This window comes from Lepisosteus oculatus, chromosome 6 (genome assembly GCF_040954835.1).
Source record: "Lepisosteus oculatus isolate fLepOcu1 chromosome 6, fLepOcu1.hap2, whole genome shotgun sequence".
Lineage (NCBI taxonomy): Eukaryota > Metazoa > Chordata > Actinopteri > Semionotiformes > Lepisosteidae > Lepisosteus > Lepisosteus oculatus.
This window is the reverse complement of record NC_090701.1, coordinates 35646253-35790431: the sequence shown is the minus strand read 5'-3', so window position 1 is coordinate 35790431 and position 144179 is coordinate 35646253. Positions and strand designations below refer to the sequence as shown.

Sequence of the window (144179 nt, the reverse complement as noted above, 5' to 3'; positions counted from 1 at the left end):
AACTTAATAATTGAATCGGAGTAAGATCCATTATAGAACTTAAATTTCTAAGTGCTAAATTTTAAAATATGCCTAGTTGTCTCTTAACATCAAAATTCCCATTCTAAAATTAATTTTAATTTTGCATTCTAAATAATGCTTTGATCACCTATGAAAACAATGACTGAACTAAGTCAGGAATGCATTATTTTACTTTACAAATGGATTAAAAGATGTATTGAAACAGTAAGAATTATTCAAAATGTATGTGCTTAATAACCCCCCCAAAAAACAGATAAAGAGGGTTCAACAAAAAAAGTGTTTACAATGGTAAAAAAATATATATTTAAAAATATTTCACATAATGCAGTATTCACCTTATCTTCTTTTTTCATGTCACTCTTACTCACAGAGTCTCCAAATACTTATCAGTGTATCTCAGATTTCCCAATAACGGGTCAACTTTGAGGGCTTGAATGAAAAAACACACACACATACTGTACAGTATTCCTTTCCCTATCAAATCACCTCCCTATGAAATTGTCTCAGTCTTTGTCAACATTTAAATCAATATCTGTTTTTCTTCTGTTTGTTCTTTCAACAGTTTTGATTTAACAGATTTTATACCTTTGCTGAGTTATCAGTGCATGATGACAACTACACTCATAATACTGACTATTTCTGCCATTGATCATACTGAATGAAGAGCAGATCAATGTAATTAATTTGTTTGGGAGAGTCATTATGAATTAGTTTTCATATGTGATTTATTATCAGTAGATAAAAATATAACTGTGTTACTGCATATTAATTAATGCAAAAACAAACAACATCAAAACGAATGGAGTAGACCTGCATTTTATGTGGTAGTTAGGTTCCTGACATAGCACGTAGACCCAAAATCGTACATAATCAGAATCCCCCCCGCCCCCCAACCTTCAGACCCTCCTATTCCCATCCCTTTGATAAGTAAAATCAGTATATTGTAATAAGTATATTGGTATGTGTATATATGTAGCTTAAAGTTTTATGAAAACAGTAATACAACAAATACAGAACTGTACAGTGTACAAAATAGATCAAATAAAATGTAATAATAATAATAAAATGCAGGGATCATGAATAGTTTTCTCTCTGTCTCTGCACGAATTGAAGATTTATTCTTGGCATACATATGTGCCAAACTGGTCACTGTGATCCTACCCCTTAATTTGTACAAAATCTTGATTTTTTAACTCCCAATCAGGCACTCTTTACTTGCCTTGCCCCTTTGTACTTGTTTGTTCTCCTTCGTACCTGTTTTCATTTTACGAACCATATTGAGGGTGAGGCTGCACATTAAAGAAAACACCTGCATGCTACAGGCTCTGTAACTAGTTCACAAAGAGTAGCTTAGATGAGTGCCATGCCAGTTTTCAATTTGTGAAATTTCCTGCATTATTTGATTTTTCATTGACTTTTTCGGTGACCACACATACACAAATTCACTTAAAACTATTTTTACATGGGTCTACTGTAATTATGAACTTTACATACCTAATGATTTTTTTTTTTGTGGGGTATTGAAGTTGCATTGAAAGTCAATGCAATTCTGTTTGGGGATGATTGCACAGCTTCATCCTACTTCATATGTTATGTTTTGTTTCAGTATGTCTATACAATCTTTAGTGGTTAACAATGACACAGAGAAACTGTTCTCCACAAGGGTAATGGAAAATAGATAGAACTTTTTAATATATATAGTGAGTCAGGGGAGATGATGATCTGTATAGTGACGTCTATTATGACTTATCTAATTTATTGGCCAATTAAATTGTGGAATGCATCACCTTCTAATGTCTCTCAGTCAGTCAGTTAGACCAAAGGTTCCCCATCCTGGAGCTGGAAACCTACACACCTTCATTCAAGCTTAATATTACCTGTCTGGAGCCTTAGCTGAACTAACATGTAAGTATTATAATTTCTGTATGAAATGCAAGCTAAAAGGTATTCCCCAACATTTTGAAGAGCTGAAAATTAAATCTAATATTAAGTCAATTAAGGATTAAATTGTGCAAATAAGAACTTGGCTGGAAGAAAAACAGATGTCTGGTCCTCCAGGATCACGTTTGGGAACCTCTGAGCTAGCAAAACCTTGTGGTCAATGTACAGTACATTGACTATGAAAACAATATGTACAAAGAAACATTAAAATGTCAAAAAAGAGTATTAATATTAACATAATTTGGGTGGTCTTAATGTCTCTTAACATATCTAGAGCAAAAGTATTGTCAATGTGGAAAAACAACCCCTTTAAATTGGAGATATCAAAAACAGATAACAAGTTACAAAACTCAATAGGGGTCAAATTTGTTCACAAGGAACTAAGCACTTTTACAAGCAATTCAAAATCGTTTGGTTTCTCTTGACTTCATTCTCCATAGACTTCTGGAAGTATGGTTGATACATTTCCTCCTCTGTGTGTTTATTACTCTGATTTAATGATAAATGGCTCTATAAGAAAGCCACCATCTTGGCTCAAAAACCTGGCCCAGTGGTGTGGCCTTGAGCCAAGATTGCAGCCTATGAATTGAGAAAAGCTGCAGAATGAGGCACAGCTGGTCTGAGAGAGTTTTTAGCACTCAGAGGGAGTGGGATTCCAGGTGAGGGTATGAGCTGTCAGGATAGGCTCTGTGTGGAATTATCCATGCTAATTAAGAGGCTTATAAGACCAGTTGGGAAGAAAAGATTTCAGCCTGCATCTCTTCTCCAGCCTGGGGGGGATTTAGAGTGCCAGAAGAGAGGTCTTGCAAGAGATGGATTGGACTTGTTTTAAGGCTTGTGGGTCTCAGTGAGCTATAAGGTAGAGGAAGATATAGCTTAAGCTGTATTCAGGGGACATCACAGGTTGTAGACAGATGGGCTGTATGGTAGTTCATTGCCCAATGGGGACAAAAGTGTGCTGCCAAGGAACATGACTGGCTTGCTGAACTAGGACTTACTGGAGTCAATGCCACCTGGTATTATTTCTCCAACACTGAGAGAAAAGTGTAGATATCACAGGTTGAGTCTCAAGTACTCCTGTACCTACAGAGCAGCAGATGGCTGGTGTCTAAGAGTGTGAATTAAAGATAACAGCGAACCGGCCACTGCTGTGTTAGGGATGCAAGTGTTTGCGAGGTGTCCCTGTCTAAATAGGATCAAGTAGGAGAGTTACTGAGGAGTAAAAATGGGGAAGAGTATTTTTTAGACAGTGAAGGGCTAGAAGCCTTGACAACAGAATGTGAAGCTTTGAGACAAATGAAGGAAGAATAAGACAGTAATGTTAGACTTAGTGCCAAGATCTAGCGAGCGTGGAGTTTGGAGCAAGAGATCCATCTGTGATAATACCTGCAGACAGGAAGAGTCCGTTCAGTCTCGCCCAAGAGGAGACCAATGTGCAAAGCTCTGAATAGTGTTTGAAACAATATAATGTAACAGAAATATTTAAAATGTGAAATGGTTAGGTGGCTCTCTGGCAATGTCAGACTGGCTGAGGCACCTGGTACAGTAATATCCACTTTGTTACAGTTATATTTTACCTATCTAGCTCACGCTGGGTTTTTAGAAAATGTTTTAGTGGTCCTCAGCCTGCTTTTAAATGCTATCTTAACAATTTCCTGGTTTTGCATCTATTATCATTTATGTACTATAATTAGAGGTCTCTCTCTCCATCTCCTAAATTGTTGCCTAAATCTAAATACTCCACACCATATGTTCAGTTTATAGCTATTACTGATGTAGCCTGCTCATTCAAATAATTCCAACAAATTAGTTAAGACTTATCTTTTCTAAATCTATGGACTAGAATCTTTTTTCTAGACAATATAATCTTACATTCCATAATCTTACATGCTAAAGAAGTATGAAAAATTGGTCTATGCTCACTTGCTTCAGTTATAAAACCCTTTTTAATTTCACGGTAAAAACAATTTTCTGTTCAAAGCACATTACCCCTGCCCTGTGATATTTGATAGAGTTATTACCCCTGCCCTGAGTGATATTTGGTAGAGTTTTGTGAATAGCCTATTAATAACATTTTGTATTTTCTTCAAATAGAAGTAGTAGAAAGCAAACAAGCCCTGGGGACTGGCTTGTCTTACGTTTTTGTTGTACTTGTAACACACATGTCTATTCTGTGCTAATTGTGTTTACAATTTTGTCTTTTCAACCGATGTGATGTTTTTTCCTTGTTAAATAACTAAGTGATACTGTATATAATTTTAATGTACTGTAGTAACCATTTCCCTTTCGAAATCTATAGTTTCCCGTTATCATTTCTGAAACACAACAGTTAATCTTTTACTATTCTACTGCTGTTATAATAGAGACAAAATATTTATTTGTACCTTTGTGGTAATATTTCTGTTTATGACTCAGGAAAGAAATGACTTTCCATTTTCTCTTGTGCTTGCAATTTACTGTATTGGACCCCTTTCGTTTAACTGGGTTCTGTCCTTTTTTAATTGTTCTGTAAAGCACTTAATTTTATTGGTTGCATTTACAGATTAAAACAAGGAGGAATTATCAATGTTGACAGTTCAATGTCAATTCAATTTCCAAATTTGATGTGAAATATAACTTTAATGTTAGATGAACATTGAAAATGCAACATTGATTCTAAGTACAAATCCAATCAAAGTTCAATGCCAATACAATATATTGAATTAACTTTATTTCTTGTATGTTTTGCCTGCTGGAAACTATAATGCCAAAATAGCAAAATACTCCTGCATTCTAACTTAGCATTTATGGTTTTCACTTCGGAAACAACCCTTTCTTAGCCAGTGCTTAGCTCTCATGGATAATAAGTATTCGTTATACTGTATTTGCAAATAAAAACATGCTTAATGTCACAATGTTTAAAATCTCTTTGATTAAAATAATTAATGATCAAATATAGCATGCACTTGAAAATATACAGAAGATCAGAAAACATTGGAGAGAGAACTACCTTTTAATGAATTCATAAATACAATATGTTTAATGAATTAAAAGGCAAAATAAAAAATAACATGACTACTATATTCACAACTTTCAGTGAAAAAGCACCAGATGATAGAGAATACTGCCTGTGGAAAAGAACAAACCAAGAATGGGTATAAAATGGAGCCCTGGTGAATGCTGGTGATGACTGCATTAAAATCACTATGTGCTGTTTATCCGTGAAAGGAATTCACTGCACTACATCTTTCCATATCTAACATAAGCTTTCCATTATCTCTAAATTTTATTACGGGACATGCCTAGGGTTTTTGCTCAAAGTCAGATTTATGTATGTTGAGCCTGTAACCCTCTCTCTGTAACCCAGGGAGAGGGTGTATTGTAAGGTAACAAAAATAATGTGGATGAATTATCAGCAACCAATGCAGTTTTGTGAAATGTTCTTCACTCCAATGAAAGCAGCTTAAGTTTATTCAGGCATAGTTTCCCTGTGATCCTACTGTAACATCTCTTTGTTATTGCTCTCCCACCAAGTGGTTACTATCGTCTCTTTCTCTATTGTCCTTGGATTACCTGTGTGCTTTAGCTCACTGTAATTCTAAAGTTTCATCTCATAAATCCACAAGTCCTATGTATTATTTCACTCACTACTATCTCCTGCTGTTTCACTCCATTTATCCAGCCATCCATCCATCCATCCATTTTCTAACCGCTTCTTCCATTTTGGGTCCGAGGCGGGTGGGGTGGGGTGGTGGGGAGCCAGAGCATATCCCAGCAAGCAACGGGTGCAAGGCAGGATACATCCATGATGGGGTGTCAGTGCATGGCCAAACACACAGACACAAACACACACAAACACACTAAGGCCAGTTCCTCCAGAAGCCTATTAACCTACCAGAATGTATCTGTACTGTGGGAGGAAAGTAAAGCACCTGAGGAAACCCATGTGAACACAAGGAATGCATACAAACTCCACACAGATAGCACCCCAGGCTTGGAATTGAATACAGGCCCCAGTGTTGCCTGGAAACAATGCGAATCACTGTGCCAACTGTACCATCCATTTTAATCTTAAATAAGATTTCTTAATTTTAAAAAAACTTCCAGGCGGTGAAGAAGACGCACAACACCGATGCTGAACATCAGTGTCGTACCCAGTACACCTAGAGGGCACTCTACTTCTGTCCTGTTCCTAGTTCCCTGTGATTATTCATGTCTTTCTGGTGTGTCTTGTTGTGTAGCCTATTTATCTCCTGTTTCTGCTCTGCTCCTCGCTCAGTATTGACGTTAGGATGTCCTGAGACCCGCCTAGCACCTAGCACCTTTGCTCCTGTCCATGGCCTGAGGGCAAAGGTTCTATATGGCATTTCTTGATCGGCTCATCCCGGGCTAACCCCATCTCACCACTACGCATAGGGTCTTTATCGCTCTCCTGCCATTATTTACTTAAGAATTTTATTACAGGTTATTTACTTAAGGATATTATTACAAAATAGTATATCCTACAAAGAACAGTTTCTTTATATTCTACACAAACAATCTATGGACAAATCTCTTTACATCCACAGCCCTTTGTAGAGAAACTGCTGTATATATGTTTTCAATTTACCAAATATTCCTGCTTTCTTATCCATACTTGGCATTACTACGGGAAACAGAGAAATAACAGTTATTTGGTCAGCATCTAATTTTGCTCAATCGGTGAATTATCACTCTAGGACTAAAATCATCAACTCATGACACCTATTTTGACTGTAGTTTCTGAAGTGAGTCACTTTTACCATCAGTGTGATTTTGTGATGTCAGGTGTCTGTGACACGGCTCTAACCTTGGGTATGATGTTTATCCCAGTCACATATTTCAGGCCTTCATTCTTTTTACTTCTTTGATACCACTTTCCTCCTTTAAAACTACTATTAAATGTACTTAAAAGTAAAAGTACATTTGTTGATTTTTTTCTCTTGTTGATCAGTTGGGAAGATACAGTATATTTCAGTTTGGGCAAAATCAGAAAGGCACTCAAAGGAATGTGAAATAACATTAATGTCACTCATATCAGTAACTTTTTCTGGTTTTCGTCATGTAGCAACAATTGTTGATTGACTCTTCTTCACTTCTTTACTAATGATTCAAGTTACTCATTCTGTGTTTCCGTGTTTGTAATTCAATAATGTGTTATGTTATTTTTATATTATTATATGTAAACAGTATTTCATCTTGGTCATTTCTTCCTCTAATAGGAGGAAAGGTTCCAAGCCTTTCTGTTCTTAATAAGGACAGATTCTCAATAAAGAGTCTGTCTTTCTTTTAGTTACACAATTGTGCTCTTTGGAATACATGCAGGTAAGACTGACAATAAATGAACAATTACCTTTGAAATTCAGTTATTCTCAATATGCTTTTCACATGGTATTAATTATTCCTGTTATTCTGGCCTTGTTTTGGTTTACCTCTAACTTGAAGAATGCACAGCAGCCAGGTTTTTTTTTTTCTGATTTGCTTTGGTTTTACTGCACTGCTATTACAACTGATGAATAATTACCCCATCAACTTTTAAAACATTTGTTTGTTAGTTGCAATCTGTCCTACTATATTTTAGTTGGTTATAATAAAATACTATGCAGACACTATTGATTGAGATGACCGGGCAGATTCCTTCCCTCTGGCCTCACGGCTTCTGGACTTGGGTCCTGATTTATTATCTCTTCCCTCAGAAGGATATTATTTGTGACTATTCAAAATGCAAACCCCCTTCCCCCACGGGTCATCTTTGCTACATGGACTTTTGTGCTCTTTCAAATAAAACATTCACAAAAGAAAACGCAACTCTGTGCTGTTTCAAAGTAGGCAAGTTAATGTGTCGAGCTATTCAATGCCAACAAACTGGGAAAACATTAAAACTATTAATATAATATACTGTATTCTTTGTGTATTCACAGGCAACAAAAGGGTTTTGACATCAAGTAATCTATATAAAATAAAATCTGTCCTAGTCTTCTGCTGTGGAGAAATTAAGTAGGCACTTTAAGGGCTTTGTAATGATAATAAGGGAGTGCAGCAAAAAAATCACTGTGTAGACATGATGTGCAAATTGTGCCACATGGAGAGGAAAACAATTTTCAAGTTTCCGTAATTTATTTTTTAAAGTCAGCTTTTAAATATCCAACTTGAAATGTTCCATAGACTTCTTCATTTTAGATATTTTAGGGGATGCACAAGACATATTCAAAGCATTGTTTTTTTAAGATATTGTTCATGCTAGGTTATAGAAATATAAATCATATTTTGGTACTACAAGTAGCAGATAAAATAGTGGGATAATTTCATTTCAATCAATTAGCTACTGTACAGTATATATACAATATGTCCTTGAGCTTCTAAATTTACAGTGTTTTTAGTAGTCTGACAAGTTTCATGTATGTTTCAGAAAGAGTTTATATAAGAAATGACAAATCTATGTAAAATAGTTCTGCAAAATATATGATAAGTTATTAAAATATATATATATATAAAATAATAATTATTCACTTGTTTAGCTATCCATTATCAGCACAAAACTTAATACACCTAGTATTACTTATATAATATGATAAAGAATAAATAAAGCTTTCACAGACAGGTTGGAAATACTCTAGTGTTTTATTGTGACAATAGGAGAGAAATTACATTGGAATCTCTTTTAACAGTTGTCTACACACTGTTTCTAAACAGCACTGAAATGAACAAATACATAATCTAGCTTTAGATCAATCACAAAGGTTTCCACAAATTGTAATATAATTTATCCAATATTATTTTGTTTCTTATTTTTGCAATTAAGAGCATTTGAGTGCATTACTTCTTCTGAGGTTGCTATCTGCAACAGTATTGCTTAATTACGTTGAAACAATGAACACAAAAAGATAAATAACTTTAGCTCTTTTTTTTCCTAGACTTATAATATAAACAAAATAATGTTATCTGTTACACTGTTTAGAGTTAAACAGTATACTTATAATGTAATTATAATGTCAATTATTACAAATCATCAAAGACAATGACAAAATCAACTCAACTTCTTCAGGATTAAAATTAAAATGGGTGAGGGGGGCATTTGTCTGACAGTAGGAGCCCCTTGTTTGGACAATGCGTTGTGGGAGTTTGGAACAAGCTATTGCAAAGCTGATAAACATTAAAAAAATGTCTGGATTTGATCCTCAGATCAATTAGATGCCGGCAAATATATGCGCTCGCTGGGCTCTTGTCATCTTACTGTTTTTACCTCTTACTTCCCCAATCCTTGATAAGCAATTGCATCTTATTTAAAAGTTTTAACCCTTACACTGTACTGTGGTGTAACTGAAGATAGGATCCCAAGTGGCAGTGCAAGGTTAAACTCAAACCCAGTTCCTCATCTGATCCAGCAAATGCAATCACCTTCTTTGCCCAGGCACTATTATCAATCGTGCAACTTAGGGTTACAGTGTGCTCTAGTTAAATACCTCAAAGATTTTAAAGTTAAATTGCAGTATCTTTAAAACTATAATTTGAAGATATCTGGAAATCCACTGCTGTCAACATAGAATTTCATTGAAGATATTTTATTTCAAAAGCAAATTAAAACTTTGATGCAAATGAAGCACATTAAACTTTAATTAATGATGTCATACTGAGATTATCCACTTTAAAATGAAAAAGAAAATGATTTTTTTAATTTTAAGCTTTTTTTCCCAAAAGAGAAACTAGATCAGTAAATACAATAGCCTCTAAGTAGTACTGTAAGTAGATTACCTTTTAGCAAATCAAACCTTTTAAATTAACATCACATCACACATCACATCATTAGCCCTATACAATTTCTTGCTTTAGTAATTCATCTTTTCTCATACCCCAGCTTGCTCTCTATGAGACACACAGACACACAGATAGGGAGAGAGAAGTCTGGGGTCAGAGCGCAGGGTCAGCCATTGTACAGTGCCCCTGGAGCATTTGGGGTTAAGGGCCTTGCTCAGGGGCCCAACAGAGTAGGATTCCTCTGCCTGCAGCAGGAGTTGAACCAGCAACCTTCCAGCCACAGGCGCAGATCCTTACCCACATATGCACTTTTTTTAGCCTTAGGTGCAATTGTTTCTTACATTTTACAGACAAATGTAAGTACAATGGGCAGCACAGTGACACAGTAGTTAGTATTGCTGCTCCGTACCACTGGGGCCCTGGGTTCCATTCCTGGGGTTTTATCTGAGTTTGTATGTTCTCCCACTGTTAATGTGGGGTTTAGCTGGGTGCCCCAGTTTCCTCCAACAATCCAAAGACATACAAGTAGTTTAATTGGCTTCTGGGAAAACTAACCCTTCTATGGATTATTATTTGTAATAATCTTTTAAGATTACACTAGCTGAACATATTGCACTGAGATATTAAATCATAACTTTGGTAATGACATCGTTTTTTTCCAAATCTGGAAAAGAATTCTAATTATTTAATCTACCCATAACCATTATATATGCTCACTAAATATTTCAGGCAGCCAAGAATGATCAGCTTCCAGAAATTTATCTCTTGTTATGCAGGGTAAATTCCCTAAACAATATTCTCTTTGTTAATCTGGGTATTAATTTTCCCATTTACATAAATAGCAGAAGCAACTTTTCTACATTGCTTTATGTGGCCAGACAAACTCCAAAACACCAGATTTTACTTATGGTTTTTATCTTTTTCCTTCTTAATTTAATCAGATTTTTACGCTCCTAAATTAATGGCAATCTGTTTTAAACATGCGTTTTTCTTTTTTTCTTAAACTGAAAATCAGACATTGGCAGCCCAAATGAGTCTACTTACTATCGACCATTCTGCTTGGATTAAATTGCATCTTGAATGATAAGAGGAACAATCCTATAAGGAAGGAGTAACTTTAATTACCTTATCAATGCAAGAAACATGTTACATGGCAGGAGTTCTCCTCTTTATTCTTGCACTGTGTGATATTGCTTAAATTTACTTGCTGTACAGTGCCTTGCGAAAGTATTCGGCCCCCTTGAACTTTTCAACCTTTTGCCACATTTCAGGCTTCAAACATAAAGATATAATTTTTTTATTTTATGTGAAGAATCACCAACAAGTGGGACACAATTGTGAAGTGGAACGAAATCTATTGGATTTTTGAAACTTTTTTAACTAATAAAAAAATGAAAAGTGGGGCGTGCAAAATTATTCGGCCCCTTTACTTTCAGTGCAGCAAACTCACTCCAGAAGTTCAGCGAGGATCTCTGAATGATCCAATGTTGTCCTAAATGACTGATGGTGATAAATAGAATCCACCTGTGTGTAATCAAGTCTCTGTATAAATGCACCTGCTCTGTGATAGTCTCAAGGTTCTGTTGAAAGCGCAGAGAGCATCATGAAGACCAAGGAACACACCAGGCAGGTCCGTAATACTGTTGTGGAGAAGTTTAAAGCCGGATTTGGATACAAAAAGATTTCCCAAGCTTCAAACATCCCAAGGAGCACTGTGCAAGCAATCATCTTGAAATGGAAGGAGTATCAGACCACTGCAAATCTACCAAGACCTGGCCGTCCCTCTAAACTTTCAGCTCAGACAAGGAGAAGACTGATCAGAGATGCAGCCAAGAGGCCCATGATCACTCTGGATGAACTGCAGAGAACTACAGCTGAGGTGGGAGAGTCTGTCCATAGGACAACAATCAGTCTTACACTGCACAAATCTGGCCTTTATGGAAGAGTGGCAAGAAGAAAGCCATTTCTCAAAGATATCCATAAAAAGTCTCGTCTAAAGTTTGCCACAAGCCACCTGGGAGACACCCCAAACATGTGGAAGAAGGTGCTCTGGTCAGATGAAACCAAAATCGAACTTTTTGGCCACAATGCAAAACGATATGTTTGGCGTAAAAGCAACACAGCTCATCACCCTCAACACACCATCCCCACTGTCAAACATGGTGGTGGCAGCATCATGGTTTGGGCCTGCTTTTCTTCAGCAGGGACAGGGAAGATGGTTAAAATTGAGGGGAAGATGGATGCAGCCAAATACAGGACCATTCTGGATGAAAACCTGTTGGAGTCTGCAAAAGACCTGAAACTGGGATGGAGATTTATCTTCCAACAAGACAATGATCCCAAACATACAGCAAAATCTACAAAGGAATGGTTCACAAATAAACATATCCAGGTGTTTGAATGGCCAAGTCAAAGTCCAGACCTGAATCCAATCGAGAATCTGTGGAAAGAGCTGAAAACTGCTGTTCACAAACGCTCTCCATCCAACCTCACTGAGCTCGAGCTGTTTTGCAAGGAAGAATGGGCAAGAATTTCAGTCTCTCGATGTGCAAAACTGATAGAGACATACCCCAAGCAACTTGGAGCTGTAATCGCAGCAAAAGGTGGCTCTACAAAGTATTAACGCAAGGGGGCCGAATAATTTTGCACGCCCCACTTTTCATTTTTTTATTAGTTAAAAAAGTTTCAAAAATCCAATAGATTTCGTTCCACTTCACAATTGTGTCCCACTTGTTGGTGATTCTACACATAAAATAAAAAATTTATATCTTTATGTTTGAAGCCTGAAATGTGGCAAAAGGTTGAAAAGTTCAAGGGGGCCGAATACTTTCGCAAGGCACTGTAGATACCTAAACTGCAACTTCTATTAAAAAAACATACACAGTCAAAACAGTGTTCCAAAAAGATGTTACTTTTTTTCCCAAACCAAGCCAAAGGGACCGTATTGTCACAGGTGCCAGTCCAGGCTCCTGTGAAGTGTATAGTTTAGGACCCTATGCAGACGGTATAATCTGGAAGTAACCGGAAAAGGACAACAGGAAAAACACAATTAGGATCAGGACAGGATCACAGACAGGGGGGCATGGCGTGAGCAAACTAGTCCAAGCAGTCCAAAAAGAAAAACCAGGGTGTCGTCCAGGGTCCAGGTGCCAAGAAAACCATCCAAGACAGTCAAGGTTAAAATCTAGAACAGGATCCGGAACAGGAACAAGGAGTTAAAAACAGGATAACGAGGTCTGGTGCTCCGAGCCCCAAACTCAGATGGTTGGGACGCCGTGATGAAGCCTATGCCGTCGGGTCTCTCCTGGGCTTCCAGGAGTCCAACTCCCAATCCTGAGACAGGAATAGCGGGAACGCCAGGCTTAAATAATAACAGGCAAAACAGGGAGCAGATGCACGTAGTAAACTAAAATACGAAGTCAGAGAGCCCTTAAGAGGAGGCATGACAATTGTGACATATCCTGTCCACTGTCAATGAACCAAAAGTTGAGTTTTTACCCCTTGAGAGATGAAACTTCGAGAAATCACAAAGGTCAATAAAACTCACTGTTTCTAGGTTAAGCTCCTGGAGTATGATTTTTCACTGTTTCACTATTTCAGGTCTTTTGACAGCATGAGATGTGGTTATGGACTAATTTTAAACCACGCACATGGTGGTAATCCTGGAGCAATCTTTATATAATGTTAATGGATAATAGTTCAGTCTGTCAAGGAGTAATCTATCAAGTCTATACACGATTACAGTCTCCATAGTAAGATCATTAATCTGGTTCAATTTTAATAAGGTTAATCCTGGAATCACCTTAGTGCTTAACGATGAAATCTAAGAGGAACCAACAGTCACTTCATATTATGATTTGCCATCCCTAACTTGTGACAGTTTTCAGTTCAATACTGTTCTCCCATAACTCTAGCTATGACAGAACAATCCACTCTGATGATGATGATGATGATGACGATGATGATTGATGACTATTTTTATTATTACAAGCGTAATAGAACACTCATAAAACTAATAATCACTTCAAGTTAAATGAAGTAATTTAAATTTTGATTTTTTATTAATAATCTTATTAATTTTACTTATCTTAAATATGCCTACAGTATATACCTGGTGTAAGATACATAAAAGCTCACAATACATTCCTATATTAAAATGAGTGCAATGAATTTAAAAGTTATTTTTGTAAAACTAAGGCCTCATGTGATGGTGGTGAAACATAAGTTACAAACAATACCTTAAAGTAATAGAATGTTTTTGACACTGATGTCAAAATGATCACAGGTTTTTAAGTTCTTAAAATCTTGAATTTTTAAGTGACTGAAACACATTGTTTCCTTATCTCAAGGCTGCGGTGGTAGAAATTTTACCTGCATAGAATACAAAAATGTGTTGTTCCCAATGCTCATTAACAGTGAAAAAAAAAACATGTACATGATGAAGGAGACCATTTAGTCCATCACATTCATCTGACTTTCAGCATTTAATATTCACCAGTTTCATTAAACATTTTAAAAATAACAAATTATTATGAGTGCTAAACAGCATTTTTACATTTTATAGTTTTTTAACAAAATTTCCATCAAATGAAACAAATTAAAAATGTATATTTGGAAAACAAAAAAAAACACTTTGGCATGATATAAGTTGTTACAGATAGGCCTCACAATTTCTTTGTTCATTAGAACAGTCTTACAAAATAGAAACCCATAAAGGTTTCAGGATAAAAACTGTGAAAAAATATGTTTCGCACTTTAGCTGATTGCACTGTATTTATCACATTTTCTGTGACTTGCTCAACAGTAATAAGCTGTGGAGAGTGGTTTCATATGTATTGCAGTTGAACATTTTACAGGTACTTATCAGATCTACTCATGGGACTTCTTCATATCAGAAAAAGTACAAGGGCTTGGGACACAAGTAAAGATTTCAGTGAAATTAAGAAAAAAGGTGGCGTATCATTGCAGAGAATTGTAGCAGTCTGGAACCCATTCCATTGCTACAGTCCATTGTTAAAGCCGATTCAATGAGTGCCTTCAGGAAATGGTTTGATAAAATTATTGGATCATTAAGCAATTAGCAATCAAATGTGCAAGATGATCCAAACAATCTTTTCTTGTTTGTTAATCCTTTTAATGTTCATAAAAGTGATAGTAAGATATGTCACAGAACTTGATGCAGTTGGAAGGCCCGAGATCTAGTCATTCTTGTGCTAACAGGCATTGCAAATGTTGCAATTTGACATCTGAATGCTTGAAGCAAGCTGTTTGCATTCATTTTCTGATACATTTGGATAATTTCTCCCAAGCTGAGAAAGTAATTATGCTTTTCTTGAATGAACTACATTACTATAACATCCTTGTAATTTCAATTACTGTTTGTAATTGAAATGTATTTAATACCAAATTTAACTATTCATGCAAAGAAAGTTAGTAAAGTAGTTTCCAGATTATAGCAAAAACAACCCACTATGAATTCTATACCTCTAAATTGTCCAGAACTTGAAAACTGATGATAATAACATTATTTAGCACAAACCAGGAACAAGAGCTTTTTAAGCAGGTGAACACTGTACATTTTTGTACACATGCACATAATTTCTATCGTAATATATTTGATATTGTTGTATTTAATATTTTTATGTTGTACAAAAACATATATATTTACACCAGTTTGAAATTTCTTACTAATTAATGTTATTGTCAATAGTTTACTGCAGAACAACAAGTTGATAGGTTATTGCTTTTGATTTTAATATTTTTCATTTTAATTTTAGATCTTAATTATTTATTTCTGTGTGAATATATAGCTAATAGAAATGTAACTGTGTTTATTCATGAAGGGCAAGCTGGGGTATGCGAAAAGATAAATTACTAATGCAAGACATTGACTATGGCTAATAAAGTGATCTTATCTTATTATTTTTATAACTTGCAAGTTAATGCACTTTAAAATAGTAATATGTCTATAGTAAATAAGTGACTTATTTCCAAGTCAGTTAATCAGTTTTCATTCTCATTTAAACATATAACACTTTGCTTGTGTCTACTCCTGAAGCAGTACACTTTCCAGAGGCCTGCACTTTAAAATGGGGAGGTAATTGAAACACTACTTTACACTCTGCCAATTTGTTTTTGATTTCCAGACTCACCCAACTTTTTTATATAGAACATGCTAAAATAGCTGAGAAAGACATTTATAGAAGATTTACAATATTTTCTGTTGTACATCTTTACATTATCCAGATCAAAACTGAACATAATCTTCCAACCTAGCTGTTCCTAAGGCATTGTAAAGACTGAAGATGCTTTTTGTGTGTCGTTCCTAGGTGAGCAGGAGCCCAAAGACCTCCGTTTCTTCTGATACTGGTTGCATTTCCATAAGGGACCACATACTGTACCACTCAGAGCAATAGCAACTCGCTCAGGTATCTCAACCCCCTTCATCCCATTAACAGGAGCTCCACTGATTTTAGAAAATCATGTAAAGAAGGATATTACTAGATGGTCAAGAGTTGGAAAAGCAACATTGATGTTCTGGTGAACCCGTTAAAAAACTCTTCCAGGTGGACCAATATGAATGGTGAATGTGGGTGTGATGATCTCGATAACAATGTTCCAATGACCCTTCTAATAATGATTTAATTAATAGGAAGGAATTGGAAATGATGCTAGGTTTGCATCTGAGACTAAGGTCCTGAATTTATCATATTGAAAATGACTATCAGCAATCCGGTTTGAGTAACCAGGATATGAGTGTTTGCGATTAATGAAATATGGTTTTGAAAAGATATGCAGGTGAGGTGTCTTGATATGTATCATTTTGAGTACTCTTTGCTTATAATACTAACAGCATAGTGGCTAAAATGATGAGAAATAGTTCATAAAAGAATGAGTAGAAAGTTGGGAATTTCATTGCATTCAAGGGGCTGCAATCCATTTTTCACTTGTAATAAGCACCAAAGCCTGAAAATTGAATAGTGTCAGAAAAGCTGGAGATCTTTGAAGGACATTAGACAATTTTTCTGAAAGAAGGTGACACCAGTTCAGGTCCTTCAAGATCAGGAGCCGCAAACTAAGTTCTGGTGTGCCGTGAGAATCCAAAGAGATGGGGGATGCAGAAATGTGACAGGAGATGAGAGAAATAAGTGCCTCTAAGGAAAGAGGTGCATGGCAAGAATGACCGAAAAGAGAAAAGAGTGAGAGTGACAGAAGAAAAATCTAAGGAAACTTAATAATCCAATAAAGTTTAGCACGTGATAAAGAGCCAAGGAAGGAATCAGAGTCAAGAATGATCAACAGAAAAATGAAAAATAATGGATAAATAAGTTCTGGGATGGAATGGTACCTGAAAGTTAGAGATAGTGAAGTAATATTTATTGTTATGCAGCACCTCAAATAAGTGCCAGGAATTCAAGTTGACAATCAAGTCAGTCAAATCTCAGCTAATTTCTAATTCAGCAGGATAATTCTCTAAGGGATAAGGTGAAGGGATGTGGGTGATGGACAGAGAAGGATCTAACCAAGAAACCCTAATTGAGCTCTTTAGGTAAAAGTTTGACAAGAAGATGCTTTCTTGAAGTACTGTAAATGAACAGGGGAGGTGTTACAATGCAGAGGGTTAAAAAGACAGAGCAGATATACAGTATTTACACTTGTAGAGAAGTGTAATAGTCATTTTCTGGGGGGTCTGAACGAGTTGAAGCAGAGTGGTTGCAATAGGAGCACAGAATGAACATTCTACAATGTCTGCTGTTGCAATGTATACATTTTAATGTATTGAACAAGGACAAATGAAACATTTATATTTAAAAGCAGTAGTTAAAAGAGGCTAAAAAAGTCATGTTACAAGTCTGTGACAAAATTCTCTCCACTACAACGCAGATTGGCATTCTGGGCAGAAAAACAAAATAAAAATAATTTTCCAAATGCAATAGTCTAAGAAAATGTTTTTCTTCCTAACATTTCTTATAATAAAAATACATGTACTATTAACAAGTCAGTTTCACTGATGTATCCATACAGCTGTAACACCAAGCCTTACAAATACAATTATTTGGATTACGTGCTGAGAAAGATGTTTAGAAAGTATCTCGGTACCCTTGAATTGACATTAACCGTGGTACAGTTTAGCCTTGCTGATTCAAGTCTGAAGGAATGCATGGGATATGGGCCTCCTTCGTAAGCAAGCACATGCTGAGTTTGTGACGCAAACCAAGATGATATTCTTAATGATAGATGCCTAGTCCATGGCGTCTCTGTGTCTGTGGGTGCAGACATTTCCACATCTGGGCAATGATCCTAGCTGCAGGTCACAGTCAATCATCCAAAAGATGACCAGTGAGGACCCTGAAGGAATGGAAAAAGACACTATACCTGATGATCACCAACAGTGTTTTCCAGGTTTAAAAGGTATTGCACAACCCACTTTATCTGCTCCACTTTCTCAATCAATCCTGGGCAACCTGGCAATATCACCATCCACATGTCTGCAATCAATGCTAGCCAAGTAACTTTCCTCCAAGAAGCCAGGATGAGATTTAGCCTATATGAAAACAAAATTCTGCCCAGGGTATTTATCTATACACAAGAAATTGGGTTAGAAATATGGTTAGATGTTCATCAACATATGTCAATATCCACAAATTCTGATGCAGCAGCTACAGTTGGGAGCAAACCGAGTTTCTTCATATCCTTTTGACTCAATTGGACCCCAGTTAGACTTCAGACATGAGTTGTTGAAAACCATGTTCAGCACAATGGTAATGAGATGGTTCATCCTGGTTAATCATCTGTCAGTGTAAGGCTTAAGCCGCATTCTCACCGATATTCCTGATGCCAACATTACTGCTTGTAGGCAATGAGCCAGCAAAAAAGGAAAGTGTATCACTCTGGCAAATTGGGTGAGCTGTCTCATCACCCGTTCAGTGCAGGACTTTGATAACTTTTTTTGGTTTAATTTACACGCTTTGTAGTTTCTATCTTGTTCTTGTATTGATATTCATATCAATAAAAAACAAGCTTTCACAACTACCTTGAAAATGCATGGTATATGTAAAATATTATGTGAAATGGTTCTTAAAATCAAAATGCTTTTAAATTAATTGTTGCCTTGATCTTGAAAAGGAAAATGCAAGAAATTCCTCCATATTTGGGTTTAGAGTAAATTGTTTAAAGAAATCAAAAGATCATTTATCAAGTACAGTACAGATTGCTTACATTTTTGTTCCCTGAAAAATACATTTTGGAAAAAAAGTAACGTTTTGGACAGCTTTAAATATGAAGATATTATAATATTTACTGGATAAAAAAACAACCTTCATACAAGGACACCATCAAAAGGCTTTACTGTCCAGTTGAAAATGTGTTGGTAAGTCCATGACCTATGTTTTTTGAGACAAATTGTATTTATGCTTTTTTTTTCATGAAGCTACACTGCCACCTCCCACCCTCCAGATAAAATCAGTATATTTCAATAGCAATATCTACTGAATAGGGGTGTCACAGGGATATAACCCTGTCTGTTCTAAGGCATGACCAAAGATCAGGTCCATATTTAGAATTCTTGCTGACCCATTAGTGTTTCAAAAAAAGGAAATATTAAATTTAATTTTTGTAAAATTACATTATTGCAACAAGAGATGTCTTTTATTTGAAATTGAGCATGGCAGTGTGCAGCTATTTCCTTGCAACACACACAATATATTCTGTATAGTGCAAAAAAAAAAAACATCAGTGAGCTCATGACCTTCTGTATTATAGTGACTATAATAAGCCAAAAAAAATCAAAAGAATGTGACAGCATTTCAGAGTTTTAAGGGACAATATCTGAAGGGCAGACTGGACAAAGTTTTAAAATGTACACTGCTGAAAAACATCAATTCTATGTCAGTCTTTCCAAGTTCTAAATCTGTCAATGGGATAGCTAATAATACTCACCTTTATTCTACATAGCATTTTTCACGGTACAGTATATCATCTAAAGTAATTGAGAAGAGCTAATCTTTAAAAAACATTGAAATATTAATACCAGTTCTTGCTTATTTTCGGCTGTTTCTGAAAATATACTGTGTTATACTCCTGTCCTAATGGTTATGCATAGTTAAAAGTGCTTCATAAGTGAAATGTCCTGCATGGTATACAAGCCATATTGGGGGAAAAAAACATTATACAAACGTAAATAAAGGTCATAAAACATGTATGATTCTGACATCAATGAAGTCGTGTTGTGAAGCAGAAACACAAATTTGACTTGACTTATTGAAGTTATTAAGTTATGCAATTCACATGCTGAATTGCATGATAAAGCACAGAAGTAGTTGTCATGTCGATACAATTTGCCAAGTGAAAATACGATTTTTCTGTTTTATTTTTTTTAGGAAAATCATTTACAATTATTCATTTTTATATATTTTTACAAAACTAAGATCTACACTACAGAACTGTAATTTGCATCAAAATGAACACTTTTATTTTAAAAGGCAATGATTCTACTGGTTGAGCCAATCAAAAGTGAACTTATTTAGGGTGTATGAATTTAACTCAGCTCATTTCTGTGACACCATCTCAGGAAAACTCCATCTTACCAGGAAAATAAAGATTTTTTGTCAGGGTTATTTTTTGTGTGAAAAAACATATTTATTTACTGTATGTGTGACAGATATATGCAGGTTTCCAGAATAAGCATCTGTTTTTTAAATTAATATCTAGTTTTAAAAATGTTATAAATGAGAGGAGACTATTTGATCCATATTGGTTGTTAAATTGGTAATAGATTATTTGTAGTAGATTTCATCCAGTGTTTACTTGAAAGACCACGGGAATTATTTTCAACAAGACGGCATGTTCCAGACATCTGCCATTCTTTATGTAAGAAATATAATAAATAAATATTCTCTGTCCTAACTACAGTATCTTAATATGTGTCCTAAAAACATTGTTTTGGCATTTTTTTGCCGAACCCCAAGTCTGTCAAATTAAGACTGAAGATTTAAGTTGTATGGGTTGGGCAGTGGTTAGCATTGCTGTCTCAAAGTGCCGGGACCAGGATTCAATTCTGGAACATGGGATCCTGTTTGCATGGAGATTGTATCTTCTGCCCATGTTCATGTGGGTTTTCTCTGGGTGCCCCGGTTTCCTTCCACAGTCCAAAAACATACTGGTGTGCATCTGTGTGCATCAATTTTTGTGTGTGCCTTGCAATGTATTGATGTCCCGTACAGGATGTACCCAGCCTTTCGGCCATTGTTTGCCAAGATAGGCTCTGGCCCTCCTGGAATTGGAAGAAGGAGTTAGAAAATGGAGGGATAGATATTAAGCTCTGCGTACGGCATGTGTTTTTCACCAGGAATTCACCTAGTGACTTTTCTTTGAACTGTTTCTAGGGAAGCAAAATGTCTTTTATAACATGGTGACTAGAAGTGTACACAATATTCCAAGTAAGGGCTTACTACTGTTTCATGGAATTTCAGCAAAGAAAAACATATTTACTTATGTCTAGTCTCTGTATAATGTTATTGATTGTAAGCCCTTGCTACAACTCTCGGAATCTGGCATGGTTTCACTAATGCCCCTCGGGTAAACTTGTATGAAACTGTCAAAATTTCTAATGAACTGTAGACCTCGTGTTCTCAACCAGAACTAATTGCAATTTGCAAAAAAACAGTAGGCTTGTTACTGAAAAAATAATAAAAAATGAATGCATCTAGTTATTCAAGGATAATGAAATACTACTTTAGATCACAGTGTCATTAGCAACTGGTTTAGGGTCATATTATCTAAAAGACTAGGCTACTTAAATACTTCTCATAAATTTTCTACCCACTGAACATGCATTGTTATATAAGAAGCTAAATTGATTTTTTTGTAGAAGAATTACAGTTAGCTAATAAAATATGTGCACAACTGGCTGCACAAGGGATCTAGGACTTCAAAGACCTCATAAACTACTGTATTTTACGAATTTGCAGAGGTGTAGAACTGCAAGTCTTGATATGCAATATTGACAATCACACACTGCATGTTCAAAGAGAGCTACTGCAAGATCGTTTTCCAAAATTATTACATTAAATGGGTAATATTTCTGCTTCATGGTCTGGGGGCCACAACAGTGACATTAAAACTAGTAGCAATACCTTATGGTTGTACTCTTTTATGAACTTGTAGCATTACAGGAATAAGGAACAATAGTTAAGAATTATGATACCAAAACTGATCACTAAGATGTATTCTAATTTGTTCTAATTCACACTATTATATTATTTTAGATGTGTTGGCTTTTTATAGTACAGAATGTTTTAACTGATTCTTATAAATACAATCAAACAAAATTAAACCTGCACTAACATTATACTTGTTATATTCATGACAGTACTTTAGATTAAATCTTATTATTAAGTTTTAGAGAGGGAACAATACATCAGGTTAAACAAATGAACAAAGTTTCCAAGATATAAATCCCCTTGATTTGCTGTCCCTAGATCCCCTCTCCCACCCACACCCTAAACCTAAAATATATCAGCTTTAAAAAAATAAATACAAAAAGAAAGATAAAGCAGTAACTGATATAAAACATCAAAGCAAAGCCGCAAGCTTAAATTAAATAAGGGTAAGAAAGACTTCAGTTAGCTTATCAATGAAGGTACGAAAACATTGCCAAACACGATAACAGTTCTCAGCGGGATCCTTCAGTGAATATCTAATGGTTTTTGATAAAGTGCATTATGTCTCTGATCCAGTGTGCATGCAAGGGGGAAGATGTCCTTCTCCAGCTCCTTCAAATGAGCCAACAGGGATGCAAAAGCCAGCACTTCAGACTGATATTTTGCCAGTGAAGTCCCTGTCAGGAGGATGTCAAACAAGACTTTAAACGGTCTGGGTAGGACCATAACATTGAATATGGTATGCATCAAGTATAGAACTCTAAGTGTTCTTCTCTATCTTAAGGAACTATATTGTGGCCTTCTATGGCTCCCTATTTCACTGGGGTATAAAAATGAGGTAACACACATGTAAAATCCCTTTGTCATCCATTACCATGGGGAAAGGCAAAGAACTCAAAAATGCAAAGAAACAAAGGGTTGCTAACCTTCAAACATCAGACTGTTAATGTGAAAAATAAGTTAAAACCTAAATATACCATATACTAATATTAGGGCAACATTTAAGAAGCTTAAAACCACAAGTGTATTTTGCCTCCATGTACAATAAGGAGAATGGTTCGGGAGGCAAAGAAATCTCAGAGAGCCACAGCTGGAGAATTACAGTGCTTCTTTGCATCACCCAAGTCTCCAAATCTAAAATTAGAAAACACCTCCAAGACAAAAGGTTATTTGGAGGGGTTGCTAGAAAAAAAAACTTTATTGAGAACAACTAACAAATGTGTCTGGAGAGTGCTTAACAGCATTGGCACTTGGATTGAAACCAGGTGACATGGTCATAGAAGACTAAAATAGAGCTCTTTAGCTACACACACCAGTGGTGGGTTTGGCATTTAAAGAAGGAGGTGTATGGAGAAAAAAACATCATAGCTACTATAAAATGTGGTCCTGGATCTTTGATTTTATGAAGCTGATTTGCATCCAATGGGCATGGAGCCCATGTTAAGGTAATCCGCATCATGAACTCTTCAGAGTACCACAACATTTTAACTTAGAAGCTTGTGGCTTCGGCCAAGATTCTTATACTTGGCCGCAAGTAGATCTTTCAGATAAACAATGACTCCAAGCACACATCAAAATCCACAAAAGAAATGGTTAATTGACCACAGACTTAACAATATTGCAGTAGCTATCTCAGTCTCTGGACTTGAACCCCATTGAAAATCTCCATCTGCTAGTGCAGATTGAAGGATATGAAGATCTGGAAAGATTCTGTGTGGAGAAATGGTATAAGATAACTCCCAATGTGTTCTCCAATCTCATAAAACATTATTAAAAAAGGCTCAGTGCTATTATCCTTGCAAGAGGAGAGTGTACAAAGTACTGAAGACAGGGGTGTCAATAATAAAAAAATATTTGAAATAAATTAATAACTTGAGAAATATCTAATTTTGTTTGAATCCATAGAATTTTTGATCAAGTCAAATCTATTCCACAAGTTGACAAATCACAATATAGCTAATTACCTGTGTTGTTTTATTGTATATAGACTTCTGCTCATCTGTATCTAGACTGCCAATAATGTTGGAGGTGACTTTATTCAAATCTAAAAAGATATCATCGGGAGATAGTAATTTAAATACCTGGTGAAAACCTACACAAACTCTAATCAGATTGCTGCCGAAGGCCAGGAACCAAAGCAAAAACTGAATCTGTGAGGCAGCCTGGCTAACCACCATGAAACCACACCACCTTATTATTGTGTTATCCAGGACAACTGACAGTAATATAAGCTTTCAAGCTTTCTAGCAAAAAATGCCAATTCAAAAATTCTTATAATTAACCACCTCAAAAGAGACATACAAAAGAGTACAATTTGCAAAATTATCACTTTTAATAAAGTGTCTTACAACATTATACAGACAGTGAAAGATAATTATTACAATTTACTAAGAAAAAACATTTTTAAAAATAGCAGTGCTACTATAAAATTATAAAACTATAATAAGAGTTTAGTCAATATAATATGACAACATTTGAAAACTATAATTATAATGAATGGGGAAAAGGATCCAAGGCACATAATGTATGTTACATCTATATCATCAGGGAATTCAAAGGAGGAGGTTTCTGTGAGCATGAAAAATTCAAGACTTGTACAAGTGACGAATGCAGAAATGAAGCACATGTAACTATAGTGTAAAGGAGAAAATGGTTGCAAGGGTAGAGAGTGTGAAGGAAGGCAGGTTAAACAGAGTGAGACAGAGAGTGGGATAGGCATGAATGATAAAGGCTTTTAATGGAGAAAGGAAAAATGTGTACAGTGCAGGTTCAAAGAAAAAGGTTCACAAGGAGAGCAACGGGGAAAACACAGCTTGAGAAAATGTAGGAATGTGGACTGTAACCCCTGAAGGGAGGAACAGCAAGGATGTAAACAGCAAGGAAAACAAGAAATCAGAAAGTGTGTAACTTGGGGAAAAAACAGAAAGCAGCTACAATCAGCCAGGTTTTGGAATCCTCTGCCTAAAATACCTAAAACACTTCCTGGCAACATTGCAATCCAAGCTGTTATTCGGTGGACAGATTATGTAACCACAAACACAGTTGCCAGCAACAAACACTAACTTAGCAGCATAATATAAAAATCTATTTAGATCTTAAAACTAATAGCAACAACATGAACAATTTGCCTGTAATTAACCCTACTGAACTTCTTGCATCTAACAAATACAAGTGCTTCTCAAGTAATAAAACACAAATGTAATAGACAGCTGCATTGGACAAATTCTTATGAAAGCACTTAACCAAATGAAAGAATGAGCAGCATACTTGTAAATTAAAGTTTTACTATAATCTCAGGAAGCTAAGATAATAAAACATGTATTTATAGATAACCAAGTATATCAATTTGGAGAAGCTTGTAAAACATTATACATGGGTTAATAACTTTATTTAACTGCAAAACACAGTGCTATGTCTATTTATTGCATCACTTTACTGGCTACAAAAACTCCTTTATGATATGAGATTCATATCTACCATGCAAGGCTACATCCCTAGTTTTGATGAACAAATCAATTATTTACAACAAGATGTGAAAAGGAAAGTATTGGGCTCACAACTCTTAATAAATCTCGACATTTACAGTATCAGTGGGACCCCTATATAGGGAATAAAATCTCATGCCATATTTCTCTCTTTATCTCATTAGAGGTATTGGTTGAATTTATAACAGGGTCATGCTGGATTGTGTTGTTTTATTCACTGTTCTGTGAATTTTCTGAATTCTTATTCCAAAACAGAAATGTAGAGCACAGACAAATATATATATATATATTTATTTAACTGATTATACTTAATTTAGTCTTTTCTCTATTGAACCAGTCATAACTTCTTGCATTTTCAGGAGCTGGAAATAAATTAACTTCTGCTATTAATTTAAGTTAAAGCAGGGCATAAATGACAGAAAGGGACTGAACCATTACATTTCTCTCAAGAAACTAAGTCTCAACTCTCACTAACACAATCTTGACATCCTGTCAATCACTAATAACCTTCAGCATAAAAAAGAAAAAAGACAGAACAGAGAATTGACTCTCAGAGAATTTTGTGTACACATTTTATGATTTATTATTTATTTTATGGTGATATTTGTTTTAGAAACTCCAAGAGTTCCATCATTTAAGAGAACCTCTACATTATGTCCTTTTAAGTGAATTTTACCATTCCTTAAGCTAGCACCAAATACAATAAATATTTTTTTAAATTAAAAAACAAAATTACTGGGAAGAGCTGGTGTTATTTGAGACATTTTCCTTATTATGACATTAGCCTCTTCACAATTCTGTACTTACTTTAACTCCACTTTGCTCTTCAGCTTCACAACAATTGGCAGACTGTACAGCTAATACATAGAGTATACTGTACATACACAGTAATTCATACTTCATCCTTAAATGATTTCTGTTTCATTGATCTTGTCCATTCCTAACATAACCAGATAAGTATTACTCAACACGTCAGATATAAAAAGATTCAGTAGTGTAAATAAATGTAAAAATAGCAAAGACATTATGATTCACTTATAATATATGCATCTAGAGAAGATATAAAAAAACATGCTTTGTTATAATTTATCTAAAAATATTGTGGAACAATATCTAAATATTAGTCATTTGTAGACCACTAACAACTGACACTGGTACAAAGTACTAATTTTATGTACAGCACTTACAGTGTTTCTAATTGGTGCTTTTGTGATCAAACTGATAAATCCACATTTTAAAAATAGACATTGCTATGCTTTAATTACTGAAACTAAAAAAAAATGTCTTTGATTAAGGTTTTTCTGACACTGCCAGTCTTTCCAACATTAATATTTGTTTTTCATATTACAACATTTAGAAAATATTCACACTCTTTTAATACTCTCAGAATACTTTGTGTGTTGCTAGGAGTTAAGTCTCCTTTCTAACACATGGCTGCTGGACAAAGAGGAGTAAAAAATCTCAGGCCAGTAATTTACACTTCACTGTCTTCTACATTTTTAACTGCATGAGTCTGACTCACATTAGATAAAAGAGTTACACATTAAATGTAATTAGCAAGCACATTCAATTAACAAAACAATATTTGATCGTTTATTTGCTTTTGCCCAGAGGTAATAATAAAACATGTTAACATGAATTATCTGTCTAAAGGCTAGGATGGATGAAAAATATTTGTGGCATGAGCAGTACAGGCTCACTACTTAATTGGAGCCACGTGACGAAAGTCATCATCTTTTTTAAGGTTACACTGCCAAATGAAAACAAAATATGGTTAGGCAATTATATGTATTTTAAATGCCAAATCTAATACATTTGCAATTTCGCAGATAAAACCAAATTATTAGATGTTGAAAAAGCCTTGTAATAGTAATACAGAATGGATCTCTGGTGTTTTCAAATATTTAAAATCCACATCAGAGGTACTGAAAGGTAAAACAATCGGTAGCCACAGGAGTATTTGCTCTAGTCTTATTTTGTCACTTGGGGCAGTCTTATGAGAAAAAAGAAATAGAAGTAGTTAGCGCAATGAAAGAATTCCCTGCTTCAAAGACAAGGACTACAAAATATCCAGGTAATTTGAGTACTGAAAAGATCAGAGTAAGGGACTGCTGAATTTAATTTTACTGAAATACTGACTTCCTATTTGTGATATTGGTCCATCCATCCAAATTCTAGCCACTTTATTCATTTCAGATTATCCCAGCAAGCAACGAGTGCAAGGCAGATAGATCTTGGATGGGACACCACTCCATCACAGGGCACACAGACACAAACATGATCCAGGTGGTGCTATATATTGGTGGTGGTGGAGGGGAGTCCCCATTACCTGTAAAGTGCTTTGAGTGCAGTTTCCAGAAAAGGGCTATATAAGTGTAAGCACTTATTAATTATAATTAAACATAGACACGTACCCACTCACACCTTGGGCCATTTTTTTTCGTTTTTGTGATACCTTCTTGGCTAAAGTAAATCTGTAATTTTGTTGGTAATGCATTGTTTTGAATAGGAAGAAATAGCTTTGTATTTGTTTAGCGTCTATTTTAAAGGGAAGTTTACTCCATTAACACAACCTTTTATTGGATAAGACACAGGTTCCCTCTTTTCCCCTTACTGCATTAGTGCTTCAATTGAGGGCAAACTTCTGTGCTCCCTAGTCTCAGAAAAACAGGGTTCTGATTTTCACGGTTATGTAAATATCTTAGTCATGAAATTTGTGTTGTGTAATTGTTTCTGCTTCTTAAGTTTGCCATGTTGTTATTACTTTTTTACCATGTTGTGACAAACAATGAAAATACATGCCATGTTATGCTTGGTATTCTCCGAGTAACGGAGATGTTTAGTAAATATTGATCATTTATAATTAACTGGAAAGGCAATTTGCTATCAGGACATAATGATATTTATCTTTGACATGCATTGCTTAGAATTTAAACCTTCTCTCGTATTTCCTAATAATTTCTCACATTTTTATAGAAAGAAAATGAGAAAAGGCAAAACACTTTAAAGGCCAATGTTTGACTGTAGCTGTTTTAGAATTAATATTTTATGCCAGTAGCTATGTCTTGCATAATTATGAATGGTAAATATTGTAGAACACACTTAATTACAAAGGATCCAAATGTGCTTTACACATAGGAGGGAAATCAACATGTTCATCCAACACTGAAGTGCGGCACCCACCCTCACGATGCATGGCAGCCATTCTGTACCAGCAGCCACACTACACAGGAGATAAAGCAGAAAAGGTGGAAATTACTTGAATTATGAGTGAAATGTACATAGTCCAGATTGTGCAAAATGAAATAAATGTCCTGCTTTTCACGAACGCTGTTATGGCATGTTCAAAGTAAAAATAGTCAGGGAGTCAGTTTAAATCTCAACTGACACACAAAACCTCTTAGAGCACAAATATTTGGGTAGCTAAATTTAATGGTTTCTTTTTTGAACAGTACATCTAGGACTATGGTCACAAAAGGCACTGCATTTTTCTGCCTCTTAAAAAGCCCCTCAAAGGTAATTATAATGTTAGATTTAATCAGTAATAAGATCATTTGAATACATTGTTTTCTATAGGACTTTTCCCTTTCGCAGTAGTAGAGGCAACCATTTTTCATGGCTGATTTTATAATGAAACGTCATGGGATCTGCAATTCCATACATTGGTGCCAGATTATCCTGTATGTCGGGCTAATACCGTATGTCTGCAGGTTTCCTTCTAATGCAGCTCTTGACGACCTAAATCAGCTCATTACTGGGTTAATTAGAGCAATTTAACACTTTCTCCCAGATCTTCACACGCTGGTACTCTAAAGATCCTGGAAAGACACACCAGCCTTCCAGGGCAAGGATGTGACACCCCTGCTTTAAGCCTTACACTGACAATTCAGATTATTCCTGAAAGAAACACAAAGGAAAAAACACAACCTATTACAGTTAATGATATCACAGAAGCAGTTGTATGATAGGCTTTGAAAGCCTCAATCAGAACTACCACAAATGTTCAATAAAAAACCTAACCCCTTTCTCTGCACCATAGCAACCATTTAAATTGAATAAATTTAATTGCACATAGTGTCAGATTTCAGGTCTTTATAATCTGCATTTCGCTTTTCTTCACATCATTACAATTATTTTTCTATTTTTTTCCAAAGCTTTGACATATTTTCGGCAACAATGGGGCTCAAATATGCCCCAAATCATTTCATTTAACTTTGAAATACAGTAGATTTTAGACAATGGAGTCTGTTCATTTTAAATTTCAGAAATTTACAGAAAAGAATTTTTTAAAAAATTATGTACTGAAGTTATTAATTCTAACATATCACTTCAACACAAAAGTTATTCTGAGGTCTCTTTCCCTATTTCTAACCACAAGTGTTTTACAATACGCTTTCATTTCATTTCCGGCTGAAGAAACACTGAAGTTATTATTAGAAATAAAAAAATACTTCATAATCATCTTTGTTTTTTAATGTTTTACTGGAGTGAGGAATGCCATGTAATACATGAATGTTGTTGAGGCATATGTAATAATGTGCAGTACAAATACTTTACAGGAATGAGTTTATTCCAGGCTGAAAAGAGAAGAAAAGAAACACAACGTTTCGGCTGTGGAGCTTTCTTCGGTTGTGAAGATACTGAGCTCCCTCCCTGGAGCTTTACTTGTTCCTTTGCAGCCTGTGCATGCTGACGCAGCCACCTACTTCAAATAATTCACACAACATTTCACAGCAACATTAAAATAATCTCAGAAGCTAAACAACAATGTGTCAGGTTGACATTGGGAGACTGAAGAAAGTCATTTTTTGTAAACGGTTTGGTGGACCACAAAGCAGCACTATTCCCTCTGATTTGGAATTTCCAAAAAGCATTATCCAGTATGCAGACTGGGAACACTGTACTTTGCAAGGTTTAGATGTTAAACCCAAGTCCAGCCTTTTTATCCTAACCCAAACACAAGAACAACCTGACCTACCCATTTTTCCCTCTTAATTTAATTGGTGAAGCAATATTCTAAATTCTTCTTCCTGATCTGGTGGGGTTGGTGGCAAATTGTAGCTTCATCCAGGTGATCAATGGCAGATTAAGTAAATTCCATCCTATATGTAAAAAAAACATCATCATCCTTTGGAAATAATAATACTAAATGCAATGAAATTAATATTTGACGTTTTTATTTGTGCAAAGTGTAGTGTAATGAAATATGCGAAATTGCTATAATACCTCAAGTCACGCACTGACCTCACCAGAAATCCACTGAGAAAGATGGGAGGCAAACAAATAATCTTTCATAGTGTTTTCATTTTGTTTCAGAAGTTGAAGAAAACCCAGCACTAAGAGGTGTATAATTTGATGTCCCCCAGGATTCTCTTTTCGGACCCTGGCTGTTCAGAGTTTATATGTTTGCAGTTGAACCCTTTTATACCTATCCTATTCAGACATGAACTTTGACTAACAAACTGTGATTTCAGTCACCTCAAGAAGAAATCATAGCAGATCAAAACTTGCCTGAAGTGGAAAGATGCAAAGATGCTGGTTCATGCTCTCATAAACTGGACTTTAAATTATAGTTTGCATAACAGCTAACTCAAAAGGCTTTAGCTTGTAAAAATGCTGTTGTAAGTTCAATGACCTGCAATCTGTGTGATCAAATTGCCTGGGTGGAAGCCTTCATAATGGTTACGAGTGAGGTTTTACGTTCACTTTAAGGTAATTACAAACAATAAAAAATTCTCCATGGATCAGGGCACTCCTTTCTCTAGGAATTTATTTGGTCCATATCCAGATACAGATCCTAGATCTGTACATACTAAGATATATTTCCAACCAACTCGCATCTGCTGTTTGTTGAGAGATTTCAAAATGGGACACTTGGTCGTGATTGTTTTGATTATCATAGTTTCCAGATCTCTATCCCTAGAACATTTTGTGTGGAGATTCCTTAAAGAAATGGTGCGCATGTATGTAACCCATATACAGTATACAGTATGTGAAAAGCCAAAGTTCTTCATTGTAGAACTAGGTTAAAAGAATGTATAACATAAAAACACAAAAGGCTCAATTTCTCAAAAACCAATGATGGATATATTGAAATATATTTTTAAATGAATAAGCTCCCAATCTTGTATGTTTCAAAGGTTCCGGATGAAATATTTATAGGCTATTAATAGTCATTTCTTGAGGAAGATCCTGCATAGATGAAAATTATCATAGGTTAAAACCTGTACATTGATGGTAGAGTTGTTTCTCTTTTGTTTCTCTTTTTCTTTTAATCAATCTCTTTTTTTTAAGTGAATTGTATAAAATGACCCTTTTCAGATCTTTAGCCATTGAGGTTCTAAGGATAAATATTAAACCTGCAGAATCATTAATCTTAAAGACCACTCACTGTTAGCTACTATGTCTATGGATTCTGAAAAAAGGAGCTGATGAAAATGTCAAGGTCCTGAATGCTTTGTCAACAAATGAATTGGTGTTCCTTAGGTTTTCTTTTTTTTTGCATTTCAAAAGGCCTGTTCTTTCTTTTATGTATTCATTGTGAGTTACAAAACTATTTGACCAGACAGAAAAATATCTATTTAATCAATTAAACACTTTAATTGCATGGTAATTGTTTTTTCTTGTTCCAGCCTTGAAAGTCAAATTGATGAGGTGCCTCTCCTTATACAAGATTTTGGCAGGCATTGAACTTGCAAGGAAGACAACAAATCATTTTGGAGAAAAGGAAATTATGGCTCTGGCTGAAGAAGTTAAAAGGAAATAAATGCAAAATTGCAGACACAACTGAAACTGTTAGAATCTGATTATTGCTGCCAATATTTCTTTTGGTGCTTCATTTATCATTCCACAAAAAATGGTTTCACAGCAGTGCTCAAATTACCACAAGATTTGCGCAGACTCACATGTACCCAAACCTTGACAGTGAAAAAATAATTTAGCCTGGAAGTATCTTTAATCAGATTAAAATAATTAAACATTTTTAATCAGAGTCCCCATAATATAGTATCAGGTTCCTGAGGACTGTAATGGACTCCGAGATGTCCTATGCCATGCAGTTCCTCTTTTTTCTGTCATGTCTTGAAGTACTCTCACTGTTTCATTCTGTATTGCATTCTTCCTTCCTTATTTTGGTTCTTTCAGATCCTCCCCCTTTATATGTCTTTATTAGCACTTCTTTCTTTAAGCCTAAAGTCTTCACTGGTTTTCGTACTGTTTTCTCCTTTCAGGCTTGAAGTGTGCAGCTTTGTTTTTACCTTGCCCTCTCTCCGTAGGTATTCCCCAAGGATGAATGCTACTGTCCCTCTTCTTTTCTCACTCTGTGCTTGCTCTCTGGTTCCTATCTGGTGCTCTGATCCCAAAAGATTTTTGTTTTGATCTTATAAACTTTCTTTACATATAACATACTTCTCAACATACTTACATCTCCTCTCATTTAAATTTGACATTTTCTAAATCTATTGTTTCCCATTCTGCTTTACAGAGCCTTTGCAAAAGTATTCAGATTCTTGCAAAGTTGACATTTTCTTGCTTTGAATCTTCTTCACATGACACTTTGAAGAACCAATTAATATTTATTTATCTTTACAACATATTCCACATACAGTGCTGTGAAAACATTTATGAAAGCTTTAGGATTATCACATGCTCCACATATTTGAAACCTAAAATGACGCAACATTCCATGTGTGACGAACTACAGTATAAGAAAAAGAAAGCACAATCTCTTAAGATTCAATGGTTTTAAATATGAATTCATGCTGTATCTGATCTGCATCTAGTCTTCACAAAGTCCTAACAGTAGATAGTTTTAACTTCATGTGATAGATAACACACACAAATGTTACTTTGTTGTTATTTATGAAACAAAAAAAAATCAAACTAACTCATGGAAAAAGTTTCAGAAACTCTTAATATTTCTTTAAACATGGGGAATCATTAAGAAGTGGAAGGCACCCACATACTGCTGTGGAATGACGCGGGGGCATGTTCAATGTGGAGGCAGAGCCCTGGCTGAAGGGCGACGCGTTACTTTAGTAACCACAGCCATTCTGGCTGCCTGAGGACGAGCCACAGCTTTGAAAGCTCTTTAAAGGCACATTGAACACCCCACCAAGGGACAAGCAGGGCAACCCCGGCAGTCCCGGAGGGGATTGTACCTGTGCGTAAGGCCATCGTTTTTCTTCTTTTTATTTTCTTTTTCTTTTTGCCTGTCCTATCATCTCTACCGGGGCAGGCTGACCTTTTTTACATGTTGAGTTTTTATTTGGTTTTGGCCTGTTTTTGGCTCCCTGCTCTTCCAGACTTGACCCAGTTAAAAAGGGAACGTCCCGTCTGGTTAACGCTGTGCTAAGCGGTTCTTTTTCCCAGGCTGGACCCTGTTAAATAGGGTAAGACCAGCCTGGCACATTTTGCTTTTTCCTTTTTTGTTTTCCCTTTTTTTGTGTTATTTTCATTCTAACCTCACACTGGTGCTTCCGTCCCTCAGGGGCATCAACGTTTACCGGTGCTCGTCACGGCTCCTCCCACCCCCACAATGTTACACTGCCTAGATCAGACTCTCCCTCCAAGATGAGCAGCAGGGAAACCATGGGGCCAATGGTGACTTTTAAATAATCACAGTTCAGTGGCTGAGATAGGCCACTAGGTCCATGGACCGCAGGAATGGCAACAATTGAGCACCATGCAGTCAGGCTGTTAATAATCGCTAGATGTATTAGATATAATTATTTGACACTTTTACGCAGACCATCACACTTAGACCTTTCCCTTCTTCTTGGTGAGGCATTGTAAATTGTGGTCTGCCAAATCATGGGGCATCATTGACAAACTGAGCCTGGCTGTAACATCTTAACTTTTAGAAATAGAATAACTGTCCAGATGGCAAGCAAAATATTTATTATTATCATAATACTTCATTATAAATTAAATAGGTAAATCAATTTCCAAATTCCTTATACATTATTTGAAATTGCACTCACAGAAATTGAGTGTTAAGTTTCTTTTTATGTTCAGTATAGTATGTGTGGAGGAAATATACATGTGAATTAGGTCAGTAACTTGAATCACCAACCTGCTTCATTAGAAGCAGAACTTAAATGTCTATAATGTTACTTCGCAAAATTTACTAGAACTAATAAAAGCTGAAACTTTCATTAATGTTGTGTTCTTTAGAATAAAAAAGTCAACAAAAATAAATAAAGTTGGGACTTGATGCAGTTTATTTATTACCAAATCGTTGGATGAATAGAGTATCACTTATCTAAAAAAGTTGACCATCATCCATTCAGGTGAAATTATGTATTTTGTTGAAATATTCACACATATATTGCAAGAGAATCTGAACCATCTAAGAAAGGCTAATGAAAAAGTTTAAATAAAAAATAAACTGGCAAGGTTCTTTTCACCTGTATGTACTGTGAATTACTGTTAAATTTAAAAACTGATTTTAAAATTACAAGACTTATTTTTAAAATGTATCTAAAAGGGTTCCATATTCATTATGTAGGACATACTGAACAATGACTCACTTGTACTGTGTATTGCTTTTGGTGTGTTTGCAAATAGAATTAAGCCAAATTTCTCTCAAACTGATGTTGAGGGGGGCTGCTAAATCACATTTTACCATTCAATCTACTTTGCAATAACACATTATTCCAAGAAGATCATATTATGTATGTTTCTTAGCAATGTTAAGGAAGAACCCAAATTACAAAAAAGCTGTGTTTTATCCTCATAATACACTTCTTAGAAAATATTTTCTTCTTGGAGCCCTTTTAACAGATGAGTGTTCATGTGTAACTATTCTAGTAATTGAAATTTAATGAAATGTCAGCATTACCAAGGAGTATAGAATAATATGCTGTTTCTTAATTAGTGAGAGGTTCTTCAATTGGTAGAAAAATACCAGTAAACATATAAAAGACTGACCTTTATCACAAAAGGTCATTATCCCTGACATTTAGCTTTGAACGGATTGTCTAACATACACCAGCCTTAACAGTACCACATATTATATAGAACAGGTCAATGTTACTAAAGAAGGATAAGGCTTATACAGACATTTACAGGTCACAAACACAGTAGTTTGGTTAGAGTAGAGATGTGTGTTTTCAATTCCAGCTCTGCATCCCATTCAAGGAAGACATTTAAGTACTGTGTTTTTAAATAATTTTTGGAAGGAATATTTCTGTCTTCTCAATTGCTTTTCAGAATGTTCTTTATGGTTTTATACCCATTCTAAATGATTAAGAGAAAATCCATATCTATATAAAGGCACTCAAGTTGCTGCTTTTTATCATACCGGCTTATCAAAGCATTTCTTTTTGTATGGGCCGTTTTGATGTGGAACTAATTATCAGCAAGTAGAATACTGGTTAGAAAACATTTAGTCATGGGCCTTATAAACAATCGAACAACATGCCTTCATGTGTTTGTTCTTTCTAGCAGATATTTTTGCCAAAAACATCCTACATAAAAAACATTGATGTTTCATGTTTAATAATTATGTCTGACGTTTGTCCTTTTTATCCTCTTCTGTTAGATAAACAAATGACTTGTAATAATAATAGTGTTCTATTTAAAAGAACCTTTCAAAATTACAAAACACTGTAAATGCTACATATATTGTATAAAACACATTTTCAAATTGCACCCAGTCCACCCTATGTGCTAGGAATACTTTCCTGAGCTGTCTGTGGGTAACAAAAGAATATAGAGAGAGAAAAGGTTAACCTATTTCCACCCATTTTATAACCTTTCATACATCCATCTTTTTTCTTTTCTCTTTTGCATGTCGTGGTTCACCCAGGACAGGACACCATTAAACCGCAGAACCAGCACAGACACAGACATGCACACACTCACACTAAGGGCCAATTTTCCAGAAGCCAATTAACCAGTATGTTCTGGGATTGTGGGAGAAAATTGCAGCACCCTAAGGAAATCTATGCAAACACAGACAGAGCATCCAGTACAAACTCCATACAGATAACATTTCAGGTCCAGAACTGAACCCAGGGCCCCAGTACTGCACAGCAGCAATGCAAACCACATTGCCACCATGCCACCCCATTATTTACATGTAAGCTCAATATTTGGTAGAAGTGTTTGGTAGAGTTTAAAACCTTTTGGGTGAGTCTCTACAAAATTTGCACAACAGCCTGGTGCAATTGTTGCCCATTCTTCTTGGCAGATTTTCTAATGCTCACTCAAGTGGCTTATTGAAAGCTGTTTTCAAGTCTTTCCACTGATTCAAGTCAAGACTTTGACTGGGTCACTCAAGAACATTCTTCTTCTTAAACCACTCCAGTGTGGCTTTGGTCTTAACCTTTAAATTATTCTCCTCCTGAAAGATGACTTTCCATCCCACTTTTAAATCTTTAGCCATTTGAAACAGGTTGTTCTGTAGGACTTGCCTGTACTCGGGCTGCACTGTGGCAAATTCCAATCAGCTTTGTTGATATGGCAATAAATTATAAGTATACTTTTCTCCATTCATTTTTCCTTCAATCCTAACAGGCTTTCCAGTCCCAGATATCCCCATATCATGGTACCTCCACTACTATGCTTAGCTGTAGGGATAGTGTTGAATGAGAGATTTAACATTTGGCATTTAGACCAAAAAGACCAAAAGGTTTGGTATTATCACCATCAAAAACACAGAAATCATAAACTTTGCACCTGTTGTAAAGTTTACCTTCTTACCACCACCCCAACACAAGTTGTGAGTCTTCTCAATATTGCATGTATCCTCATTCAATTTAAAATATTCATTTTGTTGGTACCAAGTTTAAAGTATACAGTACAAGTTTAAAGTAACTATACTAGGTGCAGATCTAGTAGAGGGCTGTGTCAGCATGCAATAGGTGTAAAGAAGCAAGTGAGGGTTAATTCCACCCTGAAAAGCAGAATTAAAGAACAAAATGTTTCCGTTGTGTTTGTGTGACACTCAAACCTGATAGAGGATTAAAAGCTGAAAGTATTTTTTTTCTTTCTATTTTTCATCATGGAATTAACCTTTACTTGTTCTTGATAGAGGTTTTGAAGATTTGGTAAGATCACCACAATCAATATCCAGGGCCTGGAGTGAACTGTGACTGAGATGTGAAAGGATAGCACTGATATTTCACTTATACCTATTATAATAGAAAATGCTGTGTTGTGATACACGTCTGCTAAAACTTACTCTGTTTAGAAACAAAGGATGTGGAGGACTCAGTAACCCTGAGACAAAGTAAAACTTCAGGATTTGAAAGCTTCTGACTGAAGGGAATGTATAAGCTGTGTGACTTATATGCTTATAGAGGGGATATGTTTTGCGCCAAGTGTCTTAAAAGGCTTTGTATCATCCATAACTTTACCATAGCAAAATATAATTCCTGGTGCAACAGCTTCTGATGAAACTATACATCCCACAATCACTCAATATATTAAGTGATATACAGTACTACTGTATATGTTGTAGTAGTTCAGGTGGTGTTGCTGTGTCAGCATGCGTAGGCTGCAATGGAACTAGTAATAGGTTTATTCCATGCTGAGAAGAGAAGAAAGAAAACATGTTTCGACTGTCTTCGGGTGTGAGAAAGTATTTTACTACTGTAAATATTATCTATATACTGTATATATAGGTAAGGGTATCACTCAGTGACTGGAAATTGCTAATGTAGGACATGAACACGATGTAGAAAAGTAACAAATAAGAGCTACAATAAGTAATTATTAACTAAGTAACAATCAGTATCTACTTGTATTACCCACAAGACTATGGAAAAAAGAATTAGATCTGAACTAGAGTGTCACGCCCTCTGCAGCCAGAGGGCGCTCGTTCTCTGTCCTTAGTTTCCAGTCTGCTGTCCTTCCTGTCCCTCTCTTTCCCTTGGGCTATATATTTCCGGGTCTTGCACTCTGTCCTGGCTCAGCATTGACGTTCGGATGTCCTGAGACCCGCCTAGCACCAGGGCGCCCCACGTCCGCTCCCTGAGGGCATAGGTTTCTATACGGCATTCCTGAACTCTTTGCACTAATGAGCCTGGGCCTTTTTCCCGTCTCACCGCTACGCATATGGGTCTTTTTTCCGCTCTCCTGCTCCCCACGGTTAGTCCCTTTGGACGTCCGTGACAGAATGCTGAGCCACTTACTGACCCCGCGAGCGGCGCTTTTTGTCTTGCCGCAGTTTTTTCTTGTTCTCCGGGCTGTTTTTTTTCAGTTCCTCTATTCTAATCACTGGATATCACTCCGATCTTCCGTGCCTGTGAGCGGGTCCTGCACCTGGCTTTCCTTGGGTAGATCACTCCGATATCGGTGATTGAATGTTGAGCTAGCTTGCCTATCGGATATCACTCCGAGCTTCTGTGTCTGGAGCGGGTTCTCGTGCCTGGCTCTTCCTGGTCTTGCTCTCTCCGATATCAGTGATAGAATGGTAAGCTTTCTGACGTTCCTCCATTCCTTTCACTGGATATCACTCCGGGCATCTGTGTCTGTGAGCAAAATTTCGGTCTGGCTTTCTTCAGGTTGTCCACTCCGATATCAGCGTTAGAATGTGAACGTGCCATTTGCCCAGTCTGCGGTATTTTTCCCCAGGGTTTTTGTGTTTTTTTGCCTTTTGTTCTGTTTTTGTTTTCTTCCTGGTTTCCCCTCCTTTTTGGTCCCCCTGCTCCCTGTGTTTTGGAACTTTGGTTCCTACCTGTTTTTGGTTCCTATGTTTTTTATGGTTTGTCTCCCTGGCCTTTCCCAGGTTTTTGTCTGTTGTGTTTGTGCTTGTGTACTTTTTTGTTTTAAGTCTCCGGAGCTCTACTCGGCCCCCCCTTCCTCCACCCAATAAAGGTTTATACCCCCGAGGAGGGGGTAGCTCTCAGCCATGGACTCCAGGAGGTTTCCTTTCAGTTAAATGAGGTTTTTCCTCCCCCCAGTGCTGGGCAGCTCATTTATTTGTATGGGCGTCAGGAGCCGCCAATGAAGGGGGGGGTACTGTCATGCCCTCTGCAGCCAGAGGGCGCTCCTTCTCTGTCCTGTCCCTAGTTTCCAGTCTGCTGTCCTTCCTGTCCCTCTCTTTCCCTTGGGCTATATATTTCCGGGTCTTGCACTCTGTCCTGGCTCAGCATTGACGTTCGGATGTCCTGAGACCCGCCTAGCACCAGGGTGCCCCACGTCCGCTCCCTGAGGGCAAAGGTTTCTATAGGCCCGGGCCTTTTTCCCGTCTACGCATATGGGTCTTTTTTCCGTTCTCCTGCTCCCCACGGTTAGTCCCTTTGGACGTCCATGACATAGAGGATCATCTGCATGGCAATAAGATTATAGGTTAATAGTCAACTTTAAAAAACGTTAATTTAAACAAACTTGTTAGAAGTCTTTGAATAACAACAGCAGTAATGTATAAAAGCATACCAAACGATATTACATATGTGGATCTTCAGAAGGGATTTGATAAAAGTTTCTAATAAAAGATTAGTTATGAAATTACAGACAGCAGTCATTCAATGCAATTGCACTTAATTGGGTTTATTGAGTTTATTGCATAAAAGGATATCTAAAAAGGATACCTGAAATAGTCATAAAATAACAGTGGGATGGTCACCAGGTCGCAGATGCTGCCTTGGGACGTACAGTAGTCCTATTTTTCTCATAGAGCCTGAACAAGCATGTGCCTGTTAACTGGTCTCTAAGCCCTAAATGCTACACGTCTTCCCAGTTCATAACACAGAACTACAATTGGAGTTTGACAGAAATTGTTAGACATTCCTGCCCAAACTATCACACCTGGACCTCCCCATTGGTTGATCTGTCGTTGTGATTCATCACTGTAGAGGACTTCCATCTGCTGCTGGTATCGCCTACTGATGTGCCTTCAACATACTGTTGGCCAAAGATTGTTATTTTGGAAAATAGGATATAGTGGTCCCTTTCTGTGTTTTTCTTTCTTGATTTTCACCTGGCTCGATATTCAAACAGTTAGATCACCTCATCACCTGTGCTCAATCAACACTTTCACTCATTACAGAATGTGACTTAATGCTTCTGTAACTCAAGTCACTTGAGTGGGTTAGTTATGAATCATCAATTAATCAACATGATACTTGAACTGTTAATCAATGTCCAAAATCTGTTCTTTGTTTTTCTAAAAACACGCATTAATAGACCAATATGTTCCTTTTAATGCTAATATGACTATACTTTTGTAAAAGCAAGCCAATGATTAGTGTCTAGCTTTCCTTTCTTACTAAGTATCACGGTCAGAAGTGTGTATACAAATTAATGATTGACATCTATATCTAGGGCAACACATATTACATAATCACAATTTTTGTAATAAGGTGTAACTAAGTTACATAGTGTAACTTGAGTGCTCCAATAAAACGTTTAACAATGTAAAAACATTACCTATTGGCATAATAAATATACTACAATACAAAGTACAGAATGAATAAGAGAACTGAAGAACAGCAGGACAAAATGATTAAGAAAAAAAACAATGTCATCACCAATCATCACAAACAATAGTGTATCATTTACAGAAAGAAAACACAAAAGACTGTTGTAAATAATGAGCAATAATCGCAGCTAACTTATGAAATCTTAAGGATATTGAACTATTTTTCTCATTGTATTTCCAAAGCATTTTGATAATCTGCAAGCACAAAATGCAGTTCTAAGACCTTACAGGAGTAGTTGCTGATTGAGCTGCATCAGATATCTAGCTAGTGATCCCAGAGGTGTTAAGTTGGGTACAGGTCTGGAGACAGGGCAGGTAAATTCAGGAATCTTGGCTTCCTACAGACAAAGTAGGATCACCTTAGCACAGTCAGGAAGAGCATGAAGAGGAAAGATTGACTGTGGCATTAGAGAACAATGGGGAATCGTTTGTCTAGTCAGCATCACACGAGTACCTGCACACTGCAGATTGGGAAAACAATGTCTTGCTCTTTGCGCCTTTTTTTTGTCTGTTTGTTTGTTTTCTTTGACAAAAAAAAATTATATTACTTTGCCTGTGGGCTACAGTAACGACCCACTTAATCTCCCTCCGTCAGCAGCTCTGACTAATTCAACAATGGCAAGCGGTGTGCGAATCCAGCCCAAACAGACGCCCGTTTAGTTATTTCTGCTGCTCCGTGTAGTAATCCACCCAGACACATCAGGTTATTTTTCAAAAGATTCGTTCCTCCCATGGTCATTAGAATAAAAATGCCCTAATCTCGCCTATGTCACGGACGTCCAAAGGGACTAACCGTGGGGAGCAGGAGAGCAGAAAATGACCCATATGCGTAGCGGCGAGATGGGAAAAAGGCCCGGGCTCATTATTGCAAAGAGTTCAGGAATGCCGTATAGAAACCTATGCCCTCAGGGAGCGGACGTGGGGCGCCCTGGTGTTAGGCGGGTCTCAGGACATCCGAACATTAATGCTGAGCGAGGACAGAGTGCAAGACCCGGAAATATATAGCCCAAGGAAGAGAGGGACAGGAAGGACAGCAGACCGGAAACTAGGGACAGGACAGAGAAGGAGCGCCCTCTGGCTGCAGAGGGCGTGACAGCCTATACCAAATCTTCAATCCGGCCGTGCGAATGGTCTCAGTAGTTGAACACATATTAAACCTCTCCTCTCCTAGGAAACAATCCGAAAACCATCCCTTCACTTGGCCCTTTCGTTTTCTTCGGAGGTTTCATTCTGATCTCTTGGAAAATCACACAAATGTTAAAAAGCAACGCAGGATTCATCTCGATTTAATCTCGAATGCATGGAGACGGACTGTTTTCGTTGCCCGCTTTTGCTCCAGCACACTGGATGACTAATATTGATGCATACATTTAAATAAGTGCTTGCAATTGAAATCGGACTTTGTCTGCACCTGGTTTTGCTAGGTTAATTCGATTTTTTTGTTCACAAAGGTTATATCACCCATATGTTAATTAATATGAAAAACAGAAGCTCTCGGTTGCGGAACAGTTATTTTAGGCTAAATCCCTCTGATTGGAAGCAGACGCTGTAAGAGAAGTACTAGTGATGAATTAGTGGTGTGTATTCTTGATGATAAAGCTCATGTTTGTCTTGATAGGTTCTCCGCTGCAGATCCTTAATCCCTTGCTTGGAAAACGTTTTTTGCGTCTAGATAACAATCTTGTGATTTCCCTACAGTGGGAATATGTTGCTCTAATATGTAATCATCAGTCCAATCAGAGGCTTCTAAAATCCGGTTTTGTCCTTGGTCTAATTAATCTCTAATGTTTAATGTCAGACGGATAATTTGAATGTTTCGAGCACCTTTTTGCCTGCTCCCAAAGGCCCATGGTCAGACGGAATGCACGAATCAAGAACTGCTAACCTACTTACGGACTTATATCTCCTCTACCCATGATAATTGGGTGTCATTGCTTCCATGGGCAGAATATGCCCACAATTCATTGTATACTGAATCTAGTGGCACGTCTCCCTTCAAATGTGGCTTAGGTTATCAGCCTCTTCTTCTCCCAGACTCCCATCCCGACACAGAGGTTCCATCTGTTCAGGAATGTATCGAGAACCTGCAGAACTTCTGGAGAAAGGCCAAAGCCACCCTTCTTCACACCGTAGCTCAGCAGAAGAAAGTGGAGGATCGGCACCGTCGAATCCCACCCAGATTTCGACGCAGACAATTTGTTTGGTTGTCTACCCGCAACCTTCCTCTAAAGCAACCTTCTGGCAAGCTTGCTCCCAGGTACATCGGTCCTTTTCGTGTCCTCACCCAGATTACCCCAGTAATTTATCGGCTGGCCTTGCCTCCTACCCTTTGGATCCACCCTACATTCCATGTTTCCCTCCTTAAGCCCTTTCACAGATCCACCCTGTCTAAACCACAACAAAACCCCCCACTGCCTCGAGTAATTGAGGGACTCCCTGCCTACACTGTCAATAAGATCCTATATTCCCGATGGTCTCATGGATCCCTGCAGTATCTTGTTGATTGGGAAGGCTACGGTCCAGAGGAGCATTCTTGGGTTCTGGAGAAGGATATTCTGGATCCCAACCTTATCCGGGACTTCCACCTCAACTTCCCTAGTTGTCCCACTAGGGCGTCAGGAGCCGCCCATAGAGGGGGGAGGGGGGTAATGCTACGATCCCTGCCTCCTGGCAACATAAGAGGCAAAAGAAGGCGTAGTCTCACTTCATTAGTCTACCTGTCAGTTTACATATTAACCACCACACCCCCATCTCATCTGTACTTAAAAACCAGTCTTTTCCTGCCTCCTTGCTCAGTGTTGGTTTTCCTTTCGAGCTTCATAGTTGTGCTACGCCTTCTTAATCTTTGTGTCTTTTTTTGGTTTTCGGACTACAGTTTTTCCCATTTAACTACGGTTTTTCGGATCTCGGCTTGGCTTCGGTACTCATTCCCTGTTTGGATCTCTGGCTTCCCCTGGACTCTCGGCTCGTTTCTTCGACTACTGTTTTCTTTGGATCACGGCTAGGCTTTATCAGCTCCGCCAAGTGGATTCATTATTTGGTTTCGGTTTCTCTTACCGAATCCCTAAAAGAATACTGAGCCGTTTAACATGGACCCAGCGGAGCAAGAGGAGATTTGATCGGTTTTGGATCAGCACTGGCAAGCTTTACTACAGTTACAGGCTTCCGTCCAACAGATTTCTGTGCACCTGTCAGCAATGCCGCCTACCGGTATTAGTGAAAGTAATGCTGGAGCTGCCGCTTCGGCTCCGCCCCCGCCAGCTTCTACACCCGCTCCTCGACCTCTTCCACTTACCCCACCGGACAGGTTTGACGGCAACCCTACGAAATGTCGGGGCTTCTTAGCACAGTGTGCGCTGGTTTTCAGGCTCTATCCAGAAACTTTTTTTTCTCCTCAGGACAAGATTGCCTTCGTTGTTTCTCTGTTAACTGCCCGTGCTTTGGAATGGGCTACTGCCCTGCTAGATCACGGGGCTTCTGAAGTTCAGGACTATGATCTCTTTTTAGAGAAATTTAAGGGTTTTTTTTGTCGTTCCTTAGCTGGTCAAGACTTCACCTTCCGCCTTTCATCTATCTGCCAGGGCCACAGGTCTGCACAAGATTATGCCATAGACTTTCGAGTAGCGGCAGCGGAGACTCGCTGGGATGATGAGGTCCTTATTTTTATTTTTCGACAAGGATTATGTGAAGAAATAAAGGACCACCTGGTAACTATACCTCAGTTGGGCAGAACTTTGGAGGAAGTAATTTCTCAGGTGTTGGAATTAGAGCTTAGAAAGATCTCAGACACGAATACTAGAGGCTCCTTTAGACTCGGAAGAACCTATGGAAATAGCCCGCACCCGGTTAACCCCTGAAGAAAGAGAGAGACGCGGACGAGAGGGGCGCTGCATGTACTGTGGAAAATTAGGACACTTTAAAGCTGACTGCCCTGCTTCATACTCCTCTTTGAGGCGCCACCCACCTTCTCAAGATCCTAAGGTGAGTGAGATAACGCAATCCCCTCAGTTTTCTTCAGGATTTTCTATTCTATCTACACTTTTTTGGGGTAATAAACCAAACTTTATTGACTCAGGGGCAGCTGGGAACTTTATAGATGCCTCCATCGCTCAAACCTGGAACTTACCCTTGACCCTGGTGACTCCTCCTCTTCGTATTCAATCTATAGATGGTTCCCCAGTATCTCCAGGACTTATTAGATGGCAAACTGAAATAATAAGCTTGCAAATTGGTGCCACTGTAGAGAAAACCGGTTCAGGGACGCCAAATATGTAATCATAGTGGCTCTCTGAAGGCACCAGTTCTGTAGGGTTTGGGCATTTACTGAGACAATTATTAATTGTAGCAGTAAATCACAAAGTTGATTCTTTTGGTGGCTTTAGAATCCAACCATGCGACATAACTCAAACAACGCACACACACAGGTACTAATACACGAGGATACATTTATTAATACATAGAATATGCATATAAACCTAACAGATCTTATCGAGAGGGTTATCAGAATACAAAAGATATATATTCAATCAGTTACAAAGAGTTAAACATCAAGAGGACATACGTTCAGTATATCATTCATTAAGACCGTTTCGTAAAGTGAACTTGGTTACAACTTCTACATTAGATACTCAAACAAGTACATAACTCTTAGGAATTAAATTGATATCAACTGGTTGGGATAACAATTGAATTCTCGAGCTGTAATGCATTGAAGTTGAATACTCATCCAATCTCTGGGGATTCAGATCTCCTGCGGGCACAAAGAAACAGTTGCAGGCTGTTGCTGTCCAATCCGCGCTCTCTGGCTCGGTGCCAGGCTGTGCTGTGCGGCTTGCGACGGTGCGCTGCTGATGTTCACTGTTGGCTTTAACTAGCAAAGTTTGTGCACATGAGAAAAGATGACTGTGGGTCCCAGCAAGTCAGGAAGAGGACCAGTTCGTTTATGATGAAGAGCTAGTTCTGAATAGTGATTCAGCTGTCCACAGTTCCGACCTGTTCACGAGGCCTACTGCTGGTTACTCTCTGGCAACCTCCACTCTAGACTCTTAGAACAGAGGAAAGTTCTGGCACTCGGACACACTGGCCGTTCCGTGGTTGTCCGGGCTGAGTCTCAGGATGGTCAGGAGGCGCGCTGCGAGAATGTCCTGCCCTTGGGAGCCTTCTGCTCCTGGGCCGTCCTGCCCTGGAATTCTCACAGAATCTTGTTGAATCTGAATCTGAATCTGAATCTGAATCTTGTCGAATCTCTCAGGCTCTCTGTGTTGCCTGTTTTTACCTGGAGGAACTTCAGCTCATTGATTGGCTGAAAGTTCCATGGGCATCAGAGTCCCACGTGGGTTACTCGGCCCTACCAGTCCCTGATTGGTTGATCAAGGTGAGATATGAGTCACTTAGTCCTGACACTTAGTAATGCAGTCCAGATGTCCAACTCGCACTCCCTAGACAGATAGGCACCAATGGATGACCATTGATCATGATAGCCAGGCTTAGCTAAGTGCATCCCCCTTTGGGAGCTGTCCTTGGACCTTAAATCACCTTGCATGAATGGTTTCTCTGTGGCTGCACCACAGAGATGAACAGAGAAATGAGGCCTAATTTGGGAAAGCTCAGAAACACTTAATTCTGCCTTATTATTAAGCCTCGCCGCTACATATCCCCCCTTTTTGAAGGTCACGAGGTCCTGAGGCGTTGTTGCCTTCAAAACAAAACAGAGTTAAGTGATGTCCCTTGCCATTAGAACATTAATCTTAAATGTCTACATTACTCCTCGAGAATTCATACCGGAACCAGCATTGGATACAAACAGGGTGAATAACATCTGGAGTATGTATAAACACGGTAGGAGACATTATCTAAGTCTAGGAATTACACATCAGGAAGTTCACTGTCAATATCTGATACCTCTGTGGTAGATATTTGGGGAGAAGTCACTTCCTTTCTTTTGACATGCTACCTTTGACTCATTCGTGCTACCCAGAGTACATCTTGATGTGAGAGTACAGCATTCAGAGTACACTGTCAGTCATGATCCAGCTTCCCGGCAGTAGTGTTACAATAACAACAGTTCCTGTTCCCAGCCCCCGATAAACCACAACACCTGTGTTGGGTATCTGCTAGGGTGGTTTGGAGGTTTGTTCCATTAAAGCAAACTAACTACCTGTACCTCTTCAGGGCTTACTGTTTCTTGGATTTCTATCCAATTGAATAGTGTGGCACCTGAAGGCATCCACGACCTCAAGTTTGGTCTTAAATTGTCCAGACCGTACAGTATTAAGTTCAAGAACACTGGCCTCCTCGGGAACTTGCAGGAAAACTGTTTGATTAGGTAGCTGCATTGCGGTAGCTGTATCATGCCTGTCACAAGTCATAGTGTCAGTTAAATGTGGTGTGCTTACCAGCCATTTACTTCCCACCTGCTCTTCATGGGGTTCATTAACCTCCCTCTGCTCGTTAGTAGCTTTACACCCTTCATTGGTGAATCGTTTAGACACAGCCAATGGATAGCTTTGGCAGCCATACCCATCTCAAGACTTGGAACCGAATTCAATCTTGGATTGCCTTCTGGGTGAGCTATGAGCGATGGGGTTAATGTCACACACTCCTGTACTGAGAAGAGTGGAATCAAGTGGGTTGGGATTTGTGCCGTGGTTAGACTGGCTACAGTGGCACTAAACTCCCTTAACAGGTCTTGTGTCAACATCCTGGCCTGTTGCACACAAGCATAAACCCACTGTATAACACCGGCAATCATGTCCACTGTTTGGGGAATAAGGTTTAACCCTGTTGCATAGGAAGTTGCCTGTAGGGTTTTCCCTAAGCTTTCCAACTTTTGCTGCTGTTGATACAGTCTGTCACTACCCTCTGGCATTTCTGACACCTGCCTTCTTGGGGCAGTCAGGGTGAGAGTGCCAGTAGCACACAAACCTACCAGAAATAGCAAATGTGCAACAGTGGCGGCAGCAATCAGTCCTCCCAAAAGTATTTTCGGGCGGCTGATCCCAGTCATCTCCTTCTGAGTGACTGTTGCCTTTCTAAGCTGGCACAGCGTGTAGATGGTGTCTTTCTCAGTATGCCCTGTGGCATCTTGGGCACCAACATCCTGGAAATCTGGGGAGATCTGACGCAGCGGCTGATGCTGCTCCTCCGTTTCCAGGGCATCTGCTTTTTCGATTTGTTCATGCCTGTGCTCTAGGAACCCTGCAGGGGGCGGTGCAGCGGTGGAGCATGCCTGACCCTCGGCTGAGTGGTCATCTGGAGCACCTGAGTGATCTGGGATTGTTATCCCATTCTCACTGTTCTGGTCCACCCTGCACACTTCCTGATTGAGGAATCCCTCTATCGGCATGTTTACAATCGTTCGCTGGGTGTGGGTGTAGGACACCTGTTCGCTCCCCCCTTCCCTCGCTAGGGGTTCAGGGAGCTGCCCCAGCACTGGGATAGCTAGTTCACTGTCTTTGAACTTACTATCACTCACCAGGCCCATGTCAGTGCAGGCTGGGGTTCTGACACCCCTCTTTGCGATGTCCTGCACTGGCAGGCGGGTGGCTTGACCATCCAGCTCCAGTCTGGGTGAACCACTGTTGGTCAGACTCAGACTGACAGACTGAGCTGGTGGCTGTAAGAAAACCGTCTCGGCTTTCATTCCCTGTCCCTTCTGGGGGACTGGGTGTGTTGGCAACCCTGCCGTTGAGGCAGGAACAATCAGGTCAGTCTCACTCACTACCTGGTAGTTGTGAGAAATAATGTTACCTGACTGCAGGTTCCCTGGGTCAAAGCAGAGGGAATCGGCATCTGGGATCAGGTGTGTCCACAGCGCAGTAGTCTCAGCGTCCAGCTGGACCTCCTGTCTAACCTGTGAATGTTGCACTAGGGGCACCTGGTGGTGGCCCTGTGACAGCTGCTCAAGCAGATCCTCACTAATAGAGGACCTCTCAGGGCTAAGGGTGAGGGCTACATCACCAACCTGCTCTCCTGCCATCTGGATCCCTTCCACCACTGCAGGGTGGTGGTCCTGACCCCTCTTGGGTGCCAGGGTGCACAGGGAAAGCTCCTTTTCATCGCCAGGTGGGGAGATCTGCTCCTCTTTAGGGACGTAAAAGGTGTGTGCTTTACCTGGTGGATCAGGCGGCTGCTTGGAGCACCGCTTCTGTGGCAGGGAGGCTGTTGGGACCTCAGCCGGGACACGACTTCCCTGTATATCTGGGGAACAAGGAAATATTTTTATTTCTTGTCCAGAGGGAACAGAAGGAATCTCCGCATAGGCTTCTGTGTTCGGTGGGCACTGTGTGAGCACAGTCGGCCTCTTGGCCCCCCTTTCCTTCTGTACAGAAGGCTTAGGAGCCTTGACCTGTTTCCACACTTTGCCTTTCTGGTGATCCACCAAAGGTTCCTCTCTGAGTCGCATGCCCTTTTCTTTTTCTACCCGTTTGAGCTTGCCGTGTGACATCAAACACCTTTCAACCTCAGTGTCAATCAGTGTCTCACTGGGTAAGACATCTCCCATGGCAGCCTTGAGGTAAAAGCTTCTTGCTTTTCCTCTGCGTTTTACTGCCTGCTCTGTGACTTCAGGGGTGGAGTCAGCACTCACTTGGGAGTGGCTGAATTCATCCAGGCAGGAACCCTTCCGCTCAATCAGATAGACTGAGGGAGGGAGAGGGGGCGGGTCTCCACCTCCTCCAGTGGAGAGTATCAGCTCATTCACGCTTCCGGCAGCCTTGGGGAGCGCTTGTCCCTGTCCTAATAAAGCTTGTTCAAGCCTGGCCAGACGGGCGGCTACTGAATCCTTTTGTTCAGCCTTTTCTAGCCCTTTCCCTCCCCAGGTGTTCTCATGGCACGTAGGACGCTGGGTGCGGTCCTGTGTGAGTGCTTTGGAACGGGGCTTAGCCAGCTCAGGAGCCTGTGCTCCTTCGAGCAGGGGGGAATTAACCCTGCTGGCTCTGACGGCGAACACAGTCGCTTTAACAGCTTTTTGCTCAGAGCGACTTTGGACATCATACTCCCAGGCTTTCTGCACGAATCTCTTAATATCAGTCATTTTCATGGTCTGTGCATCTATATGCATTAAGATCATCTTTCTGACTGATGGGTGGAGATTCGCAATGAATAAACCCTTGAAATGTGTGTTCTCTTCGCAACCCTCATCATTTCGCCCTGCAAAATAAGTTCGTCTAAGTCTCTCGTAATATTCGCGAGGGGACTCTGCTCTCTCGTGCTTAATGTTAAGAGCGGCGGCTATCGCAGCAGTCGGGTCAATAAACGCACTGTATTCTTCGATAAGTGCTTGACATAGCTGCTCAAAGTCATTACAGACTTCTTTCATCTGCCTAGCCATCCACTCATGTACAGCTCTGCTGGTAGTTTTTCTAACCAGAAACACTTTCTCCTGTTCTGTGGCGTTTGGCAGGTACTGCAGGTTATACCTGAGGTCCTGAATATAACTCTCGATATTATTCTCTGACACTGCGGGGTCAAATCTCTCTATGTCCTTCGCTAGCTCTCTCAGAGAATGGAGATTTCTTCTCCTAGCTTCTCCGCTGACGGAGATATGGAAGAGATCGTGGTCAGACCTGTCGCTGCTAGAGAGAGCTTAATAGCGACTCGAATTCAGACCTTTTAGCAACCATCGTTAAACTTAAAGAGTATTACTTTTAAGTACGAAATTACAGTTTTACCACAGAAAACCACAAGATCAAGTATGCAATCAACCCGGTAGATCGCAAAAGATCACAAAACAATCAAGCACTGCTTAAAGAGCAAGGGGAACTTTTTTCCTTTCGGCTTTCAGCACACTGTATTGTCGTGTATGAAACCCGCGGCGTTTTATATTGAATTATTCCGCTTGGTTGACTCATTTCAGTCTTGCCACGCCCGTGCCAGGGACGCCAAATAAATGTAGAGAAAACCGGTTCAGGGACGCCAAATATGTAATCATAGTGGCTCTCTGAAGGCACCAGTTCTGTAGGGTTTGGGCATTTACTGAGACAATTATTAATTGTAGCAGTAAATCACAAAGTTGATTCTTTTGGTGGCTTTAGAATCCAACCATGCGACATAACTCAAACAACGCACACACACAGGTACTAATACACGAGGATACATTTATTAATACATAGAATATGCATATAAACCTAACAGATCTTATCGAGAGGGTTATCAGAATACAAAAGATATATATTCAATCAGTTACAAAGAGTTAAACATCAAGAGGACATACGTTCAGTATATCATTCATTAAGACCGTTTCGTAAAGTGAACTTGGTTACAACTTCTACATTAGATACTCAAACAAGTACATAACTCTTAGGAATTAAATTGATATCAACTGGTTGGGATAACAATTGAATTCTCGAGCTGTAATGCATTGAAGTTGAATACTCATCCAATCTCTGGGGATTCAGATCTCCTGCGGGCACAAAGAAACAGTTGCAGGCTGTTGCTGTCCAATCCGCGCTCTCTGGCTCAGTGCCAGGCTGTGCTGTGCGGCTTGCGACGGTGCGCTGCTGATGTTCACTGTTGGCTTTAACTAGCAAAGTTTGTGCACATGAGAAAAGATGACTGTGGGTCCCAGCAAGTCAGGAAGAGGACCAGTTCGTTTATGATGAAGAGCTAGTTCTGAATAGTGATTCAGCTGTCCACAGTTCCGACCTGTTCACGAGGCCTACTGCTGGTTACTCTCTGGCAACCTCCACTCTAGACTCTTAGAACAGAGGAAAGTTCTGGCACTCGGACACACTGGCCGTTCCGTGGTTGTCCGGGCTGAGTCTCAGGATGGTCAGGAGGCGCGCTGCGAGAATGTCCTGCCCTTGGGAGCCTTCTGCTCCTGGGCCGTCCTGCCCTGGAATTCTCACAGAATCTTGTTGAATCTGAATCTGAATCTGAATCTGAATCTTGTCGAATCTCTCAGGCTCTCTGTGTTGCCTGTTTTTACCTGGAGGAACTTCAGCTCATTGATTGGCTGAAAGTTCCATGGGCATCAGAGTCCCACGTGGGTTACTCGGCCCTACCAGTCCCTGATTGGTTGATCAAGGTGAGATATGAGTCACTTAGTCCTGACACTTAGTAATGCAGTCCAGATGTCCAACTCGCACTCCCTAGACAGATAGGCACCAATGGATGACCATTGATCATGATAGCCAGGCTTAGCTAAGTGCATCCCCCTTTGGGAGCTGTCCTTGGACCTTAAATCACCTTGCATGAATGGTTTCTCTGTGGCTGCACCACAGAGATGAACAGAGAAATGAGGCCTAATTTGGGAAAGCTCAGAAACACTTAATTCTGCCTTATTATTAAGCCTCGCCGCTACACCACCCATGTGGAAGACATCTGGTTTTATCTCCTTGAGACCCCTTCACACCCCCTTGTACTAGGCTTTCCTTGGCTACAACAACATGACCCTAACATTTCATGGTCCCGTAGAGACATTTTAACTTGGTGACCCCGATGTATTAGGAATTGCTGTCATCTACCCGTAAGAATTGCACTCACAGTTGCCCCCTCCCAGTGTTCTTACCAAACCCCCCAATATTCTGATCTACAGGAAGCCTTTAATGAGCAAGAGGCCTTGGCCCTCCCACCCCACCGACCTTATGACTATGCCATTGACCTTTTGCCAGGTACTATCCCTCCTAAAGGTCGTATATTTCCGCTCTCCAATTCTGAATCTGAGGCCCTGAAAGTATACACACAAGATTCTCTGAAGGCTGGACTTATACGTCCGGTACCCTTTGTCTCTAATTCCAGCAGCGCTTGAGTCTGTGCATGGGGCCAAGATCTTCACCAAACTGGATCTACGAGGGGCCTATAATCTAATCCATATTCGGGAACGGGATTAGTGGAAGACAGCATTCATGACAACCCATGGACATTATGAATATTTGGTCATGCCTTTTGGTTTGGTAAATGCCCCAGCAGTGTTTCAGACTTTTATTAATGATATTTTTCGGGATCTGCAACAAAGGTTTGTCTTGGTATACCTGGATGACATTCTAATTTTTTCTAATACCTTCCAGGATCATGTTCTCCATGTCAGAGAAACTTTAGAATAAACTTTATGTCAAACTGGAGAAGTGCACTTTCAAAGCTTCTAAGATTCATTTTTTAGGTTACATTATCTCTCCAGAAGGGGTGGAAATGGATTTTAATAAAGTCACTGTGATTATGGATTGGCCCACACCCAAGAATTTTAAACACATACACAGTTTCTCAGCTTTGCTAACTTCTACAGGAGGTTTATTCAGAACTTCAGCTCGGTGGTTGCTCCAATAACCTTCGAAAAGGACCAAAAAACGACACAAAGAGGAAGAAGGCGTAGCACAACTAGGAAGCTCGAAAAGTAAACCAATACTGAGCAAGGAGGTAGGAAAAGACTGGTGTTTAAGTACAGATGAGACAGGGTTTGATGGTGAATATGTAAACTGATAGGTAGACTAATGAAGTGAGACTACGCCTTCTTCTGCCTCTTACGTTGCCGGGAGGCAGGGATCGTAACAGGTAGTCCTCATTTTCTTCAAGAATGACTTGAGTTTTGTACCATTAATGACTCTCTTACTTGTAGCATAATGAGTCAAGAACTGTCTGTGGCTATGAATGTGCTCCTTGCCCTCTAATGCACACTTAAAGTGACATGGTGTATTTTTCAAAAGTGTCAGCTGATAGCACTCTGTGTCATGTCATGAGCAATGTAGTTCTCTTGTGATTCAGTCTACCAACATCCTATCTCCAGTTGGGTAATATTCAGAAAATACTCCTCATCTGTACGGTGTTGTCATTGAGCTATGAATGGCACATGACATAATGAATGCCTTAGCCTCTCTCCACAGGTATTTATAGTACCCATCTAGACAGGAGTGTACAAATTAAGCTAGATGATGCTGTTCCTTAATTTAAGGTGCTGACTTAAATCAATAACATTGACTTCTTGTGAGCATAGAATGAGCCATCGGTTCAACCAACCATGGTTTGAGATGTCAACTGCAAGGTCTGTTAGGTAATAAGGTCATTTGTGCATATAAGATATGGTTTTGCTTTGAAATATATTATGTGACATTTCATAGCATATTATATAACTACATGACATATATTACAATCTAAATAATTTATTTTGGAAAGGAAATAAAATTAATCGTAACAGATTTTAATATATTGGAGTGTCTTCCTCTTCCATTGAGTGCTTATTTGAAACTATTTTAATAAGTTCTGAACCAGGGAAACATTTTCTGAAAAACTGTCTTCTCAGTCTCCTGTTAAAGCAATTGAAAAGATGATCATTTCAAATCTAAGATGGTTTTTTGATAGATATCGTTATTTTTAGTAATCTCGTGAAAATATCTGAAATGCAATTGCTAGCATGTTTTTAGATGAACTCAACCCTGAAATGGCCTTAAGAGCATAAGCTCTATCTGTTCTGATTCACAGAGGATAACAGCACTTAGAATATGTTCAGATACATTTCATTTAATATCTCAGATAGGTGCAGAACACATAACATAATAACAAATGTATAAATAAATGTGCAGTACTTCAAGAATGCCAAAAGGATGCCAGGGGCCAATTGAAAAAAACAAAACAAATTTCCTTGGAATACAATAGCACCCTTGAAGAAATCAGACTGCTCCATCCCCACAGCACAGATTCATTATTCTTCATCTGTTTCACATCACCATTTGAAAGGCAGTTATACCAGGGAGTACTGACATGTTCTTGAACTGCATTGCTTTTTTCTTAATTGGTTTAATTATTTGGATGAATTTATCTTTACTATCCCAGCCTTTGATTGTTTCATGAAGACTACACAGAATCAAATGCATGTTTCAAATAATCAAATACAAAAGATCTCAAAGGAAATATGTCTAATCAAGCATATCATTACATCAGTTAAGTAATTGGGACCTTGAGTTAGATCAAACAACAGAAAAACTGTGCTACTGTTGAGTGATAGAACTAGAGGTCAGAACCTTGCTGAATCTCAACAGAGATACAAAGTAGAACTGTGATTTCATTTGACTGACAATTATATGACTGTAAAACAACTACATTTTTAAATTATAATCGTCCCAAGAAATTTCATTTTAAATTAAAGAAGCATTAAAACCACTTTATAATTGGTCAAATTTGAAAGCAGATAATTTCAGCACTGTAGAACAAAAATAAACATATCATAATCCACATAATCCACATTATTCCACATTATTCTTTTTACAGACATACAACACCACCAAATCATTTTGTTCTGCATTTAACTTGATTTTTATTGCGTTCTGTGTTGCACTGCTAATCTCTTTTGTGTTTGTGTAATTTCAGCATTTTTTGGTACATATTATTTATAAAATCCTATCTACTTTAATCATAAAAGCATAAAGTTACCATTATATAATCAGTAAGTTATTTAGAAAACCCTATAAATCTTATACAAAACGTAGTGTGTGGCAATTCAAAAGTTAATTACATACAATAAATGAATGAAAATCTGGATCAGTGTTTAATACCCATAAGGTACACATTGATTCATCTCTGAACTGTGTAAAAAATAAAATTTATGATTCTATACATTCATGAAATAATCAGTACTGGTACAGAATCATACAATTCAAATATAATTTGATTAATGCCTCCATTATTATTGTTAAGTAGGCATTATGCAGTGATTTGAAAGTACTGGTCCTTTGGTTACAACTGGCAAATGGATACAATTACTTCTTCAGTTCCATTGGCCCAATAAGGATTATGACTTTTAAAGGATGATTTTGAATCAGATCTTTCCCAGTTATTTTCTACAATGCATGTATGGAATGGGCTATAGAATGGGTGTGCAGTAGTCATTCGGATCTGAGCCACTATCCCAGGCACAGCTCTGTGCCTCTGAACAGTCTATTGCTGCAAGGCAATTCTAATGCTCACGAGAGTCCTTCTCAGTCCCAGTCTCATCTTGCACTATGAGACTTGATGCACATCCACCCTCAAAACACTGCTGTGACCTCAACAACAAAAAGCCATTAATCTTGTTGAATGCATGTCTGTTTCATAAGAAAGGTAACAAAAGAGAAGTGGCTATGCAGTCCGTCTACTCTGTTTGGAGGAGGCTGTTCAGCCTATCTAGCTTGTTTGTTAGTAGTAAAATGATCCTAGGATCTCATCCAGCTCTTTACTGAAAGAAGCCAGGGTACGATCTTCAACAACACGGCTGGGTAGCTTGTTCCAAACACCTATCTTTTTTGGGCAAAGAAGTGTTTCTTGTTCTCATTTCTAAAAACACTTCCAAGCACTTCTATATCTCACTGCAATTTGATTTGTTACAAAAAAAATATCAAATTCCAGCAAATTCCAAAAATATGGCCTTAAAATATATCTGTACTTGATATGCGCAATACACTGTAAACAACTGACACACAAATAAGAAGATTTTTATGTTGTTTGTGAGGCATCTCGAATATAGAGCAACATAAGTCTTTTTCTATATCCTGGCCAACCTGTATATACACAGTTGTGTAATGGTTTTATGTGCAACATTTTGTGTGGGTTGAAAATAAAATAAATAATCCTTCTTTTCAATGAAATGTGATATTTCAGTGTTTTCTAGATCTAACTAGTTAGGTGGGTGGCACAGTTGCATGATGGTTAGCATTGCTGCTTTGCAGTCCTGGAGCCCTGGGTCCAATTCAAGACCTGTGGTGCTGTCTGCATGGATTTTATTTATTTTCCCTGTGGTCTTGTGAGTGGAAGCCCATCTGAACACAGCTAGAACCCACAATCTCAGGGTGAGCCCAGGGTCTTCACACTGTGCCGCCCCTACAATGCTACAATGATGACCCAATACAGAAATTATTTATATACATTATCATTGAAACTAATTTAATTAAATCCACTGGCAATTCTAGTTCCAATATTCCTCAGACCACTGTGAAACAATAATTCCTAGGGTAATTTGATTGTTTTTAAAGAGACACAAGAGTTATACTCTTGAGTTAAATATACTCTCTATTTATAATCACTTTCAAAATATAAAAGGAAAGTTAAGCAAATGGACTAAGACAAGAGAATAAGAAATAAACATCTAGCTAGAGAAATGGTTTGTGCAAATCCACTAGTATTTCTTGTGAAATTCAAAATACATAATAAAGAAATTAGCTGAAACAAGAGTCTGAAATTGAATTTTCAGCATGTAAGAAACCTGTCAATAATTCCACACTTTCCATTGTGAGGTGAATTCCTCAAAAACCTCTGGCAGCTATTCAAAAAGATGTTATTTAATGGATAGTTTTGCTGGATTTGTGACTAATCCTTAATAACACTCTGTGCAGGTTTTCTTTTTTATTTTGCCAAGGGGTGCTTGGCAAGCTTTCTTAATAGATTTTTTTTGGACTGGGCACGGGAGTACTCACCTCTCAATTTGAGACAGACAGTGGCTCTGTCAATTTACGGCTGCCAGCTTTTTGTTACTGTAATGTTGCTGCCATCATTGAGAAAAATATCCAATAAAGGATTATTGGCAATGTGTCAAACGTCCACCTACAGTGGCAAAAGCATTTTATAAACATTTTATTTTTGAATTCATCAAATAATTGAGGTTCCTCTGGTAAGGGATTTAGATTCCTTGAAGTTCACTAAAAATGAATGAACATCAAATCATTCAATGGTGTTATTTTAAAAGGGCATAAACAAATTGATAATTTCTTAAAAACACCCAAGCTATTCTCCACACTAATATCTTTGAAAGTTAAAATATGAACATAAGCTGTGACAAGTTGGAACATCATGAACTGTTAATCCAATTAATATAGATATAAAGTAAAAGAAGTATGGAAATAAAGTATTAGACTCCTAGAAACACATTAGGCCCTGTCTCAAGAGACCTTGACCTAATATTCAATTTTCAATTTTGTTTTGATATGTTGGTCTAGAATATGTTGCATTTGTTCCGTTTGCCCTTAGTTAAATGATATAATAAATTTCAATAAAGGTTCATCAACTGACAGGTCAAACATTATCTAAAATACCATACTTAACTGAAATTTAAGAATAGTTACAAATTAGAGTTCATTGAGGTCTTTGTGTTTTTACAGCAAATTGATCTAAGAGATCTAATAGATTTATTGTTTAAGGAAGCCAGGGTACCAGCTTCACGAATTTGGCAGTGTACAGTAGCTTGTTCCATACTTCCACAGCCCTTACTGTAAAGAAGGTCCTTCTGTTTTCAATCCCTGTAGCTTTCAGTTGTGTGTCAAGTGGTTTGTGTTTCACTGTGGATTGTGGAGAATTTCCTTGGGTTGATATTAACTATGCTTTTGAAAGCATCGAATATTTTATACAAGCCATAATTTGTCTTATCTTTTTAATTCTTTAAGTTTGCCTGTTTAGGACATTCCTTTGAGCCCAAGAATGTATCTGATTCCAAAGCAATATAAATACATATAAAAATTGTACAAAATGTTCTAAAAATGTTTTACTAGTACATTGTAAAGTTTTAGAGTTATATTTAATGTGTTATGTTAATTTACTTAAAAATAATTAACTTTTATCAATGTATCCTAACAATTAATGTCTTTTATATTTGTTATTATTGAATATATGTGTATTTGTGAATTATATGTGTGATATACTGAATGTGAATGTGTTTATATTAACAACAAAAGACTTACTCATAAGTAGGATCTTCAAGCTCAGTGTTTACTGTTTCCCATTTTATATTTATAGCTTATGTTTTATGTTTTTCCTACCTGTTTACATCCTGCACTTGTCTAGATTGAGACACCTGTGTTCCACCAGATGACAAATTCAATCTTGAATTTGGTCTGAGTCTTTTGAAGTTTCTTTTGCAGCTCCTACCTTGTTTTCTGAGCTTCATATTTTATTTTCAAGTGAAATCGTGATTTGTTAGCTAACTTTACCAACATCTATGTCATTGATATAAATCAGGATAAGCACTGTGTCTATGATGGACTGTGACCCAATACAAAACCTTGTGGTGTTCCACTAATTACACCACTTCAATGTGAGCATTTATTTGTACCATTCTGAAAATCTAAATATACCATATTGAGAGGTTTGTTTATATGGATTACTCTGTAATAATGTAGCATGTTTATGTATCAGTACATATTATTGTGTTACTTTTAGTATGTAGTATGTAATTCAATGTGTGTCTGCTGTAGATCAACAAGATCAACCTTTTCTAAATCCATTTTAACTGGACCTTAGAATGTTTTGCCATGCTTAGACATTTGTACTATAACCACTTGATGTGGTTTTGTAACCCTGTTTATGGATGGGTGCTACATTAGCAGTTTTCCAATCAATGGATGTTGCTCATTTCTACAGAGACTGTTGGAAAAGTTCTGTTAATGGCCTATGAGTAATATCTGTTTCCTTAAGTACAATTTGTATAGTACCATTGGACCTAGGAGATCTGTTACATAAGAGCTTCTAGTGCCTGTAACATTTCTGCTACTTCTGTGCTAATATTATTTAATATTGAACTTTGTCTTTCCTCAGCTTGAAGCCAGGGTTTAAATTTACCCTTGGTAAACACCTGAGTGACATATTAATTGAAAACATCAGCTATTTTTCTTTCATCACATAAAGCTCTCCAATTTGTATTTGTGAAACATTTTCCTTCATTCTTCACTCTACACTTTTAGCTGTTGTAATACTGAAAGATACATTTGTACTGTCCTCCAATATGTTTTTTTTCCATCTCATTTCCTGACCTTTCTAATATCATTTTCAGTCTGTGAATGCAATTCATTTCATTCCTTGTCTATATTGAATACTATTCCTTTTTCATGTTTTATATAATGTTTTGTTTCTCCTTATATTCTTTTTAATTGATTTATCTTACCATAATGAATTTATGCTGTGCATCAAGCAGAATATTTTTATTTGGTTGCAATCTATTTTATATAGGTTTCATATCTATCCTGTACCTGCATGCTCACAAAGCAGTTTATGTAGCAAAACACCTGTTTTATCAAGCTAGGTATACAATAATGCATCTCTCTCATGTTGTAATATATCTGATGGTGAATACACTTGGACCGCCCTCTTACAATGTTAAACTTTTTGGTGCAGCACAAGAAAACACCAGATAATTTTTTCTGAGTTCCTGTTTCTTCTACAGAATCAAGCTGAAGTCATCAGATAAAATGTGAAATAAAAAGGACATATCAGATGCCATAGAGATTCCTAAACAGTTGGCAGTGGCAGCATTGAGACCTGTATTTTATAACAGGCTGAAAGCTCAGAATGAGGTGATGTACAGTATAGTGAGAATAAGGAGAATGAGGTGATGTATAATGTCTTGACCCTTACAAAAGGATGCATATACATTTTTTTTTACCTGGAGGCAAAAACTGAAGACTTCAATGGATAAAAAGGTCACAGTAAATATCATCAAGAACTACAGAAAAAAAAACTACAAAGAAGTTAAATATGTTGATTGCATAAGCATTCAGACCCATGAACTTGATATTTGTACCTTTGGCAGCAGTTGCAGACATATCTTTTAAGGTAGGTTTTTAGCAAATTTGCACACTGGTTTGGTGCAGTTTTTGGCAGATATGCTTAAGTTCTGTCACATTGCTTGAGAATCTCTTATAGACAACATTTTTCAGCAGTGGCTTTCCACAAATTCCCAATAGGATTCAGTCAAGACTTTCATTAGGATAGTCAAGGGCATTCCCTTTCTTATTCATAAGGCTTTTCAATGTAGTTTTGGCCTTACTGTATGCTTTGGATTGTTCAGGTGTCACCTGAAGAAGGCTCCACAGCCAAAACATTGTGTTTCTTCTCTTTTCAGCATGGAATAAACTTTTACTTGTATCTTTGCAGTCTATGCATGCTGACACAGCTGCCTATTTGAACTGTGTATAGCTTTGAGATGAGATGTTTTGTTTTCAGTTACATACAAGCCCCTTTTATGGAGTGGCTGGAATTTTATTGACTCATGGACACTTTCTGCATTTTCAGGCATTAAATTCTGTGAATCTCAATGTCATCTCACTTTTCACAATGATGGACTGCATTCCTAAAGGTTTTCTCCTTGCCTAGGCATTCAGTTTGGAAATACAGCCTGATCTAGGCCGTGTCTAGTTAGTACAATATACATTTCACTTCTTAATGACTTCACAGTGCTCAAAGGGATATTCAGTGTTTTTGAATGTTTTATATCCTTCTCTTAATCAGTGCCTTTCTACACCTTTATTCCAGAGTTATTTTGTAAGCTCCTTGGACTTCATGGTTGAATCCTTGATTAAAAATTCTCCACTGGCAGAGGGACCTTACGGTTGAATTTATTCTGCGATAATGTGATCCGCTGTTATTGCACACAGACAAAAAACAATCAACAAATTGTATGGTTTGCTATGGAAATTTTGTGCAAGCACTTTAATTGATGTTAGCCAAAACAAAGGGTGTGGATACTTTAGCAATCATGACTTTTGCATTTTTCTTTCATATTGATGATCTATTTAATTCTTTCTTTTGTTTTTTTTTTTTGCTTTGAATGAATGAAGTAGGTTGTGTGTATACTCTAACAAATGTTAATAAATACTTTAAAGTGTAGACTGCATGTTTCACGATCGTAAGCCCTTCCTCTTAAGAGCGCTCCAGCCCTTTCTTGTTTACCTTTGATTTCCTGCACCTGCCTCTGGTTCCAGCCCCTTTCCTACAAAAGCCAGATGCTCCTACCAATCTGGGCTCAGCTTTGGAATATGGAAGCTTGGAAGCCCGCCTATCTAGGAGAGGCTCGACAGCATAGGCTTCGCAACGGTGTCCTGACCATCTGGGTTCTGGGCTTGGAGCGCCTGGCCCTGTTACCCCTTTTTATTCCCCTGACCATTTGCCGGATCCCGCTCTGGCTTTTAACTCCTGTCGTGTCTGTCAAGGATGGATTACCCATCTCTGGACATTTGCATTCCCTTAGATATTTTTACTGACTCCCTTTGGACTTGTTTGCCTTGGCCATGCCCCCCGAGCACCAGCGCACCTTGGACACGCACCCCTGTTCTTCTTCCAGCCCCGATCCTAGTCTTTTTCCCCGTGTTTGTCTCACTCCTTTCCATATTCTGACGTCTGCATAGGGTCCTGAAAAGCACTTCCTGAAAGCATGCTACAGCAACATAATATGAAAACTGTGCAAGAATCTGAATACTGTATGTGTGCATAAGGCACAAATAACAACTAGCTCCTTTTGTTCACACACTGGTGTGACCTGTTTTCTACAGAAACTTAATCTTAAATTAGTTTAAGGTTTCTTCATGTCTTGTTAGTAGTTCTAAAACATTAATTGGGAATCTCTTAAATGTTTTCTGGTACAGTACTTAAAAAGCAAGACCTACACAGTTTTGTTATAATTTAACAGCATTTATTAATGCATAGTTAATAACTTTCAAACACTGGTAATTTTAGTGACTTCATAAAAAATTATAAAATTATGTCTCTGTATACAAAATATATTACTCAGAAAAGCATGTCTTTGTGTGCTTTTTTTACCCAGTATGTCACTTATTCAATGGGATGAAAATCAGAAAATGAGCTGGATTAGGAGTAAGCACCATAGCTCTGTAATTCCCTTCAGAAGCTTCCATCTGAAACAGTTAATATTGTATATCAATAACTCATATGGAAGAGACATATACAAAAAAATATTTTATATATTTTACAAATATTTTTTAATTAACATTTAAGAATGTTAGAAAACTTTTCTACATATATCAAAATAAAATCATACACTTTAAAGCATATACATTAAGTAAAAATATCTGCCTGTTTACATCAGCTGGAATTTGTCCCCTAGTATGACCAGTGTTGCATACCAGGGGCTTAGTATCATGACACAATCTTGTATACTGTAGGTGGGTCTCAGGAAATTAGACACACATGCATCCAAATGGTGAAAACAGTGCTCTTTATTTACAGTGAGGAAAATAAAACCAAACCCAAGGTTTTCTCCAAACTTTACCTGCCCTACATCAGTGTCCTTTCTATAAATAGCAGGGCAGCTGAGGTTTTGCAAGCATCCCAAAAACCCAATTCTCACTCTCAAAAAGATTTTTTCCAAAAAACTCACATTTCAATGCTGTCTGGTGGTAATCATTCCTCCACTTGTTATTGTCTTACACCAGCAATTCAGCAAAACAGAAAGCAATGGAACATGTCACCAGAAAGAAGTACCACACTTACTTTAGCCATTGAATTCAGGCACATCTTACAGATCAGTGTAGGTAGCATATGTGGCAGTAATGAATAGTTAATGTAATGAAAAGTTGGCATAGGGTTGAGCTGTAAAGAAGAATAGATTTGCTGGTGGTTCTGTAAATGGCATATAATCCACTCCATGAACATTTGTAATGATCATTAATGGCAACATTACAGTGATAGAATAGAGCAATAACATTTTCAACCTTTCCGTCATTTCCTTTATGCAAGTTCATGAGAGTCATCTACTGGAAAGGTTAATTACTGCCCCCACAACTCACATGTTGTCTAACTGTTTTTGTAACCGCTACAGATCCTAATCCTTCCATGGCAGGGTAATTCAACAGATTTTTCTCCAATTGAGTACAAGAGCAACAAACAGACTGCTGTATTTGACACCTACAGTAGTTAACCACAGACCTGCAGAAGGATCTGGACGATATTTGGAATCACATTCCACACCAGTGAGATAGCCCCTAAGGGCCCAAATTACTTACACTCATCAATACTAATAGCCCCCAAGCAAGAGACTGATTTTGTTACTTGAATTTCCAACCCCCTGATGTTAAGGTTAATATGTTGCCTAAAGAATGCTTCATCCTTTGCTCTTTTGCTATTTCACTGTACACTGTACCTTATAAATAAAAAAATCCCAACACAATTATTTTGAGATGTTATTTTCCAAGGAAGGTGAGAGGCAAGATTGTGCATTTATAAAAACCCATATAAACACTGTGAAACAGGCTATAAAGATGTTATAAGGCCTTGTAGATAATTTAATTCAAAATATAGAATAAAATCTGAAATGTTGCTGAAGTATAAAAAAATTGCAAGTGTTATTCATAGAGTTTACTTCATTAGTTTTGGCAACCAGTACCTTAAATGAGATATTTCACTAGAGAATCTTAGCCTAGTGAAATGGGATTAACAATTGCTTAGTAAAGGCAGAAAAGGTAGCAGTTAGTTTTCAGCAACCTACAGTAGATGAGAAAACAACCTAGATGAGCTGAATGGCCTCATCTGACAACCTTTTGTATGTTCTCATTGTCATATTATTGACAAATACAATACATATATAGTACAATTTCTGGACAAATTAATAGCTTAAAAAACAAGGAATTTTGCTTTTATATTCATGAAATATGTTAACATAAATTAATTGTACATATTGTAAAGTGGATATATTGATATATCATATTAAAATAAGATAAAGATCAAAATACATTTTCCCTGCTGTAAAATTCTGTATGATCATTGCATTTTTGTATATGTTTATTGCAACATTACTTTTAAAAGGATATTAAGAGGCATGGGAATATATCTTGCAATGCATAGAAAGATAATGGAAATTGGCATTGTAGCCTAATACGTAAATAATTTATTGCATTAATATATACAGAACATCACCTTCACAAACTAGGTAATATCATCAATTTTCATAGTAGTTAAACTGATAAATGCAGCATTTACAGCTTTTAATACATATAATTATATTTATACTAACTGAAATGTAAAAAAAACTGTTTAAATGAACTGAAATGTTCTTTATTAACTTGTTTCTTTGAATCTATTTACGTTTCCCTACAGTTTTAAACCTTCATTACCCTAAATGTACATTTCTGCTTTTATATAATAACAAAATCACAATTCTCCATACAAAACCTGGAAAGACTAGGAAACATACTGGGAGGCGTACATAGCATTCAATCTTTGAGAGACTACTATCAGTTTAAAAAGCAGCATGGCAGTGGTATTAATGCCAAGACCAACATCTTAAAGTCCCTTGTCAGCACCTGTATTAAGACAAACACATTCTGTGAAGCCGTTCCAAATCCTTGACTGGCAATGATTTGTGATAGGTTTTATATTTAGGCAAATCCATATTTATAATAGTCTGAAGTAAGTCAACTCATAAAAAAATACAAAAGGCCATCATTCAAGTTGCTTGATTATAACCTCAGTGATAAATCTAGTGGCAGTGTTGTAGTAAAAACATGTCTTTTTTATCCCGAACTAAAGCTCCTCTTACAAACTATTATGAATACCCTAAAGCCATAAGAGACAGACATAGCTGACAAAAAATACTGTTATTACTTGTGAAGTCCTCGATAGTAATTATCTACTATAAAAATTTGTGCAGGGCAAGTAGCTCAGTGGTTAGCACTGGAGCCCTGGGTTTAATTCCAGACCTGGGTTGCTATCTGTGTGGAGTTTGTATGCTCCCATGTTCCAGTATTCTGGTTTCCTCCCAGTCCAAAGACATACTGGAAGGTTATTTGGCTTCTTGGAAAATGGCCCTAGTGTGAGCATGTGTCTGTGTCTCTGTGTGCCCTGTGATGGACTGCTGTCCTGTCTGTGGCGAATGCTCTCTTGTGCCCATGGATTGCACAGATGGGCTGCTGCTACCCTGTGACCTTGTATTGGATTGGTTAGAAAATAGATGGTGGGAAACTGTATCTATAATTTAAAATATTTCACAATACAGTAATTACAAACAGTATTTTTTAATCAGAAATAACACATGATGTTATTATATGAGTATATAATGTTCAGAACATATAATGTTCTGATATGTGTGCCCATAACAACAGTAGTTAAAACCAGAGTACAAAATTATTTCCTTAAAAATATTTCCAGAAAGACATTTGATGTGCATACGTTGTGTTCCACTGTGACAGGCAGCATTTTGATAAGCAAAAGAGAAGTTTAAGGACAGATAGTATTACAAAGCTCACAACACAGGGCATACAATTATGAACGAACTTCTGTATCTCTGAGAAAAATCTCATTGCTACCCTGAACCCATCAGTATGATACCGAGTTAGGTTAAATGCCTTTGCAAGACTGCAAGAACTGCAGGAACAATATAGGTGAAATGTTCACAAATACTGTATTCAGAAAGAGATTAAGAAAAGAAACATGCTCTGACACAACCACTGAACATCAACACCTTTAAGAAATTGTGGAAGAAGGAATGTGCTTTTGTAGCACACTCAATTGATTGTACGCACACTTTCATTATCAGTCTTCCTTTGATATAATTCATTAAAATTCCTTACATTTATTATTTTTCTTCCCCAAGGACCACACAGCACATTAAAGGAGAACTACATCATCGGCTGTTGAAGAGGAATACCCAACCATCATGCTACAACAGTCACAGATCATGCAGGGAAATGAGAAATTGCTTCAGTCATTGGATTAAGAGGAGAATTTAGGTCAGAATGTACAAACTCAGAGTCTGCTCTGCTCAAGGAAAGAAGGGTTAACAGCCTTATTCTTTTTAAAAAGGCTACAGGTTCTTTATTACCAAGTAATCTGGAAATTGGTTTGACATACTCATCCACGGTCACTGGTTTCGAAATTCTCATCCAGATGAAAGAGTGTCGCCTTCTGGTCCACCAACATCTTGCAGAAGTCTCCTGGATTCTTCTTTCTCAGTGCTGACCAGGCCTGAACTTGTTTATCAATAATATGGCAATAATGAGATTTTAATAATTCAAAGCATGTTCTTACGATTGAAAAGCATTTTACATACCAATGAGTATCTGATCGGAAATCAAAAGTGTGTATGATGATTATAGTTGCCAGGAGCAGGAAATGTGTTAAATATCTTCAAGCTGTGAGAAAATGTCATGACTTCGTCTGTAGTTTCCATGAAGAGACATTGACAAATTCAGCATCCTGTGTTCTGAGCCAACAGCATACGGTATGAGCACGTGGATAGAAAACAGAACCAGAAGCATCTCTCAAATGCTCAATTGCCAATAAAAATAAATATATAAAAAATGGAGAGCAATGGAACACAAATATGAAAACCTGATTTATTAATAACTGCAGTATATATATGGATTTGGATTTTTCTACTTTAAAAAAATAAGAGGAATGTTTTATATCAAGAAATTATTATTCTACTATTCTATTTTTATGTAAACATATAACTTGTATTTTTAAGCTTTCATTCAGAGCATGTGAAAGCACATTTATTTTGAAATGGTGAATTAATAACATAATGTGGGAAACAAATTAAACAACTGTGTGCAGACCCTAGTGATTTTACCTAGCTTAACAAAATCCTGTGGGTATAGGTTATGAATAGTTTATTGTTGAAGAAAAACTTATAATAGTCACAAGTAGTATTCATATTATTATTAATCTAGATGTTCTTTTGTAGATAAATAATAAAGTTTGAGAAATGGGCTTAATTGATCATATATTCATAAATTGAAAAAAAAGAAACTTTTCACTAGAGATCCAAATTTTACATGCCAGTATTAGATCTCTCACTAAGGTGTTCTTGGAATTTGTTCCAACCAAAGTTTCCTTAGCTTCTTATGTTGGAAAATAAAATATATGTTTTAATCATTTGATTTCAATTATTGTGTAAAGAACTTTAAAGAGAATATTTTAACATAAATAATTATTCTGCTTATTTTAACAATAATGATAAAAACAAAATTTAAAAAATCTAATATTTTTATTATTATTAAGGAAATGTACTCTATTAATATATATATATACAGGTCACCATCACTTGGTTGTATATGCAAATATATTACCCTAAATGTGAAGAAACTAGAAACTAAATGTGAAGCGATTTTACTGTAAATAGTTCTCATCAAAATAAAACCGTTGGTAATCTGTCATAAAGTCCCACTCTCAGTTTTTGCACATTAAGACATACTCTTCTCTTACAGAATTTTTATGTTGATTATTACCTTCTTTTCCATTTGTAACCTCTATGCGTTTAAAAATAACAGACATTTCTTCACACAAAAAACAAATGGGGCTGTAGAACAAACTGCCCATAGAAGACATTGAAAGTAGGATCCTCTAGGATCCTTAAAATGAGTAGATGAATAAAATGATGAGATGAATTAGCTACTATCTTCCAAACAAGCAAGATGAGTTAAATAGCCTTCTCTAATTTGTGACCTTTCTTGTGCTCTTATCTTCTTTCAGGTTTATCACATTACATTTCAGGGGGATAAATGTCAGTCCAGTGAAGAGGCCAGCATATCAATTTCAAAACTTGTCATTTGGTCCAAGTTACCAGGATCAAGTTTGCTCTGTTTCTTTCTTTAATAAAATATGTACATTTATGCTATCTCTGTTATTACTGATCTGTTAAGCTGGCTTTACCGATATAAATAAAATCTTTTCACTTAATCCTGTCTTTACCATCTAGTACCTTATTGGATTTATAAGTTTAAGGAAATAAGCACCTTTAAATTCTGAATTTAACAACTTCTTCCCTGTGTTTTTTCCTTTACTCATGAAACATATAACTTTAAAATGATTCATATTTGTTCAAATAAAATGATATTTTGACCCAAGTGAAAGCAATATTTTCTACATCTGCTTAGCCACTTATTTTAATAACTGTACACTTCAGCATTTAGACCAGCTGTGCCAAAACGTCAGATCTAAACAAAAGATCGGTGTTGTAGAAATAAATCTAGCACTTAACTCATGCCTGCTCACTGGCTGAAGGCACTATCATGACCCTTGACACATAAAGTATTCATATTTCAAAAAAGCCTACAAAGTGAAATATACTTCAGTATTTGTGAAGTGTTTTTTTTTTCCTGAAGTTAAATGGTTTTCTTATTATGCAGTGCTTATTTTCAATCCCACTTGAAACTTCACTAATCACATTCACTAAAATAATAAACATGCTGGAAATGTTAAAGTTTTGTGTTAGGCAAAATTCTTACATGCCATAGTTATTACTTTTTATCATGTACTTACAGTACAATACATATTAAAAGTTTATATATGTGAGTACACATATGTAATGTAAATACATATGTAATTACCAAATGCAACTAAAGAATGCCACAATTACTAAGTACACAGTTGCACCTGTATCAATAAATAGTATCTACAGTAAGTAATAGTAAGACAGTTACAAGGTAATCATTTAGGCAGTGGTTCAGCACCACAGACAGGCTGCTTAAGGAATGATTTTTTACCTGAATCAGTTTTAGTGTCTGACATAGAAGGTTGAAAGAAAAGTTTATAATGTGGCTAAAGAGATACAGTAGAGCAGGCATCACATGAGACATGCAGAACAATCTCTTTTCATTTGAAGTCTTTCAGACATTAAAAACAACATGGTACAAATGCTACCTTCCTGAAACAAGATCGTGTTTACCCATGACTAACATTTTGTAACAACAGTGTATTTTGTCTTCTTTACTGCAGTGCATGGCAGTGACAGTAATTAATCAGGCTGATGAAAAATACATCAAGCAGACACCACAATTTTAGCCTTATGTATCTTATGCATTTCTTTAACTGTTGCAAAAACATTTTATTCTGTGCATATTAATCAGTATGAATTTATGTAGGCACATAAAGTACCTATTGTTGTGCTAAAAAATCTAAATTTCACAATAAAACTGTATAAGATGTACTGTAACAAATAACAAATAACAAATATTTTAAAAAATGTCAGATCTGGAATTCTGCCTTCTGAATTAATATATCTACTGATGCTCCTAGACACATCATCAGTGATGTTCCTGGGGTCATTGGGAGTTTCAGGTCTTTCAACATCATACACCCTCCACCAAATAACCCAGCTGCGGCTGATCAGACTTCATCTTGTGTCTAGGTGGCACTAAACTAATCCCCATGAACTGAGGCTCTTTCTGCTGCTCTGGTTGTTTTGCAGATGGCTCATCTCCTCCTCTCCCCCACAATGCCAAGTGCACTGACCGTCTCAAATAGATCGAGCCGTAAAACCTCTGCACCTGACCGTCACCGGCATGTACCTTGCTGTCCCGCCCCTGCTGCCACAGTCACTGAGTAGTCGCTCGCACTTGGTGAGCTTCCTGTCAAAGGCCTTCTCCAAGCGATCTTCCCAAAGAACAGTGAGCTCCAGTAAGAAAATGTATCTGGTGATCTCCACGACCAGCGTATCTGGCTTCAAGGTTGTAATCACAATGTTTACTTTAAAGCAAAAGTTCTTCAACATTGGCCTGTTGTACATCCATCAGTCCATTTTCTAACTGCTTAATCTGATACTTGGTGGAAAGCGGGGACAGGGCATATTATGGCAATCAATGGGCGCAAGGCAGGATTCACCCTGCACCACGGATGGAAAGCCAGTCCATCACAGGGCACATACAGTCATGCCCTCATTCTCACCAGGGCCAGTTTTCCCAGAAGGCAGTTCATCTAGTAATATGGCTTTGGACTGTGGAAGAAAACGGGAACACCTGAAGGAAACCTATGTAAACGTGGAGAGATATTCACGCAGATAGCACCCCAGGAATTGAATCCAGGGACCGTTGTGCCATCATGCTGCTCGCCTGTTCTAAAATGTACTCATTGAGTAAATATCTTTAACTTAGGAAATATTACCTCAAAACATGTGGTTAATTTTTCAGTGTCATATTACTAAACATATTGGCTGCTCTACCAACCTGTACATGTAGATTCCAGAAGCCTCTTGTGATGAAGCTGCCTTAAGCTGTAGAAAACAAAATGCATGCATAGAGTGCATCTGAGCACATTGCTGGTTCAAGTCTAGTCATTTATGAGCTGCTGAGTTTGTGCTGGGCCTACGAGGATTGTGATTTACTCTTTCTGAGTTAGATTAAGAAAACTGACTATGATTGGTTTGCCTCCTGGCACAATAATGCTCCATCCACAAGCCCTGAACATGCATGCAGTGACATTTCAGGCCTCAGTAGTTTGGCACCTTCCACTTAACAGATTCACCCAATGTAAAGAGGATCTAGTTAAGGTGGGAGATTGGCAGCATCTCATCTACTTTCATTCCAATTTGCTCATGTGAGGGCTGCAACTACGCTGTGAAATCGGCACTGGCTATTCTACATAGATGAGAAAAATGAATTTACTTCTCAGTTCAGAAAAACATTTTAGATCATTTAAAATATAAATAAGTAATGGTCTCGAGGCAGGAGGAGTACCGATTCATATTTCTAATTGATGCATATCTAATTATAATAACTATATTAAAAATCTAAAATTATGCAGCACTTCAATCTTGGGAGGACTAATCAAATAATGCTCTAGCCATTTATTAGCATATTCTCAGCTGTTTACAGACATTCTGCACTGCATGGAATGTTGTGATTGCCATCAACCTCCAATTGCTAAGACAATCCTTTATAAAGCTCTTATTTGCAGCTCAGTGTACAATATTAATTAATATTATATTAATATGCCTGAATTTTACTTTTCCTTGAAACTTAAGGAACTGACAGATTCACTCTGTAATAAAGACGAGGAATGTGGCATATGCAAAACAAGTTGAAATATGACCTTATCACTGTCTGGAAGTCTAATATGATGACTTACTGTACCAAGGTCCTACTTGTATATTATAGATACCCTGAAACTGAATAAGTGAGGGTATCAGCCTTTGTGCCCTGGCTAAATTCCACTTAGGTTTGCTCAGTCTGTTGGCCTACTTAAACTTCCTCCTTAATTCAATTGGTGAAGTCTCTTCTCACTTCTCCACCAGATCTGCTGGGAAGTGAAGCTACTCTGAGCCTCTGTGCCTCTATGTCACAGTCTCTGCCTCAAATCACCCGGGTGGCTGCTGCACCATAGTGGTGAATGAGGTGGGTTTAAAAAGGGCCTTGGATCCTTTGGAATGAAATGCCTTTAACAAATGCAAGGGATTATGATGATAATGATGTTGTTCGTCAAGGAGCCTTTGACAGAAAATATTGCTTAAATATTTAAACATCTCACACAAGCTTCACTGAATAAGCTTCTTTCTTCACACAAGCTTCTTTCTTCACAAATGGAGTGCGGAAGTATAAATGTGGTGAGAAATCCAGTATTTTCAGAACACAGAACACAGCAGAAAACTCGAAGTAGCATGGCTCTCAGAGATATGGCTAGGAATATAATTAATGATTTTAGGCAGACATTGTGAAGCTTTACTGATCAAAGTTAACAGTCTTGGCTGGGAACCATTCTCAAAGCTTCTCCAGTTCAGAAAAAGATGGCGCTTATGTACATCACATCAAAAGATCAGGCTGGTTTGCAGGATGTGAACATAAGTATTGACAATCAGTTCCTGATTTAATGCAAACCTGGGAAAGTGGATGAGTTTTCTTTTAGTGCTTGAGAAACAGACAATTTTAACGCATTTTCAATTGACAATAAAAAATCAAATAAACAGTTTTTTCTATAATAAACAGACACTTTTTTGTGACCACTCATGAAAAATCCAATTACAGTTAACCATTTTACACTGTGACATTGTAGCACTGAAATCGCTTAATATTCTCTTTGTAAAGCTGTAAATCCTACACTTCGCCTAGTAGGAAATTAAATATGATAATCTGAAGCCAAGGTTATCATTTTCTTTTATGATTACCATTTCGTACTATACTATTTAAGTATGTGCTTCCCTGTGTGATTTAAGACCATGGTATTAAAAACAAGATAAAGACCCTAGGGGTCTAGGGTCTGTAAAAGTTGTAAAAGTTGTAAAAGTTTTCAGTTGACAAAGTACAATGACTTTTTTTACAGTTTTAATATTCTACTTTTTCAAGGTTTACCATTGTTTTTCAATATAAGTTAACAGTCAGTTAATATAGAATCTAAAAGAGAAAGTATCAGAATCTTTCCTAGGTCCTCTTACCAAAGTTATGTCATGAAATGTAAAAGTTATTGTTGCTTTTTTGTTAACCTGTGACCTTTGATCTTACTGCAACAGAAGTACATCAGATAACATGATGGACTTTCATTTACCACTGAAATTAAATAATGAAGCAATTACACTAGGAAGGAAATGCTGTTTCCAAGTAATTAAATATGAATGACCACATGGTGTAACATGTTATTATTACAAAAGAATATCATATAATTATATTGAAGAGATAGCAAAAAAAAGCATACATGCAATGTAGTTTTAAGTTTGATTTATTCCTCCATAAACTTAGCTGTTGCATAGTGGAATCCATCCACTCATTTTTTAACTGCTTTGTCCAGGACAGTGTAGCAGGAGAGCCAGAGCCTATCCTGGCAAGCAATGGGCACAAAGCAGGATTCACCCAGGATGGGAAGCCAGTCCATCACAGGGCAGACAGACACAAACACACACACTCATACTAGGAACGATTTTCCCAGAAGCCAATTAGCCTACCAGTATGACTTGGACTGTGGGAGGAAACCAGAGCACCTAGAGGAAACCCACGTGAACACAGGGACAAAACAAACTCTCCCCACAGACAGCACTCCAGGAATTGAACCTGGTGCAGTGTGGCACCAATGCTAACCACTGAACCACCGTGCCACCCATTTCTTGGCCAGAACTGAAATGCTAACTGCACTTATTTGGGCTTTGAATGAATGCTTTGATACCATTTTTATAATTTAGTCTGAGTGTAAATAATTTGTGTTTTTCCAGCTTTAGAAAAATAATCACTTAGCAAAAATGAAATCAAAATGTGCAGAAACTAAACTTAATTGATGATAAGGCATTGACAACTGCAAAATGTTATGGAGGGTAGAATACAAGTAATGACAACAAAAGTAATATTCCAATTAGCACGTAACTTGTTTAACTTAAAAAAAATAGATTCATTCTCTAAAGGTAATAGATCAGTAACATCTCAAATGGCAACATTCATTGTGCATGAAAAGTGAAATGATTCCCAAGGTGACAAATTCTTAAGCCTTGTTTATTTGAATCTCACAAATGGTAAAATCTGTCTACATTATTACTCAATCAAAAATAGTTCAGAATATTTACATTATTATTCTTAAACAAGACTTTGAATGATACAAAATTATTTAATCTTCACAACGTGTTTTATTATATATATTATATATGCATGCACAGTTTTGACTATGTTGTCTGTATTGTCATTTTGAGAAAGCACTGATCTGATGTAAAACTGATGTAAAATATTAAGCAGATATAAGGCAGAACCCATAGACTAAGAAAGAAAATGGTAATATGTGTTCATTAATGGAGTGATTGACAACATGCCTAAAAATGAAATAAGTGAACAGTTCAGTTTTGATTAATCTTAGTATTACCAAAGGTGTATGTTGCAGTGTCAAGGACTACATAAGCAAATCACCTCAGAAATTAGATATTATTCATAGTCAATTAATCATTACTCTTTTAACAGTTGTATATACAGATAGAGAATTGCACATCTAACACCCATCCACTAAAAGAGGGTAAAATCTTAGCCAGTCACCTAAAGACCAGTAAGTCTTCATTACGTATAAAGTTTTGAAGACATTAGAATCAACAAGAATCTTTTAGCTGTAAACTACATTTAAAGGATAGTCTTGCTGTTCCTACAGTAACTTACATAAACTTGACAGTGCAATTGCTAGTAAGCTTTTTAATGTTTAAAGAAAAACAGGGTGACTGCAAACCATGTAAAAGTTGCAAAAAATAAAAAATCAATATGTTTTAAAAATCAATGTATGCAGAGAGTAAAAGGAATACAAGTAATTAGTATCAGATAGGATATAAAACAATTACTTTTACTAGGGTTACTAGGCTTTAAGGGTATATTTTGGCTCAAGATCTAGGGTATATAGTGCAAAGTGCATAATGCAAACCAATGGAAGTTATAGTAAGTTTTCACAATGTAAAGTGCATGTTTTCGGTTACTATACAACAAAGATGACAGTGTTGCCCAAAGAAGAGTTTCTAGAGGAGTGATCACAATAATTTTAAGTCTAAAAAAGTTATGCATAGACAGGTTGAAGCAATTGAATGTCTTCAGGCTACAGAAAAATGAAGTAACAAGGTGACTTAACATAACTATTCAGAATCTTGAAAGGTATTGAGTGACAAAGTATAAATATGAAGCACTTCTTTTCACAAAGAGTTGTCAGTCTTTAACAAGCTACTGTATTTAGTCATCATACATCAAGATGCAGTTAGACCAGATTCTTAGATCTTTTAGTTTCTAGCAATCAGAAGAATAAGACAGGCCAAAGGCCTCCTGCTCCCTGTAATTCTTCACATATTGATAAGATTTTATGAACATATTTGATGTTATTTGGTATCTGCCTCTAAAGGACATTTTTATTTTGTAAAAGATTGATTTTGAAAAATATATATATATTGCTTTTCTGAAGTAAAAAACATATACAATGAGGTTCACTGATGTTAATTCATTTTAATCATAGATTTTTTGCTTTGGTTTAGAATTGTGGCAGAGTTTATGCACCACTTGTATAAAACATATTTAAGGGTCAAAAGTTTTGTTACCTTCATAAACAGAATTATATTTGAGCAAATATGTTGGTATTGTTTCACCATCATTATTACTGTAAAGGCACACATACAGTTCACACTTCACAAAGGGTGTGAAAACTAAAATATTAAAATATTTTTAGTGCAGCACTGAAAAAATCAGAAAAAATAAAAATGATATACATTTTAAAAATTTATTTTTGAAATGTGGTCCCAAAAGCAATAATATACTTTATGTTTTGCACCATAAAGTGTTCATTTAAGTATGAAGTTATACCTTTATGCCATATTGCTAATGATGTACATTTTATTGGTGTAATGCAGGACACACAATACCTTGTTTCAAAGCACAAATTATAAATGCACCTTTTCCATAAAGCTTTTAATGTAACTGCTTCAAAGCTAACAAAAAGTTAAGTGTTAAGACCATGAAATTGAGATACAGATTTGCAAATAATGGGACTGTGTATCAAGAAGGCTAAAATTCAGTAATACTTTTCTTTTAACAAAACACACTTAAGAGTGAGTTTCATATTGATTTAATTTAATTGAACTTTAAAGAAACAATTTTATCTTTTGTGATACGTTCTTGAAGGCACATTAAATGTACAGAGTGACGTAAAACACATTTCCATGGTTGAAATACTTTTATAACACTAAAATATGTCCCTGTGACAGAAGATGCATATGGTAAATTCATTGCTTTGTTTATCACTGCAAAAACCTGATGAAACACATTCCACACTTATATGGCCAGGCTTTGGCGGGGATCACAGATGCCAAGTAACAGGTGTGACCACCTGGAGCCCTGAAACAAGCCATAAGCCATAAGCCATAAACCACATCTTAAACAGACTTTTGAGAGAACTGTACATCCTGCAGAAATTCCTGCAATGGCCTAAGGCTGAAGATACTGCATCATGGTTGAATATGATGGCCCAACACATCCCACAAAGGTTCAGCTGCACTCATATCAGGTGAACTTGAAGGTCAATCCTACACTTGAATATCGTATGCATGAAGGAATGCTTGCTTAACCCTAGTTGAGTGGAGGCTGGCATTATAGGATTAGAAAATAAGATGTCTTTGTCTGCAAGGTTGCATTAATTAGTTTGTGGAAGACCTATTGCAAGATTTTGCCCACTTGGGGCTGTGTTTACCCTGAATAGCAGATTCTGATAAACCCTGAGCTGAACTAGTTGCACCCTGCACTATCACTCCTCCTCTTACAAAACGTGTTAATGCAAATTTCTTTAACTGGACGTCAGCTTCTTAAACTGCCTGCTTCTGCTGGGCGAATCAGTGTTAATTGGTAAGAATTGGCTATGACAAAGCCAACGACACCACAATACACAGTTTACCATAAGGCTTTGATGTACTGCAGAAAATATTCTGTCGGTATTTTGAATGTTTTAGGTTCAGATTACAGCATCTGTTGCGTCTCTGCTTCATTGAAACTGGTTGCAATGCTGATAAAGAAAAGTTCCTTTCACGTCTTCCTGCGGTGATACTGTATGTAAGGTACCAGAATAGGGACTACCACTAACACAACCAGTTGTCACCAGTTGTCTTGGCACTAACAGCAAATGGTTGCTGCATGTACACTTAGATGATCTGCAACCAAATGCTGTAACATTCCAGCATTCCAACATCAAAATTCCCAGTCCCTTCAAATTCATCACTCTTGGTACTAATGTTTTGCATTTGAGCTGAATGATATTATGAACTGTTCCATTTGTACTACTAACTGGTACAATTGGGCAGTATGGTGGCACAGTGGTTAGCATTGCTTCCTTGCAGCTCTGAGGACTTGGGTTCAGTTCTGGGGTTGCAATCTGAGTGGAGTTTGTATGTTCTCCTTGTGTTTGTCTGCGTTTCCTCTGTGTGCTCCAATTTCCTCCCACAGTCCAAAAGACTTCCTGGTAGGTTAATTGGCTTCTTTAAAAACTGAACCTGGTATGTGTCTTTGTGTGTGTTCTGAGATAGACTGGCTTTCTGTCCTCGGTGTATCCCTAGGACGAGGTCCTTGGATTAATTAAGTACTAATTACCATTCCAAATGGGCTCGATAGGCTGAGTGGTCTCCTCTAGTTTTAAACCTTTCTTAAGTTCTTATGAGACCTCAGAATGCGTGTCAGTGGCTGCTGCAGAATTCTGTAGTAAAACTAAACTCTCAAGCTGTTCACCGCCTTCTGTGAATCCAGGGAATCAGATGAAAGAAAGAAGGAAACAGAAAGAAGAAACCAAGACAGGAGCAAAGATAGTGCTCTAAAAATCTGTGCTACTTGAAAGCCTGATCTAATCACACAATGTACAGTATGAACGTGTGAGGCATTTTTCTCCATCTTTAACATGCCTACATAAATTTACGCAGCCTTAAATCATTTATTTCCCTTAAAGTAAGCTACCTCCGTTCAACTGGTTTAAAACTCTTTTATTTCAGTATAAACACTCAGTAGCTCTTTCTCACAAATCAATTACTGGAGAGCAATAAAGAAGTCACCTTAAGGGGTAGCTCCATGTGGCCTGAAAGAGAAAGTGAGTTTTTAATACATTAATACTTTCACATATACTGAGAAATACTTTCACATATACTGAGAGGCATTAAAAATGCAACAGCTATTTTACGTACTTGATTGTTTTTAATGACTCTTTTGTCTATGTGAATGTCTGTTTACACTTTTGTATTGGTACACTTTTTTAAACGTAAAATAACATGAAAAATTGGATATTAGACGGGGTAAATTAATTTGCGGCAAAACTCTCAAAATGTATACACAGCAATTGCACTTCCTCCATCTTTTGTATCTCTTTTTATATATCTAAACGTCTCTAAATGTGAAAAAAAAACGTCCCAGAAATAGGTCAGGTGAATTTCAATGCAAAATTGACGATGCTGTAATGGTTTTAACAACCCTTAGTGTAAATTAAAGCATGCTTAATATATAACAGCGATCACTATCTGATGCTAATACATGTTTTTTTTTGCCTACGTCTTCCTGTATTCTCCCACACTAATATTAAATGGTGTTGATTTTACATACACTTTAACACAATGTATTTCTACTGCTGATAGTTATAATACAACTGAAAGCTACAGTACATTGAAGTTATCACAAAACCCGAGAAGAAATAAAAACAACCACCGACTTCCTTTATTACTGATAAGGCTGGTCTTAATTCTATAGAGTATATGCACTATTCCCTTTTCATTCTAAAATTCCTGGGTAAGAATTAGCCTACGTACAATTTTATGTACAATGATGACACTTATTTCTGAACTTTCAGGCCATGACCATAACATAGTTAGTTCAGCATAACTGATATTGTTGCCACAGAGTGACATGCTATACGGGAGTAGCTTGTTTTTTTAAAACAAATGTTCTTGTCGATTTCATCTCGTATTCACGTGTTTGCAGAGATAATGGTATGCATTCTAGACTATATGCAATATCACAGGAATTGCTTACAGGCTTTGGGCTGTGCTTTATTGCTTTCCCGTGGATTCCTAGAGTCTATACATAAACTGATAATTAAAACGTCGTTCTTAATATTTTCAATCGACCGTACACTTCCTGGGAATGTCTTACTAACGGTTTGTAATACTATCCTCCTTTCTCGCCGTGGTTCCACTTGGCTTGCGGGCTCTCTTACTAGATCGCCACTGCAAGCCCAATAACAACATTACTGCACCCCCCTACCCTGCCTCTTTGATTGCATTCCTCTCTTTGTATTTAAACATCCGGGTTTCCCAACTGGCTTTGCTTTACTCTCTTCTCCTCTCAGAAGCCATTTTGGACTCAGTTCAGTTTCTTGCATGTCAATTTAGCCCAGTCTCTCTGGCTATTCAGTGTTTTTAAGCAAAAAAGGGGGTAGCGCGAAAGGTAGACGGGGAAAAACACTACAATACAGCAGGCAGAGTTGTTTTGTATTATTGACATTAATATCTGGAAATTATTTTCTCCCGATGGATTTGCCTATATTTTAAAGTTTTTTATTATCCGTACCCGAACATTTTTCCCACTGGGCTCCACACACAAAAGCAACGCAAACTCTCTTGGTGCTTTGGACATCTGGGGCCCTGGGTCATTTGGCTCGTTGTGTTGTGCTGATAAGCTCTTTAAATGTTCGGAAAGGAAAAGCGCTTTAAACGGAGAAAATCTGGTGCGCTTTTCTCAAATTAAAGGAATATGTTTGCGTCCTGGCTGACTTTTGCGCTTCTTTGGGGAACTTTTTGTGCAGGTAAGGACTTGTTTATTCATTTGTTGCGATTAATGAATTTGATATAATCGTAAAACCCACATGAATTTGGCCGAGGACGTTGTTCAAGGGGTGGCCGAAAGTGGCAGAATAATTTCCTTGCAGTTTGTTTTCTGTGGGATTCGGTTTTAAAATATTTTTCACTCGTCATTGTGGTACAAATTCTTTAGTCATTTCTATCTTTTAATGAGTAGCGTCGCATTTAGGAACTTTTTAATTCTTTATTTTATGTGTACTTTTGGTGTTACTGAACAGGGTATCAAATTTGAATGATCCAGGGTTGTTAAAGGTACGCTTCATGGTATTACGTTATAAAGGGCTCTGTAACAATCGAAAATGTTACAATTGCAAGCAATTTGTGAAAATGTTTCTCCGACCACTACTTGCTCATCGAATCGTTATTGTTAACATTTTTTGTAGCTCAGGTAGCAACACATTGTTTTTGTTGTTTAGACGAGTCCTTACATTGACAATTTCATGAACATTGCTTAGATTACTGCAAAAATGTTTCTGTAGAGATGTGCACTTTTAAAAATGAAAGAGTGGACTTTGTTTTTACCCAGTAGTCATGTGGGCTGGTTTGCGATAGGAATGATCTAATTGAAAGTTGTAGAATACCAACCGCACTGGTTTCGGATTCCTTCGCATTTTCCCCATTAAATCCCTCGTTTTAAATTACCACGTGCGACAGATAACGATGTTCCCTCTTCGGCGAATGCAGTCTGTTTTAGCTCAAATGTCCATCTTTCACAACATAACCGAGAATGGTGAGATGAAACTTGGCATGTGGGTGTAATTGCTTCAGCATTTTTGATAGAACCATTTTAGTCCCCCAACCAGATTTGCACAACTAGTAGTATAATCAAGAACACGATACTGCCTGGATGTTTTGTTTTCCGGGCACGATATCAAACTTGCATGCTAACTGATCTTGGTGAAACATGCATTTCCGTATTACCTGTTTCGTTAGTAATTACATCCATAAACATTGATTTCGATTTAAATGAACAGATAATTGAATTTTGGATCCTGCATGGCTGCTTTGTTGTGCGGTTCCCTCCTTGTTTTGACGAGTTTGGGGGAGGGGTACCGGGGGGAGTGAAAACAACCCTTTGTGCGTATTTTCATAGTAAAGAAATTAAATTCGAATTAAGTGTTACTTTCTCCCTTTACTGAAAGTAAATATGAAAACACCTTCTAAAATATCAAAATGACGCTGTTCTGTAACATGCACCTAATTTGGCGAATTGTTAAATACCGATGTAGGTCTGTTTTTTTGTTTATAAAATCACGTCTTTTCCTTATTTAAATGGCAATTGAACTATGCTCTGTTTTCGCAATTTTTCTTCGTAAGAGAACTAAAGCACGAATCACAAAGACGGTTGTTCCAATTTATTTTAACACTCGTATAGCGGACTTTAGTCGTGCATTTGCGTTTATTTTCCTTTTAGTCAAAATGTTTACAAAATGAGCACGTGAAATTGCTCGGGCTAGCTTTGTTTTTCTTTGTTAGGTCCTGCGTTGAATGCGCAAAGGCTATTGTATAGCTTGCGTTTTGAATGTAATAAATGTTGATGTAATACGCTCAAGAGAAAATGTGACCGTAGCAAGTAAAATGTGCTTATTGCTCTTTGTTTTTAGAGGAATATTGTTCATACTTTACGTTTAATTTTGATCATTGCTAATTCGCTTTTCCTGTACTATCCTGAACTGAACTATTGTTATTGGCTTTACATCGTATCTTGCTTTTTTGTTTTTTAAGGTCAGGTTTTGGATTTTTGTGCCGTTTTGGCTTGAGCTCTGTGGCGTCTTTAAGCAGTTTTGCTAAATTTACTTCTGGAAAAAGTTGATAAGAATGTTTACTGACAACTATGACATTTGTGTCATTTTCACTTTTTTTTTAATTTGAGTTTTTAAGATGATACAGAAATCTGGGAGGATTCCCATGAAAGCATGAAGTTTAAAACAATGTTTAAGTGGCATATGTATATTTTCTTTAAGTTATTAGAGGTTTCTTGATTATTAGAAGGACTTAAAACAGCAATTGCCTGGTCAGTTTTTGTGTGCATCTTTGAGTAGGAATATAAAATAGGTCTCGAGGTCGAGTATTGGAGCTTATGGGCTCCAACAATAATAAAATGCTACTATTTTGTTAAACTAAAATTAAACTCCTCGGTTGTTAATGTAACTGTAATGGGTTTGTACACATTGCATATAAGACCGGCTTTATCGAAAAAACATTGTATCAACATATTGCTACTTTATGACGAGCTAAGTGAATTACCATTTTTAAAAGACTACTCTATGGAAGGATTTTATGTTTTTTTTTTTAACCAGATGGCATATTCTATTTCACAAAAAGTTCGTTTGTAATCGCAGTATTTTTTTCTTCGAGCTTTTTTATCCATAAAATGTTTTTTAGACATAAACGCGTTAATTTAAGGAAAACAAAATAATAGTAAATGAGCTAATAGGTCTAATTTATTAGAACAGTAGCTGTGGTGATTAATTGTGAACATGCAATCAATGCTGAAATTTACAGAAGTTTGTGATCATTGGGGGGAAAAAGTTCATATAATCTGTCATTTTACTTGGTGCATGTATTGCATTGGTGTTTGGGACATTTTATAATTCACATAATCTGAGTGATTAAACCATCATAATTTAACTTGTGATTCCGGAATACTCAAACGGAGAAGATAAAAGATTCCCTCTCTTTCAACTGCAGATGTTTTGAGATGCACCTCCAAACGACTTCCTTCTTAAATGTGCGATTCCATATAAAAGCGCTTCCTTGGTAATGTGTATTCATTCAAATCTGTGTGGCGATTAAGTAGCACCTACACCCTTATCGTGGTTTTATTGCCGATAACTGAACACAAAAAAGGAATGCTGTAGGTTTTGAACTCTGCTGTCTCAATGAATCCGTGCTCGCTCTTCAGTATTGTTGGGTGTGTGGCTTCTGTTTGTGTGTGAGGGATTGAGGGGGTGGGGTGGGATGATGTTGTAATAGCCCTCTTATCACATGACTGCTGGATCAGTATTAACAGCGTATCTCTACCATGTCTACTGGGCGCTCTGTTCAGTTGCAAATTTTCAAAGGTTTTGGCCACATGGTTATTGGAAAGAGGAGAAAAAAGGTTATGGTGGTACCATGTTTGAATGTTGTAAAATCTGATCACTTTAGCATAACCTGATTATTTTAACCAAGCTGATAAAATAGAGAAATGCTGGGGTTAGTTTGTTGCAGTGTATTTGCTTTGTAGTATTTTGGTTTGATGGAGGGTAGCGATAAACATTGGGGAAATGGGGGGATGGGCACACTCCAGCAAGAGCCAGGATTTAAAGCGGCAGGCACTATTTTTTTTTCTCTAAGAGAACAAAGGTGGTGTTGGTAATATTTTTGATTATGGTAGAATTGAGCTTTTATTCTCTATCCACCTCGTCCATATCGAAAGGATGTATAAAGATAGACAATTCACAATGGACTGTGCAAATGTCTGCTTTGATAAAACTTTACAAATTGGCTATGAAAATGATCATATTTAATAGTCTTACATGTTATAAAAAGGAAAAAAAGTTGAGGAGTATGCATTTTAATGAGTTTCAACGAAGCACCAAGGCTAATATTTTGTAAAAATATTGAAACAACAACCTCTCTTTAATTTGAGAACTTATTCTTCATTGTTTCAAATAATGTTGCATATTCGAACATATTCCCTAAATGTAAATCCTTAGGGGCCGGGAATCGTTGCGTCCGATGTTCTGGTTTTGCTATTTACAGCTATTGTTTAAACCATAATCTTGAGTTTGTACCTAACGCTGTTGGAGATACAATAGACTCTTCTTGTGGCTCGTCTTAAAATCTATCGTTTTGTAGAACTCTTACATTTTACGTTGTGTTTTTAAAGTGTTTTATAACGGGTAAAGCTAGTTACTGAATGTTTATCCACGCGTGAAGTGAAAAATGTGATTGATACCGCTTGTGATTTGCAGCAGCCTGTAGTAATATTGATAGTGTTCCGTTTGTGGCTTGGCTAAACTTTAATTTTTGACATGTAGGTTAAAAATGACCTCTGTGGGTTTTTTTTGTGTTTGACTAGAGGTGATTGTGCATCATTTCCCACTGGGAGAAAAGAAAGATGATTGATTGCGTTAGTTAATTTGAAGGCCTTGACAAGCTCAGACTGAAAGAGGCATACAATGCTACATTGCTAGTTTCACTAGTACTGCTGGTATAGGACTCTGTTTTGCTCCCACGGTGAAAATATCAAATTACAGTTGACCCACCTCCATGTTAATGTGATTCAGCCCTTTTCTTTCTCCCTCTTTCTTCCTCTCTAATGCAGAAGTGCGTCTGTGGTTTCAGGTGTTTGTTCATGTGTGCATATTAAAAACCACAAAGATGTAACCAATAAGCACTTCTCTAATTTTATCTATTATTTGCATATTTTATAACCTCTTCCTGCCACAGCATAATGTGCTCCCAATGTGTGTGTGTAGTAATATCTAGTCATCTGCATTGCTATTGCTAAAATTGCTACAAACCTTCTGGTATAGATTGTTTCCACATTTTATTTCTGAAGATGATAAAAGCTGTCATACCAGTGATACCATAATACAAAAAATCAGTGCAATGTGACTGTACTCATTGCTTATGCTCTTATATAATTTCCCTTAAAACTACAAAGAATTCTACCTGGGAATATGGACAGGGACTCATGGGATTTACTGAAACTGAACGAACAATATATTCAGCTCAAATATTAGTACACAAGCTTATAGCTTTGGGACTGCCTTGGGCTACAGTGGAGAAAAGTTACAGAATATAATGGTTCCTATTTTTAGTTGGTCTTTGTGATTCACAGTCTTATTACAGGTAACCCACATAAAAAGTTATACTACTACTCCACAATTTTTTAGAAGTAATGGCTTTATTTGTGCTGTTTCCATGCTGGTTGTCGAGTTTGTGATGTGGGGGGGTTGAGATCAAATCAGATTTGTCAAACGGGCAAGCTTGAAAAAACAATTTTGTTATCTTGTATTTTTCTCTCCTGAACACGTGGTTCAGCACTTCAGTGACATAATCATGGAGAAACATTTAAAACCGAGCAAAACAATTTCTTGCCATTTGAAATTGTGGAAAAATGTCTAGATCATTTCTGAACGAACAGCAATATTTGTTCAGAAATACATGATTCCAACTGTAGCAAAGGTTTCTTGCCTCACAGCACATTAAATATCACAATGGATTTTTGGATCGGTTTTACAGTGACTGGACTTGTGCTCACTAATGCAAATGACCGTGACCACACCCAGTCAGGAAAATTTAGGATTAATTGTTAAAACAGTGCCAGACTTTTCTAATGGAGCAGTTAATCATTCGTATTAAAGCTTTCTATGCCATGCTTGGAAATAGACTTCTAAAAGTCATAAAATAAGAAGAAGAGTATTTGTGATGCTGGTGCATGCTTAACCCCCTTGGACAGACTAGCAAGTTTGAGAGAATGGGAGATGAGCACTTATATCTGGGATAAACTGTAATTGTCCATCTTAACAATAATGCTTCAGTTGGCAGACTAGATTGACAAGAGCTAATGGGTGAGCACATGGATTGTTCACTGATATTTTACAGATATGCTCTCAATTTATCTTTTAACATTTTGAAAAGTTGATTTGGTAATCAATGCATACTGCTGTGTCGACTTTGGCATGGATGCCTATTGGACTTGCAGCATTTCTGCAAAGTCCTTTGAACCTGTAACCTAATCCTCAGGATTGTTACAGCACTTATCCTAAGATACCCAGAATTAGAATTTGTAGTTGTCGATATATATCCTTAAGAAATGTACAGCCTTGCTGAAATTTTATCTGGACACCATTTCCCCATGCCTTAGAAAAATCAATCTCTTTTCCAGGCTATTTTACTGTTCCGGTGTAAAGTGCATGGACTGACTTGTAGGTGAGAAGAAAATTCAACATGATCTTTACCTCTTTCTGGAAGCCCTTGTCTGAGTCTGTGCGTTTGCTTTTTGGTACTTCTTTTTGAGGACACTTTACATCTTAGCCATCACTTCCGATAGGAGATTGTGAACACCAAGCTCATTTGGGAGTTGAGAAATGCGTCTTTTTTTGCTAAAAGCAAATCTAAGGTCTCTTTTTGCATTTGATCTATGTATTCTTACCAAAATGCATTTTATGGCTTAATATAGCTGAGGCCATTCAAATAGAAGTGTACTGAAGCCCACTCTTTCTGTCTGAATCTAAGAAGTAGCTGTGCACTCTGTCCTTTGTGTGCCCTCACCTTTTATCTTTTATATTCAGCAAACTGAGGGCTGGTGTCAAGATTCACAGTCTAGTTTGTGTGACGAGAAATCTTGTGACAGCTTTGGAACACGTCGTTGGGTAATGGTATTAACTGCTATTGAAAGCTAGCATAACTGTTGTGTGTGTGTGTAACCTTGGCTTTCTGAAAACAAGTTTCTGTCATTATTTTTGTATGTCACTCTGTTACTCGCTACACATCCTTAGAGAGACAAGGAAGATGTTGGTGTTTATATAGTGACATAGGTTGTGGGGTGACCCCAGCTACTGTACTGCAAACAAACTCATTAGGACAATGGTATTGAGCCTCTGACATACATGGACTTAGGGGTGGGTAATCCCTTCAGGTATCATAACATCACTTTAGGTTACTGAGGTAGTTACTGGTACCAACTGAGGTTGGTAGATACCAACTTTGATCTCCAATCTCCAACCATGTAGCTTTTACTGTGAAGTTCCTGTGGTGTACAGCAGCTCCTAGTTTAAAGTAATCAGCATACAATGCAATAAATTGTCGTGAGGATAGCTTGTAAAATGTCCACTTGAAGTTGACATAGTCAAGATGTTATGTGGAACAGAACAAAATATTATGTGACAAAAAAGAAAGATTTGACTGGAAAGTCAGTCATGTGGAATATAATTTGCAAGCAGGCGTCAGTTTGCTAAAATCAAAGTCAAAGCTGCTCCCTCTGTCTTGGTTGTGACAGTGTGGAGCAGGCTTGCCATGTTATTGCCAAGACCTTGGATTCTTTCAGGTAAGAGCTGAATGAGATCCTTGGATCAATTTGCTACTGCCAAATGGGTCAAATGGTCTTGTCTCATTTGAAACGTAATTTTCTTCAATACAGACTTTGAACTAAATGTGTAAACGTGATAGGTGCTAAAGTGTTGTAAATGCAGACCTTTTCAACGGTTCAGTTGTAATTAATGAAGCTACCTGCTGTCAGCTTACAAAGTGAGGTTTTTAAGAAAGAGTCCTTCTATTGCTACATGTGGTTGCTACAGTAGTACAGCCAGAGTACTGAAATTTTGTGAAACTCAAGTGCTGTGGTGCCTTCAGTTTCTTGTATTTTAATTTTAGCATAATCTAGTAATTGACCCTTCCCTTCGTGTTGTATAGTTTAAAAGCCGTGCTGGTTCTTTAGTGGAAAGAATGCACATGAAATGGTCATGCTGTCAGCTCCTTACTGTGGAGGCGAGAAGTCTTACTACGATCAGATGCTCAGCAGCTTTAGAAATAGTCTTTTAAAAAATGGCAGCAGAAAACAATACCTAAACTATTTGGACTTTTTAAAAGTCAATTTTTATGAATTTGTCGGTTTAAGGTACTATTCTCATGTTGTACTTTAGCTGGTGCTTGCACGGATATGGATGTTTTTAGCTATAACCGGGATTCTTAACTGTGCAGGTTTTGGAATTTAAACAAATACCTGCTTGGGGTTGAAATTCTCAAAGCACTATTAACATTTGTTTCTGAAGACGCGTATCAACATTTTACAATGTCACCTCTTTTTTCAAAAAAATGCCCCCGTTACATTAATTGACAATTTGCAAATATACGCTAATATGGTACCTGAACATGCTATGACAAGTATTTCCACATAGGTTTATGAAACATAAAGCATTACCTTCAAACTGAATGGTCTGTTTTAATTACCATTTCCATGTTGAAATGCACAAATGCAGTATGACGCTTGAAATACATAGGATAGAAGTAAAGTCAATGTAGATATATATAACTGACAAATGTATTCAGCCACGCTTGAAGTATTATGCTATACATTCACATTAGTTGTTTTGTATGTTTAATGTGTACTTCATGTTGTCTTTTTCTTTTTTGTCTGCCAAAATGTCTGGATGTGTTCAGCCATATACCTTCTCTTGAATTGAGAGGAAAACAAAATGGAGCTGAGAGGACCGTTTAGCTTGTTTCTCAACCCAGCAAGTAGGTCTGCTCACACTATTTACATTTATACATGTCATCATACTGTTAAGTAACATTTGCTAGTTTCACTTGCTTCTAGTTTAGTTGAATTCACACATATAATGTTTGAAGATTGGTAATTACAGCAGGCAAATAAAACTCAAAGACATTTAGCTTGAACAGAACTAATTTTAAAGCTCTGGAAAACGGAACCCCATTTGTTTATAAGACTTGGAGCACAACATATTGCAATTTATCATCTTAGATTAACATCACATAGTAATCTCTTTATTGTTTGAATGAATTCCTACAGTAATTGTCATGAGTCAAATGGTACTACTATGAGTACTGCTTTCTTAATATTAGTTTAGTGTTAGGTACAATATTAAACTATACTTGTTTAAACTTATATTTGATCTTTTACAAAAAAATCTGACTCTGCTAGTGAATACTAATTGTCAATGGCTGATATTATTTATATTTGCTATTATTTCCCTCCCTGAACCTAGATTTATTTTTGAGTAGCATGCCTTTGAATTATTTAAAATGTACATTGTGTATATAGGAAGTTTACCAGTTTGACAGCAGACATGTAAAATCAGAATGTCTAGCTACTGCTATCTTTTGACATGTAACCAGTTAAAAACCTGAATCTTAAAAGTCATGTCATAAGCACTGATCTAAAAGAATGTATGATAAAACTATATCCACATTTCAGTAAGTTATCACTGTCTTATAAATGCACTCCTTTGCACATAAATGTGTGTAGCTAACTGCAAAGAAGCTACCAGGAAAGGTAACAGGTTACTTATATACAGATAGAGGACACCTTTAATAAATCCATATTTTGTCAATAGAGACTTAAAGAAATATCATGCTTGATCTCTAGTTTTAGTGAGCACATATGAAGAATAGTTGCGCACTCATGTTTGTGGGTAATGCAGTGTTTTGGATTTTTCAGGGGAAAAAAACATAGGTGAATTTTATTTCATATTTTTTGAGTACTCATAGTTTTCATTGATGTGTTCTACAGTACATGGACAACATTAGAAAATCTATATTTAAGAAATACTGTGGGTTATATTTATCTCATACTCTGCACATGATGGTTTACTGTAATTGAGATGGTTGCCTGATTAAAAAAAGAGAAGGATATCCATAATATTCTCTGTACTGAAGGTTATATTACTGGCTAATTCAAGATGTTTGCCTACAGTAGTGTGGCTTATTTCACAAGTACAGTTGATTTCTGGCTTGCAGCCTGAGCTCCTTCTGAGCAGAGCTCTGGATGTTTTACAAGTCTCCCAAGAGGAGCTGGCAGTGCACAGAAATGTCATTTTAGCACTTCTGATCCCATTATGGACAAAGGGGTGGCTGAATTCAATAGGAGGCGAATATATCACAAGAATTTTGAAATATATAAAATTATGAAGGGGCAGTGAATTCTCAGTTTAACTGACTAATTGTGGGAGGGGGGGGGGGGGGGGTCTGTTATTGCTGAATGCCAGTTAGATCATTATGTTTTTCAGCTCAAAACCTCTCTTATATGAGAAAATATATATGCTTTCTGGATTTTTTTAACTTAATTAACAGGATCTGGTGCCGGTGTCATTTTATTATAAATGTACGAGCTCTTTATTTCATGTGTTGTATATACACTGTATCAAATTCAATAAAGTATACGAAACACAAACACGCATCATACACACTCAACTAACTGCTATACCAATTGTTCACATTACTGTGGAGAACGTCTGGTATTTCTGATTTTACAGACAAAATTCCCCGTTAACAGATTTTCTTTTAAATCTGAAGTCTTTTAAACTATATTGTGTTTTTACTATATTGAGGTTTTACTATATTGTGTGCATAGAAAGATGTGCTGTGACATTAGGGTATTCCCACAGTTAACGCCACCAAAAGTAAGAGGATGGTCTTTTTCCTGCAGAACATGACAGAGGTAAATGCCCCACATTTGTACTAGTGTCTATTGCCTCATAAAGTCACAAAGCTCTAGGGTGTTCCATCCATTGTGAACTGGTTTTCATATAACAATGAAACATGCCGAAACATTGCGTAAGCACATACCAGTCTTGTTTTAATGTTCATTACAATGTATTTCTTAACTTTATTTTGAGGTCTTATTTAAAACATGGGTTAGAAATGAGAAGAGACCACTCAGTTTATCTACACTATTTGGTAGTAGGCTGATTCAGGGATCTCACCCGCACACTTCTTGAAAGAAGTTCAAGTAGGGAGCTGTGTCAAAATGCGTAGGCTGCAAAGGAACATGTAAAGGTTTATTCCATGATAGAAAGTCACCTGAAGGGTTAGCACCTGAAGAAAGTTCCACAGCCAAAATGTCTCTTTTCAGCATTACCTATTTCTAGTTAATTGTAAGTTGTTTCATACACAGCCCTTTGGGTGAAGAAATGGAGAATTTAGGTTTGAGAATTTTGAATACTTGTTCCCTCATAATCTTCTCCATTCGGGATTGATTCATACAGTTAATGCAGAAGAATATTTAGTGTCACAGTAGAGCCAAATTCAACCTTTTTTTGTCTTGATCCCAGTTAAATATGTTCCTTTTAATTTCAGTATTTTTTCATTGCTTAGTGTAGCCTGTGAACCTCGAGGATCCCAAGTTAAAAAATTTTGCCCACCTGGGGCATTTTAATTTTAGTTACTCTTATTGCTGCACGAATATAAATTGGCAAGTTAAATTCTAAAGGCGCACAGATTATATGGATATTTTGTGGAACATTAGTTTTTAAAATGATATGTAACTGACATTTTAACAATCTGAAATGGACTTTTAATTATGCAACACAATGTAGTCTCTTAACTCGCTGTAATACATCTGACCTACATTAAAAGGGGTTGGTGTCGGTCTCCTTTAGGTAAAGAAAAAAAAAATTAAAATATTATGAATGCAGTCTGTATATAAAAGAGATAATGCAACCAATAAGATTATTTGAAGTCCCCTTGATCAATCAGTGCAGTCTTATAAAAACATTGGTTCTGTACATGAGAGTGGGTCTGTGGGCACCCTCTGTATTTCATGTGCCTTCAGGTGGTACTTAATTGAACCCTGAAGTAATACTGCTAAATTTCCTGCCGTTTCCTATGGTTGTGACATATCGTTTAAATACAGAAAGGTCTAAATGAAAAATACAAGAAATTAAAATAAATTTAATGGTGTAGGTGGTGAGATTTCTGATAAATAAACATCTCTAAACATTTTATATCAAACTGGAAATTCTCAAGCTTATCATTGTAGTGTCAGCAATAATTCCCAGCTTGTGCTTTGGTTTTCTTTTAAAGTTTACTTAATCCTCTGTATTTGCATTGGTTGTCCCTTACTAAATGCTTTCAAACCATGTGCACTTGACATGTATTGTGAAGAAGCAGCTAAACAAGACCATTTTCTCTTTCCTGCTGGAATGTTTCTGGCAGAGGTGACATCAAGAGAACACCAAGTGCCTCTGTTGGCCTCTACTGAGTGTTTAATGAGCACAATGAATCTATAGAATTTGAAGTCTGAAGGTGAGTGGGCTGAAAATAGTTTTGGATGCAAAAAATAAATACTAATTTAGCAACGGAAATTCCTGCTGGTCTACAAAATGTAAAAGTTATTGCTGTATTGTGTTTGAGTGCAGTGTTGTTGCCAAGGGCTCTTAGTTACAGCTTAGTTTCAGACTTGTGTATTGGCATTCATCATTAATCAGGGTGGAGTTATGCTTATCAGTTAAATCTTGTCGATGTTTATTGAACACTGATCTTAGTGAGTAGCTGGGTAAGTTACAGGTAAATGAACAAGGTGCAAACAGATATATGTTTAAGTGGATATTTGCATTTCGTTATTGTCCATAATACATGTAATACCATTTAAGAACTGAAGCTGTGGTTTGGAGCATTTTAATAAATTAAATGCAATTGTACACATTAAAAGGCAGAGCTCCATAATGTAAGTTGTCATCTGTAGTACTATAGCATTCAGCCTGAATTGTCATTCATTACAAATTTATACAGAGATGGTGTAGTATAGACAGACCTGATTTAATTCAACACTATTGCTGGTTCTGAAGCTTGAGGTAAAGAAAGGCCTTCGAAATTATTGTGCTTTAATTGTCTCATACAGGTAATACCTGTCGGCATTAAACGTTATAATGTAAATTTTGGAAATAGCATTGCGGAGTTTGAAGGGGGAAGTGAAGAGTAAATCAAGCTGTGATAAGTAAAAATTGAGTTGATTAAACTTCAAACTCTTTAAGGGTACTTTAATCTGCCTGCAGGGAAGAATCTGCAGATAGATGAACAAATTCAAATTTGAATGGGAGGTAAATCCAAAGAGAAGCTGCATAGGAAGTCTTTAGCAAGTAGAACACAAAGTGAGACCGTCAGGGAAAAACAGTAGGCACTTAAATGCCAGGAGTGCTTGTCCTACAAAAAATGTAGGAAACAAAAGCTACCATATTAGCATATGACTGTGATATCACTGGAATCACAGAAGCATTACTTCCTTGCATATGCATAATGCTCTTCATCCCAAAGGATCCAAGAACTGTGTTTCACAAACATCTTGCACACGGAGAGTGTTTTTTTTTCCTCTTTTCAGCGTGGAATAAACCTTTACTTTGTTCCTGTTTCTCACATAGGTGTGGACTCACTTCATCAAATAAAGTCCAGCACCTACCTAAGTGATGTGATCTGTAGAAAACATTATGCATCACCCACCCAGTGCAATACACAACAGATCAGATTGATAAGTGACAGATTGACATTGCCTCATTAAAAGAATTGAAATTGTGGTTAAACTAAAGATATTGGCCTGCATACACTGGGTAAAAAAACATGTTTTATTGTGTGTGTTTGTGGGGAATAAAATAGGTGTTTTAATCCTTTTTTGAAACATGAAATGCATTTTAAAGACAGGAGGATCTTTTTCATAGAATGTATTGGTCTAACCGGCAAAACAAAATAGCAAATAGCCCAACGTAATTATTACGTAACTATCAGTTAACCTGTTATATAACCATTTGTTCTTTCAGTACTGTTCTGCTTATTTGTTTTGTAAGTGCATATCGCAGTAATCCACTGTTTTTTTTGCGTTGGAATGGTGAATAAAATATAGCTTTTAAGATGCAAATGAAAAGAATTGTTGGTACCACATGCATTAAGTGAAGCCATTTTAAAATGGAGGAGCTAATTCATTTTCGGTGCTGCAAAAGAGAAAAGCTGAGATTAATTTCACACTGAAAACTAGCCTTTAGAGCCAAACCATTTTCCTTTTAAAGTGTTTTTCTTTTAACTTTTCAGCATGCAGTTATCTTCTGTTTGTTCCAGTACGTATAGTTGTCGACTGTCGTTACACTATACCTATGTAAATGTTTGAATTTTTATGATGGATTAATTATTTTGCTGTCCATTTCTCTTACTGCTTCTTGTGCTTTAAAATATAAAATGGCACAAAACTCATATTTGGTCTGGTCCTGCGGAAGAAAAGTTCAACTTGATCCTATGGGGGGAGGTGGGAAAGGTTGCTGGTTTAGTGTTTCTCTTCTGCGGATGTTCTCTTTTGTGGGTGATTTAGTTTCTTGGGGTAGGGAGAGAGCAGGAGGTTGGATTCTGGAGAATGCTGCTCAGTGTGGGATTGATAGTTGTGAAGGCCTCATGCTTGAGAAGTTAAAAAGGCTCCTTTCCCCCCTGCTGGGAGATTCCTTTGTCAGCCATTTGTTGGGAGTGTGAAAAAATAAGACGGGCCTTGTCTAGAGGCGCAACACTGGTCCCCGTAGAGGCCCCCCTCTGCTTTTGTGCCATCTAGTCTGTGCTGAGGTATGTCAGGTCATGAGGGTTTGTTTGTGGAAAAATGGCTGGGGGGAGGTTGGGCAATGGCTGCTGGTAATCTTCTGCTCTAGTACCTTGGATACTTTTGAGACAAAATGCTGCCTTTTTTTTCTGTGGTTGTCCTGGCGCAACAAGAAGCAAACAAAAACACGGCTAAAACAAGCATCATTTTGAGACTCCCCATTAAACACGAAATTGATTTGTGCAGAGTGAAATGGTTTCTAAACCATAAGATCAACAAACAGCCTTTTCTAAGTAACTGCTTTGCGATAAAATGTAATCCCCCTCCAGCTACTGAAGTTCCTTCCATTATTAAAATTGTTTTAAGATGTTTTATTTCATGCTTTGGCCTTAACTGATTACTGTTATTTAAAAAAGTTGTACCTCTGCTGAGAGTTAAGACCTTAAAATAGCTGCTATTTACATATTAACTTAATTACTTTGTAGTTGCTTGATTGTTTGTGATTCCGTGGTGATTTAGCTTTCCTGTAAAATAATTAATTGCTGTGCAGTACTACAGAATTATTTGTTATATTTATTTTTAAATGTTCTAATCTTATAGCATACAGTTAAGAACCTACTGAGCACAATGGGCAGTTAAAACCTGTGCAGCACATTTGTTCTTAAATTTCCTGGCAAGAATGCGGGGCTTGAAAGAAATGTCTATGTAGGTGTTATTCAAACTTAACATTTTCTATATTCTTCTTCATATTATTTAGAAATTGAGGGACATTAAACTCAGTTTGGGGTCATTCTGTAAACATCTTGCCAGGTTTCATTTTTTGCATTTGGGACTTCAATACACTCATAGATGTGTAGGCAACACTGTTACACTAATACATTTTTTTATCTTAATTTAAGTGTAAAATGGTGATGAACTGTTTCCCTTATTGCTTGGTACCACCTGACTTTATAGAAAATGTGCATGCTTTTACTTTGGGATTAAAGCAAAACACCCCATTACTTTTGGGGTTGCATTACTGTACCTAATTTGAGTCCTTCAAAATGCCAGTTTTGGATTATGCTATCTCTTATTTGTGAATGCTGTTCTTCTGCTTGCATAATTGCTTATAAATGTGTTATCATCAATAGATAATTATGGTTTAGGGAAAGAAATTCCTATAAAATAAGCATTTTAACTTGTACAAGGATTTCAATACAAAACTAAATTTGTTTCAGCACTGTGTACAGGAAGAATGTTTCTTGGTATGGTTTTGTGAAGTTAGAAGCTTTGCAGTGATAATAACCAGTAATTCATTTCAAACAATTATTTCTTAATTTGGTTCCATTTCTGTTACTCAGAAACCAGTGCGGTTTTCTTGTTTTTCTGTAATGACTGTAGATGTTGAGAGCAAGCGAAGTACAGCCATGCTTTTTTCCCCATTGGCAAATGTGCTAAATATATTAGCTGATGTTAGCAAAGAAAAGGCTTTTGCTTGAAATGGTCTTTTCAATGGGGGGGGCAAAACCTTGCATTGCTGTTTCCTTCTGTATTTGGACACTTGTTTCATTCAATAAAATGTACAGATTTTCCTCCTTTTTGCATTCACAAGATCGGAAAGAACCTGATCAGAAACAACTGCCATGTTACTACCAGAAGCTAATACCTATGTAGTATGAGAGACTTTTTAAATCCTTGGGCTTTTCACGCAACTCTTGTTTTTGTCTGTCAGATATTAATGAAATTGCAAAAATAGTTAGGCTCAATAAGCGTGATGTTACAAACATATTCAACAACATGCAGCAGTGCATTATTGAATTAATTAAAGCGTCTTGCAATGTTGTCATCTAAGATATTTTCAGTGGAGCTACAACATCTGTTATGAAAATGCAGCCCTACCAGCTGACTGTCCGGAGGAGTAATTTATTCAGAGCGCTTCCTTCTGCATAAAGAAGTTATTTCAAGAGAGCGATGCAGCAGATGCTTGTTTTTTTAAGACTGAGATTTAGTGTTAATCTCAACTCTTGACAGTGATATGACCCGGAGCCTGTCTCATGACCTCCCGTCTCCCAATCCAGCTGTCACATGCGAAACGCGGAGCCCAGTCCAGGCAGTACTTTTATAAATGCAGCAATAACAGCAGCAGCAGAAAGCACAATAACCCAGGTCCTTAAATGAAACCCAGATGCAGTTCCTGTCCTAAAGTTCTGTCTTGCTGTGGAGCTGGGGTTAGGTAGCTATTAAATGTTAAGAGATTGTCATGTTTCAGACAGCTACAGTGCTCAGTAGCATTAAGGTATTTGCTATCTAGCAAAAAGGTTTGGGGTCATTGTGTAAACATCTTGCCAGGTTTCATTTTTTGCATTTGGGACTTCAATACACTCATAGATGTGTAGGCAACACTGTTACACTAATACATTTTTTTATCTTAATTTAAGTGTAAAATGGTGATGAACTGTTTCCCTTATTGCTTGGTACCACCTGACTTTATAGAAAATGTGCATGCTTTTACTTTGGGATTAAAGCAAAACACCCCATTACTTTTGGGGTTGCATTACTGTACCTAATTTGAGTCCTTCAAAATGCCAGTTTTGGATTATGCTATCTCTTATTTGTGAATGCTGTTCTTCTGCTTGCATAATTGTAAATGCAGTAGCATTAAGGTATTTGCTATCTAGCAAAAAGGTAATTTAACAATTAGAAAATCATTGTGATTTAGTATTTAATGAATAAGCAAATTTAATGAAAAATGTAATTAAAAAGAAAGTTATGTATTCTGCCAACAGAACTATCTTTTGCTAGACAATAGCAAAAATAAGACCTTGTCCTGAGATGACGGGTTCTGTCATTGGGGGAGTGATCTTAGGTCAGTGCCTTTTGTCATGGAAAGTATGGGCTACCACCTGCCATGCTGAGACCCAACAATGACTGTTTGCAGAGTGAGAATAAAAGAGCTCAGATTGAGCAATAGGTAATATTTATGGAGGTTGAGGGCCCAGTTAGCTCTTCTTTTACAGGCTTTAAAAATTTGACTTTCTCCTTTTGTCTCACAAACTATTTATGTTTTCTTGTGGACCTGTTGAGAACATTAGTTCTAATTGGCTAATATTATTGAAAGCAGTAGCAGACGTGGCTTAGTATGAAACCATCTTTACTTCGCAAATTTACCTCCTCTCTCCTGTTCCTTGTGCTTCGTAGGCATGAACAGTTGTGGTTAATCTATAAAGAAAGCTTATACTACAAATGGTTTAACACATCTGTGAAGTCCTTCTTATCAAACCCAGCATGCATCCTGTTTTCATTGCATTTTGTACACTAACAAATGCAGAATTATAAACAACTAAGAGACTATTTACGCAGAGGCATTATACTCGACTAAATTAATTTTTCCCGGTTTGGAAAGATGTTTTCAGCCAAAACACTGTAGTGTCATCACATAATTACTGCATCACCAAATTCCTTACTTTCATCAGAATGGTGAATGGAAATTCAGGTTTTGCACACTTTGGATTCATGAAATGTTTTTTTTTGCTTAATCTGTTTTCCTTGGTTTCATTTATCGCAGATATTCAAATAGGGGATTCAATGTGCACTGCTGGCCTGTCCCAAGTAGATGATTTTTTCCTTATTGTATCCAGCCATTTTGTGGAGTCCCTTTTTTTTCCAAACAAAGGATTGGATCCATTTTGGTGATTGATTGCTGCGCATTGTGTGACTGTCGTCTTTGATGCTTTCGCCTAGTGAACATACTCAATAAGTTTAGCTGTGGTCAGCGTTTGCATGGGCATGCGATAGCAGACATCTTTTAATGAAGATCTAGGATTTTACTTAGGCCTTAATCAATTCACTTACTATAAAGTCTCCCAACTTAATGGTTTTCCATGTTCTTAATGTGTTTATTAAAGTTCATTGTGAATTGTTTTCCTAACTCTACCTTTTCTGTTTCGGTCTGCAAGCTTTGAACAAAGCTTACTCTTTTTTACAAGGAAAATAAGGATCACTGTGTATTATTTCTTTCAAATTTTTAATGCTAAATTTGATTGCAGTGTATTCACTTACTTGACTGTCACATTTCCATAATGATAGAGATAAGAAGCTTTGGTTTTTACTTAAAATTAAGACCATATTTTAACGAGCGAGTTCTGAAAGATGTCTAAATGTTAGGGTTGTTTGTTATGTCAAGTGCTGGCGTGTCACAAAAGGTTCAATAGCATGTATCTGTCAAAACTAGTTTTATTGATCCAAATGCATTTTTCATTGTTCTGCTCCAGGTGTTTTGTGCAGTTTAAAAGTCAGAAGATCATAAAATAATGTCACAAGCTGTTGTCTCGGTTATCTTTGGCCCATTTTAAACTTGAAGAGAAAAGACTGATCCAATGAGCAAGTCCTCTTCTGAATAAATGAGTCTCCTGATCTCCGATTGCCCTGTTTGTTCTTGAGATGCTATTTGGCATACACTAGGAATATCAAAAGCAGAATCGTTGGGAGTGTGTACAGTTTCTTTATTATTTTTTTGCACTGTGGTTGTGTGGTTGAGTTGTGGCTGGTTTCTCGCCAACAGCTATAAATAGAATTGTGTAAGAGTTAGCATCTGAATGAGAGGGAGAGGCAGGAAAGGAAAAGCCCCATTTGGCTTCCAGCTGGCTGTCTGCCAAACACTGGATTGGCTCAGCAGATGAGTGTTTTTGAGGTAGTATAGTAAGGAGAGTGCCGAGTATCTGGCTTTTCAGTACTAAGGGGTTTTGTGAATGAGTCAAAACAATTTTTGCAGCTTATTTCTTTCTCTTTTGTGTGGTACAGTTAAAATAGGTTACATTTGTATCTAATTTCTAGTCCTGGACGGTGGACATTCATGCTTGGAACTCCCAAACTCAGTGTGAATTGCGAAGAAAGTAAAGTTCATAGACTTTTTTTTTTTACAAATTGCATCCTGAGATTACATCCATTTTTTGATTTTGTCTCAAAGTGTGCCATTAACTCAGATAGTGAGCTGAATGCAACAGGAAACTCCCCATGGAATTAGCCATGGAGGGGAAAAAAGGGGATAGAATTCTGGACGTTAATTGCCCTTAAACATTAGTTCTAGTACAGACCTGCATCCCTGCAACTAACATTTGCAAGTTAACATTTTAAAGAAAATCTTCATAAAAGAAAATCTCCAAATTTTTGCTCATCTTCCCCAGGCCTTTTTTTAAGGAGAATGCAAAAATAAGGTGTTTGGTAAATGCTAGCAAATTTTTTTTTAGTTTTAGGAAACTATTCACACACAGCTTTCAATGTCCAAATCGCAGGTACAGAGTAATAAGATACCTTTTAATTTTGACTAATTTTAATGATTATTGTATTTTTCTCATTGCTTTTACACCAAGTGGGACCCCAAGCAGTGCTGTGGTAAAGAATATACTTGGACTGTCAAAGGATTGCAATACATGGTAGAATAAATGTGAACTTTCAATATTAGTCTGCACAATGAACTATTGTCCATTTTTTTTGCATTGCATTTTCTATTAACCTTGGAGAATCTGTAACAGTGGAATCAGACTTCCACATGAGTTTGTAATAAAATTTGCATTGATCGAAGTTTACAAATGTAAATGCGTGTAAAGTTACATATAATTTATTCTGCTTAGCAATTATAAAGATTTTATTTTGCTGATCAGGAGGCACAAACTAACATTTATAAACAACCTTTAATATCAAAGATTTTTAAAAAGATACTGTAAAAAGAGATCATAGAATAATACATTACTGCAAACATGACATTTTGAGTTTTCTACCTAAAGCAGTGTCATTAATTCCTCTATTAGAACACACACCACCCCAGAAGAAGGGTGTAATCTTTCTTTTTTACATTTCAGCATAGATTAATTTGTTTCATTTCAAAATGGGGCCTTGAACATCCTTATAAATATGTATGGCCCAAAGATACAGATGGAAATGCATTATTTGTTTGAGGTCTATAAAACAACTCTTGTTTCACCACACACAAAAGTGCCAGACAGCACTCAATTGGAATGGCCCTAAATGAATGATAAAGCACAGGAAAATTACCAGACCATTTAAAAATGTTGCTGAAGCACTAATGTTTGAGATAAGTATATTGACTGAAACTGTGTAATGGACTGAGGAAAAAAATGATTGGGGGGGGGTGTTTTTTGTAAACTGTTTTTGTGTGATCCAGTTGAAGTTTTAAAAGCTAGTGCTCTACTCCTGTTTCAAATTGTTTACAAAGTGAGAAATCGGTTTAGTTCAAGCAAATCCATGCAACACTATGTGCTTCCTTTTATTGTCCCAAATACATAGCACAATAAATTTAACACGGCACAGACCCGTTAACAGAGACATTTATATAAGATGAGAGAAAAATCTAATTGTCCACATTAAGCAAGTTAATAGCCATGGGAATAAAGTATAACTCAGTTCTGTAGCATTTGAATCCAGGAAGTCTAAATCTAATTTAAATTTGCGTTCCACATTGTAACCTTAACTGGGGAAGTTTTAATTTATGGAGAAAATAGTTTTTCTCATTTTTAAATAAGGCTTAGTTTTTCCAGATAACAGTTCGGTTAAAATAATTGTACAAGAAAAGAATGGAATGGCAAATTCATGGCTGATTCTCTCTAAAAACAAGATTATGTTTATAAATGATCTGATGGCATGCATTATAAAAATTGATAGCTTCTAATTTAAAAAAAAATAGACTTCCAGTGAAGTTGATTAACAGGCTGCTTCCCAACACGAGGTGAACACTTAGGGAATGTTTTAATTAAAAATATCCTGCTTGTGTTACTTAAGTCTTCTCGCTTGATATTGTGTGCTTTAAAATCTGCTCTTACATACAGGATTTAGTGATGCCATATGGAACCTGAAAAGATATTCAACATCTTGCAAAATTGGTGTCTGTTTATCTTGGTTTATTGTTCTTGGCTAAGGTTTCTCCCCGTGTTCAGGTTTTCAGACTGATTTTATGTTGTTTATTTTCTTATTAAAACAAGGAAACCAGTTTTACACATTGTTGCATTTAATTATAGTTGTTCATTTTTTTTTTTTGCACCGACTAACTGAAAGCAAATGATTCACATGCCCTGTGTAGTACAGCTGGTATCTGTTGAGATCAAGCTAAATATTTAGAGTAGCTCAAAACAGAAGAAAGAAGTATGTACTTTGCCCATAGAGAACTGCAGTGATCTTCAGCCTTGCTTGGTTTCACAACTGGTCTAAGAGGTCATCCGTATTTACAAACTTAGACTTGCTTGGAAACCCACATTTTTTATAGTGTTCCATGTCTTTGTTTCTGATTTACCCAGAAAAGTATTTGTAGCAAGAAAACCACTCCTGACACGTTCTAAGATAACCCACAGATCTAAATAAGATGGAAAATCTATTGGCCTGGAATTCTCTAGGTCAGTGGTTCTCAAACTTTTTGGACCAAGTACCACCCCTAATCCAACCATAGCATCCAAGTACCACCTACAAGTCATCATTTCATAGGAACCCCAGAAATTCTCAATGACCAACATGAGCGCATGTGCACACACACTCACACATACAGTGCCTTGCGAAAGTATTCGGCCCCCTTGAACTTTTCAACCTTTTGCCACATTTCAGGCTTCAAACATAAAGATATAAATTTTTTATTTTATGTGAAGAATCACCAACAAGTGGGACACAATTGTGAAGTGGAACGAAATCTATTGGACTTTTGAAACTTTTTTAACTAATAAAAAAATGAAAAGTGGGGCGTGCAAAATTATTCGGCCCCTTTACTTTCAGTGCAGCAAACTCACTCCAGAAGTTCAGCGAGGATCTCTGAATGATCCAATGTTGTCCTAAATGACTGATGGTGATAAATAGAATCCACCTGTGTGTAATCAAGTCTCTGTATAAATGCACCTGCTCTGTGATAGTCTCAAGGTTCTGTTGAAAGCGCAGAGAGCATCATGAAGACCAAGGAACACACCAGGCAGGTCCGTAATACTGTTGTGGAGAAGTTTAAAGCCGGATTTGGATACAAAAAGATTTCCCAAGCTTCAAACATCCCAAGGAGCACTGTGCAAGCAATCATCTTGAAATGGAAGGAGTATCAGACCACTGCAAATCTACCAAGACCTGGCCGTCCCTCTAAACTTTCAGCTCAGACAAGGAGAAGACTGATCAGAGATGCAGCCAAGAGGCCCATGATCACTCTGGATGAACTGCAGAGAACTACAGCTGAGGTGGGAGAGTCTGTCCATAGGACAACAATCAGTCTTACACTGCACAAATCTGGCCTTTATGGAAAAGTGGCAAGAAGAAAGCCATTTCTCAAAGATATCCATAAAAAGTCTCGTCTAAAGTTTGCCACAAGCCACCTGGGAGACACCCCAAACATGTGGAAGAAGGTGCTCTGGTCAGATGAAACCAAAATCGAACTTTTTGGCCACAATGCAAAACGATATGTTTGGCGTAAAAGCAACACAGCTCATCACCCTCAACACACCATCCCCACTGTCAAACATGGTGGTGGCAGCATCATGGTTTGGGCCTGCTTTTCTTCAGCAGGAACAGGGAAGATGGTTAAAATTGAGGGGAAGATGGATGCAGCCAAATACAGGACCATTCTGGATGAAAACCTGTTGGAGTCTGCAAAAGACCTGAAACTGGGACGGAGATTTATCTTCCAACAAGACAATGATCCCAAACATACAGCAAAATCTACAAAGGAATGGTTCACAAATAAACGTATCCAGGTGTTTGAATGTCCAAGTCAAAGTCCAGACCTGAATCCAATCGAGAATCTGTGGAAAGAGCTGAAAACTGCTGTTCACAAACGCTCTCCATCCAACCTCACTGAGCTCGAGCTGTTTTGCAAGGAAGAATGGGCAAGAATTTCAGTCTCTCAATGTGCAAAACTGATAGAGACATACCCCAAGCGACTTGCAGCTGTAATCGCAGCAAAAGGTGGCTCTACAAAGTATTAACGCAAGGGGGCCGAATAATTTTGCACGCCCCACTTTTCATTTTTTTATTAGTTAAAAAAGTTTCAAAAATCCAATAGATTTCGTTCCACTTCACAATTGTGTCCCACTTGTTGGTGATTCTTCACATAAAATAAAAAATTTATATCTTTATGTTTGAAGCCTGAAATGTGGCAAAAGGTTGAAAAGTTCAAGGGGGCAGAATACTTTCGCAAGGCACTGTACATACTGTATAATAAATACTATAATAATAAACTTTGTTTAATATATTAAAATGTGGCTTCTCAAAGTGTTTTACAGAAAAAAAACAACAACAAATAAAAATAAAAAAGCACCATTTCAGTGAGAGGGGTGAGCCTGTTTAGTCGAGCAAAGCAGATGTGAATTAATTTTTTGGGCCTTGATACAATTCACAACAGTCTTAACAGATTTTAAATCGTCAGGCATTTTCTTGACGGCAAAGGTCTCAAGGTGGATGTTGCAATGAAACCATTAATTTCTGGAGCAACCTCTCTAATTTGTGCAACTACACCGCTGTGTCGGCTTGTCATTGCTCTTGCACCGTCTGTACAAACTCCGACACATCTTATCCAGTCGATGCCATTCTCTTCGATAAATTCATTCAGAAGCTGAAATACGTGCTCTCCTGTAGTTCCTGTTGGTAGCGGCTTACAGAACAGAAAGTCCTTACGGGACGTACCCTCAAACTCGTATCTAACGTAAACGAGCAAATTGGCCAAATCGACTACAGACTCATCTAATTGCAGTGAAAAACATCTGCTCATCTTAACGCGCTCTGTCAGCGTACTTTTGATATAATCCTTCATTTCAATAATTCTATGAATGACTGTGTCTTTCATGGGGGGGCAGCAGGTCGAGCTGTTCAGCAGCTTTTTCTCCACACATAATAGTGTGGGGCTTACCTGCTTTAGCAATCCGCAAGCTTGCATTTTTCCACGTTTCGGTTTTTATTTCAGTGTTTATTTTAAGTATTTATTTCAAGTGCATGGGAGAGAAACACAGAGACGCTCGGTGTATTTTTCTCAAATTAACTTAGAACAGTTCTTATATTTTTCTGTTATTTTTCACGCTTTCCTGTGCTCACAAGATTACCAGCGTTTGTAGCACGCATTCCTGTGTTTATAACGTTGGCATTGTTCCAAAATCACGCACATTCTCCTTTCTCCCTATTTGCTGTAGATACAGTAGCTTTTTTTAAATACAGTTGGTCACTTGCGTCCGTAGCACGCATTCCTATAGAGTGGTATAGAATTACAGAGTATCTCTTGTGTCCACTGAAGTATTAGCACGCACTACATCGTAGTACGTAGGCTGCGTATTCGACACGTATAAAAATACAAAATATGAAAACCTGTCCCGATTTTTTCAGCGCACACAACACAGTTCCAGTGTCATTTGGTGTACCACCTGGCGGCACGCCATGTACCACTGCAGGTACGCGTACCACAGTTTGAGAACCACTGCTCTAGGTCAACACCACCCATGTCACACACAAGAGGGGCTGTGGTCTGGCCAGGTTGTGGGGAAGGCCCCTTCTTGTTGTTTCAATTCAAGTATAAATGGAATTTGCCTGTTTGCCTGTCAGTGTCGGAGTGTGATATCCAGAGTTGAAGGTAATGCTCCTTGATGGAAAATGGCATAAGCAAATTCGTCATTGGTCAAATGCCACATCAAATGATTCAATGGTGTGTAGACTATTGTTTGTGCTTAAGGATGTAAACCAGAGTGATCGTTCACAAGATTAGCTTCTATAGCCCTAAGAACATAATTGCCATGCAAATTGTACATGGTTTGAGTCAGTCGTGCAAGTACCTTTTGGTACAGAATCATAAATGTATAATATAGTGCATTCATACTAGTTCCTAACCTTAGCCATTCTTTGTAAAGTATTGCCTATTTTTTAAGCTGATTATGGATGAATGGGGAGTCTGAAACTTTCTGAAAACAAAAATGTAACCTTTCATTTCATATTTTATACACCTACAATTTATTTGTAGTGTGTATGAAAGGAGCTGCAATGATTTAGTTTAGTAGTCTCCTTCAGGATACTGTAGGCCTTTATAAAGCTACCCCATCTTCCTCTGTGCAAGGCCAAGATCCATTTGCTTCTTTGTGTGCAATATTCCTTTGGTTACTGGCCTTAATCTATGTATTCTATTTTTACAGACACACATTATATAATGTGAGACAAAAACATATTCAGGTAAACTTCAGCCCATCAGTATGTCTGCTCTTTGTTACAAAGAATGCAATGAGAAATGGCCTCTTTACTCTTTCAAACAAGTGTCCATGCACTGTTCCGTAATAGAATATTTTTTTGAAAAAGAACTGAAATGTACAGTAAAATCATTAAGCCCATTTATATTTCTTTTTTAAATGTACATTCAAACTCTTGTTGCTGATTCTGGTCCTGGTGTACTGATCTTCTGTGAATTAATGTACTACCCTGACACTACCACTTTTAAAAACTGACCGCATACAATTATGCTCAGACTTTTCATAGTTCTAATAGTAATGTTTCAAACACTCTTAAGTATATAGTTGATGTAAAGGAACAGGTAATGGGTTTATTCCATGCTGAAAATAAAGGAAACGCGCTGTTTTGGCCGTGGAGCCTTCTTCAGGTGTGAGTAACATCCTCATCTTTCTCTCTTACAGATTAAGACCACTCCAGAGTTATAATCTTAGTTACAGTTTAACTTCTGTCCTACTGCTTTCTGAGGTTAACATCCTTGAATGCTTGCTAAGCATTTTTGATGTTAATAACAGCATATGTGCAGATCTGCCTGTAGCAGAAATTCTTTAGTTGTTTAACTGTTGAAGTGCTGAGGCTAAATGTGGAATTCTAATAAGTCTAATTCTCATCCACCAGAGCGTGCTTTATTGTGGATTATATGGCCTCTTGAGGAGTATTTTGTTTTTTATGGTATTTTTTAAAATGAAAAAATCAGTTTCTTCTACCTCAGCTAATTAAAAAAATAAAGCAAGATCTGTTTCAATACCCTTTAGACAGGAATTAAGTGTTTCTGCAATAATTGTTTATGCATAGATCATGACAAGGTCATTAACAACACTAGTATTCAAAACCTGTTATGTTTAAAAGATTGAGAGATGAGTGTTTCTCATGTACTGATTTATTTGGACTGCCTCAACCACATAAAAAATACCACAAGCAGTTCAGTAACCACAGGACATGTGACTAAAAGAAGCTGCTCAGTTCTTAGATAAGAACAAAGTGAGTACAGACCACTAATTGTATTGTATTTGGGAACAAAGATTAGACTGGAACTTTTATGGATGAATGAAGTTGTCAGTCTGCCTTGTACAATAATATTATTAGTACAGTGTGGGTTCCGTGGAAAAAAAGGAAGCTAAATATTCCAGTCTTCAAAGAAAACTGCCATTGCAAAATATGAGCGACAGTGTAGCTCAGTCAATATACTGCATCCATTTTGCCGATTTGCGATTTACATTTGTATCATAAAAAGAATGTAGATGTATTGAACATAAGAAGCCATGAAATTGCAAGGCAGTATAATGACGCGATTTTACAATTCAGCAAGACATTTTTGTAAAACATTTGAGAAGTATTTTCTTTTCAGTTTTTATTTTAAACAGTAACGTAGAGTTAATTCAAATTATGATTAAATGCTATACCTTTCTGAAAATGAGCTATAAGGCAGTGTTTATTTAATTCAGTGTATCATTGATTTGCACTTAGTTTTGCAGTCTGTTTTGGTACATTTGAGCCACTGTAGTCTTGACTACCAAATTACTGCGATCGTTGCATGAAAATCATAGTATTTCATTGTATGTCTGCAGGAAGTGTATGTGGTCTGTTTAAATAATTTCTTCACCTCTGGCATTGGTGTTAATATAAAAAGTGAATTGTCTTACTTTCAAATTGTAACTATTGTGATGGAGTATAAGTTCATGTACAAAAGTAAGCTTAAATGAACACTTTAAAAACTGACAGTTGATTCCCCCTATGTTTTGATGTTATGGGATAGGCTTTCATAGAAGCCTGTTTCTTGCTTCAGTTTTAACCTCACTCCAGGTTGTCACATGAAGGGAAAGGCAGCTATTAGCGATTAGTTTTTAATTCTGTAAGAAACTAATTTTAATGTAAAATAAATGATTCTAAACTAAACCCAGACTACGCCTAAATTAGTCTGAATTTTAGTAAATGAAGAGCACCAGTGATTGACAGCTTCATAATTGTAGCAAGGTTTAAAATGAAAGTAAGTCTTTGTGCTAGTGTCATTAGCCTTTGATTGAAAATTCTTCCGGAGTAAGTATGCAGCATTTTTTGCTTCCATTAAACTGCAATGCAATCAGGTGTACCAGACACAACTGCTACTTTTACCAGTAATTACACTTTTTCCGCACTCTTTGTAATCTTCTTGAAAAGTGCTCTAAAGGACGTATGTTTAGAGACCAGTGCAATGAGTTTCCCATGCATTTGTACTTTCAGACGAAATAAGAATCGCAATGAGCGAACATTTCTTACTTCTGGTTTAACAGATCCAGTGTGAGAAAATGAAGTGGAAGCACGAAAGCTCAGTTTTGTGAATTTCCCAGTAAGGAGACTGTAGTTTTACAATCTGGATAGGACTTATTTGCCCCTTTGACATCAACGCTCTTTTTTATTTTTTGCAATAAAATCTCAGCAGTAAGATAGTTTGCTTTAGCCATTACAAAACTCATGGGATTGCTAAAAAAAAGACATTACCTCTGTAATTGTTGAATCAATATAATGCTTTTTCTGAAAACAGGAATGGAAATAAGAGTATGAAGCTAGAATAATAGAAAATTCTGAAATTGTAACAATGTTTTGGTGTAATCAGAAATAGAATCTTGCCTAACACCTGCTTTATTGTTAGACTTCTGATGGGAATTTCCTATTCTGTTACTTGATGAGTAAACTGAATAGCCAAATGAATGCAGATGGAAGCTAAGCTACTAAAAGCAAACAAGTTATTCCCCTCCATAGATTCAACATGAGAGATGTTCCTTCTAGAGATAAAATGATATAATTATCAGAATCTTTTAATTTACGGGGATAATTGAAGGAGAGTGGTGGATATGAGGCTTAATATGTATATTGAGTGTTTAATAGTATAAGTAGCTATGCTCACTTTCTTTCCAGATAGTAATCAATGGAAGATGGCGAAAGATGCTGATAAAATGTTCTTTGGTCATGTTTTTCTAGCTTAGCTGTCATTTTTCAATTCACACATTTGATGAATTAACATTTCTATCATTGTGGGGGCAGCGTTGGACAGGGAAAAGTTTTAGATTCAAGTCCTGGGTGGGGTACTGCTCGTATACCCTTGAGTAACACTTCACTCAGATTGCTTCTGTAAAGTGCCCTGGTGAATAAATGGCTACTCATCACGTTGTCGTTGTAAATGAGAATTTTTCAATTGCCTTCTGGTTAAATAAAGACTTCGTATAGCCAGGATATCTGAATTCTGTGCAGAGGTTGGGCAGCTGATTTAGATGAATGAAAACGTGGAAACTCTTGCTTTCATCATGGGTGGAACCTGCGTTCTACTTCTGAGAGTCTTCTGTTTCGGAAGTGACTCCCTTTCACTGAGACTGGAAAGAAAGAAAATGCAGGCCAGGTAGGTTCTGCCAAGAACAACACTTGAGTTCACAGGCAGTTTGACAGGGCAGCGTGGAAGACCAAGTGCCACTGAGAGCTGGCGTAGTGGAGCTGGCTATAGCTCAATAAAACAAAGAGTGTCCTGGGTTCCTGGCCAGGAAGGCGTGTGAGAAGCTGTGTGTGTTTATTGAGTATTATTTACTAGTTTCAGTGGGTGAGGCACTAAGGGTTTTCTTTCTAGTTAATTAAAGGAGAAGTGCATGGAATACTATTGTTTTTATCCAATAACATGTTATCTTTCATATTTGATACAAAGTATCCCCCCCCCCCAAAAAAAAGTCCACTTTTTATTTGGGTAGCGCATGTAGGCGGTCTCCCAAAAGCTTTTAATGAAAGCTCAAGATTGTATCTTGCTTTTTTGTTTTCCATAGAAGTTTCATTTGGACAATAATGAGGAAATGGTTCAAATCCTACAAGCTAAGGGCCAGAGAAGTGTTTGGTGTAAAAGTTGTTCTGCAAATTAATTCCTGTGTTTTGCAGAGAAAAAAAAAACACTGGTAGGGAAGACTTCCATCGCTAAGTGCGAAGGTGAGAAAAAACGTTGGTCGTAGCTCAGTTATTTCAGGTAATTTATCCTTCTTTCACAGTCTTTTCTGAATCGTGCTTTTGCCTTCAGGACTGCCTTTTCCATTAAAAAAAAAAGATGGCCCTCAGTGCACATAAACAGGTTTCACAACATGGGTGTCCAGGGGCTTTCGGTTCACTGTGGTGTAGCATTCGAAAGGTGCACAACGACTGTGAAATATGTAGAGATTTGCAGTCGGGGTAAAAAATTGTCAGGAAATGCCGATAATCCACAGGAGGAGCCTTTATATTACTGTTTATCAGTAGTATGCATGAAGCTGCTATCCTACAAAGTCTGTGTGGAGCTGGTTTCTTAAGCATCTGAACTTAAGTCCTTTGATTGCTGTGTTGATGAGAGCAATAAATGGGGCCAAAGAGGGAATTCTGCACTCAGCATTTTTCAAAGACCTGCAGTCATAAAGAAGCATTCAGTTTCCTTGGTCTCTAGAGAGACTTGGCCTTTAGTTTTCATTTGTGCCATCTTAGCACCTCCTCTCTAACACGGTTTTGTGAACTCAGTATTGGATTAGGAATGAAATTGACTCATATAGCATTTTAAATTTAATAATCCTGGCTGGATATTTGCTAGGATTTTTTTTTCTGCTTAACAGATTTATAATTTAATTTATAGATCAGACATGTTTAATCCCAAGATTCTTTTACTTATTTTGCCTCGTATGAAACGGTCCTTATTTTTTTTAAAGTTTCTTGGTATTCCTAAAGTTTGCTGTCGTTGTTGGGTTTTAATGATTAATCCATCTTTTTTTTGTTCAGCTGTGACCCAAAGAAGGCTCCACAGCCGAAATGTTGTTTTCTTCTCTTTTCAGCATTGGAATAAACCTTTACATGTTCCTTATCGAAAATTATTTTTTTTATTAAGAATTTAACATTTGTGATTTTTCTACTAACAGAAGTATTCCTTTATCATATTTTTGTGTAGTATGCATATAATTGACAAGATGTTGTGCACCAATATGCAATCTTTGTATGTCTTTCATTGGTGAAGAACTGTAGAAAATTAAGTCTAAACAAAATAGTTTTAAAATAGAACCACTTTGTCTAAATGTCAGTGACTGCTTCAGTTCAACTGGGTCTTGTTGAAAAAACATTTAACAGATCCTTTCGCGTTTTGCTTGATTTTTTTTTAACTGCCACATGGCAGTTTACAATGAAATATGACAACAGAAGATGTAGTACAATCAAAATATTTTTACATCTGACACTGGCTTCAGTGTTCAATATTATTTTGTCCCAGATCTAATAGGGTTGGAGGTAAGTGGGATGATCATCTAAGACCTTTTGCAGTTGACTGCCTTCATGGCTTATAGCCGCTATCTGGGTCTTATGCATTTATTATGGCAAGAATTATGCATTTCATGTTTAACAAAGATTAAATTGATGTACTGATACAAAGAGTGACCCATCGAGTTTACCAATTCCATTCTGTGTAGAAAATTACAACCCCTGATACATGCAGGTAATACTTAGTCCTCTATGTATTCTCTTCTCTGGGGGTGTTGTGGGGCCCCTTTTCACTTTTTTCCCAGGCATTGTTAGGTTTTGGTGTATTCTCCTCTTTGTCCATTGTCTTCATTAGGGGTTTTCTCCATAGCCACTTGGTACTCGTACTTGATGACACTCCAGAAGAATAATTTTGAGTGTTACTGGTGTAAGTTTACTTGGGTATGTTTCTGTACTGTTGGCTAGATTGGTATAGTCAATACCACTTGGTTGGTGGATAAGGGAAGACTCAGCCTCTGCAGTTCATACAACTGATGAATGGGTTGTGAACCATAGTTCAGATTTAAAGGATTACAGGCTTATCAAAGTAAAAATTATATTGTTTTATTAAGCTGGCGGATGTTGTGTTGTGAGATTTGTTTGGACCCGGATATCTGCAACACGCAAAGAAGAAAATTAATCTTTTTTTTTTACAATTTATTACATTCACCATCTATGTTAATAATGTTCCAGAATGAAAAAGCGTTTTGTGTATACCGGAATTCGTCTTTTATATACACTTGCAATTGGGCCTGTGTAAATTAAAATGCTCATGTTTCTAGTGACTTTTTATATCCTCATGTTCGTTTGAACCTTAAAGTGTTGAAGCTATTGTAGATGATGGCACAATGTTCAAAGTATAGCATTTTTTGGCATGTTTATAAGATGTAGTATTTATCAACCATTTATATACTGTATATACATAAATACAGCTAACAGAATTCCCAATTAAAATGAAAAACCTAAGGTTTAAGTGCTTTTAGTTATCTTAGTATTAAAGGGGTGTGTGTGTTAAAACATTGAGTATTATGTTTGTTTCATAGGGTGTAATGACTTGCATAATGTGAATGAGACATTCACAGTGTTATAATGATCTTAGAGTTAAGGTACTTTAATGAATGATATTTAATGTTTAAGGTGAAAAAAGCATTTTGTCTGCACAATCAATCCTGAGATCTGTTTTTTCCTGGAGCTTGTGGTGATTTGTGACAAAGATTAGATAAAATCAAAATTTGCTATACCTTCTTATAATTGGACGGCATTTTTGTTTTCAAGAAAGCAAAATACGGACACAGTCTGAGTGGCTTTAGGTGTTCATATTTAGGAAGCTGCAGAAATAAAACCTGTGAACATTTTAATCTGGCTGTCTGCTGACTAGCCACAGCTTATGTCCGAGTTAAGGGCTAATGCAGTCTTGTTTGCTTGTGAAACCTCATCAATCTGGCACTGCCCTCTTGGCCACAGCTAGCTGGTCGACAGTGATGTATGTGGACACTAAATGCTGCTGTTGCTATGAAGGGTTTGGGGATTAAATGATCATGGCAGACAGACACACCCTGTTACAGGAGAATTTTTAGGAGTGTTGCTTAATTATAATGCCATTTCTCCCCTCTGCTCTTAAAGACACATGCGCTTAATACTTAGCTGTTAGAGTATGTGCCTTTGCCAAGTCTAAGCGCTGTCTTGGGGTGGTTTATTTATACAGCGTGTGTTGTTGGCTCAGTAGGAAGATTGCTTACCGCAGGGTTTGCTTGATCACGTGTCAGATGCTGCCTGGAGATAATCAGGACTTAGTCCATCCTCCCAGCATGTTGCAAGGCTCTGCTTTGCGCTGTCAGTTGCTTTTTACTTTCCACAAATTAAGGGTGTCATGGTGTGTTCTGAAGATAGGGCACAGTAAGGAAAAACTTCAGTGGCCTTTGTGGATTTTCCCAAGAAGCTTTGTTCCAATCAACAATTTGGGGATGTGTGATCAAAAGTTCCCCTGGCTCTGTGTATTTGTTGAAATACTTTATTTTGGTGATCGAATTAGGGCAGGGCTGAATTCAGGAAAAATAAAGTCCAAATGGTTTGGAGTCAATAATAATTTCATTTCTTGTAATACTCGGATATAGACTAAATTCTTAACTTATCTCTTGAGTTTCTGAAAAATAATATTAATTATTGTAGAGCTATAAAATTGAAGTGATGCATAAATGAATGGAGGGCACACTTTAATTCAGCAGGTTACCAGCATTTTGTAAAATAATGCAGCATTGGAGATGGGAACATTTTGCATATGGCTGTTCTCATCCTTTATTGCTTGTGTTCAGATAACTTTGGGAATTAAGTCATGTCTCATAGCACAAGGATGGATACCTTGGTCAGCTTCCTACCACTCATCAGATAATATTTATTTAAAAATTGACATTTTTGACTTGCTGGAAAGGGTATTCTACTCAAGCTTGCTCTCACACTGAAACCTGATGAACTCCAGAGATCTGTAAATTAAAACATCACGAGAGCTGGATTTACAGCTGTGTGTGTATGATGAACTGGTCATATGTAACCAGTGAGGTAGCTGCCGTTGTTAGATAGTATGTGCAGCTATTTTGTTTGTTTTTTCCCATTCCATTTAAACTTTTTTCCAACTACATTTCATTAAAAAGGATTTTGAAATTCTGGGATCAAGTTAGGCCAGTGTTGTGGCCCTGGGTTTCTTATTTTTATGTTCTTTCTGTGTTTGTGTGAATTTCTTCTTGACACTCTGGTCCCACCCACAGTCCAAAGATATAGTGGAAAGTTAATTGGTCCTGAAATATAGTTAAAATTGGTCCTGGTATGAGTTTGTGTGTGCCCTGCGGTGGATTGGTGTCCCATCCAGGATATATCCTATTTTGCGCCCCAGTTGCTTGCTTGGATAGGCTGTGGCATCCCCACCGCACCAAATTGGATAAGATTAGAAGGTTAGAAGATAGATGGATTAAGGTTACTCACAAATGATTGACCAAGAAAAAAAAACAAGTCCCTTTTCCCACCTCCACCTGCAACATTACCAATGTTTTATGTCAATTCAGTTACTTTAATGTTTAATGATGTATGGGAATGAGATTAGTCAATAAATGGGAATTTAAAATTCAGTAACGTTTTAACTACTGTTTCGATCAGTCCCACTGCTCACATTGCAAAGTTAAACTTTTCCTGTTTTGAAAAAGAAACAACTCAGTGGCATTTCATAAATACATTGAGTTCATATTTAAGCCCCAAAGTGACTCAAGTGGGGAAAAAAGTGCTGGCTTTGTGATCCAGATATGAAGTTCAAAACACGGTCGTGTTACTAGCCTACAAGAATCTCCATGTGGTGCTGTATAGTTGGCTCAGTACCACCAAGCTCTATGCTGGGATTATTTTGTTGGGGCTCTTGCCTTTCAGTGAAACGGCAAGCCCCTCCAACATCTTGTGAACTGACGTTAACAAGGTGCATCACATAGTGTTGAAGCTTGTGTCGCTGCAGAGATGAGGTCAGAAGCATGAGTTGCAGTTGGAGAAGCCTGTTTATTCTTCCTCTTTCTACTTATGTTATGGGGGACATTGTCAAAGTCTTGACTAATAGCAATTTCAAACTGTGTACAATAAAAATAACTGACAGTCTTTACAGGGGGGAAAAGCATTTGTCACCAAGATGTACATCAATGCTGCTGTCTTACTTGATATCCCCTCATTGTTCAGTGAATCTTCTAATTACCGAGCTCCAACTTCTTTTATCTGCATGAGTGCCAGATGTGTCTTCCAGAAATATTCATAAAGCCTGAGGGGGAATGGTCAAGGAAGTTTTTTATATCAAATTTAGATCATATTGTCGTTGGAATATGTATACACATGTGTATCCAGCTTTCTGCCATTTGTATATAACTTCACCTTTTCTTTGTGGTGTTGTATGCAATGTCTTGATATTCAGAGATAGTTAAGACCATTTAATGTTTTTCAGTATTTTCTTAACCTTTTTCATATTCATCCAGTAGCCTGCGACTTTAAAAGGTATAATAAAGATTTTTTAAAAACAGTCCATTGATAGAAGAATTTACAGTATTTCCTTGTTTGAAAGCTGTAATGGCAGGAATTCTCATTTAACAGGTTCAAGGACACATGAGTTTTAAGTGACTTGGTATTCATCTGGTCACCGAGGGAATTGTAATTTTTCACCAAGACTAGTGTATCATTTCCAGTTGAAATGTCTTTGTTAGCAGGAGCAGTTTATTATCCATTATCACAAAATAAAGAAGAATTCACCAAGGCTAAAGCAATGAATATGCATGTCAATCTTGGATTCATATAAAATCCTATATTAAGTATAGAAAAGGAATGCATTTTTAAGACTGTATTTTATACAGTATAAACTAAAGATTTTTTTTTCTTCTACAATAATCTCATATCCAGTCACCAGCCAAATTAGCAATCTGATTCTTGGCACCAGAAGTTAGTCAGCAAGTTCCACTAATAATAATTGTATCTAAACTTACTTAACAAAACCAGTGCACATACAAGAACAGTAATACATTATTTCAAAACACATCCGTCTACAGTCTTTAATGTTTCTGATGGAGAGGGAGGAAGGTGGGAGTGGAATGAAGACTATTGGCTGGTCTACAGAAGAATTATAAAACAAGTTTTTGGGGAAATCTTACATTTTGAACAAGTGTGAAAGAACTGCAACTGGCTATAACATGTGCTGCATTTCCTGTTTTCTTTCTACTGGCTCTGATCTCGCTACTTTGAAGTAGAGCTGCTGACTTACAATTGCTGCCACATGACACCCAATTGTGTGTTATGCTCTGCTGGTTGATGTGGGTCCCCTCCTATGTGTAAACAGCTTTTGGATCCTTTGGGATGTAAAGCACCCTATAAGTGTGAAACATTGTTATAGTTATTCCCAAAAGCCACAGCAGTCTTAAATTGATGGGAGACTGGGGCATTGCTAGTCTGGGGGCAATTCACTAATCTTACTACCACATACCACTAATCTCTCCATTTAACTGTTTTCATAAATTCTCTGGGCAGCCCACCAAGGGGAACTCACCACATGTGCTTGGGAACCAGATGGGACCAATTAACCCAAGGATAGTATGCAGTTACCCAAACCAACTGTGTATTTGGTTTGAGAGGGAACTGAAATTGTTCCCTGAAGTGATACTATGATTAAAACGTGTTTGTAATGGTAGTCTATTGCCATGAGTTGTCCGTGTCCATCTCGCTTTCTGTTATTTCACTCAAATGACTATACTGGGATATATAGTATAGGAATGTACCTGGTTTCCAGTACTTAAATCAAGAGATGAAGTGCTTTTAGTCTTGCAATAAATTATTTAGGATTTGTTTTACATTCATAACTCAGTAATGCATGTTGAAGTTGAGAAAATACAATGTTCCTCTGAATGATGACATCTTTTGTACTTAATATAATGTCTAACACCTAACAAAAGAATTGCAAACTGTTAATTATGAACCTTAGGGATATTTAGTGAGCTTTGTACAATTTCAAAATGGTCTTAGTTTCATTATCAACGTTTTTGTTCTGTTAACATTCTGCTGTATGTTTTCATACATTTGTTCAAGGAGACCTTGTGATAACTCCCACTTGTTAATTTTATGTGGAAAAACCTTTTTTGCTCTCAACTAATGTTAGACTGCTTTAGACTGAAGTATAACTTAAAATGGTTGTATATTTCATTTAAAAAGTAACTAGAATCCTAGAGTGTGTAATACAGTATTGCCCATGCAAGAATTTTCCACCCATGTGCTTAACTCAGTTGATTTAATATGAACTGTGCTAACATTTTTGTCCCTTCATCAGGTTGGTGATTAAAAATCTGGGATAAGATAATGCAGGACCAGATATTCATCATTCCCTGTAGTTACAAAACAGTCATGTCGTGCAGAAATACAAACTTGTAGATTCTAATGATTATACTTTCGTTGACAGCCTTGTTAAAGGCTACAAGGGCAAAATTGGTTTATGTAAAATGGCAATGTGCCTTAGGCTATTTTTAAAAGAGGTTTAAAGCCAAATGAACGTATTTGTTGTTCCTTAATTTGTTTTGTGTGATACAAAAACTGGCTGTGGGTTTTGTGGTTACCACATCTGTGTTTAATTAGAGATCTTGGTGGTTGTATGAAATGCCTGTGTAATGTTGAGGTTTAGTGTTTGTGTTGTGGGATGTGAATCCAGTAGGAGGGTTGTTTCTGGGATATGTTTATGGGATGTATGAAATGAGTTCCAGACTTCAGCAGTATGGTGAGCAGGACTATTTTATGTTTGGTTGACTTTTATTATAACCCATGTCTCAGAGTTGTGAGGGAATCCGTAAAATCTGTTAAAAGCCTTAAAATGACTTGTGCTACAACTGATTTGGTAGAATAACTATACAAAACACTTCTGAGAAAACTTAACTGTTAAATTTTAAATTATTTTTTTAAATCAGCTGTGAAATGTTTCCAATAATTGAAGTAGTTTGCATAAAGGTAGAATATTGTTTTAATAAAAAGGGTTCTAGCCTCTTACCAGGCCTTTGGACAATTGGCTATGTCTAATTTGTGCCAGCTAATTCTCATGGTGTTTCTTAACACTTTTGCAATAATTTAACAAAAACTTTAAAAAAATGTATCATGTAATTTAACCTTTTTCTGTGTAGTACAGTCCAACTCTTACACTCCCTTAAACAGGTCTCCCAATATTGTTTTATGCCTAATACATTACCACTCCACTGTTCACCAACCATTGTATTTTATCTTGTTGTAATACCACCAAAGCCGTATTGGCCAACTAAAATAGCTTTTGAGGCCTACATGTCCATACAATCTGTAAGCCTAGTTATAAAAATGCAAGATAGCAACATGCAAAATTGAGACCTGCTCCTGCAGTTTGTTTAGCACCAAAGAAACCTGTCTGTAGGCAACTAAAAATAAAAACATAACCAGCAAGCCATAGCAGATGTTTTATACCCAAAATTAATGGATAATTTTTCAAATCGGAGTATCCGATTGTAGAACATAATCCTTAACATTATCGAGGAAAAAAAATAGTGCACTGCTGATAGACGTGCTGTCAAGGAAAGAATACCTCCCAAGAATTACCTGTGTTGAGGTAACATAGTTCAGCCTAAAGACGTTTAGGTCTGCGAGTTTAGTGGTAAGCTTTTGATTTTTATTCTTATTCAAATGACAGTCTGTATTGTTTTAAAGTTCACAGCATGTTATTAGAAGCAGTAATGGGGGAGTCCATTCCTTAGCTGATGTGAGACTGAGAACACTTTACTCAACTTGTGATGACACTAACTGTTGACAGTATGGGGACAGTGAAGTTTTAGAAGTGGATCAGTCTGGAACATTAATCCTACTAAAGGACTGGCTAGCTCTGTGTACACAGTTTAGGCATTTAAAAATGAGGGTCAGTAAAATCCTCAAGTCATATAAAGTAAATGTATGTTTTTTCATTGATTTATTTAAAAGACACCGACAATTTAGAACAATGAAAACACTTTTTTTAAACCGAGTGAAAAGCTTGCAAGAGATTTCTGTGCAGCTTTTGAATGAATTAAGTTTTGTTTAACCAAATTGTTTAAAAAAGTCAGCCTGCACTCACTCAATGGTTCTTTTCCGTTTGAACTGCTTACCAATGGTGTTCAACTTATTACTTTATGGAAGTCAAACAAATCACAGTGGTAGATTCTGATGAGTAGTACACATGACAGTAGCTTTTTAAAATGTTTTTTTTTTATGGTGGAGCTATGTAATCATGTTAAACACTACTACAGTATTACTAATGTCCTGTAGTAGATTTGAAAGTTAGAATAGTCTAGATAAAACTGAAAGTATAAAAAGGTTTTAATTTAGCAAAAAAAAGTTTGAATACTGTAGTTTTTTTGTTTCTTGTAGCTTTATATAGTCAACCTTATAATACCTGTTCTGTACTGAAGCACCTTGAGAAAGTCCAGTGTATAATAAAAAGTCTAGAATGTAATTAATTGTATTGGTAAATTAAATTAACTGAAGCTTTGTAGCAGAAACCAAAAGACTTAACAGATTTTATTTAAGGAGTTAATGCAGACACCCAGACTTTGTAAACAGGCAGTTAGGTTGGACACCCGTGGTACAGAAAGCAGCCAGTCCTTGTCCTGGAGGACCAGTGTGTCTGAGGGCTTTCATTCCAGCATGACACTTAATGAGCTAAATTGTCTGGCTACTGGCTTAAGTGGACCAATTTAGCAGCTTCTTCAACCTCTTCAGAAGCTGCTGCTTTAAAGAGACCTGGAAAACCTGCAATGACACTAGCCCTCCAGGACCAGGATTGGACTGCCCTGCCTAGGGCCTTTGATCCCTGATAACTTTGATCATATGATCAGGCCACATGAGAGATTTCTACTCATCTATGATGGTTTCTCTGCAAAAAGATTTTTTCATATTTTGTTACAGATTACTTTAAAAATCATCACATTGAGGGATTGCCTGTTCTGTTCTGACTTCTCAGTTTAATCATGGGGTTGGAGATAGTTACAGCAGGGGGAGATCCATTTCATATAAATTTACAGTATAGCAAAGTAGACATTTCATTATTTTTCCCAAAGCTTATTTTAGTATCTTTTAATACTAAAGATAGTATGTAGCCACATAAATGAAATTACTGCTACATACTTTTTTCTCCTTTGTAACCTGAAGGAACATTTTCTCTGGTATAGCCATTAAATATCCATGCTTGAAAATACTTCTTTCTCAGTAGTGACACATTTGCTGTGCTGAATTTATGAGGCCTTTGGTTGTACCTTCCATTTCTTTTTCCTGTCTGCAATGAAACTCCCAAGCGGTTTCACCAGTTTCAGTGTCCTCGGTTCACCCTGAGCTTCTCTTCCACTTGCTTTGTTTTGAGTTGGAGAAATGTTTTATAGCTCTTCTTTGAACTGGATCAGTATTCTTTCCCTGGGGTATGGGCTATGTTTTTGTATTTGTGGCATATTTGGTGGCATATCCTAAATTACAGGCAGGAGTTTAATAATTCTCATGCTAACCTGCTTAATACCATTATGAACAAGAAATGCCAACACTAAAAATGATTTTAAAATAGTGCATACCCTCAATATCCTAATCATTTGTTATTTTTTAAATATTTATAAGAACATGCCTGAATATCCTATGTGCTGTGCTATAGAAAGACTGACAAATCAGCTGAATTGAGCAGGTTAAAATATTTTGTTCCATGGTGCAAGGAAATGTCTGTAGTACAAATGAAAATGATGTGCCCACATTAGCATTATCTATCCTGTGGAAAAGTCATTAAAACGAAGCTGTTCAGATATATAGATAAAGGGTGGATTTCAGTCAAGGGATGGTCCAATAGTATAATAAATAAGATGGGAAAACTTCATTTGGAATATTGTGTACAATTGTAGTCACCGTAATTAAAAAAAAACATTTTAAGAATACAAATCTAGGATCAATTCAGAAAAAAGCAACCAGATACACTCTAAATGTTTTAAGTCTTGAACTGAGAGGACCCAATTCAAGATTTTAGATTGCTTGGTGGCTTTGGTGATGTCAACACAGTGGACTTCTTTAGAATCAACAAGCAAACACAACCCATATGTTGGACAAAGAAAACTGTGGACATGCATTTTAAACGGAGAACAAAGGTTATTTACATAAAGCCTTGTGAGAGTGTGGAAAAAGCTACTGTTATAAGTAGCATGTTGTTGAGACAGATACCCAGTAAGAAAGAAGCTAGGGTGAGATCCTTTTCTGAAAATGTGAATGTTCTTGTGTGCTCGTGCCTAGTTGTTGTCCTAAAAAAAGATTTTTCCTGCCATGTCCACGATTTGAAATTTCCATTAACCTTAATGTCTGCTAGGGGACCTTGTAATGTCTTCTGTTGTGTTGTTAAGAGTCTTTAACTGAGGCAGCAGGGTGTTATAATGTTTGTACATTAATGTATACAGGACATTTTTTTCCTGTTCATTTCCACAGCAATCACATAAGCTGTTTGTGTATCATGTATGTGTGTGAGGAGAGGCTTGTCGGGGGATGGGTTGTCACCAAGGCTCCCTACATTTCATGTTGCTTAGCAACCGTAATGCACAGATTTGTGGGAACATCTGCTGTATCCAACCTTGCCAAATTTGTGTCGTATAGTAAACATTGCTTCACGCTTGGGTCTCCAATGAGAAGATTGCAGTTGCTTTATATTTATAGTCATGTTCTTTGCCCTTTTGTCAGAATTTACAAGAAGTTAAGCTTTTGTTTTTACTTGTTTTTTTTCCACAGTTCTATGAAATAGCTGTAGTCCTTCAGATGACCTTCTATCACATCTGTATTTCAATGATTTTCTGTCACCTCAATGTCATGCATAAGTTTTTGTTTTTTTCCCCTGTTTTAATAATCTTTAGTCTTTGATTCTGTTACAAAATTGATTTTACAACGCAAGTGTTAAGTGAATATACAAAATTTTGTTTGTGTGTAAGGTGACCATGGTTCATTCAGATCTTAAGTTTAACTTGTCTGCTTTAACTGTAAAAATTGGACAGTTTGGGTAATGAAATCATTTTAGATGCCATGTATGAAAGGACTATTGAAAAATTATACTCTTTAGCAGCAACTGTACGTTTTTAGATTTAAACTGCTCTGTAAAACTACTTAGAGTAAAACGTAAAAATTCAAGCATTCAAGCCTAAAAAAGCCCTTGCAGTGTAATGCAAAATGTTCATATACTGGGAAATGTGCTTTATAAACCTATTTTAGCAGAACAGTTTGCAATCTTATATAATGGGTGATAGAATTTGATTAAATTCGATTTTTTTTATGTGAAATTTTAATAATTAGTCTGTTTCTTTATTAATGTCAAGTTAATCCAAAGTTATTATGCTTGTACATGTTCTTCTTTCAGAGTGGCTTATATAGAACAGGCTGCGCTGTTGTGGTATCTGTCATATTGAACCTTTTTGTTACGTGATCAGGGAAAGATTTCTTCTGAGTTTGTGTACAACACTGGGTTCACAATACCCTGCTATGTATTCCATATAAACTAAAGGTGGACTAAAATAGCGGGCTTCATAAAGAGAAAGTTGACCTCTGTGCGATCAGAATTGGTTCTGATCATGTTGTGACAGTCAAGGGATACAAATAGAGCTTTCAGGATGACATTTGCAGTCACAGTTTTACTTATTTATTATAGCAGTGTACCCTTGGCAGTACTTAAAAGGGTTCAATAGCTATTTTAGCACTGTGGGAGACATCTCAAAGCTCCTATTTTTACTCTCAAAGCTTGATGCCTGTATTGAACATGCATGTGGCGTTGGCCTTACGACAGCAGTGTCCCTTTGATCATGGTTATATTCTGAGATGAACACAATCCTGAGGAGCAGTATAAACAAATCAAAGCAGAGAGAACCTTTCTCCACGTCACAGGATATTTTACACTCTTCTCCTGCCAGCAGGGTACATTTGGTGTTTGGGAATGCAGTAATCATCATGGCTCAAGAGAAAGTGCCAAGCCCCTGGTCTTAAAACAATGAAAGTATTAAAAACGGTGATGGCATTAGTCTTTTGATGTATGTGTGGTTTCCAAAAGCTCATATTTCCACTTAAAATTGGTATGCTTTAAAGTCTTGTTGCTCACTTCAGATTTGCACCTTATCAGATGCATTGTACATCACATGAAAGTTTCTTACCTGAAGAATATCAATTGGTTATTGTTCTTAATTGAATCTGTCTGAATAACTAAAAGACACCACCCAAAACTGCCCCCCTCCCCACCCCACAAGTGAACAGAACTTATCCCGTCGCGTAATATTTCAAATGCAGCAAAGCTTCATGGATTGCGGTGCCAAACTTTCATTGGAATGCTTCTAAGTTTGCCTCAACCTTCAAACCCCCCCCTCAGGGCCGGGCCGTGGGGAGGCTGAGATCCGAGAGTGCATCTTCTACAATGCCAACTGGGAGTTTGATAAGACGAATCAGAGCGGCGTGGAGCGCTGCGAGGGGGAGAAGGACAAGCGGCTCCACTGCTATGCTTCCTGGCGCAATAACTCGGGCACCATCGAGCTGGTGAAGAAGGGCTGCTGGCTGGACGACTTCAACTGCTATGACAGGTCAGCATAGGTTTCTCAGTGACTTTGAACTGCCTTTTGTTTTTTGCAATCGAGCAAGCGCTTAGTATTTGTAAACCTTAAATGGGAAATGTTTCTGTGATGGTGATTTGTTCCAACATACTAAGCTTTTCAATACTGAACGTCAGGTGAATGTAAAGGTCTTCATCTGTACTTCTGTTCTTGTGCAAATAATTATAATAATATAATTGTAATTGTATTAATTGACTAGCTTTAAAAGAGCCTGTGTGCCTTTTTGAATAAAAAAACTGCTGTACTTCAGACATGAAGAAAGTTTGTTTCTTCTGTTCAGTCAGTGAGTCATTTCTATTTTTGTCCATCCAAATTAGAGACCCTGAAACTTAAACTTCAGGTGCAGGACAGAATCCCTGTTTGTAATAACTTGTCTTACTTGGCCACTTTCTGCAGAGCAATTCTGTAGAACAATTTTAAGAATTTCCTAGCTTGATTCTTTCCACGTTTTCCCTGCAGCACATGACCAATTTTGTATTGCCACTGAAGTTTCCCGGTCATAGAAGCCAGGTAGTACAAACTGGATTTTAGCAGGATCTTTCCAGTTTAGAGAACGTGACCTGCATTTCACATAGAGACTTCTATTTGAGGTGTCATTAGAAGAAATCCTGCATTATTTGACATCAAAGACAAGTGGTGTTAAAGTATAGGTGGTTATTTTAATCACTATGACTGTAGCAGGGGTAATGGATTTACAATTGCTCGCAGTGCATTTGTAATTCAGAAAATGGTTTTGCATATTCAAAATAACTTTTTTTAAAACTGGTTGGTCCATTATGGATTATGGTTCATTTTCTTAAACTGGCACGAATCAGTCTTAAAGTGACTGCAGGCTCCTATGCAAGTAGCAAATCCTCCTGTAGATTTTGTGACTTTTCAGACAGAGGCGTTCTGTACTCAGGATCAGAATAAGCCCAAAAAAGCCGTTGTATCCAATTCAAAAATGCCGTCTCATGGCGAGCTGCTGTAGAATTTTGCAGTCACTTGTCAATACAGAAAGCTAGGTGTCAAAACTCTTACGCTTAGTTTCTCCATCACCTGTCATTCTGTGCAGGCTTGGTATGTTTCACTCAAAGCTATATCAGTTGTTTGATGTGTTTTTGTACCCTGACAGACAAGAGTGTGTAGCCACAGAGGAAAACCCCCAAGTCTTTTTCTGCTGCTGCGAGGGAAACTACTGCAATGAAAAATTTACCCATTTACCTGGTGTGACTACACCAAGTGGTGAGAATTTATTTTTTAACCATTTAATAAATATCTGTTAGACTTGATTTAAAGCTGCACTGTTCCATGAATGGTATTATTGTGCAAAATCCAGCAAATTGCTAGTCTGCTATATTTAGCATGCTGTTGCTATAGGATTTCAAAGCTGTTACAATTCGTGGTAACAAATGTAGTGTATTTTTAATACTAGTAGAACAGATGCCAGTAAATCTAATTTAAATTGAATTGGATGTTTGTTGAAATTTAAATCTAACTGCAGTAAAATGTTTCTGCCCATCTTTGCACACAATGAGATGTGACTTCAGATGCTTTGCATAATAAACGTACATAGGCAGTGTTTGATTAGAAAGGCGGAATTTTGCCTTTCCAGTCAGAGCTTGAATAGCATCTAATACCTTACTGCAGGAAGTAAGCGAAATATTTCCTGTCTTTTATCAGCATTGATCTCTATTAAGGTCAGTTTCATATTAAACTCGTTCATTAATTTCTCCACATTGTTGCTTTTTTAAGTATCATTGCGTTATTTATGATGCGTAGCCAGAGACCTGTGCAAGATCCATCTGCAACATCTATGTCAAGCTGGGCCTGCATCTGCAGAGCTCTTTTACAGATGAGGTTTAATGATAATAGATTTCATCCTCTTCTTTAAATACCTTTACAGGTATTCAGCAAACACTTATCTGCTGTTAATTTTTCAATCAGTCCCCAGTATGAAATAGACATACGAAAGGTTACAACTATTTAGCATATTTAGTTAGTTTGTTAGTAGCCGATTGATCCCAGGATGTCATTCAGCTAGCTCTTAAAATAAGCTAGGATATAGGCTTCAACAACATGGGTGAGGAAGCTTGTTTCATATTCCTCCAACTCTTTAGGTAAAAAATAAAAGTGCCTTCTGTTCTTATTTTTAAATGCACATCCATAGAGTTTGTCCACTTATAGTGTTTAAGGCGAAAAATGTTTTTCTTTAGCAAGTCATTTTAGTTGAATACCACAATTAATTTTTTTTCAAATGTGTGCAGCAGGGGTAATTATATTCTTCTATTATAAGATTATATTATAATCTATTATATCCCTGGACCTAGGCAAAAACACTTCTCTTACTTATGGCTTGAAGCAGTGCTCATTTCGTTTTGGGATCAGGTGCCCCTTAAGCAGTTTAGTTGCCCTTTTGTTGCATTTTCTGCTGAAATATTGATCTGTACTTTCATAAGGAAGTTGCTTCTGCCTTTTGTTTTCCGACTGTACTGAGCGCAAGGTGATTTTTGATTTTTGTATGTGTGCATGTTGCAGTCAACATTGAGCCCCCTCCTCCGACACCTTCATTAATCAACATCCTGGTGTACTCGCTGCTTCCCATTACTGTCCTGTCCATGGCCATGCTGCTTGCCTTCTGGATGTACCGTCACCGCAAACCTCCATATGGCCACGTCGACATCAATGAGGTGAGTAAAGGGATGAGACGTTTCCCCAGAACATATCTGTGAGCATGCAAACTTTAATCATCATTTGGTTGGCGGCCATCTCTTCTCATTCTCGGATTTGTGATCATCTCTTTCGTGGCTGCCTGAATCCATCTTCGCAACACCACCGCCAAACCATCAGCGCAGCCAGAAATATTTCTGGGAAGGAATCGGGCTTGTGCGCCTCTGTTATCTTTGCCTGGGTTTACTTTTAATTCTCGACAAATGTTTCCACTAACAGTCTCCTGGATTAGAATATTTTTTTACAGTGTCTCTCATGACAATAGTAACGTTGTAATAATAATAATTTATATAGCGCTTTTCTGGACACACCACTCAAAGCGCTTCACAGGTAATGGGGACTCTCCTCCACCACCACCAATGTGCAGCCCCACCTGGATGATGCGATGTGTGCCAGTGTGCCAGAACGCTCACCACACATCAACTATTAGTGGGGAGGAAAGCAGAGTAAAGTAGCCAATTCATAGAGGGGGATTGTCCAGGACGCCGGGGTTACACCCCTACTTTTTTCGAGAAACGCCCTGGGATTTTTAATGACCACAGAGAGTCAGGACCTCGGTTTATTGTCTCATCTGAAGGGTGGCGCCTGTTTACAGTATAGTGTTCCCGTCACTATACTGGGGCATTATGACCCACATGGACTGCAGGGTGAGCGCCCCCTGCTGGCCCCACTAACACCTCTTCCAGCAGCAACCTTAGTTTTTCCCAGGAGGTCTCCCATCCAGGTACTGACCAGGCTCATACCTGCTTAGCTTCAGTGGGTTGGCAGTTGTGAGTTGCAGGGTGATATGGCTGCTGACATTTGTAAATGTATATTGTTTTTCTTGCTTTCAGCAGCTTTACCAGCGACTGTTGATTTTACTTCAAGGCTATCCTGATACCACGTTCTGTCTTGATGTCTTGAAATCCCTGGAGATTTTTTTGCTGTGGCCTAATTTGTATGAATATTTTCTTGCATTGCTTATGAAAACCGTAAGGACTGATAAACTAATGTCTTATCAGGTGTCCTGAATATTTGGAAACACAAAAGCATTAAACATCTTTGATGGAGATAAGGTAGCTGACAAAATGCTTATTGTTTAACAGAGTAAAACCAGATTGTGCCAGGGCCTGTATGGTAGTATCATTGCAAGTCAGGGAGTTGTCCAGCTTCTGTTCAGCAAATACTGAGACTTGTAATGCCTATGCTTATATCTGTGTGAGTCTATAAGTCTCCTTTCCCTGTTTTACTTACCAGGATCCTGGTCCCCCTCCGCCTTCACCTCTTGTAGGCCTCAAACCACTACAGTTACTGGAAATTAAAGCTAGGGGGCGCTTTGGCTGTGTCTGGAAGGCACAGTTAATGAATGAATATGTAGCGGTGAAGATATTCCCAATTCAAGTAAGTAATTAACATTATTTACTTGGCTCATGTATTAATGTTTATGGCATGAATTAAATAATGTCTGTTTGAGGTGTTTCAGATTTTTTTTAAAGTTAATTTTTTCAATTTTTGACAGTTTTTCAGAATTTTACTGTCTGTGCTATTGTTTTCCATTGTGAAATTAGATTGTAGAATTTGGGAATGGTTTTAATATGGAGTAGTACTTTTAAGAAATGTTAGGAAAAAAACATTTTTAATCGAGCATTAAACTTTTTTTGGGGGGTGAGCACATGTGAAAGAGCCACGGTCATGAAATCCTAAAAAGTGACCAGAAATTCCTCCTTTTTCTAAAGGATAAGCAGTCCTGGCAGAATGAGCGTGACATCTTCATAACTCCTGGAATGAAGCATGAGAATCTGCTGCGCTACATTGCAGCAGAGAAACGAGGTACCAACCTGGAGATGGAGCTGTGGCTGATCACAGAGTTTCACGAAAAGGTAAAGAATGTGTTCTTTCACTATCTGTTCTCTGGCAAGTGACTGTGGAGACATTCTCATCTGTGAAACAGAAACACTGCATAATAAAGGACATTAAGACTGTGAAGCATTTATCTTTGCCAAGGTAAAGGAAGCTTAAGAAATGTGATTTTTTCCAGCGTTTTTTCGATTTAATGAGTTGTAGCATATGCTTAAAGCAACTTTTAAAGCAACTAACTTTTGACAGTCTAGCTGTGAGGTCGCCAAAAATGTCAAGAGTTTTTCAAGCGTGGCCTTTCCCAAAATTTTTATATACCCAGGGCACTACTTAATTAATGCTGAAAATCCCAGAAGAATACAATTGGATGGCACAGTAAAATTGCTAGAAAAAAATTAACATGAGGCTACACCTCGCCTCCTCTTTCCTGGAATTTCACAGTTAGATCACAAGTGTAAGTCAGGTGCTGCACTAAAGTAAAAAGACACAAAAATGCCAGATGGGAAGAAGAGACTAACCTGATGTCAAAGGGAACATGCCAGCTGATGGTTTTCCTTTCATATAATCAAAGCACTGTGAGTAGTGAGGCATAGCTTATTTTGAATTTATCAAGATATTTTCAGGTATCAAGTATTTTTGTGGAAACACTGTATCTGAGTTTTAAGCAAGGCATAATGTTAAAAACATTTCAATCATGTGTCCTTCTTTTGCTTATTGCTAATAGACCTCGCCATGATTTCATTTAATTTGTGTTGAGGAGTAATTATTGTCAAGTGCTTAAGGTTATACAAAATAATTTTATAGTGTTTTGTCGTTTAAGTCCATTTTATTTACAGTCTAGTGGTTTAAAAAAATACTTTTTAGTCTGGTAAATCACTGATAAAGATGTGATTACTTTTTTTCTTTTTTGCTTTGCAAGTATCTGAGCTGCAATTTTATTCATATTCTTGCTGCAGATATGTAGGGCACGTGTAATATTGTCTTAGAAGTTTGAATGGTTTGGGTGGGTAGCTAATTCAAATTTTATCATCATTATATCAAAAGATGTGGTTTTGTGTTAAAACTTAATTCTGCAAAATGAATGCGATCAAATAGTAATGCTTGTCTTTGGAAGGATGGCACTGCTTATTCTGTGTAATATCCAGCCATGTTGTTACACCCTGTCTGACTTCAAGAAATGGCTGGATGAGATCCTTGGATCAATTAGCTACAGGCTAGATTAGCTGATTGAATGTAAGGAAGGGTTCGACGGAATTAAAGAAAAATCGCATTGCAGTGTTTTTTTTTTTACTTGTCCACAAATTCAAATGACGCCACTTGAAAAAAGTAAAGGAAGAGGTTTGAATTTCTGCATTCTACTTTTGTATACATTCCACATGCTTTTTGTGTGGTTGTACAATTGAAAGGTATTCCTTGCAGTGCTTATTTAGTATTTGCTAGCATTTAACTGCCAAGAATTTGTTAACCTTAACATTGCAGTTTATTGCTGGCCATTTTACTGACTGATTTGGGAATCAATCGGATGCACTTATCTAATTAAATAACTATGCTACAGCATGTACTTGCAGGAAGAACATAAACAGTCTAAATTGAAGCTGCCTCTCAGTTGGCTTTTAAGGTACCTATAACCACTCTGGAAAAGGTGATATTCTTAGTGACTGTTGGAAAAGAAACAACTAATGAAGTCTCAGAGGTGGTAATACTCAAGCTCTGAAATGAAGAAAAAAACTGAGCCCTGGCAAGCTGGGTGATTATGGTGCAGGTTTTAGTGATGCCTGGGTTTAACAAATCACAGCCGAGGGAGCCTACTGTGTCGTGACCGCTGATTAAAGAAGAGAGTTTTCATAGGAGAAGTGTGAACCACATTCCAAACAAGTTTTTTTTATAGTTCCTATACTGTGTTGATATATATTGACTTAAACTGATATACTGAAAGTCAAGAACTATAAATGTTTGTATTTGAGGGGGACTATGGAGTTTGCAAACATATGAAAATAACACTGTTCCAGTTTCTAAGTTAGCCTTCAAATTAGTAACCTAAACCTTTTCCATTTGAGGCCTGCCTCCACTTGAGAAAACACACTAATGTGGCAGCCCTGGACCAGATAAAATCGCAGATCTCTGCACCAGACGACTGCTTAATCCTTCCAGACTGACCTTGGAAGTGGCAAGGTTATAAATTCAGGAAAAGTAGATGCTCAAGAAAAACATGAACATCCCCAGACCACAAAGTTCTGGGGAAAGGAAAAGTAGGTTATGTCTTGTGTTTATTTAATGATCATGATGTTTTTGTTTTCAATCTATGCACAGGGCTCCCTGACTGATTACCTGAAAGGAAACATCGTGAGCTGGAATGAGCTGTGTCACATTGCGGAGACGATGGCCCGTGGCCTGGCCTATCTGCACGAGGATGTGCCTCGGTACAAGGGCGAAGGGCCCAAGCCTGCCATTGCCCACAGGTAAGATCACCAGCCTGCTGCACATAGTGCTGTAAACCAGATCAAGGGTTTAAACTTTTTTTTTCTACATAATCCTATAAAGCACCTGGGAGACGTTCAATTAATTTCAAATTAAGATGAAAATGATTAATATAGAAGTGATTAATTGTATGACAGATCATGTTAATGGCAGCACATGGAGAGGTGGATGTTAGAAATGTACCAATTTTAATGGTTCTTCAGGGCTCACATTTGGTTATAGTGCATATGAAGCAGATAATGTGATTGCAGAACTTTCAGTAAGCAAGTTTCTATACTGATTTTTTTATGGATGACACTGCCCTCCAGTGGGAGAACTTTGTACTGTTTTTTTCCCTATTATGGAGTTTAATATACCTGCATAAGAATATCCAAGAATCATAAGAGAGTTTAAAATTAACAGTTTGCACCCAACCTTTTGGGAGATGCCTTTGAATTATCTGTTCATTAAAGATGTGCAGTTTTTTCTGGCTAGTGTTGCAGTTTGTCCTTTTAACAAACAGACCTTTTGAAAGACAAATTCTCAGTGTTGTGAAAAGTGCTCCTTTCTCCCAGATATACACCTGTTCCACTTTCCCACTGTCCTGTCTGAGCAGTTTCATATTAAATGTCATTATGAACTAGAAAAAGTCTGTGAAAAATGTAAGAATTGAGTGTTTTATCCACACTTTTCTGCCAGTCTCTTCAGTCATTACAACAGTCTGTAGTTGTATCTGTCCTCATTGTGTATTGACTGCTGAGAAGTGATGTGACCTGTTTTTACTGAACCTTGCTGCCAGCTGTTAAACTATAAGCCTCCGATTTGCACATCTTACTCTCTGTACTACTGAACTTACTTAAAATGGGTTAAAAATGTCACATTTGAACTGCATGGTACAATTATTAAAAAACCTAAATGATGCATTTACATTTATATACATCATAGCAATTATTTTTGTGGTTAAATGATTGCAAACTGGAGATGCTTAACTCCTCAGAAAAGTTAGCTAGTGCTTAAATCTATTTTTGCTTGGTAACCAAGCAGAACAGTTTATGCATAATACACTATCCATATTGGGCAAAAATCATATACTGAAATTACTGTTTCTCTTATGATGCATGGGTTCTGCTTTTACTTCACAACTGACATTCTTTTCTGGAACTTTGCAGGGACTTTAAAAGTAAGAATGTATTGCTTAAGCACGACCTGACAGCTATTATAGGAGACTTTGGACTTGCGGTTCGATTTGAGCCTGGGAAGCCACCAGGAGATACACATGGCCAGGTATGAAAAACGGCTTAACATGACTCTTGTTGATGTTCATGACCGGTAACCTGAAAGTTTGTTTGTTGGGGATTGTGGTTCATAGTTGCAGATTGATTGGAAAGTTCTCTTTTTATGCAGGTGGGGACGAGGAGATACATGGCACCTGAGGTGTTGGAGGGGGCCATTAACTTCCAGCGAGATGCCTTTCTGAGGATAGATATGTATGCCATGGGCCTGGTGCTGTGGGAACTGGTAACGCGATGCAAAGCTGCTGATGGTAAGCAATAGGGACCTTCCAAAGAATTATTGATCTCAGTTTAACTTCAAAAGTTGTTGTGCTGAAAATGACTAAATTCAGTGGGTCCTACTGTTATATGCATAGATAGAACGAAGTCGATTATTATTTCTCTGAGACTAAGGTGCTAACAGTTGCTGCTTTGGCTTACCCAAACCTTTGAAAGAAACTTTCAGTCCTATGAAATGGACTTTTCTGTCTGGTGTACACCTGTGTCATTTTCCAGCTGTCTTATCTGAACAGTTCTGTAGTGAAGGTCATTTAAAACTGGACTGATAGTCCTCTGTACTTTTCGGCCACCGTCTTCAGTCATCTTGTGACTATGCAAGGGGTGACATCTTGTATATGGTATAAGGGTCTGTTTATCAGGTATAAGGTTACATTTCAGTAGTTTCCTGAACTTCTTTTTCCACTGTGCATTGGCACTAATGTTAGGACAAAGGATGAATGATACAAAAGGCTTCTTAAATTACTAAGGCTTCTTAAATTAATTCCCTAATGTGCATGTAGTTTGGAGTGCTTGTAAAACATTGCACGTTAAAATACAGAAACCAGAGCACACTTTCTGAAAGAGACAATGCACCTGCATTCATAGCACAAGTTGTATGTACATTCATTAAGTAAAAGTAACACAAGTCAGGCTAACATCTTCTAAGGAAGTGTTAAAATAATAGATTTTTAAGTATATCTGCGAATCGGAAAAAAGAGCTTTTGCTGAGAATTAAGGTTGAATGGCATAAAACTATTATGAGAAACCCGTTCCTAATGGAATTGAATTCTGAAAATCACGTAGGTATAACGGAGCTTGCATTGAGAAAGCAGAATACACTTGCTAGTACAGACTCAAGACTGACTCCTGTTTTTTGGATATTCAAAGGATTTTAACTGCAAATGTAAAATTCTAGTTTAGACATGTGATACATTTTCATATCCATATATTTTATTAATGTAGTATTTCACTCTGGATTTTGTGAAATAAGATCACTTTATTGGCCATGCACAATTTTTTGCATTAGGGATTTGTTTTTTCACATACCCCAACTTGCTTTCCATGAGACACAAAGACAGGGATTGGGGTCAGAGCTCAGGGTCAGCCATTTTTACGGCGCCCCTGGAGCAGTTGGGGTTAAGGGCCTTAACGGAGTAGGATTCCTCTGCTGGCCACGGGATACACACCGGCAACCTTCCAACCTCAGGTGCAGATCCTTAGCCACAGACCCACCACACCACCCCAACGTTATTCAGCTCCAGCATCTACCAGCATTATCCACCTATGAGAATTAAAAGCATTTGTATGCTAATTGGCAGTATGGCTTCATCAGCTGGTCTTTCTTTTCTTTCAGGCCCTGTAGATGAGTACATGTTGCCGTTTGAAGAGGAGATTGGGCAACACCCGTCCCTGGAAGATTTGCAGGAAGTGGTTGTCCACAAAAAGATGAGGCCCACTTTCAAGGACTGCTGGCTCAAACATTCTGTGAGTGTCCTCATTATACTTCTGATTTGACACTTAGTTTCCATACCTGTGTGATGTGGCATGGATAGTGAAATATGAAAATATTAAAAAATAAGTCTTTTTTTGAGCTGAAATCCAATAAATGGCATTGCAATGAAATCCAGCAAAAAAATCATTCATACCATTATCTTCATTTTTAAAAACATTAAAACCAAATTCCCTAATTCATGAATTATTTTTTGGGAGGTAAGAGTAGTCCCATGGGTTGGAGCAGAGGCAGGGAATTTCCTTAGAAATCTCACTGTGCATGTGAAGGTCCTAATTCTTCATGGTAATTTGAATGGCCAGTGTATGCCTTTAGATATGCATGTATTCATTGGCCAGGTGCTTTTATCCAAGACCTATAATCACTTATGGCCAAGATGCAAAGGATATTAGTAAGCATCGATCTATTAAAGACTAAATTAGATCATGTGAATGAATTTGTGAGGCAAATTCTGCATGCTGATGTTGACATACTCTTCTCTGTGATCTGTAATGTATTATTCATGGTTACAGCAACTTTGCTGCAGAAGTTGCTATGGTTTTGGAAGCTGGTAGAGAGAAATACACACCTTGCAAAGCTCTTGGGCAATTCTGTGAAATGTCAAGCATAGAGAACTGTGCCTAATTATGGACTGGTATGTTCACCGTAGAATAACTAAAACTGTTGCAGGGTGAGCTAGGCTCACTTAAGGCAGCTAAGGCATATTACAGACTGATCTGTAAATACTTTGGATTTTAGAACACTGCAGCATATCAATGATTAAAATGAGAATTTGCTGTAAAAATACACTGGTTTTATTAACTTTGGGAGAGCCTGAATTTCACAGTGCAGCCATAAAAAAGTAGTTAAATGTGAAATTTCCAAAGGACTGGTGAAAACAGATTTAATAGAGCCCTAACCGATGGTGTAAGAGGCCGTGATGATGAATTTAATTTTCTTCTGTTCTAAAGGGTTTGGCACAGCTGTGCGAGACAATAGAGGAATGCTGGGACCACGATGCAGAGGCCCGTCTGTCGGCAGGGTGCGTTGAGGAGCGCATCTCGCAAATTCGCAGACTGACAAACGGCACTACCTCGGACTGCCTGGTCTCCATGGTGACCTCTGTCACCAATGTGGACTTGCCACCCAAAGAGTCCAGTATCTGAGTCCATCAAACCCTTGTCTTTCCAGACTCAGTGGATTTCAGAAAACAGTGGAAAAAAAACATGAATGCAGCTGCTATTTTATCCTGACTTTTTTATTAATTATTATTTTTGATTGGATCAATATTACCAGCACACTTCTCTACTGTATTTTTTTGAGAGGAAAAAAGCTAAAACGGACATCTCAAGCGCATTCAGGTGCCGACTTATGAATGCTGAAAAAGGTGCAGGTACCTCAACTGTTTCATTTCATTTTTTTACTCAAGTTTTTCTTTTTTCCTGTCCTTTAGACAGGACTGTCTGTGACAAATAAACCATCTAACCATTTTGGACAATATAACAATGCTGCAAAACCCTGGAGGAAACTTAAGACTGTTACATACAATTTACCTTCCTCGAGGGATTATTTTTTCTTTTACACTTATTTTTCTTTTTGCTGAAAGTGAGTGCTTAACAAAATAACGGTAAACGTGTCTTTTACGGAACTAACGGGTGTCACTAGAACACGTAAAAAAAGTGGAAGGCAACAGGACTAATTGTTTTTCTTTGTTTCTTAAGAGACTGGTGTCTATGAGGGGTTCGTTAAGCATATTTAAGAGGGGGTAAAAGGAAAAAAAGGATAAGAGAATATGGCAAAATTGAGATTTGAGCTTTGCAGCATCTGGACAAAACATTTTGTTAGGTACGGAACTACTTCTCAGGTAACCGGTCTCATCGGGCAGAGCTTTTGAGGCGGGGTGTCGTCAACAGCAACCAATTACGTAAGGAGAGAGCCAGAACATCCACTCATGGACAGGGATGATGATGATGGTTGGGTGGGAGGAGGGGTTCACTAGGCATCATTTAAAAAATGGCCAATGCAGCCAGGGTTAATAGACTAAAGTGGTAGTTGCCCAAACAAATCCTTAGTAGATGGAAGACCATGGTGAAGGAATAAGTATGTGTGTGTGTATGTACTATGTATTGATGTGCGAGTGTATGTATGTGTTTGATTAGGTCCATGATATACAGTGTAAGAAAGATATTGTGGGCTTAAGCAACTATTTTGTTGATGTGTCCAAGTTTCTTTATTTAAACAGTGTATATTTGGGACAGCAAGAGTTAAGGACCTGTTTTGAGGAGTTTCAAGACCAGACTCAGTCCTCGGATCAGCCTGTATTTTCATTTACAGAGGTATTAGGAGAGAGGATTCAGTTCATCTGACTTGTTAGGTCCCTTAATTTTAACTCCTACTCACAGGGACCAAAATGATTTCTGAACATATAGGCCGTACTTTGAAGTTAGGTCCACAAGGGGAAATGGGTTGGATGACAAACTACAGATTCAACGGCACATTCAGGTTACAGAGGCTGTGAGTGGTAACTTTCTCCTTACACAAACCACAGTGATAACTTATGTCTTAAAGTGGTGCATATTCTTTATATAGAAAACATTTCAGTATGCCATAACTTACACAGTCGGTGAATGTCCCTAATGCTGCTGTTTCAACTCAAAGATGAATTTATATATATATTATTTTATTATTTTTTGCAAAATGTGCAACATTCTGAAGATAACAGCATACACATGCAAACACACATAAACAGAAACCACGTGGCTTCCGAGGTAAAAACAAAATTAAAAAAAAACAAAACTATAAAGTTCATGACCACAGACCACCTCAAACCAGAAATACCTCAGATTTTTCTACGTGTATCAGTTTTATTATATATTTTGTTAGTTGTGTTGTCTTGTAGTAAGTATATTTTAATGTAAGTTGGCTTTTATGACAAGGGAGTTTTGAAAAAAAAAGTTCCAAAATCTTTTAGGAAGTGCTACCATTTTATGTTGTATAAACAAAAAAGAAAACCTGTAAATAACTGTATACAGTTGTAGAATACTGCCTATACAAGGTACCTGGGCATTATTCATTCTGTGCTGGCTGTTTCTACATTTTTGTCTGACATGTAAAGGGACAACAAACCTTTTTTTACCCATTTACATACCTTTTTAGATTTCCAGGTGAATTTCAATAATCTGGAAAGTGTTTCTGGTACATACTATCTATTAAGCACATTTTCTGGATTGATTTTGTGCAGAACAGAAATGGAAGAAGAAATGTAATCATTCAATGCACTTAAAGGAATTAAGTTTTGCATGGGATTTGACGCAGGTATGGGGTTATATCTGTTCAATTTGCAATTGTTTACTTGGTGGACAAATTTCTTCACATATTTCAGTCTGGAGCCATATAATTGTATAACTATACCGTTAAACAAAAAAGCTTATAAAAAGTATACAAGGCTGAATTAATAGAGATCAAAAAGGTTTAGTGTCCCTGTTTTTGTGCTGTTTCAGCTGTTTTCTACACATACTGACTAAGGCTATACAGCAGTTGCTTTTTCAAAAAAAAATCTCCCTCCTATGAGCTTTGTTTTTTCATGGTGCCATATTTATCTAGAGGTTTTACTTTTCTGCTCAGATATCTAATTGGAACCATATGAATTGAAAATTATTTCTGATACCTTTCATGAAAAGGGTACACACATTGTGACTTTGGGCTTTTTCATTTTTGTTGTCAAAAATCATCTCATTAACAAGTAACTGTTAAGTATTTCATAAGTCAGGGTTGTTGTGGGTAAGCAATATCTGTACAGCTCTTTTCAGTTGAGGTTTGAAGTTTATAGTATTTCTTAATAGGTAGATAATTTTCAAACCAATGTTTTGAAAAGGTAGAAGAACGCCCCTTTCGAAGTGGATTGCCAGAAAATTTACTGAAGCAGCTTACTCTTGTAATGCTGTCTGCCTCTTTTACTGTGGCAAACGTATTGTCAGGTCTATGAATCATGGGAAGGGTGCTATCTACAGCATTTCTTCAGTTTACTTTAAAAACAGTGAGTTGGGTTCGTGAAGCAACATTTCATATAAAGACAACCAAGTCAGAAACCTATAACTGAGTTTAATCATACATCTGTGAAATTAGAACTTTTTAACTGCTGTCATTGAATGACATTTTCTCTTTCTTTCAGACATCATTAATAACTTCATTTATCCATTAATTCTAAATTTAAGTTCATGCTTAATCTCGGAAGGCTAAAATGAAGTTTTTAAAAATCATTTACTTTTTACAGGGATATAATCAAGAGGGTTCTGCTTTGTGATTTGAATTTCCGATGCGAAATGCAAAAGGACTTGGCAAGCTATGTAGCAAGCAATATCAACAGCAATAGCCTTAAGGCATATATTTTTTTCTGTTTTCAGGTTTAAAAAATGAACTCTTGGGGACTGTAAATGGCCCTAAAGCAATCAACCAAATTGTTAATAAAGACCACAATACGCTGTGCTGTTTTAGACTTAAGGTTTGGAAGTCCTACAAAAAGTCCATAGGTCTTTGAAATACACTAGATCCAGTTAATGGAAAATTATTTGTTGTAAATGATTGTCAGAACAGTGGGGTTTTGCTGACTTTTTTTAAAACATTTTTAATTTTACTTAAGTATTAAGGTGAAGTTTATCAAGTATAAAATGTGTAACTGTCATATTGTGAAATACCTTGAAAAATTTAACCTAGTTAAGTATTTCAGTAATGCTTCTAATTTTAAGCAAGCATTTGACTACTTAGAAAATAACCAAAGTTTTATTTTTTTAGTAGAGTAGGATATTCTTCATTGTGTCTGTTTTTAATGTAAGGGATGGCTAGATCAACATTCTGGCTTTTCTAATTATTTTTTCAGGCACATGAGAATTTTGACTTTAGACAATCTCTGAAAAAAACCAAATTGAAGTTTTATTGGGCAGTTAAGAATGTAAGCTTCTGACTGCTCTGATCATGTCTAGAAATATTTGGTACAGGAAATAGTAAGATGATCAGGTTTAGCCTTGTGTTGCTATGTGTAAATCCAGCATCATGCTGTTTTTTTGGACCTTATGAAAAGGGCAGTCTCAAAATATTTAAAAGCCTGTGATAAAATGATGTACCACACACTACATTGCTTTTTTTTACGGGAAGGACAAATATTTGTTCACTCTCCCATAAAGGCAAGTTTTCTCCATTTTTTTTTAAATGGAGGATTGTAATTATAAAATTTTAATTTTGTAGATGTTTGTTTTTATTCCGTAAACTATAAAATAGCCAATAGAGTATTTTACATATATCAAGTCAGAATAAACTCAGTGTTGATTGTTGGAATTAGAATAGGCTTTGAATTTGAAATGTGTTGGGGGGGGGGGATTTTTGGGGTGCTGTTTAGTATTGAATTTCACCATGGAACTTCAAACAGTTCTTTGGCTTTTACATTGTAGCATAACCTTCTAGAATGATTTTTATAAAGGTCATAAGTGAAGTAAGTTTAGACGTGGGATGGAATCATGTTTAACTTCAAAGCCTTGTGATCAGTATTATGTTGAATAAAATTCCTGTTTGTGCAAATCTGCAAAAATATGCAATAGTTGTACAGAGCTCTGTAGAACATTACATTTTACATGAGGTTTATTTTTTCCAGCTTGTGGAATTCTTTAAATTATTTACTTTTTGAAAAAAAATGTGTAAAAATATAAGGTGCCATGTTGAGGAGAAGTTTTCAAATGGTTCTTGAGTGGGCAGAGAAATTTCTGGAGTGTTTTTAACTCCCTTTTTCTGAGTTACTCAATAAAATAAGACCAGGGTAGATGTTTAGAAAATCTCGTATATTTTTCAAAAATATCACTTCAGATTTTTTCCAAATCGATTGTATTAGCTTTAATGTAGTTATCCAACAGATTCTAAAGGCTGACCTTGGTGTATTCCTGATTAAATGATGACAGAAAAGTCAGTCTGTCCTGGAGATCAGAATGCATATGGGTGTAAGTGGCATTAATATTTGAAATGCAGAGAACAGACTTGGCCATCTTGCAGAAATGAAGGTGTTTTGATGTTGTGCCTTTTTTTCCCCCTCAAACAAGTAAAAGCAACTGCTGTGAGCCTTTTTTTTGTTGTAGTACCTGACAAAAAGTTCATAAAATATGGCCAGCTGTAAATTCTGGATGCAGTCAGAGATCCAGGTATTTCAGGAACCAATTACCTCAAACCTCATGTGAAACAGTGTTGCTAGCTGGATACTCCTTGATATCACATAATGTATACTATAAAACACAAACAGGAAACCTCTTTGTACCAGTGTAACGTGTAACGGCCCCCTTGCCAATTGTGAAACCTTCCTCTTTTTAGATTCACACCTTTGAAATTGAGCTGAGAAATGGTATTGTGCTGTAAATATTCAAGAGTGCTTCCTTTCTACTTTAATTTTTTTCATATGTGATGTAGATGACCTTCTTAAATACTAGTGTCCCCAACTTTGGTACTTGAGCCATAACAATGAGGATTTCTTAAGTAGTTTTCTGTGTTGTACATTTATGTAAAGTTTTCATTTAGCATTGGCTTTCCAATCCATAAAACCATATAAAAAACACCTAAACAAAATGAAAAATAAAAGTAGTAGAAAATAAGATACAATAGTATTCCTTGAATAACATTGTTCACACATGTAATTTTTGCAAAAAAAAACGCTTGTAACAATTTGTGCAATTGGTAGGAGATTTGAAGTAAAGAATGGGTCAACTTCTAGGAGTCAGTACATAGCAAGGTTTCTCAAGTGGATGGAAAGCACAATAAAGTTATCCGCTGTCTTTTTAATCTCTGAAAATATTTGAGAAAGTTTAAAATCGCAGGCAGCGGATCCACCTCTTGGGTTGTAGGTCTGATTCCATGTGGGTGAATCTTTTGTGTGGGGTTTGCATGTTCTCCTTGTAGCTGTGTGGGCTTTGTGTTCCAGCTTCCACAGTCAAAATACATGCAGTCTAGGTTAATTGGCATCTCTAAATTGTCCCCCATTGAATATCTATAGAATGAATTTGTTAAAGCACTGTAGAAGACTTTTTTTTCAGGAAAGTTTAATAATTTAATGTCAAGAGCAAAAAATGATGGCTAACTACACAGTTTCATTATTTTCAGTATTTAATATTTAATGATGATAATTTCTAAAATTAAGTCTTACAAATATTTATGCCAGTAAGTTTACCTTAAAATAAAACAGTTCGGAAATAATTTTGGAGGAGCTGTGGAAAGTTCTGTCTTGGTACACATTTCTACATCAAAATCATTACCTCATGTTCCTAAGTTATCAGTGTTTACTGTAAGTATTGAACTTCAGGTAGGGCTGACTAGGTTATTTACAGTTTTTGGTCAAAAAAGTATTAACATCTCCCCTAGTTGAAAAAGTTTGAATATGAACGCTAATGGCTCTTGAAATGTCAAAGATTCTTCATCTTTAAGGAGCAGTTACTGACATCTTGCTTTCTGCTTTGCTCTAACACAACATAACACTTGCACAATACCATTTCGTTTGCTCTTAACTGATGTCAACACTACGTTGTCTGAACTGTAGTGTTTGGGAAAACTCAACTTTTTTAGTGGACTGAATTTAGGAAGGCCTTTTCTAATACTTGACAGTTTTTCAAACCAATAGCCGTAGTTTCTATAATATCAATTGCAAACTTGAAAGTGTGTTTCCATCATTTGCAGGGTATGTATCCACCCAAGTCTCTGGGATTCCCAAATAAACTGCTGGGGAGTTAGTAAAGGGGGATCTGTGTAGGGGTGAAGAGAAGAGATTTCTTTGTCAAGGGGTCACTCAAGTGCTGTTTCTATACCAGGATATGTGAAATGTAAATGTTGTAGGTTATATTTCACTATTGTAGCTAAAAATGTAGATCAGAAATGGCTTGTACTACTGATTTTAACAATTATACTAAAAAGTATCCTGTAAAAGACAACAAATGTATACAGAGAATTAAACTTGTTGCTGTATCCCCTTTTTTGGATGGAAGTATGTTAAGTTTTATATATATATATATGAAATGCCCTGGAAAAAAACATCAGTTGTATCGCCGTAATGAAATGAGGACTTTTTTGAACGATCATTGTAACATAGTTCATTAATTTGCAGTGGATTATTGTTCATTTTTACTGTGGTAATTTTAGAACTGAGTATCAGGAGATTTCATATTAGATTTGCCTAGTTTTGGGGTGTTGTTGTTTCAGCTCTCGACACTGGGTGCCAGAATAAACCAGTATGAATGTAGTATTTGCCCTGTGTGAAGCAACTACACCCCAACATGTAGAGAAAAAATACTAGAAAGGATTATTTCAAGTTTATCTTTTTGTATATGAAAATAAAATACTGATAAACCATTCATGCTGGTGTCTGTTATTACAAAACAAATGAAAAAACTCTCCAATTTTAGAAATTCTTGAGGTTGCATCTTTTTTTAATTAAGATTATTTAGATGGGTCAATTGCAAATAGGCACTCGTGCAAATTCTTATACTGCAAATAGTTAACCAAAATGACTGTTGCATTTAATTTTCCTTGACCAAGTATTCCGTAGTTAGTGCCTTATAAAAGTAATTTCTGCTCCCAATGTCTGGTTTTGTTGAATTATGCACTTTTTAAACTGAATATTTTTAATCAATGTGAATGCCCAATCTGCATTTTTATACATGAAATAAGCTGCATGTCACTAAAAAATGCAGGGATAAAACCAGAAATAAAGTTACACAACTGATTGCAGAGTATTCACCCTCCATACTATGACAAGCTTAAATTAGAACAGGAGCACAAAATTGCTTTGACAAGTCAGATGATTAGTTCAAAGGCCTCAGTGTAAAATAGTGATTTGCTTCACTTCGGAGTAAATGCATCTATGTATGGCCCATAAGTTAGTAATTTCACAAAGATTCGAGCACGAAGGCCAGGGAACTTTCCAAACTACTGAAAGATAAAACTCAAGCTTATGTGTCTAAATGCAGCGTGTCTGGCGTAAGCCTAACACTGTGCATCACTCAGTTATCACTACGCCTGCACTCAAACATGGTGGTGGCGGCATTATTTTGTGGGGCACTTTTCATCAGTGGGGACTTGGTTTGTCATATTTGTGGGGGAAATGGATAGACCAAAGTCGTAGGCAAAAACTATAGAAAAGCCTGTCTGCGTGTCAAAGGCCTAGAATTATGCCTCAAATTCACCTTGTAGCAGAACTTGACAGAGCTTGAACAGATTTGTAAATAAGAATGGGTGGACATGACACTATCCTGTGACAAAAAGAGTTTCCATCTGGTATTGACTGGGGGGATAAATCCAACCAACACTTGTTTTTCTCATTTTTGTCTGCAGGCTTCTCTGGCATTTAACTTTTCCTCCATAAATGTGCTCAGATTGAGCATTCAAGTTTTGATTGAAGTAATTTAAAAAGTATATGTCACTAGTAATTCAACAAAATGGGGCATCTTTGGAAAGGATTGAATACTTTTGCAAAACACTGTAATGACATATAATAAATGTTATTTTATATAGTGCCTTTAAAGGTGGCTTCTCAAAGTGCTTTACAGTATGACGACAATAAATAAAAAGAATACACAAGATAAAACACAATTACAATATAAAGAAGAAACTGTAGATGGTGGTACTAAGAAAATCGGAAGGGTGAAGAATGGAACCAGTTAAGTAAAGGCTTTTCTAAAGAAGAAGGTTTTGAGTCTGGATTCGAAGGAGTTTAGAGAAGGTGACTCTCCGATATCCTTGGGGAGCTTGGGGGCATAACAGGAGAAGGCCCTGTCACCCATACAATGCAGATGGGCTAGGTGGACAGTAAGGAGACCAGAATTAGAAGAGCGAAGGTTGCGAGGTGGGGAATAGGGCGATAATAGTTCACACAGGTACTGAGGTGCCAAGCCATGCAGAGCCTTATAGGTGAGCATGAGGAATTAAAGTATACACGGAATTTGACAGGAAGCCAGTGCAAGGACTCCAGGATAGGAGTAATGTTATCATTTGCACTAGACCTGGTCAGGATTCTGGCTGCTGAATTTTGGACATATTGCAGTTTGTTCAATGTAGATTTAGATGCCCCAGCAAGTAGAGCATTACAGTAGTCAATTCAAGAGAACACAAATGTGTTGATCAGCTTTTCAGCCACCGTTAGTGATAGCATAGGGCGTAGTCTAGCGATATTTCTGAGGTGAAAAAAAATTGTTTTGACAATATGCTGCACATGTGTGTCAAATGTTAAGCCAGAATTGAATATAACTCCAAGGTTTTTCAATTTAGATTGAAGCTCAAGTACAGAACCATCTACGGATAGGGTTACAGGACTGGCTTTACGAAGTTGATGGGGGGTGCCAATAAGCATGACCTCAGTCTTGTCACAGTTAAGATGAAGGAAATTTTGAGTCATCCAAATTTTTATGTCAGAGATGCAATTAGATAGAATAGAGACAGCCACATCAGTGTCATGTTTGGTATGGATGTGTATTTGAGTATTGTCAGTGTAGAAATGATAGCTGAGGCCATGTGATGTTAAAAGCTGACCAAGTGGAAACATGTAAATGCTGAAAAGCAAGGGGCCCAGTATTGAGCCCTGAGGAACACCAGACTTAACAAGACCAATTTCAGACCTATACCCATTAAGAGAGACAAAGTGACAGCGATCAGTGAGGTAAGATTTGAACCATTTGAGAGCAGTGTCAGAAACTCCAAACAGTCTCAAGATGAGATAGTAAGATGTCATGGTCAACAGTGTCAAAAGCAGCACTGAGATCAAGAAGGATGATTATAGAAAGAGAACCAGAATCAGAAGCTATAAAAAGATTGTTAGTGACTTTGACCAGGGCAGTTTCTGTGCTGTGAAGTTGACAGAAGCCAGATTGGAGGGGTTCGAAAATGTTGTTTGTCATGAGGTGGTTATGTAACTGAATTGTGATAGCACGTTCTAGAATTTTTGCAAGAAAGGGTAAGTTGGAGATGGGGCGAAAATTGTTAAGGTTGTTTAGAGCCATGCTAGGCTTTTTTGGCACATGGGTAATGGCAGCAGTTTTGAGGACTGTTGGTACAATGCCAGTGCTCATGGATTCATGTATAATATTGAGGACAATGGGACAGAGAGAAGAGAAAGAGGACTGAAATATAGTGGTGGGAATGGGAACTAAAATAAATGTGGTGGGTTTCATGTGTGTAGCTAGTTTATTAAGGGATACTGAGTCAAGAAGAGAGAAGGGAACCAGAGAAGTTGGATGAGGAGGGAGGAGGTATGGAAATGATATGCGTAGTGGAGAGAATGTGATGCCGGATGTTGTTGATCTTAGAACCAAAGAAATACAAGAACGTGTTGCAAAGTTGCAATGAGGCAGGTAATGTGGTGGGGCAGTTTCGCTTGAGCAGTCTGTTGATGGTAGAGAAAAGATGTCTGGGGTTGTTTTGGCGATTTTCAATGATGTGAGAGAAGTAGGTGGATCTAGCAGGCTCTATAGTAACCTTATATTCAGACAAGTAATCTCTTCAAGCCTGATAATGTACAGAAAGACGCCGCCTACACTCAAGTTTGCGGGAGGCTGCCTTCATGGATCGCAGATAGTTGTTGTACCAGGGGGCAGGGCGAGAGAAGGAGATGGTTTGAGTTTTTAAAGGGGCAAAGGTGTCAAGGGTAGATAAAAGTAACTGTATTTTGTTCTCTAGAGGGTCAGAGGAAGAGAAACAAAATAAGGAGCGCAGAACAGAATTTGCAAACCTTGAGTGATCAATTGATCGCCAGTTGCGGAAATATACAGAGCGTGGGGGGACGTGTTAGAAACAGGTAATTCCAGATTTGAAAAGAATAGCTAAGTGGTCAGAGAGCCCTAGATCAAGGGGAGGGCAGTGGGAGACAAAAGAGTAATTTGCAATAATTAAATCTAAGGTGTGTCCTTTGTTATGTGTAGGGGTACAAACAAACTGAGTAATCAAAACATCCCAATAGAGAAAAGAAGTCTTTAGCTAGACTGGAAGACCTTGAATTGATGTGT

The 144179-nt window shown here is 37.2% G+C and overlaps 1 protein-coding gene across 1 annotated transcript; it reads left to right on the top strand.

Annotated features, from left to right (window-relative positions):
• The first annotated feature begins 78969 nt into the window (after positions 1–78969).
• Positions 78970–140537, top strand: acvr2ba (activin A receptor type 2Ba). The gene is made up of 11 exons (XM_015354287.2): positions 78970–79439; positions 121887–122094; positions 123239–123348; positions 124642–124793; positions 126070–126213; positions 126549–126692; positions 128980–129128; positions 130296–130410; positions 130531–130669; positions 132031–132161; positions 133137–140537. The coding sequence occupies exons 1-11, from the start codon at positions 79388–79390 to the stop codon at positions 133329–133331; spliced, it is 1539 nt and encodes a 512-aa protein (XP_015209773.1). The 5' UTR covers positions 78970–79387; the 3' UTR covers positions 133332–140537.
• Positions 140538–144179: the final 3642 nt, after the last annotated feature.

Excerpts from the sequence above, each read along its gene's own strand:
- acvr2ba (XM_015354287.2), top strand. The coding sequence starts at position 79,388 with ATGTTTGCGTCCTGGCTGACTTTTGCGCTTCTTTGGGGAACTTTTTGT. Across the intron at positions 79,440-121,886 it reads TTGGGGAACTTTTTGTGCAG|GGCCGGGCCGTGGGGAGGCT; the intron begins GTAAGGACTTGT and ends CCCCCCCCTCAG. Across the intron at positions 123,349-124,641 it reads TGGTGTGACTACACCAAGTG|TCAACATTGAGCCCCCTCCT; the intron begins GTGAGAATTTAT and ends TGCATGTTGCAG.